Consider the following 131,081-nt stretch of genomic DNA (forward strand, 5'->3'; position numbering starts at 1 on the left):
TGGGAAGACTATGTCTCCTGGCTGGCCTGGGAACGCCTCGGGATCCCCCGGGAAGAGCTAGACGAAGTGGCTGGGGAGAGGGAAGTCTGGGCTTCCCTGCTTAGGCTGCTGCCCCCGCAACCTGACCTCGGATAAGCGGAAGAAGATGGATGGATGGATGGATGGATGGATGGATGGATGGATGGATGGAAATGAAATGAAATAAGACACGTCGGGGTGCCCCTGTGCTCAACAAAGAAATATTGCATCAAAAATCGTCTCTGTCTGGAGCCAACGGGGGGGGGGGGGGGGGGGGGGGTTGGCTCGCCGTGGAGTTTACAGTTACGGTAGCACAATTAGCCCCGAACGGGCTAACATCACCACTAACGTGTTACACGTCTGATTCGCCCAGCGACTCTCTGTCGGAGTATCAGCGCTGGGGTCCAGTGCACCACACTTTTGTATTGTCGCTCGGTCCTTCGGCGGAGTGCTTTGGAAGCTACCGGACCGCTTGCCTTCCCCGCCCGGACTGTTTACAACGGGGGCGGGAGCGAGCATGCGGGCGAGCGAGGGAGGGAGGGAGGGAGGAAGAGCGTGTGCGGGTGTCGTGGAAAAGCGGCAAAATGTTTCTCTGCTTGCATCACGCAAGTGACGTCAATGCATACTTGCCAACCTTGAGACCTCCGAATTCGGGAGCTGGGGGGGGTGGGGGGGGGTTGAGGTGTGTGTGGGGGGGTTGGGAGGAGGCGGGGTTGAGGGTAGGGGCGGGTGTTTTTGTAGCCATGAAGAGTTAGGGCTGCAAAGGATTCTGGGTATTTGTTCTGTTGTGTTTATGTTGTGTTTAGCTGCAGATGTTCTCCCGAAATGTGTTTGTCATTCTTGTTTGGTGTGGGTTCATAGTGTGGCGCATATTTGTAACAGTGTTAAAAAATAAATAAAATAAAATATGACCACCCTCAGTGTGATATGTATGGCTGTTCTTCAAGTATGTCTTGCAATAACTTGCGTTTGTCTGCAGAAGCCTCATGCAACATGGGTCTGGGCCGGCACGCTGTTAGTATGGAGTAAAAGATGATGCGGTGACAGTTTCTAGAAAGGCAGTGCAATCACAGCACACCCTCGACATTGTTGAGAGCCTTATTCCACATAACCCAATCATGGTAGATTATTCCACACCATGATTGGTAGATTTCTTCAGCTCCGCACACAACGCTGTCAAGCGCCATTCATTTAAAACTCGCGGGCCACACTAACATTAAACTTTCATATTAAGGTGGGGGCCGCAAAACAACGTCTCGCGGGCCGCAATTGGCCCGCGGGCCGCGTGTTAACATACATTTCTATGAAAAAATATAAGTAGACATGTGTTGTAGTATTGTGGTCCTAATTACTGCTAAGCTTAGTGAAACACCAAAGGTGACATAACTACTGTTTAATTATTGTGCATATGTGAAAGAAAGCTTTATTGTCATTGTACTCTGAACGTTCAATGACATTACCGCATCGGTTCTGTTAGATGACAGTATGAAATATTATATGTTAACTCAAGAATCAAAATAAAAATATGCACAAATAAAGGAAAACCTTGTCAAAAAACTGACACAGGTTAAAAAAGCCTTTATTATCACCCATTCTGCTTATGTCTGTGGCCAAAGTAGAAGTGCAGTGGCTACTTTCAATTACACTAACTGTATGTTTACAACCACTTATGTCGATCTGAGTCAGCCAGTTCAAAGCACGTCAACATAAACGGGTTCCACTGTAGTATAATTTCTTGTCTTATTACTGTTTACTCAAAATATCTTGTATTTGTTTTTTAGTGTTGCCTTAATTTTTTATTATCTGTGCCATGTTAAATTCTCTATTTATGGCGGCATGGCGTGGTGGATAGAGCAGCCGTGCCAGAAACTTGAGGGTTGCAGGTTCGCTCCCCGCCTCTTGCCATCCAAATCACTGCCGTTGTGTCCTTGGGCAAGACACAAGTCCTTGGCTGCCCCCGGATGATGGGTGGTGGCCGGAAGGGCCGTAGGCGCAAACTGGCAGCCACGCTTCCGTCAGTCTACCCCAGGGCAGCTGTGGCTACAATGTAGCTTACCACCACCTGTGTGAATGTGGAGTGAATAAAGGATGGGTTCCCACTTCTCTGTGAAGCACTTTGAGTGTCTAGAAAAGCGCTATATAAATCTAATCCATTATTACCATTATTATTTGGAATGCTGCAGGCAGTAGACTGTCCCCAGGCCGCATTTTCGACGCCACTGTTCTACTTACTGCTTTAACTTGTTGCTAGGGTCAATTTGATGACTTTAGTAAAGCTGTACTAAATCTCTAAAACCAAAGAGAGATCATCACTAAACGAAGTTCTGTTGTCCACAGCAAACTACCATATGATGTAACACCTGAGCAGGCAATGGCTCATGAAGAAGTCCGGAATAGACTCGAGGCCTCCATCAAGATCATGAAGGCGGTGACGGACAAGTTCCTTTCTGCTATAATCGTCTCAGCAGATAAAATACCGTAAGTACATTTGCTTCATCCCAGCTTTATTGCAACATCAGTTAAAGTGTGTCTGACTGACTCGCACTGTTTGTTAGATACGGGATGCGCTTCATCTCTAAGGTCCTGAAGGACACCCTCCATGAGAAGTTCCCAGATGCTACAGAGGATGAACTGCTTAAGGTCTGCCGACTCTCCATTTTTTTAATGTTACAAAGTGTCTCTTCATCATAATGACATGAATTAAACACAATTATTGTGTCAACACTCTGAAAAGGCCAAGCAGACTGAGAGGGCCCACAGCTCTCTCACTTCAACAGTATATTTTCTTCCACAGCAGGTCTTGAAGCTGTGACCCTTCCCGATTATAAGCTCCACTCTTAAAGACCACTGTTAGCAGCAACTGCTCTTACTCCACGCAAGAATGATACAGTAGCGACATTTATTTTAAACAGTTTTATGTTTTCATCAATAACAATAGAAGCATAAACCGATGTCATCACCAAGAAATGTACAATATTTCGTTAAAGTTTAACCCTAATCTATACTCAGAATTTATTATTGCATTCCATTATGTTTCTGTAATTTTTTTATTATATGTGTAATACTTGTACCACAATTATTTTTATTTTTATTTTATATAGGTATTACAGTAATCCCTAATTAATCGTAGTTACTTGGTTCTGCACCTGGCTGTGATAATTGAATTTTCGCAAAGTAGGAATTATTCATTATAAGAAGAATATTTTCTTAGCTTGAGCATAAAAAAAGTGTTTACGACCTTATAAATACGTTTTTTTTAACATTATGAGAGCCTTCTAGACATGAAATAATACCCACAAAGTCATCTTTATACTTATTTAATCTAATGACACAGTAATGTTGCCTAAGATTGAGCTAACCAGAGGCAAACAATACTGAACAGTGCACTCAGATTTGTTTGGGCCCATCTAATGGCCAATATCAATCAATTAAAGTTTATTTATAAAGGGCTGCACAAACCACATCCGGGCAAAAAAAACCTCAATCCAATGGGAACAATGAGAAAACTTGGAAGGGACCGCAGATGTGGGGACCTCCACACACACATTCTCTTGTTTCTCATCTGTCTTTGCGGCGCAAGCACCAATCCTGCAGCCGTGTGTGTAACTGTGTCAGTTTGCACATACTTTTCAGGGGTTCTAAATAAAAAGCTAAATAGTGCTTGCAAAAGAGTGATGAGTGTTAATAATATATTTGCGTCTTCTCCCTTTATTTTAGGCGTTTTACTAATCAGCATATATTCCGCATAATAATTAAGGCAGAGATGTAAAACGAATTGCATGCCATATTCTGCTCATTTAACAGACACAATCCACTTTGCACATGTTTGGTAGATCAGCTTTACGTGTGCTATCAAGTTTGCAAGTGTGTTAGTACTCGCAAACCTTTAGTAAATCAGGCTGTAAATTGGCAACTCCAATCCATCCTGCAGCTATGTCGTCTTTTCTATCAGATTAGGCGTGTATGAGCTGTGTCGAGAAGCAGAGTTATGATCCATACCAGCTCCCGAGAGTTGTAACGAAAAGCAACAAGCACATTCAGTCCAATCGTAGGAGTGAACAGATATTGCTTATCGTGATGGTTCAAATGTATTTGTGGCCGGCCGCCACAAAGGACACTGACTTGGTTTAGCATATACAATACAAAAAAACATTACTATAACCTGTGTTGCACATAATAAAGTTTTCTGGGGCTTGTCTGTTTGTCAGCTAGTAATTAATGTACCTCAAAACGTTCGTTAAAGATTTCGATAAAACTTTCTGGAAATTTGATCAGCATCACCGTCACCATGTTGTGCCCCGCAGCTTAGCCGTATTGTGTAGCCGTATTGTGCAGCCATTGTAGGGAGGCCTGTCGCATACTCATTGCATTCGCCTCAACATTGCAGACAGTTGCTAACTTTAAAAAGGGAAACTTTCAAGAAATGTCAGCAATGGGATAAGAAACAAGTGATTACATTTTGAGGGTGATCCACATCACCATTTAGAGTCAGGATTTATTTAAAAGATCCTTTACTAGTGGTAGATCCTTGCTGAGGTCTGCGCTCTCCCACTACTTTCTCATGTTTGACATAAAATGTCAATGCCGATAATTGTAGTTTAGACTTGGGTTGCAGGTCCGTTACAATTAAATAACGTAATGAATATTCCGATCTTATTACCGTACATATTTGCAAAACTATTGTATATGCCACCAATTTACAGACAAATGTGACAGTTAGTGTCTAAATTTACATACTTGGAATTAAGCTACTTTATGGCCTTAATCACCCATTCTTGGGTGACCCTAGTTATCCGTTATCATTGTTTTTGCATAGTTGAACAATTGTGGGACACATATTAAGATATTTTGAATCATACAGCCTTACCCACTTGTAAAAAACAATTTTGATTTTGATATTTCAGATCGTGGGGAACCTTCTGTATTACCGTTACATGAACCCAGCCATTGTCGCCCCTGATGCCTTTGACATCATTGAGGTGTCGGCGGGTGGCCAGCTCACCAACGAGCAGCGGCGAAACTTGGGCTCCGTTGCCAAGATGCTGCAGCACGCTGCTTCGAACAAGATGTTCCTTGGAGATAACGCCCACCTGAATCCCATCAATGAATATCTCAGCAATTCTTATCAGAAGTTTAGGTGTTAAATCTTTTTCAAAATTTTTCTAGAATCTGTTGTACCTTTTTGCATGGTTGACATTATCATCTTATTTTCACGCAGGCGCTATTTTTTGACAGCATGCGATGTCCCTTCGCTTGAAGATAAATTTAACGTGGATCAGTACTCTGACCTAGTCAACGTCACCAAACCGGTCATCTACATCTCTATTGGAGAGATTATTAACACTCACACAGTAAGTTTGTATTTACCTCCATCTCTCATATCTTTGTAAAATCCCACCCATTATGTGCTTTAATGCACCATAAACAATATCGCTATCATTCGAATTGATCATTTCTGTCACTTGTCAGTAACGGGTCCACTGTTATTTGCTGCAGCTGCTCCTGGACCATCAGGATGCCATTGCTCCAGAGCACAATGATCCCGTCCATGAGCTGTTGGAGGACCTTGGAGAAGTTCCCACTGTAGAGTCCCTCATCGGTGAGTGAACAGAATAATGCAAAAAGAAAACCCAAACACCTTTCATATACAGTCTTTTCCAGGCTATAGAGCGCACCGGTATATAAGCTGCACTCACTAAATTTTAGAAGAAAAAAATTGTTTCCATATATTAGCTGCAACGTATATATTCCGCAGATATATACATTGCAAAATGAGTTATTTACACAGAATGATTTTGTAAATTTTTTTTTACATACCTTACTTGTTTCTAAACGGTGCCTGTAACAAGGCAGTTAAACAACTGATCAAACAAAACAGAAAAGTCATTGTCATGGACCCACTAACTGCGTAAAATAGCTCTCCAATCAGCTAAACAGACTCAATAACTCCACAGTGACTTTTTGGTCAATCTATTGAGAAATTTTTAAAACTGATGCAATTCAAAAAGAATCCCATTTTAAGTGAATAATATATAATAAATAACACAGACACTTAAACATGTTAGCATATTACCTAATTCTAATGATGCTATCTTGATTACATTACGATAACGTGTACAAATATGAATGAAAACATTACTATCAAACATGTGACGGTTTAGTAAGAATTAATTGTTTTAGTTATACAAACGTTGCTTGGAGTGATTAATAAAGAAACCATACGAGTAGAAACGCAATGGATGACTAAAAGATGGAATGGCACTTGTACTTCTGGTTCAAGGCACAAAACAGAAGGAAATACTGTGGACTTTTAACCCGCAGCACCTGCAGTGAGCGAACTCGTCCAAAAGATAGCGCCATAGCACAAATAATAACACACATTTTCAGTCTCTGTGTGGCTGTTACTATGTAAGTTAGTTGAACACAAAACATTATGGCCATTCGCGAAGACAAATCCATTGATCAGCCGCACCTTTGTATAAGTTGCGGCTTGTAGTCTGGAAAAAACTGTAAATGTCAGAAGTGAGAGAAAGACAATGATATACATACATCAGTGAAGCCTGCTTAAGTCGACCAACTTATGGTTGCTTAAATCGACATGTATGGCTTTTGTTGACAATTTATTTCTATGAAAAATGGGTCTGTTTATGTCGACATGCATTAAAACCTGCACACATTGACGACCTGTTTAGTGCAAAGTAAGCCTCAAAATAAAAGCATGGCAGAATTAACATATTCTACCGCAGAAAATAACAGCCATTTATTTTATTTGTTTTTAGCTTGTTATCTGCCAGATGAGAGATGTCATTGTAGGCAAGACATTCAACAAAAATACCACAGCAGCTCTGTTAGATGAGAGCATAGAATATATAAAAACACATGAATCACACTGCCATAGGTTCAAAGAAGCTTATGTCTCTGGCCAAAGTTTAGTTTCAGTTTTCGAATCTGGATATGTCAACAACCGCATATGATGACCGCTTATATATTTATTAAACACTTGTTACAGCAGTCATGCTCTATGTGTCAATCAGAATCAAACTCAGAAATACTTAATTTAGCCCAAACAGAGTGGATAATATTGCGTCTGTGAATGAATACTGTAACGTATAGCAATCAACTAAAGTACGGCCAACCCTCTCCTGCTTCCGATTTCTTTGACTAAACGGGCGGCGCAGTACGAAGCCAGGGGGTGCGTGGGATACCATTAACATGCTTTATCAGTATCATGCTTCAAACCCCGCTTTGAAAAGCTGTGCACTAAAAAAAAACAGTAGCCACTAATCCTGACTTACTCATTTTGATAAAAACAAACTAAGTCTGCTCAAATTGTTGTATTAATTTTTGTAGGTTAAAGTGTTTTATATATAGTGCTCCAGAATTATTGTTGCTGATCAATTTGAATTTGTTTTTATTTATCGAGATTCCATCCATCCATTTTCTACCGCTTTTGTTTTTCAGTATCAAGTGGTTCAAGTCGGTCAAAAAATGTCTGGATGGATTTAATTTTTATTGATTTCAGATAAATTGATGCTCTTTAAATCTCTTCTGTTACAGACTAAAAGCAGTGTTAGTCAAGTTGTTTTTTTTTTCTTTAGTGTTAATAAGGATACAGTGTTCTGCAGAGGTGTACAGATGTTATAGACAAATAATTATCCTATAAATAATATTTATTGTCGCGGCGGAGAGTTGGGGGTCTCAAAATGTTTTCTTCTTCCTGGGGAGGACGTAACAGAAAATCATTGAGAAGCAACTACCTACACATAATAAGAATAGAGTAGAACTGTACACAGGCAGACTGCAGACAATGTAATTTCATTGATTGATTATTAACAATCAGGAATGCAACATTATACGCAATGGGGAGTATTATATTTCTTTACTAATATCGGTGATACACAGGTGAAAATCCCCTTCCTCCTGATGACCCAAACAAAGAGCTAATGGGCAAGACTGAGGTGTCGCTAACACTGACAAACAAGTTTGATGTCGCTGGTGAGGCCAATACTGAAGTAGATGCCAAGACCCTCCTGCTCAAGTAAGTTCATACTGTTGGTTGAAGGCTTACATCTTACCTTCATTTAGTTGCTTCCATAAGTGTTTATTTGTCATGTCCCTCTAGCACCAAGAGGCTGATTGTGGATGTGATCCGGTTTCAGCCTGGGGAGACTCTGACTGAGATATTGGACACAACAGCTGGTCCGGAGCAGGTCAGATTACACCAAATATTTGTCTGCTTTTCTGTAACATAACTAGAAATTAACCAAATGACAGACAGCATGTACTTTAGGCTACATGTGCACTGCCACCGTCATCAAAACGGTATTACTGTGGAACCCTGCGTATGTTGAAATGTCTCGGACTGGCTGAATAAACATAAGAAGTTGTTGCTTTAACTGAAACTGTAAGCGAAACTAGCTTTTGCACATTTAATTGTGACTGTGGCAAAAGACACAAACAATTGGTGATAAAGGATGTTTCAACCGATGATCTTTTGTGGACATATAGTGGTGCCTCAACTTATTAGTACTCCAACTTAGAAATATTTTTAGATACCAGCTGTTCGTCTGCTTTTTGTTATGCTTTACGTTGCCAGCATAAATTTGAGTTACGAGCCTAATCTCTGTCGCTAGTTTGCATAGCGAATGTCAGAGTGAACCATGTAAAATCTGCCCTAAAAGATCCAGTCTTCCTTGCTAGCATGAATTTTAGCAGCAATCCAGCATCCACAGCCTTTCTGTTGAAGTAAGCAACGTCCTCCGTTGGCACTGCTCAGGCTTGCTCCTCCACCCACGGCTCGGCTTCTTGTCCACACCTAAAGCTGCTCCTAACGCTGCATGCGGTGTCAGGGTGGTCCGTCACCCCACAGCACTCCAAACTGGTTGTGTCCTATTGTCTGTTCTTGCTGCTGCCCAGCAAAACTAGAAATATCCGCCTTTTCATACTTGCAGGTATCTGGTAGCCAAAGTTATGGTTAGCACTCTCCCAGTCTTAATGACCAGCCTTCCCTCTTTGGGAACTGGGCTAATTGTCAATGTTTGATCTAAAGAGACCGCAAGACGCCAATCAGAACGGACCAAAACGGATTTCGAAGTTCAAAGGATTTCTGTACTTAAAAAATGGAAAAAACTATTCCTTTATATTTGTATGAAAGTTTGTGTCAAAGCAAACAGACGAGTAATTTAAATACTCAGGATATATAAATTAAATGATAACTAAGTAATACATTAAAGGCCTACTAAAACCCACTACTACCGACCACACAGTCTGATAGTTTATATATCAATGATGAAATCTTAACATTGCAACACATGCCAATACGGCCGGGTTAACTTATAAAGTGCAATTTTAAATTTCCCGCTAAACTTCCGGTTGAAAACGTCTATGTATGATGACGTATGCGCGTGACGTCAATGGTTGAAACGGAAGTATTCGGACACCATTGAATCCAATACAAAAAGCTCTGTTTTCATCTCAAAATTCCACAGTCTTCTGGACATCTGTGTTGGTGAATCTTTTGCAATTTGTTTAATGAACAATGAAGACTGCAAAGAAGAAAGTTGTAGGTGGGATCGGTGTATTAGCGGATGGCTGCAGCAACACAAGCAGGAGGACTTTGACTTGGATAGCAGACGCGCTAGCCGCCGACCGCCCGGATGATCGGGTGAAGTCCTTCGTCGCTCCGTCGATCGCTGGAACACAGGTGAGCACGGGTGTTGATGAGCAGATGAGGGCTGGCTGGCGTAGGTGGATAGCTAATGTTTTTAGCATAGTTCTGTGAGGTCCCGTTGCTAAGTTAGCTTCAATGGCGTCGTTAGCAACAGCATTGTTAAGCTTCGCCAGGCTTGAAAGCATTAACCGTGTAGTTACAGGTCCATGGTTTAATAGTATTGTTGATTTTCTGTCTATCCTTCCAGTCAGGGGCTTATTTCTTTTGTTTCTATATGCAGTTAAGCCCGATGCTATCACGTTAGCTCCGTAGCTAAAGTGTTTCGCCGATGTATTGTCGTGGAGATAAAAGTCACTGTGAATGTCCATTTCGCGTTCTCGACTCTCATTTTCAAGAGGATATAGTATCCGAGGTGGTTTAAAATACAAATCCGTGATCCACAAAAAAAAAGGAGAGAGTGTGAGCCAGCTTGTACCTAAGTTACGGTCAGAGCGAAAAAAGATGCGTCCTGCAATGCACTCTAGTCCTTCACTCTCAGGCTCCTCATCCACGAATCTTTCATCCTGGCTCAAATTAATGGGGTAGTCGTCGCTTTCTCTGTCCGAATCGCTCCCGCTGCCGGTGTAAACAATGGGGAAATGTGAGGAGCCTTTCAACCTGTGACGTCACGCTACTTCCGGTACAGGCAAGGCTTTTTTTATCAGCGACCAAAAGTTGCGAACTTTATCGTCGATGTTCTCTACTAAATCCTTTCAGCAAAAATATGGCAATATCGCAAAATGATCAAGTATGACACATAGAATGGATCTGCTATCCCCATTTAAATAAAAAAAAATAATTTCAGTAGGCCTTTAAAAAGAAATTAAATCTGCAACAAATTGTCATTTATATTGGAGAAATACAAAACACAGAGAGCGTGCAAAAAAGGGCTTATAATACATTATTATTACGGGGGTTCATAAATGCAACCTCGCTCGCCATAACTGTCATTGGTGCATATTATGTAAGTCTTCCCACTGCCTTGTTGTTTTGACTGCTGGCTAGCTCTGAAGTGCTATGAGGGATTCTGTTTTGGCTGTTTTGGTCGGCAATAAAGTTTAAAAAGAGCGTCAGACTCGTGCTTCTGTCGAGATGCTACATTACTTACAAGACGTTATTTGCTCAATATAACTCTCAAGCACTTGTTGCATGTGGCTGAGTCTGCATTCATTTAGCAACGATAGCTACTTCTTTTTTTCGGTCTGGTTACTACCACACAATTGCACAATGGCCCTGGGTTTCGGTGCCCATGCCATTTCTTATCTAAGAGCTGGCAGACGCAAAGTTTCTTTGGCCCCAAGAGTCGCCATTCTTTGTTAAGGCACTCGTTTCCGCGGAATGTTAGGCGGGCAAAGGGACTATTTTGTTGCACACAATTTTTGTCCTTAGGATAATCGAGACTGTATACAAAAATGGGGCAACATTCTGTTGAAAAACAGAGCGTCCAAAAACTGAGGTACCACTGTTCTTCAATAATATTTGTCCCAAGTTTTAAACTTAACTCACAGTTCATTAATGGGCTGAATTTGACGCACAGGCATTTAGTTTAGTATTTTCCACACATATTAACATATTTTTACTCATAGGCAAAATTGCGTGCATATATGTTAGGATGTTATGATTATTGATTAGGATGCTTGTGGGTTTTTTTTTTTTAAGGCAACCTAGATACCATACGTCCCACTGTCCTAAAGCAGTCATGCTAGGCTAATTGGAAACTAAATGTTCCTTTGTTGTGGAAGTTCTTCACTTAGGGCCTGATTTATTAAGATCCAAATACCATGCACTAGACAGCAAGGGCAAAAAATTAAATGGTGTGTTCAATGAGTGGGCATGTTGCCTGTGATCGACGAACACAAATTAGGATTTTACCACGGGGACGATCATTTTCTGCACATTCGCATTATCGTTCTCCTACCTTTGTGCGATGTGTTGAACCAGCAGCACACATCTATAATCTAACACATTTTCTGAATCGCAATCCAGACAACAGAAACACATGCACACTGACACTTTATTCTGTGGGTGAGGCTGTGGATTACATCACCAGCGCATTCGTGCGTCTACAATGATTCAAACGCAAGAAAATACATAATGAAAGACGTCCTTTCATGCAAGAGATATATTAAAGTAATATACATGTTTTTCCTACATAAAAAAAAAGCCAGCAGACACCAAACAGCATTAATTGAATTAGTTTTAATCAGCCCCATAAGCCATCCAGCAAAAAAACACCAGCAGACACCAAACAGCATCAATTGAATTAATTTTAATCAGCCCCATAATCCATCTAGCAGCTATAAAATTATAAAAGGAAATTGCTGAATAGAGGATATATTTAATAATTGTTATTACTGATTGTCCAATTATGTTGAAACACACACGTAGGCCAGAGGATTCTCTGTCCATGGTCTGTCTTAGCAGCACACGTAGGCCGGAGGATTCTCTGTCCATGGTCTGTCTTAGCAGCACGTGCAACAGTCCTTTCTCACAGCCTTGTGCGTCGGTGTCAGTTTGCTTATCCTTCTGACACGTGCTAAATATAACGCTAATTAGAGCCCCTAAAACGGTGATGAGAGTTGATAAATCACATTGCGCGTGGTAAATACTATTTGCATCTTCTCCTCCCAGTATTGTGGCCGTTTTGATGATCAGCATATACTGTATTTTGCATACTAATGAAAACATAGACGCAAAATGGATTGCACGCCTTATTCTGCTCACTTAACAGACACAATCCACTTTGCACAAGTTTAGTAGCTCAGCTTTGCATGTGCAATTAAGTTTGCACATGTTTTACCTTTAGTAAATGAGGCCCTTAGTGAATTACTATATTTTTATGATTTTTGTTCTAATTTAAAACGCATTCTTGTGGTCTACATAACATGTCATGGTAGTTCTTTGGTCAAAATGTTGCATACATTATGTTTTACGGACCATTTTCAAGCCGCTTCTCAGGTTGCGCTGTTTTGTGGGTGGTCTTATTTATGCGGCTCTATTTCGACAGCATCTTCTCCCCGCCATCTATGTTGTAGTTTTTAGCGTTTTCATAGCGAGTCTACTGTCAGATATGATTAAAAACTGTACTACTTTGTATTAGAAATGGCAACAGTGGAAGATGAATTCCCTACAAGAAGATAGGAAAACGAAGGAGCTTATTGACTACAATGGCAGACGTGCGCAAATTTTAAGGACTTACTTATGCAGATCACAAATGCACAACAAAAGGTACCAGTAGGTAAGAAAAGTTGGTTTTGCATAATCAAAACAAAACACCAGATAAAAAGATAGGTGCCATTTTGGGGTCCTTATGGACACACTGTAATAATACTCGTATGTTGGAGCACAGTACACCTGACTACGGTAGTCGTAATGCTCCGCCTTCCGTCAGGAGGTGCGACTTCTTAGCTTAACAAAGTTGTACGGAAACATTTAGACAGATTTTTGAGAGCCGTGTGTAATGTTCTATATTCTCAATGAAACCTCAAAGTTTTACGGGTACTTGCTATTGAAGAGGCGTCAACCTGCAGTCCACACGTACAGAATCTCTTATGTGTGACTGCCATCTACTGGTCACACATATCATCACAGCATGTACCACAACCAGAATTAATATATACAGTATATTAGGCACACCAGGTATTAAGGCGCACTGTCTATTTTTGAGAAAATGAAATAATTTTAAGTGCGCCTTACAGTCCAAAAATATGGTAAGAACAAATTTAACTCATAATAGCAAAGCTGAATTTCTGCAGCGAAAGCTAGGACAATGCTTACTTTATTTTGTTCTGTGGTGACAGGAAGCGGAGTACCAGCGTGCTATGCAGCGGAGGGCCATCCGAGATGCCAAGACCCCAGAGAAGATGAAGCAAGTCAAACCAGTGGTGGATGACAGCCTCACATTACAAGGGAAGAAGGAGAGGATTAAGAGCAACCTGCAGCGGTTATCAGAGCTTGGGAAAGTCAATCCTGAGAATCGCTATCAGGACTTCATCAATGACATAGCCAAGGTTGAAAGAACGGCGTATTAACTAAGTGTAATTGGTCAAAATTTGCTGAATATTGTGATTTATCTCTGTGTATTTCAGGACATCAGAAATCAGAGACGGTATCGCCAACGCAGGAAAGCTGAGCTGGTAAAACTGCAGCAAACCAACACTGCCCTAAATTCAAAGAGCAACTTTTTCAATGTGCAGATTGATTCGTATAATCAGTATATTAAGACGTGCATGGACAACCTGGCCAGCAAGGGGAAGTGAGTGTCCTCTAATGTTCGACCCATGTTTATTCATCCTAACCTATCCTAACACACATGGTTCTTTTCAGGCTGTCAAAGCCTGGAGTCAACAAGGCCAAAAAGAGTAAACAAGTTTCACAGAAATACACTGCGTCACGCTTATATGAGAAGGGTGTATTGATTGAAATCGAGGATCTGCAGCCCAACCAGTAAGTGCTTTACTTGTTATCTTTCTTAAACATTTTTTAAACTACATTTGCAACTTTTAAAAAGTATGAGACAGTAAAACCATTGGATTCCTCTCAACCGGCTTGGAATCAAACTGAAAATGATTACCATTTTGCCCACTCCCCTCAGAAAGTTTTGTTTTCTATTCATGGTCTAGAGCAGGGGTGTAAAACTTGTTATTATTTCACAGTTATGGTTGCCATCAGAGGGCTGCTTAATACAGTGAAAAATATATTTATATACATGTATCAGGATTTACCTCGTGATTTTGAAATGCCTATAATAGGCATTGGGTTATTATTGTTATTGTAATGTTTATTATTATTGAAATATTTAGGTACACTGTAATACAAAAATTTAGCTCATGTGCCAGAATGTTACCTTAAAAATTGACAGTGTTTTTTATAGCATATTACTGTACAGCATATTACTGTAAATGAAAAAAAAAAATTTTTACATTAAAATTGTGGCTACTGAGCTTCCAGGTTTTTACCGTAAAATCTTCGGTTGTTGTTTTTACGGTGTATCACTGTAAATAAAAAAACTGTACCACAGTTTTTTTTTTTGTGGTAAAAGTTTTTTACCTTAAGATCTATCTTCATTTCTACAGTGTACAACCATATGGATAACTTGCTTTGATCATATGTCAAGCAGATATTTAAGTTTTTTTTGTTTTTTTGTTTTTTTACAAAAAATGTTTGGAATGCATGATAATATAATGTCTATTGCATTATTAGACAACATTAAAGTTTAAAATATATGCAATTGCATGCAGTACATGTAATTTTTCTGTCAAATTGGAAAGAACGAATACATTTAGTAAGAAAAAAAAGTACTTTATTGACGCATATTATTTCCAGGCTTTTGTTGGCTGTATAAAATGATGTAGCAAGCCATGTTTGGCCCCCAGGCCTTGAGGAAGTCAAACCTCAAGACCACAGGTGTCAAACCTGTGGTCTTGAGGATTATATGTAAAAACCAGTGGTTTTCAATTATTTTCTGTCACGCCCCAGGAGATTTAATTTTTTCTTCCAAATCTGTCTATCTGTGTTGGCCCTGTGATGAGGTGGCGACTTGTCCAGGGTGTACACCGCCTTCCGCCCGAATGCAGCTCAGATAGGCTCTAGCACCCCCTGCGACACCAAAAAGGGACAATCGGTAGAAAATGGATAGATAGATAGATAGATAGATAGATAGATAGATAGATAGATAGATAGATACCGTATTTTTCGGACTATAAGTCGCTCCGGAGTATAAGTTGCATCGGCCGAAAATGCATAATAAAGAAGGAAAAAAACATATAAGTCGCACTGGAGTATAAGTCGCATTTTTGGGGGAAATTTATTTGATAAAACCCAACACCAAGAATAGACATTTGAAAGGCAATTTAAAATAAATTAAGAATAGTGAACAACATGCTGAATAAGTGTACGTTATATGACGCATAAATAACAAACTGAGAACGTGCCTGGTATGTTAACGTAACATATTATGGTAAGAGTCATTCAAATAACTATAACATATAGAACATGCACGTTTACCAAACAATCTGTCACTCCTAATTGCTAAATCCGATGAAATCTTATACGTCTAGTCTCTTACGTGAATGAGCTAAATAATATTATTTGATATTTTATGGTAATGTGTTAATAATTTCACACATAAGTCGCTCCTGAGTATAAGTAGCACCCCCGGCCAAACTATGAAAAAAACTGCGACTTAAAGTCCGAAAAATACGGTAGATGGATAGATAGTACTTTATTGATTCCTTCAGGAGAGTTCCCTCAGGAAAATTAAAAGGATGGATGGATGGATTTAAATACTGTTCAAAATCCTATGTTTTTTCTTAGCTGTATGCACCAAGCCAGTTGTTGACTGACACTTTGGCCAAATAAAGAGCTTATTCTTATATACTGTAGCTTCATTATCAACCGTATTTAGGGGCTATCTGTACTTTTTCATCCTTTGTGGTCAGATTAATTTGAGCCCTGCTGCTACCTATCTTGCAGCCTTTGTATTGTTCAAGCATTAATTGCCCAACTTTTTGAGAAGCAGTGTTATAAATCAAATGTGCTAGATAGCTACTGTGCTACAGTTAGTAGTAGCTGCTGCATCTTTGTTTATGGCATGTTATGTAATGTTGGAGGGACCATTTAGGCTATAGTGTGGGTCTTTGGATTGTTTGCTTACAATATTCAATCCAGTAAATATGGCAAGTATCGGTCCGATGCCAATACTGACTAATTTTAAGGCAGGTTAGAAATATTTCAGGGACTTCTTTTCTGTTACTGTATGAACTCCCTCCCGTGTGTTTCTCTCATCATAGGTTCAAGAATGTCATTTTCGAGATCTCTCCATCCGAGACAGTTGGAGTGTTTGAAGTGAAGGCCAAGTTGATGGGGGTACACTTGGAGACATTACAGTTAGAATACCAGGTATGCTTGTGTATATGTTACACACATTGTACGTTGGTTGACATAGTACAGAGATATATGGTCATTGTGTTATGCAAAGGAAGACGTTCCATCTATCATCCAAAAGGCTTCTTCAGTTCTAAAAAAAATTGTGTCTCGCCTATTTATGTTTTAGGTGGGTGTTTACACTGAGGGTGGTCACATCAGGGTTATTTCCTCCACCAGGATGTTATAAAATCATTTCAGTTAGTTAGTTAGAAACATAACTGATGGGCGGAAAACTTTCAAGAAAGGATAAGTATTTTGGGGATGATCTGGATCTGAGTAGTCCTGGGTTCAATCCCGGGGCTCTGGATCTTTCTGTGTGGAGTTTGCATGTCCTCCCCGTGACTATGTGGGTTCCCTCCGGGTACTCCGGCTTCCTCCCACCTCCAAAGACATGCACCTGGGGATAGGTTTATTGGCAACACTAAAAATTGGCCCTAGTGTGTGAATGTGAGTGTGAATGTTGTCTGTCTATCTGTGTTGGCCCTGCGATGAGGTGGCGACTTGTCCAGGGTGTACCCCGCCTTCCGCCCGATTGTAGCTGAGATAGACTCCAGCGCCCCCCGCGACCCCGAAGGGAATAAGCGGTAGGAAATGGATGGATCTGGATCACCGTCTGGATTCAGGACTGTTTTACTATTTGGGAGGTCCAGCTGGGTGGAGGTCTGCAACCTTGTTGGCTGTTGATCAACCTGCATTACAATGTAGTCATCCCTCTGTACATTGTGGTTCAAACTACATTGCAGATTTTTTTTTTTTAAATTTAGTTGAATTAGGGTTTATGTATGTATTATCTATTTTACAATGCAGTATTACTTATTTTCTATCAGTGTTATAATCAGAAATATTCACAAAGCGGGACTTACGTTTCTGTGTAAAGGATGAACCAACTGGAGATCGATCGCCCCCCCTGGTAGCAAAACAACTTATTAGAAAGAGACATTTCTTTGAAGACGATGTCCAAATTCTGAAAAGGGAGTGGTGCTTGTTTGAAAGAAACAGCCCATGTCAAACTAGAAAGGCTGTCTCTAAAAAGAGGAGGCTTGCCCCATCACATACTGTCTGCCCCTCAACATTTGTTTTGTTTTGCTGCCAATGTCATTATCAATAACAGGTCACATGCAGGCTAGAACATTTACTGGGTGAGTATGATGTAATACAATGTCTCGCCGTAAATGGCGCTGTAAGCAAACAAAGCCACTGGAAACATCAAAACTATTGAAGAAGAAACAATACACACACATAAAGTTCTATTCTCCCGCCAAACAAACAAAAAGTTCCGACTGCACGTGGTTGTTTAAGTTTATCTGTTGTGGTTGTAGTCTGCGCAGGATAACGACGTTATGTGCAACTGCAGTAAAATAATAGCACTGTGGTCCTCTATTATTGTTGTTGTTATCAGTGGATGTTGTGCAGGCTTTTCTCTCCTTCTGGTCACATGATTGTGATGGGTGGCTACAGGGCAGAAAGGAAGTGGCAATGTCATTATTCTCAGATACTACTTGCAGCTTCCTTGTCCGCACATGAACAACAAGGTAGCGTTATCAGACTTTTCCATTTTGGAGCAGGTTCTCAAAAACGATGGTTTTAGACCACCCAGAACACACTTTACATGGGGATAAAAGGCTGAAACGACACATTTCTTTACCGTTTCCATTTAAAAACGTTAACGTGGGGACCGTCTCATTCCATGGGAAGAGCGTCCACTAGTGAGCTGTTTTGCCACTAGTCGGGTGAATGATCTTTTGTTATGCAGCATGGTTGTCCACAGCCACGCCATGCAACAATAACAACAACCCAATTGTAGGGCTGCATGATTAATTTACATCAAATCGCCATCAAGGTACGTAACCACAAGAGGCTGAGTTTTTTTTCTTTCTCCTCTGCCGTCACAAGCATTTGAGTGACAGACATGTTTGCCAATCAGAATTGTTTTTTTGTCTCTCGCTTCAAACCGGAAGAAAGACGTTTCACTCGGTGCCTCACTCTCAGCACCCGAGCTCATTTATTCAACAGTAGAATTAACGGAACGCATTGAGCCCTCTTTTCAGTCATACACAATCTTTGTCTCGATGAGAGGAGACTAGAGCCAGCTTTACACAAAGGCAGCACTTACAGGCAGCCTCCATACTCGCCGCAAAGGAACAAAAATTAGGAGGCCAAATGCCAAAGCCAAATGTCTCATTATAGGAATATTTCAGTTTCAAATAGGATGGCAATTTGAGCCCATCAACACGGACGAACGAGCGAGAATGCAGCGCTCATGTGATGGCAATGAACAAAAAGACAACGTCCAACCTCGTTTTTCTAACAGGAAAGAAAAATAAACACTTTAAGGTATTCAATATTTATTTGAGTTAAGTTTTTGCTTATAAGTCCATTTTATGTTTTATTTTATTTTTCTTTATTTTTCTTTCACAATCCTTATGAGAGACAAGAAGATAAAAGTTTTTTGGGGTTTTTTTTGCATTCTAATTTGTAGTAATCAGCTCGTTCTAGGTGGCTAGTAATGCAGCTAATGGGATCAACCCCCAATCCTCCAAGTCCCTTTTAAAATGCATTCAAAAACTGACAACAATACTTCATTGACGTTTCGTAACCTGTACAATAAACAAGCTTTAGTGACTTTATTTTAAGAGCTAACACACAGGAACTGTTTTTCTAGCATACTAACACATCGTCTTGTGACAGCATGCTACGGTGTTAGACGTAAGCTAGCTACGACAAGAAGTAAGCTAGCTTCCGCGTCAGCAGCTGAACGGCTTTTGAGTTTGTAATGCCCAACATAATGTGATATAACACCAATCTGTACTGACTGAAAAACATGAACAATCATATTACAGTATCTGTAAAGTATTAGCCCACATTTCATGTTTTGTTTGTACACAGCTAGCTCGACAGTGTATGTAGTTGTACTAACAATCATGACGTGCTGCATGTATCATGATCAATATTATAAGTGACTCACTCAATGGACAGTTGGTCAAGCTGGCCGTGGACGTTTCCTGTTGATTTGGACACTCCATTAATTCGGCATAGCTTGGCTCAAAAGTTTTATATTTGCATCGTGACCATGTCGCACTCTCTAGGGCTCCAATGTTTTAGCCTCTTCTTGGCGCTCGCTTTTATAAGCAGCAGTTTATCCTCAGTATATTCAGGTTGAAAAATATAAGGTTGTGAATCCTCATTTGTCCAAAAATAGTTGTCTTAGTTGTCTGTTACCAAGTCTGCCATGATTAGAACACACTCGCGTTTGTTTCCATAAGTAGCAACATGCATTTGTTGCCAGAAGTCGGAAATGTGTTGCTATGGGAACGGAAGTGAATGCGCTAAGGAAAGAAGTTCCGGTAATGCATGACATTTTGCAAGCGTTTATTTTAATCATCTTTACAATCCCCCCAAAAAAGACACATGTGTTCCTGTCTCTCATGATGATTGTGAACGATAGGCAAAATCTCCCAAAAAAAGTGCAGTTCCCCTTTAAGACAAGAATATGTTGACTTAGAGCGGGGATCCCTAAACTTTTTGACTCGGGGGCAGCATTGGGTTAAAAAAATTTGGCCCTGGGCCGGGCTGTGTATATATATATATATATATATATATATACATATATATATATATATATATATATATACACCAATGCATCATCCCACTACCATCAGGGCGCAGGTACAGAACTATCAAATTCCGGAGGGCCCGCCTCAGGAAAAGCCTTATCCCTGCAGCTATAGCCGCCCTTAACAGCAGGCCCGGCCGACCTGTCTGACAAGCCTGTAAATGTGTGTTAGTCATGTAGGATGTCTTTTTGTTATTTTTTGTGATGTGTAATGTCTATTTTTCAAATGTACGGCAGTGACAATGAATTTCCCCAAGGGGACCAATAAATCTAAATCTAAATCTATATATATATATTCCTCGCACACTAATTGACTGAAAGAGCGCGATGTCACGTTATCGATGGGAAATGCATTTTTAGACAATATGACTTGAGTGTAAGCACTGTAAGCAGCTGTTTGATTTGCAAGCATTACATTAAGCTGCAATTACAGTTGCAAGTCCAGTCCTAAAAAGTGTACGCACTGTAAGCAGCTGTTTGATTGTAACGTGCATCTTAGTTGTACTTTTTCACATTTAAAAATGAGCTGATTGTGATAACTGCTGTCTAGTTGTTAAATCTTGTTTTATTTTCATCATATTATCATTTGCAAGTATAACATTAAGTTGCAATTACAGTTGCAAGTCCAAAACGTTGGATGGCAGTTGTTTATGGTGTATTTTTGTGTTTTTTGTTGCGCCTTAAAAAGTGTTAGTACTGTAAGTAGTGTACTTATTACATTTGAGGTGTTTGATTGTAACGTGCATCTGAGTTGTAGTTTTCATTATGGAATTTGGAGGTGGTGGAATCGCTGTGTAAAATCCCTAATGCTAGTCAGTAGCATGTCAGTAGCAAAGCCAATGTATATTAGCATCAAGCTAGTGCATTTTTGGAAAAGACAATAGAATAGACAATATGATTTGCCTGAGTGGCTAGGAGACCCCAAGAGTAACAAGCGGTAGAAAATGGATTAGAAAGGACAGATTTTTTAAAAAGTAATAATAAAAAAAAAAAATGTAAATGTTTTTTTTTTTTTTTTTTTTTAAACTTGGGACTTCCCGCGGGCTGGATTTTGGACGCTGGCGGGCCGTAGTTTGGGGACCCCTGATTTAGAGTCTAATATTACATGACTTCCTTCACTTGTTATTTTCGCATTTTTATGTATAAAAGATTAATTATCGCAAATCAAATGGCAATTTTGGCAGCCATACCTTATTGTGACCACGCCCAGGGGACACACCCATACAGCAGATAAGGAGCTTTACACATGAAGTTTAGAACTGAAGAATGCTTTTGGATGGAACATCTTCAACACACAACAAGAGTTCAGTTGCTTTTATTCAACCTTTGCAGATTATCAGGAGGACTTCGCTTCTACACATGCACACACACACACACACGCACACACACACACACACACACACTCACACACACTGTATCACACACACACACACTGTATAGTCATTGTGCGTTTCTCACTTCTTCTCTCGCCCCCAGGATCTCCTCCAGCTGCAGTACGAAGGCGTGGCGGTGATGAAGCTCTTCGACAGGGCGACCATCAATGTAAACCTGCTCATTTTCTTGCTCAACAAGAAATTTTATGGCAAATAGAGAAAACATTTTATAAGAATGCAACGGACTGATTTAGCCACAAATATAAACCTTTTTATGCTTGCCGAAAAAAGACCCGACCTGAACCGTTAACGGTTGTCAAAAGTTTTCTCAGTGCACTTCTCCTGTGTGCCTTAGCAAATATATTTGATATTACGTGCATCACCACGGGCTGGTTTTCTCACGGGACACTTACGTTCCCACAAGTGCTCGCGGGAGTAATGTTCTGTTGCCAGCTGCTTTTATGTCTTTAAATATTATGAATATCAGGTGCACAGGCTTTGATCACCCATAAAAATGTATGTTTTATGTCAAGAGATTGTCTTTTTATTTGCTGGTTGATAGTTCACGACCTGACTGATAAAGCCCTATCAGCATCTCTCTGCCGAGGCCAAAGTGCTAGATAAATATAATATTAGACTTGACTCTATCTTTTCTATTTTTATGTGTTATATTGCTTTTTTAAATACATTGGTAAAGTATGCATTCGCCAACCATATTTTGAAAGACTTTTCAAACTGTTTTTGCTGGGGTTTTTTTATTGACCAAACCACTGATGAATCTGAATTTAACCACCACACCTTAAACTAAGGAAGGGATTCATATGGTCCCATTTCTGGGTGGGTTTGGTGTGAGAAGAAGAGGTCTGCTGAATATTATGGAACAATTGGTTAAAGTTGGAATTGCCACACAATGCATTTTAAGATGCTTGACACTCTACTACCAACTCGTGGCTGAAGTAGACCCCCCAAACCGCTACGAATGGGGCATATGAATTCTTATCCTACTGTATGTGAAACACAATATCAGGCTTATGCTCACATTGAGCTGTGTAACTCTCAACATGATTTTAATTTAATTAAGCGTACATTCATCAAGGCCAGTGTGCATAAAAGCCAATGATGATGATGACATGCTCCATATGTCCCATATGTAATTGGCTTCCTGTCTAACATGTTTAGTGAAAATATTGCCAAGTAGGACATCTTCTTGGTCATTTCACAGAATCAGCACCATCTACTTGTTGTCACTCTCAAAATAAATGTATTTTTTGATAATACGTACACTGCAGGCCAAAAGTTTGGACACACCTTTTCATTCAATGGGTTTTCTTTATTTTCATGACTATTTACATTGTAGATTGTCACTGAAGGCATCAAAACTATGAATGAACACATGTGGAGTTTGTACTTAACAAAAAAAGGTGAAATAACTGAAAACATGTTTTATATTCTAGTTTCTTCAAAATAGCCACCCTTTGCTCTGATTACTGCTTTGCACACTCTTGGCATTCTCTTGATGAGCGTCAAACACACCTGTGACGTGAAAACCATTTTAGGTGACTACCTCTTGAAGCTCATCAAGAGAATGCCAAGAGTGTGCGAAAAAGTTAAGTACATAACTCCACATGTGTTCATTAATAGTTTTGATGCCTTCAGTGACAATCTACAATGTAAATAGTCATGAAAATAAAGAAAACGCATTGAAATGTACATTGAACTACCGGTACTCAAAATATGTATTGGCCCATCTCAAAAAAATTTATTTTCTAAGCTGAAGATGACCCATTTGAGCAACATGAATGAGTTTTTAGCATGTAATTAGCAAATTAAGTAAATATACAGGTTAAAATAAAATAAAACTTATATCCTGCAAAGGTTTGTTTATTGCAGCAATTAAATAAATTGCTGCAATAATTACAAGGGCATAGATATAATAATACATGACATAGAGTCATAACATGTGACACAAGATATTTCAAGCCTTCTTTTGATTTAATTTTGATGGTTGTCTTACAGTTATGAAAACCTCAAATTAATAATATCAGAAAATGGGGTTTTCAAAATCATAACAAATAATAGCTTGACGTATCTCACTTTGCATGTAATGGGTTTATATCATATAGTTTCACTTTTGAAGTTGAATTGCTGACATGACTGGACTTTAGCACGATATTGTAATTTTTGGAGTTTCACCTGTATGCTAATAGCAAGTAAGCACATTATAGTGATTCAACAACAAAAAGTATATATTTTCTGTTATTATTTATCAATAAATAATAACAGGACTGTGCTGGGACTTATTTGAAGTATTATCAAATATAAACAAAAAAAATCACAGTGAAATTCCTTTTGTACTTACCCTGGCCTGAAAGATTCACTTCCTGTGGAACAATTTACTTTCTATTTTACAGATATATATTATATTATGGATTTTTCAAAGGGGGATATAATGTGTTAGGCAATATGTAAACAAGGATTGAAATTCATATATTTCACGTCAATGTCTGATTTTAAGAAGTGGAGACCGGCAATAAATGCTATTTTCCAGTGTTAATGCTAGCTTAAATTCATCTATTTAATTGTTTTCATTAAATATGCGATCAGACCAAAGTGCAGGAAACTTCATTCATACAAAAATGCATTTTACACTTAGTTTTATCCTGCATATATGCATATTATTTCTTGCAGCTGCAAATGCCACTATACTATCTATCCTTTTAGAAGCAATCATTGAAGAAAAGCACAAATGTGGCTTAAAAATGCCTGTCATCTTTTTTTGATTGCTGCTCAGAACTAAATTGCAATATGTTGTGCTTTTGGAAGTCCATCCATCCATTTTGTTCACACTAATTAGACATCAAGGTTCAACACTCTTTGTTTAGTTTGCCTTTTAGATGTGAATTTGGCTCACATGTGTCAAAATAGAATGTGTTTATCCCAACATGTAAATTGGACACGTTTTCAAATAATAATGATAATGTTGACAAATGTGTGTTTATTTATATTTTATTTGCTGTCGGTCATCCTTGTTAGGAAAGTTGTATACAGACCATGTAGGTTGAACTGAAGGATGTTCTTCAGTATGAACCTGTAGACGTGTCTACACGCCACAAGGTGTCCAAAGTGTCTTTTTATTGGCTCCGGACATATTAAAAAATAATTAATTATTATTGACATGTACAAACCCCGTTTCCATATAAGTTGGGAAATTGTGTTAGATGTAAATATAAACGGAATACAATGATTTGCAAATCCTTTTCAACCCATATTCAATTGAATGCACTACAAAGACAAGATATTTGATGTTCAAACTCATAAACTTTTTTTTTTTTTTTTGCAAATAATAATTAACTTAGAATTTCATGGCTGCAACACGTGCCAAAGTAGTTGGGAAAGGGCATGTTCACCACTGTGTTACATGGCCTTTCCTTTTAACAACACTCAGTAAACGTTTGGGAACTGAGGAGACACATTTTTTAAGCTTCTCAGGTGGAATTCTTTCCCATTCTTGCTTGATGTACAGTTTAAGTTGTTCAACAGTCCGGGGGTCTCCGTTGTGGTATTTTAGGCTTCATAATGCGCCACACATTTTCAATGTCTGGACTACAGGCAGGCCAGTCTAGTACCCGCACTCTTTTACTATGAAGCCACGTTGATGTAACACATGGCTTGGCATTGTCTTGCTGAAATAAGCAGGGGCGTCCATGGTAACGTTGCTTGGATGGCAACATATGTTGCTCCAAAACCTGTATGTACCTTTCAGCATTAATGGCGCCTTCACAGATGTGTAAGTTACCCATGTCTTGGGCACTAATAAACCCCCATACCATCACAGATGCTGGCTTTTCAACTTTGCGCCTATAACAATCCGGATGGTTCTTTTCCTCTTTGGTCCGGAGGACACGGCGTCCACAGTTTCCAAAAACAATATGAAATGTGGACTCGTCAGACCACAGAACACTTTCCACTTTGTATCAGTCCATCTTAGATGAGCTCAGGCCCAGCGAAGCCGACAGTGTTTCTGGGTGTTGTTGATAAACGGTTTTCGTCTTGCATAGGGGAGTTTTAACTTGCACTTACAGATGTAGCGACCAACTGTAGTTACTGACAGTGGGTTTCAGAAGTGTTCCTGAGCCCATGTGGTGATATCCTTTACACACTGATGTCGCTTGTTGATGCAGTACAGCCTGAGGGATCGAAGGTCACGGGCTTAGCTGCTTACGTGCAGTGATTTCTCCAGATTCTCTGAACCCTTTGATGATATTACGGACCGTAGATGGTGAAATCCCTAAATTCCTTGCAATAGCTGCGTGAGAAAGGTTTTTCTTAAACTGTTCAACAATTTGCTCACGCATTTGTTGATAAAGTGGTGACCCTTGCCCCATCCTTGTTTGTGAATGACTGAGCATTTCATGGAATCTACTTTAAACCCAATCATGGCACCCACCTGTTCCCAATTTGCCTGTTCACCTGTGGGATGTTCCAAATAAGTGTTTGATGAGCATTCCTCAACTTTATCAGTATTTATTGCCACCTTTCCCAACTTCTTTGTCACGTGTTGCTGGCATCAAATTCTAAAGTTAATGATTATTTGCACAAAATTTTTTTTTTATCAGTTTGAACATCAAATATGTTGTCTTTGTAGCATATTCAACTGAATATGGGTTGAAAATTATTTGCAAATCATTGTATTCCGATTATATTTACATCTAACACAATTTCCCAACTCATATGGAAACTGGGTTTGTATTTATAAATATTACACCAATGTGTTAAGATACTGATGGTTTGTTTGGTTAGGTTAGCATATATTGACCCACATTGGATTGGTTTTAGCATCAAAGCGGGTCTTGTATCATCCTTCATTCTGTCTGCCGTGGAACAAGTTTGGACACCCCTTGTCACGCCTTTGTCACTCTTTTGGACTTATGTTGACGTTTTCCCTGTGTGTGGTGTTTTACCTCCTGTCCTGTGCCCATATTTTGTTAATTCACTTCCACTTTCCGTGCACACGTTCACACCTGATTGTCCGAATGCCTAATGATCATCCAAATAAGTTCTGTGACTTATTTTAGCACTTTCCTTCTTTTGTTCTCTTTTCCCAATCACTGTTGTGTTTCTTTGGTTTATTATAAAAATATTATTTAACTTATCATCTGCCTGTCGTCTGGGGTCACTTTGCCAAAGCTGCGTTTCCAGCTTCTGACAAAATGAACTGATCTTGTGGTGACCTCGCAGAGGCTCCCGTCCCCCAGCCTTTTGGTCATTTGGAGGAGCTGTCTGGCCTGCTGCTTTTTCGACCTTTTGGCCACATGAGCGAACTCCCCAGCTTCTCCTCAAGCTCCCTCTCACCCACCCCTCTTTTCTGGGAGTTTCCATGGTGACAGCCGGCATTCATGGTTCATGCAAGGGCACAACCACCTCCTACATAGACGACAGCTGCCCGCCTCGTCTCCAGTGGGTCTTCCAATGACGCCACCAACCTCTCCTCAAGCGGATCCTCCGTCGGTCGTCTGCCTCGTCCCCCGTGAGTCAGACTACACTACCTGCTAGACCTCCAACCCAGCAGCCTACTTGAACTCCAGTCCAGCAACCTGCTCGCCTACCACAGAAGAGCCCGTCTGGCCCTCGCTCTCCTCGTCTGCTGTGGAGACCCACCTTACGGCGCCCTGCATAACAGCCGCCTAGGACTTGTACAGGTGCTCCCAATCCCCCTCACCAGCTGCGTAACGCTCGCTGTCAACCCCAAACTCTTCCCTGGCTGGCTTCGGGGTCACGTTGCCGGTGTCATGCGAAATTCTGTATCCCTTAAATCCTCCCCTGCCGTGGGAGCGTGCATGGGGGCGGAGCTCTGTGCCTTGTTCAGACAGCGGCAGCCCTTCCGTGTTATTACTAATAACACGGAAGGGCTGCCAATCATTGACATCGCTAATAACTTATTAGCGATGTCAATGATTATAAATATTATGTATCCCCGACTAACTTTTTTTGTGATTAATAAAATTAGTCCGAATTCACAAGTTTTGTTGTTGATGATGCTAAATTTCTACAGAATAAAACACATGATGTTAGTACATCAATTGAGGAAAATACAGGGGGGATATATTTTATGGCAGCACATAAATATGCTGAAACATTATGTATTCCCTACTAACTTTTTTTGTCATTAATAAAGTGAGTACAAATTTACAAGCTTTGTACAATGCCAAGTCTGTACATATAATCCACATGATGTTAGTCCATAGCTTGAGGGACGTACATATTTTCTGGCATAAAATATGTGGGGGTTTTTTGTTTAGTTTTGTTACATGGAATTGAGTCTACTCTGTAGTGTTTGTTCCCATTATATTGGTGTTATTTTTATAATCTATCAGAAGATGAAATAACTAATAAACCAAATTACAGGATGGTATTAATGTAATTTGCAGAAAATAGCAAGCTAAACAACCGCTCTGCAGCATGACACGTATACAAAAGAGAAGCAGTGTAGTGAATGCAAATACAACAAGTCAAAAGCATTTATTCGGGTAGGAATGTCGCATGTTACACCAACAACATTTTTAACAAAGCATGATCGTAATAATCCACATGTTGTATCATTGATATCGCTAATAACACTAGGCTGACCATACGTCCTCTTTTCCCCGGACATGTCCTCTTTTGCGGGGGTGTCCGGGCGGGGTTTCTTAAATGCCTCAAATGTCCGGCATTTTGAATTAGGGTTGCGTGTATTTTCAATGTACGTCCAGAGTTAAGTTAAGAAGGGGTTAATCAAAAAAACTGAAGGTACGCGCACATAGCAACATTCGTGAGGGAGGGGCAGAGACACAGAGCGAGAGAGTGGAGAGAGACATGAGAACAAGAAATGCCGAAATGTAAATGCAACTTCACGGATGATTTGCGGGAAAAGTATTTGTGTTTTCTTCCTGGCCGTGACACATGGGAAGCAGAATGCACTGTGTGCAAAGCAGGAACGTATATATCTGTGGCAAATACAGGGGCCAACGATCTACAGGCCCATATCGACACTACAAAGCACAAAACAGCTGTGCAGGGCGAGAGCTCGTCTGCTGTTTTTTGTTTAAATTTAATTAACTTCTTTTGAGGCATTATTTATGTTTAGATTATATACAAGAAGTGAAGTGAAGTGAATTACATTTATATAGCGCTTTTTCTCAAGTGACTCAAAGCGCTTTACATTGTGAAACCCAATATCTAAGTTACATTTAAACCAGTGTGGGTGGCACTGGGAGCATGTGGGTAAAGTGTCTTGCCCAAGGACACAACGGAAGTGACTAGGATGGCGGAAGCGGGGATCGAACCTGCAACCCTCAAGTTGCTGGTACGGCCGCTCTACCAACCGAGCTATACCGCCCCTAAGAGGTTATTTTGAATATTTCTACCTCTGCACTTTTTTTCCAAAACTGAATGGTACAGAATATAAGTGTGACTTATTTTATTATACTGTCAACCAATGTTGGCGTTAACGCACTTTTTGTGTCTTTTTAACGCATTGAAATCAGAAAGGACGCAGATTATACATTTTTTTAAATTCTTTTTTACCATTTGTGGCCCACAGCTAATGTTTTAAAGGCCCACGGCACATTCTAAAAATACTATTAAAATAAACAAAAACATAAGAAAAGTGAAATAAAAAAGCTTAAAGGTGAAATGTAATTTAGAAAAAGTTGCAATGTTGACTAATAAAACAAAGCTGTTTTTTTTCTTTCAAACTGTCATTGCTCAAAACATTATATTGAATCAAAATCAATGTTATTATGAATTATTGACCTAGCAAAGGTTCCGATTACTTCACATCAAATATTCCACTTTGAAAAATATTTTTGGTGGAAGATTTTGCATATTTTGTGTGTTTGCCATAAAAAACATAGTTTTGTTTGACAAAAAAGGGCAGAAAACAAACAAACAAAAAAAACAACATAAAAAAGCTAAAACATTTTGAAATGAGGAATAGATCCGAAGTTGATGTAGACTCCAGAGATTTAAGCGTTAAATATAAAATGTATGTATGCCCTGGCACACCATTATCATCATTTCATGACCCAAGCAAAACACTGTTTACACTTTTATACTGAAATAAATACACCTACAACTTATTAAATAAAAACATAGAAAAAACTACCAGCAGCGGTAAAGTTTAGATCCATGAAGGAAAGAAGAAAGTGAATGAATGTTTATAACTGAATACATTTACATATGTATACACATTTGTTTTCTTTTGTATTATCTTTTTTAATGAATTAAGTAACGTTTATGACAACCTTTTTCCAAAACACAATATAGAATGTGAGATATAACAGGATAATGCATACATTTGTCATTTGTTTTCAAAACGCTTACAAAAAAGTGGGACCCCAAAAATTTACTGTGGGACCCCATTTTGAAAATTCCTAGCGCCAACACTGCTGTCAACAGAGAAGAAAAAATGCTTTATTTAAAAATATATATTATTTATAAAGCAAGTTCGAGTATCATTGGCAAATTTTCACCTAGTCCCGGCCTTGGCGTGCTGCCCGCCTTGGCACGCATTTATGTGTCCTCTTTTTGGGATTTCAGAATATGGTCAGCCTAAATAACACGGAAGTGCTGCCGCTGTCTGAACAAGGCACAGAGCTCCGCCCCCATGCGCGCTCCCGCGGCAGGAGATACAGAATATTTCAGGCATACACAATTTCGCACGACACCGGCCGGGCGTTGAGGCCGCAGATTCGCGACCCGCCACCAAACCAAAGTCCTCTCCCGCCTTCTCTTGTTTCGGACTTGCTTATATTTTTTCTTTCCTTTTCACATCTGGAATCTGTTTTATTTAGGGGGGCATCCCCATCCTGTCACGCCCTCGTGACTGTTTTGGACTTGTTTACTTTTTGTGGTATTTTACTTCCTGTCCTGTGCCCTTATTTTGTTCATTATTTTCCTTTGTTCTGTGCACAGACGTCCACACCCATGCGCCGAGTTGTCAATCAGTCTTGCATTTAGGCCCGCGGTGTCAAATAGTCATTCCATCCATCCATTTGCTACCGCTTGTCCCTGTTGGGGTCGCGGGGGGTGCTGAAGCCTATCTCAGCTGCATTCGGGCGGAAGGCGGGGTACACCCTGGACATGTCGCCATCTCATCGCAGTCAATAGTCATTCGTTATGCCCAATGATCATCAAAAGAAGTTCCGTGACTTGTGCATTTATTTTAGCACTCGCCTTCTTTTGCTCTATTTTCCCACTCCCTTGTGAGTGGCTTCCTTTGGTTTATTAAATATGATTTTACTCACCATCTGCCTGTTGTCTGCTGCATCTTGGGGTCACATCGCCAACGCTGCCATTTCATTGCCTGACCTGCTCTATACTTTACAACTTAAACTTGCAAGACCATTCTACTGACTCTTGACTCTTATGTGGATTTTTGTCAAATGAGAAGCAGATGCTTTACTCCCCAAACATTATGTTTAACTTCTATTAACAATACATATTTATAATTATGCAATGTTACATTTGCAAATTGGAGGAAAGGAGATGTTTACAATTTTGACCATAAAAAAAATGTTACAGTCAGAACTCAATTTTCTTACTTTTTTATTTGATTTGGCTTGCAACTAAAATGGCCCAATTTTGCCCTGGTTTTTATATACCATCTTAGGTATCAACCGTATTGTAGCCCCACACATACGTGTGAATAATTTATCCTGCACATCATTACACTTAATTGAATGCCCGAACAAAGAATTATGTGTTAGTGACTCAGTCTCTGCTTTTTTTTTATTCTGCAAAATTGGCCACAATAGTTCCAAAGAAAGTTGCGACTGAAAGCACTTTGATTAAGAAGTATTCATAAATACACAGTATTTAATTCAAGAAAACTTGGAGCAGACTACTAAACAGACTTCCGTGTCTTCACCAATAAGTCTTCAATGTCAGGTTTGTCACTGACAGTTTGGTTATGTTTTAGTTTTCCCTCTGTTTGTTTTATTTCCTGTCAGCGCTCTTATTTTTGTTCAGTTTCCTGCTTGTCTCCCTGAGCGCTGTTTCCCCTCAGCTGCGGCTGATTGGCGCCTGGCCACACCTGGTGTCAATCAGCCGGCTGCTATTTAGACCTGCCTTGCCCTCCAGTCAGTGCTGGAGTATTGTAAGCTGTATGCTGATAGCTGTTTGCAGCTTGCTGTCTTCTAGTTCCTTGTTTCCTGTTTCCTGTTGGCTGGTTCCTGCTCCCTGTTTCCAGTTTGCCTGTTCCTGGTTCCTGGTTTGTGTTTTTCCTGAATTTTGGACATTAAATCATGTTTTCTTGCACCAAGCCTGCCATCTCCGCATTTTGGGGTTCGTCACCACCAAAACCTGACATTCAATAAATGTAAATGTTCAATAATCAATTCAATGAGTCATTTATATGTATTTCACATGGTTTTCTGCATGGGAGTCCAGTCCACAGCGGGGCCAACAGGAAACCATCCCGAGCGGAGACGGGTCAGCAGCGCAGAGATGTCCCCAACCGATGCACAGGCTAGTGGTCCACCCGGGGTCCCAACTCTGGACAGCCAGCACTTCATCCATGGCCACCGGACCTATGCAACTCCCCCTCGCAAGGGACAGGGGAGAAGAGGAGAGAAGAAAAGAAACGGCAGATCAACTGGTCTAAAAAAAGGGGGGTCTATTTAAAGGCTAGATTATACAAATGAGTTTTAAGATGGGACTTAAATGCTTCTACTGAGGTAGCATCTCTAACTGTTACCGGGAGGGCATTCCAGAGTACTGGAGCCCGAATAGAAAACGCTCTATAGCCCGCAGACTTTTTTTTGGCTCTGGGAATCACTAATAAGCCGGAGTTCTTTGAACGCAGATTTCTTGTCGGGACATATGGTACAATACAATCGGCGAGATAGGCTGGAGCTAAACCGTGTAGTATTTTATACGTAAGTTGTAAAACCTTAAAGTCGCATCTTAAGTGCACAGGAAGCCAGTGCAGGTGAGCCAGTATAGGCGTAATATGATCAAACTTTCTTGTTTTTGTCAAAAGCCTTGCAGCCGCATTTTGTACCAACTGTAATCTTTTAATGCTAGACATAGGGAGACCCGAAAATAATACGTTACAGTAATCGAGACGTAACGAACGCATGAATAATTATCTCAGCGTCGCTAGTGGACAAGATGGAACGAATTTTAGCGATATTACGGAGATGAAAGAAGGCCGTTTTAGTAACACTCTTAATGTGTGACTCAAACGAGAGAGTTGGGTCGAAGATAATACCCAGATTCTTTACCGAGTTGCCTTGTGTAATTGTTTGGTTGTCAAATGTTAAGGTGGTATTATTAAATAGATGTTGGTGTCTAGCAGGACCGATAATCAGCATTTCCGTTTTCTTAGCGTTGAGTTGCAAAAAGTTAGCGGACACCCATTGTTTAATTTCATTAAGACACGCCTCCAGCTGACTACAATCCGGCGTTTTGGTCAGCTTTAGGGGCATGTAGAGTTGAGTGTCATCAGCATAACAGTGAAAGCTAACACCGTATTTGCGTATGATGTCACCCAGCGGCAGCATGTAAATACTAAAGAGTGCAGGGCCAAGAACCGAACCCTGGGGAACTCCGCACGTTACCTTGACATAGTCCGAGGTCACATTGTTATGGGAGACGCACTGCATCCTGTCAGTAAGATAAGAGTTAAACCAAGACAAGGCTAAGTCTGACATACCAATACGTGTTTTGATACGCTCTAATAAAATATTATGACCGACGGTATCGAAAGCGGCGCTAAGATCAAGAAGCAGCAACATGGATGACGCATCAGAATCCATCGTTAGCAATAGATCATTAGTCATTTTTGCGAGGGCTGTCTCCGTAGAGTGATTTGCCCTGAAACCGGATTGAAAAGGTTCACAGAGATTGTTAGTCACTAAGTGTTCATTTAGCTGCTGTGCAACAATTTTTTCGAGAATTTTGGAAATAAACGGAAGGTGGGAGACCGGTCGGTAGTTTACCATGAGGTCAGGATCGAGGTTAGGTCTTTTGAGCAGAGGATGAATAACCGCTTTTTTGAATGCTAGGGGAACAGTGCCGGAGGAAAGTGATAAGTTTATAATATTTAACACTGATGGACCTAATAATACAAACAGTTCCTTGATAAGTTTCCCAGGAAGTGGGTCAAGTAAACATGTTGTTTGTTTTATCCCACTTACACGCTGTAATAATTCCTCTAATGTTATTTCATCAAAAATAGAGAGACTATTTTGGAGGGCAGTGTCCGTCGTATATACAGTCGTATTTGTGATATGTTGAAATTGTAAATAATATTGATACTGTTGTTGATAATATTCTTTTTTTTTCACTACTTTTGGTTTGTTCTGTGTCGTGTTTGTGTCTCCTCTCATGTAAAGCGACTTTCTGTACTTGGAAAAGCGCTATATAAATCCCAGGTATTATTATAAAAATTTTTACAAACAGGAAGTTGCAGGAATGTTAAGTTAAAGTACCAATGATTGTCACACACACTAGGTGTGGTGAAATGTGTCCTCTGCATTTGACCCATCCCCTTGTTCACCCCCTGGGAGGTGAGGGGAGCAGTGGGCAGCAGCGGTGCCGCGCCCGGGAATCATTTTTGGTGATTTAACCCCCAATTCCAACCCTTGATGCTGAGTGCCAAGCAGGGAGGTAATGGGTCCCATTTTTATAGTCTTTGGTATGACCTACTCAGTGGTTAGAGTGTCCGCCCTGAGATCGGTAGGTTGTGAGTTCAAACCCCAAATGCTCTGTTTATTGCAGTTCTGAGTGTTGCTGGGTCGGGTTTGGTTTTGGAATTGGATTGCATTGTTATGGTATTGCTGTGTTTTGTTTTGTTGGATTGATTAATTAAAAAAATAAAAATGTTTTTGTTTTTGTTTAAATAAATAGAAAATAAGAAAATCGATTTTAATGTGAGAATCGCAATTCGAATTCGAATCGATTTTTTCCCACACCTCTAATGTATATATATATATATATATAAATACATATATATACAGTATATATATCTATATATATATATATATATATATATATATATATATATATATATATATATATATATATATATATATATATATATATATATATAGATAGATGTAAGCACAAGTTATCACTTGCAGGGCATTACTGCCTGACGCACCTCCGACAGTGCCATGTGGTGCTGGCTGCAGGGTCATCAGCCGGGAGCCACCCTTCACGGATGTTTCGCTCCTTTAATCCCGGAACATCTCTGGGTGGTGGAGCAGCGACAAGGACGTCTCCCTGCCGCCCCCTGCAGCCAGCTAGAGGATCCATACTGTACCCACATTCTAACCCCTGTGTTATTGCTGTTGTGTATATGGAATGAGTCCCAAGGGACTATGCATGGCAGGGACGTCCATCTCCCTGAGTCAAGCGTGGGCCTGACCGCATACCATAACATGGCAGCAGGGAAGCCTCCCTACTGCCCCCAGTCTACGCGCCTTGCTTTCCCCACGCCTTGTCAGTTCTTCTGAGCCACAACCAGAATCTCCCTTGTTCTGCCTCCTCTGCCAGGGCTTTGAGGGCCTTCTTTAGATTGGAGCCTTTGATCCAGAGGGACTTTAGGAGCCGCTGGGTGGACGCTCCAGTGTAGCCTCTACAGCCAACTTCTACTGGATAGGTGAAGGGCCTCCATCCTGCTTGTGCACACTCGCTTGCCAGCTCTGAGTACTTGTCCCGCTTTCTTTCAAAGGCAGCCTCCATTCCCTCTTCCCATGGTACTGTTAATTCTACCGTGATGACAGTTTTAGTAGATGTGGACCACAGGACAATGTCTGGGCGTAACAAGGTTGTTGTAATCTCTTGAGGGAACTTCAACTGACGATCTAGATCAGCCCTCATGTTCCATTCTCCGCCAGCTGACAGGAGGGACTGGATGCTCTTGCTGCTGCTCTGAGGCTGGCCACCTTGCTTGACAAATTTAATCAACTGCTGAGCTGTTCCCGGACTGGCCCCATTTGCTTCCACTCTGCGTGCCTCCAGGATTTCAGCTAGCTTCCGCAGGACGCGGTCGTGCCGACAAACCTACCTTGCAGCCAGAAAGAATGTGATGCAAGCTTGGGTTCTTGGAGTCACAGAGCTGGCAGGTCACCTCTGCCCCGTACCACACATGCAAGTTCCCTGGACTGGGGAGGGTATCGTACGTGGCCCTGATGAGGAAACTTAACCTCGCCTGGGGCATCTTCCACATGTCTGCCCACGTAACAACTCTGTTGACAACGGCCTCCCAATTGGTCCATCTCCCTTGCTGCTGTTGGCCCACAGCCTTGATCATGTAGCTCTCCTCTTCCATCTTGATCACTTCTGAGATCACCAGATCTTTTCTTTCCTTCCTTGAGGCTTTGGACCACATATTGGATGCTGTTCCCCATCCGAAGCCGGCTCTGCCACACTGTATCTGTCCAACCATCTCCTGGTGATTCAGTCGGACGATGGCCTGGTCTACTGTCTGCATCGCATTCCACTTACGCCCTGTACAGACTTGGGTCTTGGTGTTACGGACAGACGGATCAGGTGAGTCTCTGAGCTCGAACACGAGCCTCACCTTTTCCTGTTTGTAGCCCAAGCTGATGGATTTCAGTGGCAGCTTCAGAATGGTTCTTCCAAACAGCGCCGTGTTGGAAAGACATCTGGGAAGGCCCAGCCACTTGCGAATGTAGTTGTTGGCTTTTGAGTCCATCTTGAGGACTGTTGTGGAGGTGATGTCGCACAACTTCAAGGGCCACATTAGGCGATGGTATAAGGTGAACTGGTAACACCAGACCTTGAATTTCCCTGGAAGATAGCTTTGGTCAATTTTGTTCAGGCCATCCTTCAGCTGAGAAGTGACAGAGGCAGCCATGTGCTTATCAGACATGTCAGCAGTGTAACACCTTCCGAGGCTCCGCACAGGTTGGTCGACTACACATGGGATTCATTCACCATCCACTGAGAATGAGATGTTGTCATTCCTGGCTCCTTTCCGGATGGAGAGGCTGCGGGACTTGGCAGGTTTTATTTTCATCCGTGCCCATGCTAGGAGCTCCCCGAGTCTTTTCAGGAGTCTGGAGGTACACGCAGCCGTCTGGAGGAGGGTGGTAACATCATCCATGTAGCCCCGCAGCGCCGGGGGTCGCTGGCCTGACTCAGATCTCACTCCTCGGACCATCTGTCTTCCACCAATAAGGATGATCTCGAAGGCTGTTATGAACAGTATTGGAGAGATAGAGCAACCCATTGCTATTCCCTTCTCTAACTGGTGCCAACCAGTTGAGATCTCCTGAGTCGTGTAGCAGACTTTGAAGTTGTTAAAGTAGTTTACTACCAGGCTTTGGATGCATGATGGGATGTGGAAGAAGTTGAGTGCAAAGCTGATGAGTTGATGTGGAACTGATCCATAGGCATTGGCCAGATCCAACCAAACCACATGTAGGTCCGCTTTGTTGCGCTTGGCTGACTGGATTTGCTCCCAGATCATGGCCGAATGCTCCACACAGCCAGGGAAGCCTGGAACGCCCGCCTTCTGACAACTGGTGTCGATGTAATTGTTTGCCAGAAGGTAGTTGGTCATCCGCTTCGCCACCGCGGTGAAGAAAAGCTTCCCTTCCACATTCAGTAGGGCAATGCCTCTGAACTGGTCGATGTTACAGGTGTGAGAATCGCAATTCGAATTCGAATCGATTTTTTCCCACACCCCTAATGTATATATATATATATATATATATAAATACATACATATATATATACTGTATACATATACTGTATACATATATAAATACATATATATATATATATATATATATATATATATATATATATATATATATATATATATATATATATATATATATAACAATATATATATATATAAATATATATATATATATATATATATATATATATATATATATATATATACACATGTATTTATATATATATACATTAGGGGTGTGGGAAAAAATCGATTCGAATTCGAATCGCAATTCTCACGTTGTGCGATTCAGAATCGATTTTCATTTTTAAAAAATTGATTTTTTCTACTGGGGGACTTCAACGCTCATGTTGGCAGCGACAGTGAAACCTGGAGAGGCGTGATTGGGAAGAATGGCCGCCCGGATCTGAACCCGAGCGGTGTTTAATTATTGGACTTTTGTGCCCGTCACAGATTGTCCATAACGAACATCATGTTCAAACATAAGGGTGTCCATATGTGCACTTGGCACCCGGACACCCTAGGCCGCAGTTCCATGATCGACTTGTAGGTGTGTCATCGGATTTGCGGCCTCATGTTTTGGACACTCGGGTGAAGAGAGGGGCGGAGCTTTCTACCGATCACCACCTGGTGGTGAGTTGGCTGCGATGGTGGGGGAGGATGCCGGACAGACCTGGCAGGCCCAAACACATTGTGAGGGTTTGCTGGGAACGTCTGGCAGAGTCTCCTGTCAGAGAGAGTTTCAATTCCCACCTCCGGAAGAACTTTGAACATGTCACGAGGGAGGTGCTGGACATTGAGTCCGAGTGGACCATGTTCCGCGCTTCTATTGTCGAGGCGGCTGATTGGAGCTGTGGCCGCAAGGTAGTTGGTGCCTGTCGTGGCGGTAATCCTAGAACCCGTTGGTAGACACCGGCGGTGAGGGATGCCGTCAAGCTGAAGAAGGAGTCCTATCGGGTTCTTTTGGCTCATAGGACTCCTGAGGCAGCGGACAGGTACCGACAGGCCAAGCGGTGTGCGGCTTCAGCGGTCGCGGAGGCAAAAACTCAGACATGGGAGGAGTTCAGGGAAGCCTTGGAAAACGACTTCCGGACGGCTTTGAAGCGATTCTGGATCACCATCCGCCGCCTCAGGAAGGGGAAGCAGTGCACTATCAACACCGTGTATGGTGAGGATGGTGTTCTGCTGACCTCGACTGCGGATGTTGTGGATCGGTGGAGGGAATACTTTGAAGACCTCCTCAATCCCACCAACACGTCTTCCTATAAGGAAGCAGTGCCTGGGGAATCTGTGGTGGGCTCTCCTATTTCTGGGGCTGAGGTTGCTGAGGTAATTAAAAAGCTCCTCGGTGGCAAGGCCCCAAGGGTGGATGAGATCCGCCCGGAGTTCCTTAAGGCTCTGGATGCTGTGGGGCTGTCTTGGTTGACAAGACTCTGCAGCATCGCGTGGACATCGGGGGCGGTACCTCTGGATTGGCAGACCGGGGTGGTGGTTCCTCTCTTTAAGAAGGGGAACTGGAGGGTGTGTTCTAACTATCGGGGAATCACACACCTCAGCCTTCCCGGTAAGGTCTATTCAGGTGTACTGGAGAGGAGGCTACGCCGGATAGTCGAACCTCGGATTCAGGAGGAACAGTGTGGTTTTCGTCCTGGTCGTGGAACTGTGGACCAGCTCTATACTCTCGGCAGGATCCTTGAGGGTGCATGGGAGTTTGCCCAACCAGTCTACATGTGCTTTGTGGACTTGGAGAAGGCATTCAACCGTGTCCCTCAGGAAGTCCTGTGGCGAGTGCTCAGAGAGTATTGGGTATCAAACTGTCTGATTGTGGCGGTCCGCTCCCTGTATGATCAGTGTCAGAGCTTGGTCCGCATTGCCGGCAGTAAGTCGGACACGTTTCCAGTGAGAGTGGGACTCCGCCAAGGCTGCCCTTTGTCACAGATTCTGTTCATAACTTTTATGGACAGAATTTCTAGGCGCAGTCAGGGCGTTGAGGGGATCTGGTTTGGTGGCTACAGGATTAGGTCTCTGCTTTTTGCAGATGATGTGGTCCTGATGGCTTCATCTGGCCAGGATCTTCAGCTCTCACTGGATCGGTTCACAGCTGAGTGTGAAGCGACTGGGATGAGAATCAGCACCTCCAAGTCCGAGTCCATGGTTCTCGCCCGGAAAAGGGTGGAGTGCCATCTCCGGGTTGCGGTGGAGACCCTGCCCCAAGTGGAGGAGTTCAAGTACCTCGGAGTCTTGTTCACGACTGAGGGAAGAGTGGATCGTAAGATCAACAGGCGGATCGGTGCGGCGTCTTCAGTAATGCGGACGCTGTATCGATCCGTTGTGGTGAAGAAGGAGCTGAGATAGGGTGAGAAGCTCTGCCATCCGGGAGAGGCTCAAAGTAAAGCCGCTGCTCCTCCACATCGAGAGGAGCCAGATGAGGTAGTTCGGGCATCTGGTCAGGATGCCACCCGAACGCCTTCCTAGGGAGGTGTTTAGGACACGTCCGACCGGTAGGAGGCCACGGGGAAGACCCAGGACACGTTGGGAAGACTATGTCTCCCGGCTGGCCTGGAACGCCTCGGGATCCCCCGGGAGGAACTGGACGAAGTGGCTGGGGAGAGGGAAGTCTGGGCTTCCCTGCTTAGGCTGCTGCCCCCGCGACCCGACCTCGGATAAGCGGAAGAAGATGTATGGATGGATGGATATATATATATATACGTATATATAGGGGCGTTCAAGCATCAAGGGTTGGAATTTGGGGTTAAATCACCAAATGATTCCCGAGCGTTGGGTCAAATGCAGAGGGTAACTTCACCACACCTAGTGTGTGTGTGACTATCAGTGGTACTTTAACTTCAACTTTACATATATACTGTATATACGTGTGAAGTAAATTATATTTATATAGCGCTTTTTCTCAAAGCGTTTTACATAGTGAAACCCAATATCTAAGTTACATTTAAACCAGTGTGGGTGGCCCTGGGAGCAGGTGGGTAAAGTGTCTTGCCCAAGGACACAACGGCAGTGATTAGGATGGCGGAAGCTGGGATTGAACCTGGAACCCTCAAGTTGCTGGCACGGCCACTCTACCAACTGAGCTATACCATATGTGTATATATACACATATATACTATATATATTTTATATATATTAATTAATTTTGTATTTACTTTTGCCAAATTGAATGTAACACTGTAATCCTGGTGGAGGATTTTGTCGCCCCCGTGTGGTCTTTTAGGGCAGTGGTTAGAATTAAGGAGGCAATGTTTTTCTCTGTAAAATAAAAAAGCCATCGGACCAGAGTTGCCGTAACAAGGCTTGTCATGCCACGATTAAAATGGTGACACGGCAAGCAGACACTTCAGAAGAATTAAGCGTTCACCCGTGAGGAAGGGATGAGTTTCAAGCCTTGGAGTTTAGTGTTTATGTTCTTGGGGTCGTCGGGTCGGAGTTTGAGGTCTGCCGTGCTGCCCGTGGATTAACGCAAGGCTCCAATCCGCTGTCATCTGTCGGTTAAAGTATGGATCCGAGGACTGTGCCTTTGCTTCGAGTGTGAGCGCCTGCGTGATCGTGGAAAAAGGCGTTTTTTTCTTCTTCAAGCAAGTCAACACTGAAGGACTCCGGATAAGAACCACGGACACTTGTTGAAAATACAACTTGCTGAGCTAACTGTTAGCATGCTCTCGGCTAACAGAGCACACTACTTTTGTTGACTATTTTAAGCGAAACCATCTAGAGACGATTCAGTCGGGTGTATGTTGGCCAACCGTTTGTCGAATTAGAGCGCCAACGAGTCGTCGGTGTCATTTTTTCATTTGTGTTAAGTGCGTGAAGAGGTTACAGGTGGATGTGAAAGCTCAGTCAGTTTAGCTAGCGCAGCTACTTGCTAGCCCGCTCACGTCCATGTTATGTTTCATAGCTTTGACAGATAACAATATCAACTTCTTTTAAAGTCGGAACTTGCGGGAAAATGCTTGATTAACTCAGTTGTGACAAGTTATTTCCCCCCCAATACACATCATCCATATATACCAATCGGATATATGTCGACTTTTTGATGGAGTACCACCCACAGAAAGATCTTGGAAGATAAATAATATCATTTTTTTTTAAAATTCCAAAGTAGTTAAAGGGCGCAGCATGTCCGGCTCCCCGGGCACAGGGGGCTCAAACCCCCGGAAGTTCAGCGAGAAGATAGCGCTGCACAACCAGAAGCAGGCAGAAGAGACGCGGGCCTTCGAACAGCTGATGACGGACCTGACTGTCTCAAGGGTAAGCAAGCTGTCATTATTATTATGTGCTGTCTTGCTCTCACACCCCACTTAAATTCTAATCCAGTCATTTCAGCACCAAGAAATAGTCTTCAGGACAAAGTCGACTTTTTGAAATCCTTGGACATGATGGAGAGGGATGTTTATTAATGCAATAGAATAGAATAGATAGAAAAGAAAGTACTTTATTGATCCCTGGGGGAAATTCAGCACCACAGTTCGCTCACAATAGACAAGAATAATAATAAATAATATAATATATTATATATATGATATAAATAATATAAATATATTTTACATATACTACATATATTCTACAATTAAGTGCAGTCAAGAAGGAACATGCATTATACAGTCTGATGGCTGTCGGTATGAAGGACCGCCTGTGTCGTTCCGTGTTGCGTTTTGGGAGTCTGAGCCTTCCACTGAACATGCTCATTCTCCCCGCAAGGTCCGAGTGTAGTGGGTGGGGGGTGTTGTCCATAATGGCTAGGAGTTTTGCTAGACTTCTCCTCTCTGACACCACCGCCAGAGAGTCTAGCTCCACTCCCACCACGTTACTGGCCTTCTTTACCAGCTTGTCCAGTCTGTTTGCGTCCCTCGCTCTCAGCCCGCTGCCCCAGCAGGCAACCACCGACTTGTAGAACATCTTCAACATCTTTGTACAGACGTTGAAGGATCCTAGCCTCCTGAGGAAGTAGTAACATGGACATCAGCTCCTAGGAACTCAAAAAGAAGTTCTGGGAACATTTATTTGCTGCGTCATTGACTTCTATTTGGTTATGTCTCTAATGCAGGGGCGTTCAAGTTTTTTGCATGGGTACTGCAGTTTTCGTTTGTACTTCGGTCAAATGATAAATGGATGGAATGAACACTTTTTTTTTTTTTTAATGTAAGTCAGCCCACACTCTTTCTTTTTTTATGCATTTTAAGTCGTAAATGCGACAAGTACGAGGTGGCTAACAATAAAGCTAATTGGGGTAATTTATTCCGTCTAAAAACATCCAAAGCCCCCAACAATACTCTATTTACATGTTGTGACCTGAATATTTACCAAGTATTAGCGATATTGTTATTACAAGCGCTAACGCAGACAAACTATTTTTTAGATCAGAGCGGTTACCAGTATGTAACGATATATCGATAGATTGATTTATATTCCTAAATGTCAAGTATAGGGCTGCAACAACTAATCGATTAAAATCGATTATAAAAATAGTTGGTGATTAATTTAGTCATCGATTCGTTGGATCTATGCTATGCGCATGCGCAGAGGCAATTTTTATTTATTTATTTTTTAAATATTTTTGTATTTATTTTTGTATTTTTTTTTATAAACCTTTATTTATAAACTGCAACATGTACAAACAGTACATGTTTGTACATGTACAAACATGTACAAACATGTGGTTGGTTGGGAGTTTGCCCAACCAGTCTACATGTGTTTTGTGGACTTGGAGAAGGCATTCGACCGTGTCCCTCGGGAAGTCCTGTGGGGAGTGCTCAGAGAGTATGGGGTATCGGACTGTCTGATTGTGGCGGTCCGCTCCCTGTATGATCAATCCCAGAGTTTGGTCCGCATTGCCGGCAGTAAGTCGGACACGTTTCCAGTGAGGGTTGGAATCCGCCAAGGCTGCCCTTTGTCACCGATTCTGTTCATAACTTTTATGGACAGAATTTCTAGGCGCAGTCAAGGCGTTGAGGAGATCTGGTTTGGTGGCTGCAGGATTAGGTCTCTGCTTTTTGCAGATGATGTGGTCCTGATGGCTTCATCTGGCCAGGATATTCAGCTCTCGCTGGATCGGTTCGCAGCTGAGTGTGAAGCGACTGGGATGAGAATCAGCACCTCCAAGTCCTAGTCCATGGTTCTCGCCCGGAAAAGGGTGGAGTGCCATCTCCGGGTTGCGGAAGAGACCCTGCCCCAAGTGGAGGAGTTCAAGTACCTTGGAGTCTTGTTCACGAGTGAGGGAAGAGTGGATCGTGAGATCGACAGGCGGATCGGTGCGGCGTCTTCAGTAATGCAGACGCTGTATCGATCCGTTGTGGTGAAGAAGGAGCTGAGCCGGAAGGCAAAGCTCTCAATTTACCGGTCGATCTGCGTTCCCATCCTCACCTATGGTCATGAGCTTTGGGTTATGACCGAAAGGACAAGATCACGGGTACAAGCGGCCGAAATGAGTTTCCTCCGCCGGGTGGCGGGGCTCTCCCTTAGAGATAGGGTGAGAAGCTCTGCCATCCGGGGGGAGCTCAAAGTAAAGCCACTGCTCCTCCACATCGAGAGGAGCCAGTTGAGGTGGTTCGGGCATCTGGTCAGGATGCCACCCGAACGCCTCCCTAGGGAGGTGTTTAGGGCACGTCCGACCGGTAGGAGGCCACGGGGAAGACCCAGGACACGTTGGGAAGACTATGTCTCCCGGCTGGCCTGGGAACGCCTCGGGATCTGGACGAAGTGGCTGGGGAGAGGAAAGTCTGGGTTTCCCTGCTTAGGTTGCTGCCCCCGCGACCCGACCTCGGATAAGCGGAAGAAAATGGATGGATGGATGGATGTACAAACAGCTGAGAAACAATAATCAAAATAAGTATGGTGCCAGTATGATGTTTTTTTTCCAATAAAATACTGGAAATGATAGAAATGTAGTTTGTCTCTTTTATCCGATTATTAATCGATTAAATGAAGTAATAATCGACAGATCAATCGATTATCAAATTAATCGTTAGTTTCAGCCCTAGTCAAGTATATTGCTGAGTCTGCATCTGGCCATTGACTTCTATTTGGTTATTTTTCTAATGCAGCCCTGTTCAAAGTTTTTGCATTGGTAAAAAGGAGCACTTTTTTAAAATTTTGCCTGTCATTTTATGTAAGTCAGCACACACTTTGTTATTTAATGCATTTTAAGTCGTAAATACGACATGTACGAGGTGGCTAACAATGAAACTAATGGGGGTCCACTATTCCGTCCATAAAGCCCTTTAAAAACATCCAAAACCACCAACAAATACTTCATTTACATGTCGTGAATATTTACCAAGTATTGGCGATATTGTTATTATAAGCGCTAACGGAGACAAACAATTTTTCAGATCACAGAGGTTACCAGAATGAAACGATTGAGCGATATATCGATAGATTGATTAATATTCTTAAATGTCAAGTATCATTCAATCAATGTTTACTTATATAGCCTTAAATCACAAGTGTCTCAAAGGGCTTCACAAGCCACAACGACATCCTCGGCTCAGATCCCACATCAGGGCAAGAAAAAATTCAACACAATGGGATGACAATGAGAAACCTTGGAGGGGACCGCAGATGTGGGGACGGTGCAATGGACGTCGAGTGGATCTAGCATAATATTGTGAGAGTCCAGTCCATAGTGGATCTAACACAATAATGAGAGTTCAGTCCATAGTGGGGCCAGCAGGAGATCATCTTGAGCGGAGACAGGTCAGCAGCGCAGAGACGTCCCCAACTAATGCACAGATGAGTGAGCCACCCTGGGTCCCGACTTTGGACAGCTAGCGCGTCATCTGTGGTCACCGAATCTGTGCCCCCGGGGACATATGGTACAATACAATCAGCAAGATAGGATGGAGCTAGACCGTGTAGTATTTTATACGTAAGTAGTAAAACCTTAAAGTCACATCTTAAGTGCACAGGAAGCCAGTGCAGGTGAGCCAGTATAGGCGTAATATGATCAAACTTTGTTGTTCTTGTCAAAAGTCTAGCAGCCGCATTTTGTACCAACTGTAATCTTTTAATGCTAGACATAGGGAGACCCGAAAATAATGCGTTACAGTAATCGAGACGAGACGTAACAAACGCATGAATAATAATCTCAGCGTCGCTAGTGGACAAATTGGAACAAATTTTAGCGATATTACGGAGATGAAAGAAGGCCGTTTTAGTAACACTCTTAATGTGTGACTCAAACGAGAGAGTTGGGTCGAAGATAATACCCAGATTCTTTACAGAGTCGCCTTGTGTAATTGTTTGGTTGTCAAATGTTAAGGTGGTATCATTAAATAGGTGTCGGTGTCTAGCAGGGCCGATAATCAGCATTTCCGTTTTCTTAGCGTTGAGTTGCAAAAAGTTAGCGGACATCCATTGTTTAATTTCATTAAGACACGCCTCCAGCTGACTACAATCCGGCGTTTTGGTCAGCTTTAGGGGCATGTAGAGTTGGGTGTCATCAGCATAACAGTGAAAGCTAACACCGTATTTGCGTATGATGTCACGTAGCGGCAGCATGTAGATGCTGAAGAGTGCAGGGCCAAGAACCGAACCCTGGGGAACTCCACACGTTACCTTAACATACTCCCAGGTCACATTGTTATGGGAGACGCACTGCATTCTGTCAGTAAGATGGGAGTTAAACCAAGACAAGGCTAAGTCTGACATACCAATACGTGTTTTGATACGCTCTAATACAATATTATGATCGACGGTATCGAAAGCAGCGCTAAGATCAAGAAGCAGCAACATGGATGACGCATCAGCATCCATCGTTAGCAATAGATCATTAGTCATTTTTGCGAGGGCTGTCTCCGTAGAGTGATTTGCCCTCAAACCGGATTGAAAGGGTTCACAGAGATTGTTAGACGCTAAGTGTTCATTTAGCTGCTGTGCAACAATTTTTTCGAGGATTTATGGAAAATGCAAGCTGCTCAGAAATACAGTCACATAGACGTTCTGAGTGCCTGCAAGTACGCATTCGGGGCAGGATTACTGGTGAGCTGCAGCAGATAGTGAAAGTAAAGTCGCTGCTCCTTTTAATTGTTGCGTTTCAATTTCTATGCCAGTGCTAGTCATATGACTATTTTCTTCTTCTGGGCTGCACTTCCAGCTGTGTAAGGGGACAAGGCACAATGCTGTTGCAACATTCATTACGTCATGAGGTGACTGACTTTCGCTACGTTGGTACGGGAGGTCGCGCGCACGCACACAGACACAATTTTACACAAACACACGCACACGTATACTAACACACACATTCACTAGCACACAAGATCACGGTCAATAAAGGTGGATTGTTCCGTGCCGGATAATACCAAGCGTTGTTGTTTCCTACTGATTACTACTGCGGTAACTTCTAATGATTGCCCACTGCTCCCCTCACCTCCCAGGGGGTGATCAAGGGTGATGGGTCAAATGCAGAGAATAATTTCGCCACACCTAGTGTGTGTGTGACAATCATTGGTACTTTAACTTTAACAAACATTCCCGCCGCCATGTTTGATCGAAGAAATATGCTAACAGCTGATAACTGTGATCAAACTCAAGTTAATCGCGATCAACGATCACGACCATATAAACGCCCATCATAGTATCCAGTATTTATTTCACTGTCACACTACTTGATTTTTTTTTTGCTAAAAAGTTACTTAATCGCTTTCAACTCACTGAATAATTTCGGATCGTATTGTTTTAAAATAAATATTGTCCCTGAATCGTATCGGTAACCACAAATTCTGAATCAAATCCAATTGTTGTTAAAACAAATAGTTACCGGTACATAATAACTAGCTTATACAGCTATTGAAATACTGAGCCAGTGCACTGCTGCTGCTTTGCCTGAGTTGGTAAAAGTTCATTCTAGATTATAAATCATGCCTTCCACTTTTATAGTAGAAGGTTGAACAGAAAAGTTGGTCAACTTTGACATCCAACTTATGCCTGGAGATACCGACAAAGACACAAAATACGCTAGTTAGCGGCAACTTTTTTATATTTTTTTATTTTTACTTGCATGAGGATTATGATTAATTTTACATCTAAATGGGAAGATATGAACATCCCATTAGTCAGCAACCTAGTGAGAGCAGACATTGTACAGTAAGTGATTATTTTATTATGTACGTAGTTTGTATAGCTTGTTTAGCACTCAGCAATTCTGCTGCATGATACCCAGTGTTTCACTAAAGCTGAATTTGTTCAGCACACAGCTTCCAAAACTTTAACCTCATCCTCTTTATATTCAGGCTAAAAAATATAAGGTTCTGGATCATTATTTGTCCCAAAGTAGTCTTTGTTGTCCCACATGAAATGTTGTTTATGAAGTGAAACACCAACATTGTGATGTGTCCGTTAAATTAATACGGACCGTACGATTAAATTGACCAGAATATATAAATATGACATCTTATTATGAATGTGCCTGTTACTTTATTACATACAATTAGGGATGATGTTTGATAAGAAATTATCGAGTTCGAGCCTATTATCGAATCCTCTTATCGAACCGATTCCTTATCGATTCTCTTATCGAGTCCAGATAGGTTGTTGTATATGGAAAAAAACACACAATATTTGGTTTAACAAAAGCTCACTTTTATTATATAAGAAAAAAACAAAATCTAATAAATAAAAAAATATTGACTGTTACCCCCCTAAAAAAATAAAATAAAATAAATAAATATTGACTGTTGTTACCTTAAGTATATTAAGTGGGATTTTTAAGTAAAACAAATATATACAGTAACACAAAAACAACCTGTCTCTGTGATCACTATAGGTGTTTAAATAATAATATAGTGTTAAATAAAATCAGTCCCTTGGGCACAAAACTGAAAATAATACAGCTCTCCAAAAAGTGCACTTTTGCTGCTATTTGACATAACTGTTTGTTATGATGCTTTGACATTTTTGCACTTTATTTCTTTATTGAAAGAAAATTCTATGAAGAGAAAAGTTGTTTGCAAATGTGGTTACAATGCTAAAAAATGAAAAGTTAAAGCTAAAAAAAGAAATACACTTTATTGAGTTAACATTATTTCTATATAGGGGGAAATATGTGATGTTATGAGCTAGGAATATAACAACTACACTACCCAGCGTGCAACGGGAGTGACGAGCATGCACGGTAGCCCCGAAAAGTGTTGCATGTCACCACCCGGCAGCTAAGAATGAGGTTATGAGCACGCTGTGAAAGTAAACGTCAAGAACTCAGCCAACACGCCTCGTCTGCATTATTTATAATTAGACAGACAACACATATACAGTGTGATTTTGTTTTGTTTACAAGGAAAGAAAAACAAAAGTTAAAAAAGGGAGATGTCATATACTGTATGTATGTGCTGCGGTTGCTTTAAGAACGTTGCGACAGCTGCCGTAAAGGAGGTGCGTTGCTAGCCTTGTTGCTATGTTTCCGGTTGGTCGTAAAAGTGTTCGTCATGTGTTTGTACCCTGCTCAAATCTCTCAGTAAAGTTATTCATTGGATTATACTTTTTGTTTTGAACTTTATTACACCTTGGAGCGCTTTTTCTGGTCCATTGTTTTCCTGCTTTCCCTATCTGCGCCTAATGACTGAGCTACGTGACGTCATTTCTTGTGATGTCACACGGAGCATTTCTGGTCGGGACGGGATTCCAGAGATTCGAATAAAGAACCAACTCTTTTTCTTTACTATAGTGGTCTTGATAACGGGTACCGGTTCTCAAAAAGGGATTTGAGTCAGAGGACTCGGTTCTTTTCTTATTGAACAACCGGGAAAACCGGTTTAGAGTATCATCCCTACATACTATATATACTTAGAGCATGCAGTAGCTAACATTTTGTTCATTATTTCTACTGTTTATATTTTGACATTGAATAGTTGAATCATTTTGAAACATAAACAACATGACTGCCAGATATTTGTTATGTCATGCTATAAATCACAAATCGTTATTCAGATAAAATAAGTTAGCTAATAGAATAAACATTGTTTGTACTTTTTATGATTTTTGCATTTGGAGCAGTTAGAACTGGTCAAATATACATAAATTGGCTATACAATCCAAGGCAGAATCCGCTAAAGCAGAAACAAAAAGGAAAATGCAAGCTGCTCAGAAATTTGCTAGCAAGGCTCATGTCAGAACCATCAAAGCAAAAATACCAAAGTAATGTGTGAATGAAGCAAAGTAATGTGTAAATAATGTGAATAATTAGATGAACCATCTGTGGCTGTGAAGTGAACACTAGTAAGGTTGTAAATACTGTATAGAGTAGGCTAACTCATGTGGTTCTTGTGGATGTGAAAACAAGTTGTAATTACTGTAGTGACTAAATAACATAGGGACTGAAACAGACATAGTGATTCATTTGGATGAATTGGGTATGTATTTATGTCAACTCTGTTGATCATTCTTCAATTCTTTAAACACTAAAACATCTTTAAATGGTGCTTTTTTGGGCTAATTTTTGCATGTTCAATTACTGAAAAACCAGGACCTTCTACCTGCTGGTAGAAAAAAGGTTGAGGACCCCCGATTTAACATGATGTTTAAAGTTACAATAGCTCATTTAAAACTTCCCTTATTCCTCTGAACCCAATTGCGTGTGCAGTTGATCAAGTTCCAAATCAAGATGACTAGCATGTCATCTGCAGAAGTAGAATTTTGGCAAATGGACTACCTTTTAGTCTGCAAGGCTTTTTTGTTCAGAATTTTGGGGCCGGGTCTCTGATGTATGCGTATGTTTGCTGGGATCTGGTCACATGGAAGTCCCTTGTTGCTAGGTGTGACAGGTGTATGACTTTTTTTGCATAGCGACAGTTCACTCAGCCAAGAAGAAGTTACCAGGATAAAATGTTTGTAGTTTACCATGACCAGGGTGAATTATCTCAGGGGTCTCCAACCTTCTGAGAGCTACTCCCTACACTGGCAAGCTACTCGAAAAGGGGTGGTGAGCTACTGGTAGCTATCGACAGCTTAGAGACCCAGATGTATAGTAAAAAGCATGTACTCGGTAGTCCTTTCCTTTCACACCACCATGTTTTTGCTGTATGAAAAAAATAAATAAATAAAATGCTCATTTAAAGGCCTACTGAAACCCACTACTACCGACCACGCAGTCTGATAGTTTATATATCAATGATGAAATCTTAACATTGCAACACATGCCAATACGGCCGGGTTAACTTATAAAGTGCAATTTTAAATTTCCCGGGAAATATCCGGCTGAAAACGTCTCGGTATGATGACGTTTGCGCGTGACGTCACGGATTGTGCGGAAGTTGGGACACCATTGTGTCCCCAATACAAACAGCGTCTGTTTTCATCGCAAAATTCCATAGTATTCTGGACATCTGTGTTGGTGAATCTTGCAATTTGTTTAATGAACAATGGAGACAGCAAAGATGGTCTGTAGGTGGGATCGGTGTATTAGCGGCTGGCTACAGCAACACAACCAGGAGGACTTTGAGATGGATAGCAGACGCGATATCCGACGCTAGCCGCCGACCGCACCGATGATCGTTGTGAAGTCCTTCGTCGCGCCGTCGATCGCTGGAACGCAGGTGAGCACGGGTGGTGATGAGCAGATGAGGGCTGGCGTAGGTGGAGAGCTAATGTTTTTAGCATAGCTCTGTCGAGGTCCCTTAGCTAAGTTAGCTTCAATGGCGTCGTTACCAACAGTATTGCTAGGCTTCCCCGGCTGGTTACAGGTCCAGGGTTTAGTTCAGTGTCTCCTGATAGTAGAAGTAATAGTAGTATTGTTGATCTTCGGTCTATCCTTCCAGTCAGGGGCATGTTTCTTCTGTTTCTATCCGCAGTTAAGCACAATGCTATCACGTTAGCTCCGAAGCTAAAGTGCTTCGCGATGTATTGTCGTGGAGATAAAAGTCACTGTGAATGTCCATTTCGCGTTCTCGACTCTCATTTTCAAGAGGATATAGTATCCGAGGTGGTTTAAAATACAAATCCGTGATCCACAATAGAAAAAGGAGAAAGTGTGGAATCCAATGAGCCCTTGTACCTAAGTCAGAGCGAAAAAAGATACATCCTGGCGTCCTGCACTGCACTCTAATCCTTCACTCTCACTTTCCTCATCCACAAATCTTTCATCCTCGCTCAAATTAATGGGGTAATCGTCGCTTTCTCGGTCTTAATCGCTCTTGCTGGTGGGAATGATTGTAAACAATGTGCAGATGTGAGGCGCTCCACAACCTGTGACGTCACGCTACTTCCGGTACAGGCAAGGCTTTTTTTTATCAGCGACCAAAAGTTGCGAACTTTATCGTCGATGTTCTCTACTAAATCCTTTCAGCAAAAATATGGCAATATCGCGAAATGATCAAGTATGACACATAGAATGGACCTGCTATCCCCGTTTAAATAAGAAAATTTAATTTCAGTAGGCCTTCAGTATTGGGTTGCATTGTGTTCTTTCTATCAGATCTGAGGTGGTCTTTGAAAAAGGATGGTGCTTTGAGGCCAAAGCAATTTTAAGTTATCATTCAGGTATGAACTGTCTGTAACCTCCTTGCGGACTGAAAGAGGGAGAGGTTGGCATTGAACACATTTCAGAGCAAACAGCTGTAATTAGAATTAGCTGCTTTAAAGTTTACGCCTGGCGCTGGTGAACTGAATAGTATAGTGTATACAATCAGAAGGGTTGTAGTAAAGTCGTACTGGGGCTGAAGTCTTTGACCTACTGTACCACGATTGGCATCTTTGTGAAGCAAAAATGTGTAAAGGCTGCTTGTTTGCTTGATTTGGAAAACTGCAAAACTGAATTATGTTGATATTTGCTTCTTAATAATATGCTATGGTTCAAACTGACACCTACTCTTATTAGCGAGCGTGAATTTGAGGGACTTTTTTGAGGAGAAAATATTGTAACAAAATTTTGTATGGTGTTGTTTTCTTGTGTGTGATTATTCCAAGCTTATTATCAGATCCTACCCGTGTCTTTTTTTTATGCATAGCTGCGGCACTTTAAATGAATGTGGACAGCGTGTCATGAATACGACGGTCAGTTAGATTAAAAAAATATATATCGATAGTCGTATCTATCATATGTGCAGATAACGGTCCTCCATAACTGACCCAATTAGAAACTATTACCAAAAAAAACCGGTACACTGTATACGTCCCTAATGATAACCATGATATTTTTGGTCACGATAACCGTGATATGATATTTTCATATCATTATATCCCTAATAGGCACAAGGGTGGGATGTAAAGCCTAAAATCTATATTGTGTATATATGTGTTGCAGCCTCTTATATATTTTTGACTTGTTACATAAACATTAATGAAAGCCAAACTTTAAAAAATGCTAAGAAAGAAAGACTTCTATGAATACAAAAAAATTGAAGACCAAGGTTATGCTCGCATGGATGTGGGTCACTGTGGCCTCCCTCCGGGGCCAGGCCTGGAAGTGGGGCTCAATGGCCCCATGGGGCCCGGTTGGGCACAGCCGAAGAGGAAACGTGGGTCCCCCCTCCAGTGGGCTCAACACATATATGAGGGGGATTAAAAGTCAGGTACTCTGTGAGCTCGGCAGCAGTTGAAGGCTGGGCCCTTGGCGGCCCGATCCTCGGCTACAGAAGCTAGATCTTGGGATGTGAACGTCACCTCGCTGGGGGGGAAGGAGCCTGAGCTGGTGCACGAGGTAGAGAAGTTCCGGCTGGATCTAGTCGGTCTCACTTCAACGCACAGCAAAGGCCCTGGAATGAGTCCTATCAATAGGGCAGGGGTCTCAAACTCAATTTACCTGGGGGCCACTGGATGCAGAAACTGGGTGAGGCTGGGCCGCAAGAAAAGATTTCTTAAAAAAATCTAACATGCACTTTTTAATGAATTCACCTTCTTTGAATGGCTATCCTGCCCTAGCAACATACTTGCCAACCCTCCCGATTTTTCCGGGAGACTCCCGAATTTCAGTGCCCCTCCCGACAATCTCCCGGGGCAACCATTCCCCTAAATTTGTCACGATTTTCACCTGGACAATAATATTAAGGGCCTGCCGTGATAGCCCTGCCTTTAATGTCCTCTACAACCTGTCGTCGCGTCCGCTTTTTCACCATACAAACAGCGTGCCGGCTCAGTCACATGTTATATGAAGCTTCTGCAGACACACGTAAGTGACTGCAAGACATACTTGATCAACAGCCATACAGGTCACACTGAGGGTGTCCGTATAAACAACTTCATCACTGTTACAAATATGCGCCACACTGTGAACCCACACCAAACAAGAATGACAAACACATTTCGGGAGAACATCCGCACCGTAAGACAACATAAACACAACAGAACAAATACCCAGAACACCTTGCAGCCCTAACTCTTCCGGGCTGCAATATACAGCCCCGCTACCACCAACCCCCGCTCCCCTCAACCGACGCAACGGACGGGAAGGGGGGTTGATGTGTGGGGGTGCAGGGTTGGGGGGGCGGAGTTTGGTGGTAGCGGGCGTATCCCCAAAGTTCATACAGCACATATATTTCCCCAAAGTCTCCAAAGTTACGTACGTGACATGCACATAGCGGCACACACGTACGGGCTAGCGATCAAATGTTTGGAAGCCGCAGCTGCGTACTCACGGTACCGCGCCTGCGTATCCAACTCAAAGTCCTCCTGGTAAGAGTCTCTGTTGTCCCAGTTCTCCACAGACCAATGGTAAAGCTTGACTGTCATCTTTCGGGAATGTAAACAGTGAAACATCGTCTGTGTTTGTGTTGCTGCAGCCGGCCGAAATACACCGCTTCCCACCTACAGCTTTTTTCTTTGCTGTCTCCATTGTTCATTGAACAAATTGCAAAAGATTCACCAACACAGATGTCCAGAATACTGTGGAATTTTGCGATGAAAACAGACGACTTAATAGCTGGCCACAATGCTGTCCCAAAATGTCCTCTACAATCCGTGACGTCACGCGCAGGCGTCATCATACCGAGACGTTTTCGCGCAATATTTCGCGCAATATTTAAAATTGCACCTTAGTAATCTAACCCGGCCGTATTGGCATGTGTTGCAATGTTAAGATTTCATCATTGATATATAAACTATCAGACTGCGTGGTCGGTAGTAGTGGGTTTCAGTAGGCCTTTAATATAATGTTGCAGATACATTTAAATACAAATACAAAATTTGGTAACACTTTAGTATGGGGAACATATTCACCATTCATTAGTTGCTTATTAAAGTAACAAAGACTTAATTTAGAGTTATTTGGACACTAGGGGAACATATAAGGGTTAGGGTTAGGGTTACTAATAGCAATAATTCTGAGGTTATTGAGGGAAGACTCTTAGTTATTGGCTGACTGGTTGTTTAGTAAGTCCATGCAGAATAAGGCATTAAAGGCCTACTGAAAGCCACTACTACCGACCACGCAGTCTGATAGTTTATATATCAATGATGAAATCTTAACATTGCAACACATGCCAATACGGCCGGGTTAACTTATAAAGTGCAATTTTAAATTTCCCGCTAAACTTCCGGTTCGAAACGCCTCTGAGGGTTGACGTATGCGCGTGACGTCAATCATTGAAAAGGAAGTATTTGGACACCATTGAAGTCAATACGAAATAGCTCTGTTTTCATCTCATTATTCCACAGTATTCTGGACATCTGTGTTGGTGAATCTGTTGCAATTTGTTCATTGCATTATGGAGAAAGAAGCTGAGCAAGCAAAGAAGAAAGTTGTCGGTGCGAAGTGTCTATTTTGCGAGGGAAGTCAGCAACAACACGTACACAGCCCGCGCTTCTTTGTTTACATTCCCGAAAGATGCAGTCAAGATGGAAGAACTCGGACAACAGAGACTCTTACCAGGAGGACTTTGATTTGGATACACAGTTGCGATAACGTGAGTACACAGCTGCGCTTCCAAACATTTGATCGCTTGCTATAACTAGCTCGAGCTAGTAGCTAGAAGCTAGGAGCTAGCATTAGGATTAATTTGTGGCATATTAAATATAAGCCTGGTTGTGTTGTGGCTAATAGAGTATATATATGTCTTGTGTTTATTTATTGTTGTAGTCATTCCCAGCTGAATATCAGGTCCCACCCGCGCGCTTCCAAACATTTGATTGCTTGCCCGTACGTGCGTGTCATGTACGTAACTTTGATTAAATATATAAGCTTTATGAACCTTGGGTTAGGTGAACGGTTGTTTGGGCTGAGTGAGTGTGTGTGTTATGCAGGTGTTTGAATTGTATTGGCGGGTTATATATACGGGATCCCGTCCATATTACCCGCTCGAGCTATAACTAGCTCGAGCTAGTAGCTAGGAGCTAGGAGCTAGCATAACAAACACCTAGGTGTTTTTATGCGGGATTAATTTGTGGCATATTAAATATAAGCCTGGTTGTGTTGTGGCTAATAGAGTATATATATGTCTTGTGTTTATTTACTGTTGTAGTCATTCCCAGCTGAATATCAGGTCCCACCCGCGCGCTTCCAAACATTTGATTGCTTGCCAGTACGTGCGTGTCATGTACGTAACTTTGATTAAATATATAAGCTTTATGAACCTTGGGTTAGGTGAACGGTTGTTTGGGCTGAGTGAGTGTGTGTGTTGTGCAGGTGTTTGAATTGTATTGGCGGGTTATATATACAGGATCCCGTCCATATTACCCGCTCGAGCTATAACTAGCTCGAGCTAGTAGCTAGGAGCTAGCATAACAAACACCTAGGTGTTTTTATGCGGGATTAATTTGTGGCATATTAAATATAAGCCTGGTTGTGTTGTGGCTAATAGAGTATATATATGTTTTGTGTTTATTTACTGTTGTAGTCATTTCCAGCTGAATATCAGGTCACCCCCGTCTCTCACAGCATCTTCCACTCCCCACTAGTCCTTCACTTGCACTTTCCTCATTTAAAAATATTTCATCCTCGCTCAAATTAATGGGGAAATCGTCGCTTTCTCGGTCCGAATCTCTCTCACTTCATGCGGCCATCATTGTAAACAATAGGGAACTTTGCGTATATGTTCAATTGACTACGTCACGCTACTTCCGGTAGGGGCAAGCCTTTTTTTATCAGATACCAAAAGTTGCGATATTTATCGTCGTTGTTCTATACTAAATCCTTTCAGCAAAAATATGGCAATATCGCGAAATGATCAAGTATGACACATAGAATAGATCTGCTATCCCCGTTTAAATAAAAAAATGTCATTTCAGTAGGCCTTTAATAAGTATTTAATAATGACTAATTAAGAGCCAATATGTTACTAATTTGCATGTTAATAAGCAACTAATTAATGGTGAATATGTGTTCCTCATACTAAAGTGTTACCCAAAATTTAAATACAAGAATACAAGAACTTATAATATATAATAAATGTGTGTGTGTGTGTGTGTATACAAATATATATATATATATATATATATATATATATATATATATATATATATATATATATATATATATATATATATATATATATATATATATATATATATATATTAGGGCTGCAACAACTAATCGATTAAATCAATTAAAATCGATTATAAAAATAGTTGCCGATTAATTTAGTCATCGATTCGTTGGATCTATGCGCATGCGCAGAGGCTTTTTTTTTTAAATGTGTTTTTTTTTAATTTTTTGAAAAAAAATAAACCTTTATTTATAAACTGCAACATGTTCAAACAGCTGAGAAACAATAATCAAAATAAGTATGGTGCCAGTATGCTGTTTTTTTTCAATAAAATACTGGAAAGGATAGAAATGTAGTTTGTCTCTTTTATCCGATTATTAATCGAAGTAATAATCGACAGACTAATCGATTATCAAATGAATCGTTAGTTGCAGCCCTAATATATATATATATATATATATAGGGCTGCAACTAACGATTACTTTTATATATATATATATATATATATATATATATATATATATATATATATATATATATATATATATATATATATATATATATATATATATATATATAAGGGCTGCAACTAACGATTAATTTGATAATCGATTAATCTGTCGATTATTACTTCGATTAATCGATTAATAATCGGATAAAAGAGACAAACTACATTTCTATCCTTTCCAGTATTTTATTGAAAAAAAACAGCATACTGGCACCATACTTATTTTGATTATTGTTTCTCAGCTGTTGGTACATGTTGCAGTTTATAAATAAAGGTTTATTTAAAAACTTTTTTTATTTTTTTATTTTTAAAAGCCTCTGCGCATGCGCATAGCATAAATCCAACGAATCGATGACTAAATTAATCGGCAACTATTTTTATAATCGATTTTAATCGATTTAATCGATTAGTTGTTGCAGCCCTAATATATATATATATATATATATATATATATATATATATATATATATATATATATATATATATATATATATATATATATATATATATATATATATATACATACACACACACAGTAGCTGCAGAGACTTCAAAGAAAACGCCTCAATGTTTCTTACCTTTTATTGCAAACCATTCTAAAAGATACTTCAAGCAGTTAGTTTTAGTCCTTGAATGTAATATAGCACCCAAGGCTACTTGTAATTAAAGACAATTCTTCAAGTGAAGTGTACAGATACTGCACTTGATAGCTTTAAAAGTGTCATGCTGCAGAGAGTTAAAAGTGTGGAACAGTGCAGAAAGGCAGTACATTTAGTTTATTTTGCCTAAATAATATACAATTGTTTATATTTAACGATGTATTTTGTTTTGATGTGGTAAAACAAATTGGTCTTATCGCCTTATTGTTTGCCCACGCAATCTTCAGAGTATAGTTGTCTTTTTTCTGATGGTCTGATTAGTTAAATCCAAACCAAGTCCAATTGATGGATGTTGCACTGGTATTTTTCACCAACCCCTCCTGTTGGCTTTCAGCCATGTTGAATTATTACATCCACAATGCGTTGCAGCTTTTCACTGTCAATTTTGCAGGTCACAGCTAAATTACATCACCGACATGCTTTGTTGTCATAGAATTAAAAACTCTACCATAAGCCAAATTTATATTGTTTATCGAATATTAATTATATTGCCCATTACTGATAGCCCTTAATGTGTCTCATTTGTAGTAATTACAATTTTAATTTGGTAAATATAGTTAGATATTAAATTATATGATATAGTTACAGTTAAATATATCATTGGTATTGACTGTGCAAATAATTGCAAGTATTTGCAGTTTGCTTGGTGTATTGTAATCGGATGGTACTGTAAGTAGAGTCATTTTGTGACGAACAGTTACACTGTCATTGTGACATTGTAGCAAAGGAAAAAAAAAGGTTTTCTAGCTTTTAATGTGGCAAGATTTTTGAACAGCACAAGCAGGGCCTCTTGCAACGCACCAATGCTCTTGAGGTTGGATACCAAACTACTATGATGTCCTTCTGCTTTAGAACAGGTGAGCACAAGATTTCACCATGCACCACAAGTGGCAATATGCAGTTCATGTAGCATGTTTTCATACAAACCCCGTTTCCATATGAGTTGGGAAATTGTGTTAGATGTAAATATAAACGGAATACAATGATTTGCAAATCCTTTTCAACCCATATTCAATTGAATGCACTACAAAGACAAGATATTTGATGTTCAAACTCATAAACTTTATTTTTTTTTTGCAAATAATAATTAACTTAGAATTTCATGGCTGCAACACGTGCCAAAGGAGTTGGGAAAGGGCATGTTCACCACTGTGTTACATGGCCTTTCCTTTTAACAACACTCAGTAAACGTTTGGGAACTGAGGAGACATATTTTTTAAGCTTCTCAGGTGGAATTCTTTCCCATTCTTGCTTGATGTACAGCTTAAGTTGTTCAACAGTCCGGGGGTCTCCGTTGTGGTATTTTAGGCTTATTCATAATGCGCCACACATTTTCAATGGGAGACAGGTCTGGACTACAGGCAGGCCAGTCTAGTACCGGCACTCTTTTACTATGAAGCCACGTTGATGTAACACGTGGCTTGGCGTTGTCTTGCTGAAATAAGCAGGGGCGTCCATGGTAACGTTGCTTGGATGGCAACATATGTTGCTCCAAAACCTGTATGTACCTTTCAGCATTGATGGCGCCTTCACAGATGTGTAAGTTACCCATGTCTTGGGCACTAATACACCCCATACCATCACAGATGCTGGCTTTTCAACTTTGCGCCTATAACAATCCGGATGTTTTTTTTCCTCTTTGGTCCGGAGGACACGGCGTCCACAGTTTCCAAAAACGATTTGAAATGTGGACTCGTCAAACCACAGAACACTTTTCCACTTTGTATCAGTCCATCTTAGATGAGCTCAGGCCCAGCGAAGCCAACAGCGTTTCTGGGTGTTGTTGATAAACGGTTTTTGCCTTGCATAGGAGAGTTTTAACTTGCACTTACAGATGTAGCGACCAACTGTAGTTACTGACAGTGGGTTTCTGAAGTGTTCCTGAGCCCATGTGGTGATATCCTTTACACACTGATGTCGCTTGTTGCTGCAGTACAGCCTGAGGGATCAAAGGTCACGGGCTTAGCTGCTTACGTGCAGTGATTTCTCCAGATTCTCTGAATTCTTTGATGGTATTACGGACCGTAGATGGTGAAATCCCTAAATTCCTTGCAATAGCTGGTTGAGAAAGATTTTTCTTAAACTGTTCAACAATTTGCTCACGCATTTGTTGACAAAGTGGTGACCCTCGCCCCATCCTTGTTTGTGAATGACTGAGCATTTCATGGAATCTACTTTTATACCAATCATGGGACCCACCTGTTCCCAATTTGCCTGTTCACCTGTAGCCAAATAAGTGTTTGATGAGCATTCCTCAACTTTATCAGTATTTATTGCCACCTTTCCCAACTTCTTTGTCACGTGTTGCTGGCATCAAATTCTAAAGTTAAGGATTATTTGCAAAAGAAAAAATGTTTATCAGTTTGAACATCAAATATGTTGTATTTGTAGCATATTCAACTGAATATGGGTTGAAAATGATTTGCAAATCATTGTATTCTGTTTATATTTACATCTAACACAATTTACCAACTCATATGGAAACGGGGTTTGTAATTCCCGAGTGTAGAGATGGATGTACAGGTGGAGTGAGGTGCATGATTACCCAGGTGTTCTACTGCCCATAATTAGAATACACATAACATGTCATAAAGTGTATACAATAAATTTAGGTCCAGATAGTTTTCAAGCACAGGTCCGGATCATCATAATGTCTAACTTAGGTTATGGTTTAGTGTGTGGTATACTGTATATTGAAGCAGCTTTGTAGTTTTATCAACTTCTGCATATAATCAACAACTGACTGTCAAGCTATAGCTTGTCCTGGCAGGATTTTAAACCTGGTCTGAAATGGTCTGAGAGAAGAATTCTTAGCAGCTGTTTGGTTGGATTGTTTATATTGGGCTCTGAGACTTGATTATTTTCTGAAACCTCAGCTGATACCTAAGTGGGTATGTTTGGTAAAGAACTTTGTGCTTTGTCTGTTAGGGGAATTTCATATTGTCAGAGTTGTGAGTTCCACGGTCTCTGAGCATATTAGGCAGACTGGCTGTGTTCTTCCAGAGGGAACAAATAACAGAAATGAGTCTGTCTACTCTGGGTTGGATGGTTTATTTTCACTGTTCACTTCCCTTTTTTTTTTTTTTTAGAGAGATTGCCATGTGTGTTTATTTTTCTGTTGTTTCTTGCTCTCTAATCCCTCTCGTCTCTCCTCGTCAAAACGTAAAATATATAATTCCTTGGCTATAGGTCCCAGTGCGTTTAGAACGGCATCTGACTTTGTACTAGGACCACTGTCTGTCATTTAATGACCTGTGATCTAGCAAGTTTTGTTATCAGGCAGTTTGAGAATATGACCAAGAATATTAGCTGCCGTTGCCTTGGATGAGTGGTACAGTGTCAGTCATGGAGTGGACGATAGGGTATTGGCGTCTACTTAGCAAATAAGCTTTTGGACACAGTAAGAAAGAGATTTAAATTTAAAAAAGTTAAGTCATAGACCCCAAATCAAGTCACCTAGCTGGAAGACCGACGCGCTTGACCATGCAGACACAAGATGACCCTTGACCCATACCAAGGCCCTTAGTGATGCTGACTGCAGCCTGAAAACAAAAAGACAGCATCTGCAAGAGAAGGGCATCAAGATGGCGTTCAGCTTGGGCACTGGCGTTAACTTGTGACTGATAATGTGGAGATGTTGCATGGTCCTGTTGAAAGGCTGCACAGACTGTGCACCTCAGTCAAGAAGGACAACAGCTGGAACATCTTCAACTCGCCATCAGGAGACCATGACTTCGTTATTGTCTGATAGAAGATTTTAGTGTGTGTATTGTTTTTTTTTTAAGGCTATGATCTTAAAGGGGAACTGAAATTTGTTTGAGGAATTTTTCTTCTCATTCAAAGTATCATCATCTGTCTCAAAGTAGTTGTCGTTTTCTCTCATTATAAGTCTGCCATGATTAGTAAGAGTTGCTATTGTTGAAGGAAATAGCAGATGTTGTGATGCATCTGGGAAATGAATGTACACGGGAAATTAATGTGCCGCCGTGTACTTAAAATTACCAAAATATGTAAATATTGCATGTTATTATGAATGTTACTACATTACATATATACTTACAGAATGTATATAAAATGTTGATGGAGGATTTTGGAGGTTTTTTAGAACGCTTTAAAGGTGGAATGTAGCTAATCACAATAGCTTCATTGTTAGCTGATTTTTGCTAGCGTTTATTTACAAGTTAGAATGCATGAAAAAAACAAAACCTATGATGTGTACTTTTCTTATGGATTGTGAAAGATACGCAAACATTCCCCAAAAGTGCAGTTCCCTTTTAAGCTTTTAATCAGCTCATGTAAAGTCTATGAGTTTAAAATGCAATTTTCAATAAGCTGCAGACTTCGGGCTTTTTTAAAATCTTGCTCGTTTCTTTTTATGTGCATTTGACACTTGTGATTTAGGGCTATATAAATAAACATTGATTGATTGATTGATTGATTGATTTGGATGCACTACTTACAATCTAAATATAACCCCCGACTACCACGATTGCATATCCCATTTGTCTTCCTTCTCTGTGAATCCATTGATAATGTTAAATAATGTCTGTCTTTTTATGATTTGAATATTCGCCCTTTAATAGGTTGGAAGGAAGCCTATGATTTTCTTACTTTTGGATGGCAACTGAAATCTATATTTTTTATCTTCTCACAAAAGAAAAAGCAATCTTGTGCCATTTGATGAGGTTAAAGTATGCAGCTCGTGGACCAGAATGTGACATTTTAATTTAACTTGTGGTCTTGAAATTGCAGCAACTGCCTTCTTTTGGACCACAAACTATTTGAGACTGAACAAACAGCACCCTTGGTTATGGCAGCCGAGTGCCTTAATTACTTTAAGATGCAATTAACCAACAATCAACCACATTCTTCCATACTGCAGGCTATTCATGTAAAAAAATACTGTGTCATCACCATTCTGGCCAAGGTGAGAATGGTTCATTTATTTTCTTTCTTTTGTGAACTGACAGGTGCAGTTTCAGAAGATCCAGCAGCTTCGTTTGTCTCAGCCACGACCACAGTACTATGGAGGGTCTTTGCCCAATGTCAATCAGATAAGCAACACCAACACTGAATTTCAGGTGGGTTGTTTTCAGACAAATAACAATACATTATTTGTAGAAGTGTACCAAAGTGTGCCTCTGAACCCTAACATACTATATTGCAAGTACCCTAACTGTCCACACAATTGTAACTCATGTAAAGCCAGTTTTCCATCATTGTAAAAGCTAAAAAAAAAAAGCTTATTGCGCAATGATATGAATAAATTTTTGTTTCTTCCATCCATCCATTTTCTACCGCTCATCTTGACCTTAAGATTGTCAATACCAGTTTTACTATGATTGATATTCACTTTTTAACTTGTAATGTAACTAATGCAACAGAACAATGCAATTGATATTTGAAAAAGTTTCCCAAGTTCACATATAACATAATTTCCAGGTTAAGGCCGCACCCACCAAATTTTAGAAGAAATAAATATGTTTACATTTATCAGCCGCACCGGACTATAAGCCGCAGATATATACCGGTACGAAAGATTTTGGAAATGTTTATTTACATATATAGTATTGTCTGTTTATTTACCGTATTTTACGGACTACACAGCGCACCGGTATATAAGCCGCACCCACTAAATTTTAGGGGAAACATTATTTTTCCATATATATCCGCGCGTGATTATAAGCCGCATATGTAAATGTTGCGAAATAAGATATTTGCACAGAAAGATTCTGTAAATGTTTATTTACATACCTTAATTGTTTCCAAACGGTGCCTGTAACAAAGCAGTAGAACGGCTGATCAAACACAACAGAAGTCATCGTCATAGACCCACTAGCTGCAGTAGCTAGTTCTCCAAATTAGCTAAACAGACTCAATAACTCCACGATGACGTCATGGTGAATTTACTGAGGAATTTGTGAAGCAGAAACAATACAAGAAGAATGCCATTGTAAATTAATGATACTAACACACACTTGTAAACGTGTTAGTATATATGCTAATGCTAACAACGCTGGCTTGAGTACATTACATAGCACGTACAAATATGCATGAAAACACTCCCATCGATATCACACAAATGCGACGGTTTAGTACAGGGGTGGAATGCCATCTCCGGGTTTGGGATCCTGCCCCAAGTGGAGGAGTTAAGTACCTCTGGGTCTTGTTCACGAGTGAGAGAAGAGTGGATCGTGAGATCGACAGTGGATTTGTGCTGCACCTGCAGTGATGCAGACCCTTCATCTGTCAGTCGTGGTAGGGATGGAGCTGACCCGAAAGACAAGGCTCTCGATTTACTGGTCAACCTACGTTCCTATCCTCACCTATGGTCATGAGCTTTGGGTTATGACCGAAAGGACAAAATCACGGGTACAAGCGGTCAAAATAAGTTTCCTCCTTTGGGTGGTGAGAGAAAGATAGTAAGAAGCTCTGTCATGTGGAAGGAGCTCAGAGTAAAGCTGCTGCTCCTCCACAATAGAGAGGAGCCAGATGAGGTGGTTAAGGCATCTGGACAGAATGCTCCCCGAACGTCTCCCTGGGGAGGTGTTAGGTCGCATCCAACTGATAGGAGGCCACTGAGAAGACCCAAGACATGGTGGAAAGACGGTGTGGCTCGGTGGGTAGAGTGTCCGGGCCAGCAACCTGAAGGTTCCTGGTTCGATCCCCAGTTTGTGCCATCCTAGTCACGTCCGTTGTGTCCTTGAGCAAGACACTTCACCTTTGCTCCTGATGGGTGTGTGAATGTGTGTATGAATAGGTGAATGTGGAAATAGTGTCAAAGCACTTTGAGTACCTTGAAGGTAGAAAAGCGCAATACAAGTATAATCCATTTAGGTTTGGATGGAAATTACATTATGCTGTTCTGGTTCCCCAAAAATCACTACAATTTTAACATGCAACATGCTTTTTAAGAAGAAACACATACTTCTGGGTAACCACTATTGTATCAAAAACAATAAAATAGAATATACTTCTAAAAACAGAATATACTTCTAAAAACTACAGTTGTTTTGTGACGCAATGTAATAATAATGTACAGCATTTACCTCAGACAACTGCTTTCGACGGTATCTCCTTCCTGCAGCTTCTCTATGCTTAGATATTATTTTAACGCCCTTGGCTGGCGTTATTTACTCACTTTTTGCAGATTGTAAAGTGCTATGCTCGCACTGCTTCACCAAGTCGTCTACATGCTCACGTCAGTCATGGTTTTCAAATATTTATTTATTTAATTCAGCGGATATCATCCACTTCTTTTCAGCAGTGTCCTTCAAACTCACTTTCTCCATTCCCACGGTTGAAAAGTAATGTCTTCCTTGCAATACATCTGCTACAGGTTAATGTTTTTGAGTGAGACAATTAATGTTTTTGGTCGGCTCATAGGGTTGCAACTATTTTGATAGTCGAGTAGTCATCAACTATCTTGAGAATTAGTTGACATCTCTAATTTAGTCTTCAACTTTTAAAATGAGCTTGACTAATTCATTCATACATTGTTGTTACAATGTTTACATTTACGAGAAATACAAGTTCATTGCATTTGAAAGGGTATACTTGTATTATTATTATTATTATTATGTATTATCATTACATCAGTGGTTAATTTGGTTTTAAAATAATGTTGACAATAATATCGTTTATCGGCAATAATTTGGGTCAATATATCGTCAGCAAAATTTGTTATCGGCCCAGGCCTAACGTAATTTCTGCATGTGGATCAGTTAGCGTTCACATGAGAAATCAAACTTTTTATAATGTGAATGACTACATAAAAAAATCGCATTTGACAAAAAAATCCGAACTGGACATACTACCCTGCAGTGTGTACGTAGCCTTTGTTTGGGAAATACATCCTGCAGAATGACAATGAGACTAATTTGTCAAATTTTTGGATGTACAATTACCTAGACCACCGATGTCAACAGGTTTATCTGGCCCGCGAGATGAGTTTGCTAAGTATAAAGATTAGCTGTTTTTTCATGAAAGAAACTGCTGTTTTAAATGTGTCCACTGCATGGCGCAATAGCAATTCTGTTAGGCAAGCAAATGGTTTATACCGAGGCCAAGCAAGAGGTACACAGTAAAGCGTGGCTGCGGTTCTTTTACCTTGATTAAAATGAAATGTAAAACCTGCCGTTTTAAGTCCTCTGCTTCGATTGTGTCGTTATTTTGTACCCAATTGCCCCAAAATGTTTCTGTTGAAAAAGAGAAAATTAACAAAATGTTTCTGTTGAAAAAGAGAAAATTAAACACCGAGTGTAACTCAGACCTCAGGAATAGTTTTTACCGCTGTTTGTAGGGTTTGTTGAACTAGCACAGGATTAATACGTGGATATCACACATTAGGTAATTAAGACCTATAAGAGTTTTTATCTCTTTATTATTTAATCTTTTCAATCCCAGACAGGCTGTGACTTAGTTTGAAGGATTTGTAGATACACTGAGACAAAGTCTAAGTTTATTGTGTTCTTCATTGTGTTTTTGAAACTAAATCATTTTTTTTCCACTGAATTTTCAACTAACTTGAAGTGAAGTCTAATACTCTTGAAGTCAAGAGAATTATTTGTGAGGTGTACATTTTCAGAATGTGTTTGTTCTATTTTTTGCCAAAGTAAAACAAAGAAAACAATATAATATGGTCTTTATTTTTACGTTATCATGCCATGATTGTACAAGTCCGGCCCACTTGTGTAGAGATTTTCCTCCATGTGGCCCTTGAGCTAAAATTAGTTTGACACCCATGACCTAGACCAGAGGTGGGCAAACTACGGCCCGCTGGCCACATCAGGCCCGTTTGTCCCTTTAATGCGGCCCGCCAAATATTAAAACAAAATGCAGCTGAGATAGGCTCCAGCACCCCCCGCAACCTCTAAAGGGACAAGCGGTAGAAAATGGATAGATCAATGGAATTGAGCAAAGATCTGTTTTGAGATGTGCAACAACAAAACTGATAGTAGACTTCAATGCATTTTCAAAAATTGGTGATCAACAACACCGCTACCACTAAAAGAGAACGTAAGTGTTAACCCTTTATTACCATTTGTATGTTTCTTTGGTGATATGATATTGTTGAAAGTAGATGTATTATGATTAAAATAGCTCATGTTTGAGAAGCCTACTCTTAGTGCCAACAGATATGATATGCTTTGAAATGCATCATGTGCTCGCCCGGTCCGTCTGTCAAATTTCACAAGCCAATGTGGCACCTGAGCCAGAAAGTTTGCCCACCTCTGACCTAGACAGTGTACGAAAAATGTTATCAAACTCCAAAAAACACAAAAAGGGGGGCTTACAAAAACCAAGGTGCCAGTGTATTCAAAATGTAAATGATAAGGGCAATGCTTGCTACATTGATGTGAGAAAAATAGTTATGTGTATTATATTTGAATGTTTGTTTGCAGGGTGGCTTTCCAGCGGGACTGGATTCCATTCGAGGTACTCGCCACCATGGGCTGGTTGAGAGAGTGCACAGAGAACGCAACCGCATCAACGCTCCCCATCGCAGACCCATTGACAAGCATGGGCGGCAGATATCCTACCATACTAATAAGGCTTTAACAGTCTGATATTTTAATGTTTTGTCTTTATCACATGCTGTTGTGCTATGTGGAAATTGGCTTTACCTAAGCATATTTCTCAAATGGAGGTATGTGCTGCAGTCCTAAGAGAGTCTACATAAATGTAGGCGGGTGTAGCCTCTAAACAGAATTAGTCATCATGTTAATTGAAGCAATGCAGAGATGGTCAGCAAGATTTATGCTTGAATGACATTGACTGTATAAGGTTCTCTGCAGTCAAGTTACATGTGAATAAGAGTTCTGTTCAAGGGTGGGGAGATTTTTCTCTTGAAGAAGCTGCAGACTTGGCTTGTTTCATTGTTGGGATGGATAGAAGGACCTGTTTGTACCATAACGTAAATAGTGTGAAATCTTAATCCTAAATCAGTATCATGAAAATGTTGCTGTTTTTGAAGTTTGAATTGCATCTAATATATCAACAGTTGATGTAATTACATATGAAGGCTCAAGTATTACTACACAACTCAAAAGTTGCGTTTGTAGAGGAAAAGTGCCTACATTTTTCATGGCACCTTGTTTGGTGTGTGGGAAATGTTAATTTTTGTAGAGATTTACTATTTCCGATCATCTGTGAGGTCGTGAATATGAATGGGGATTAGATAAGCACGAGCAAGGCAAGCAAAAGGGAGGGTGTGTACTGTGAAACGTCTAAGAGAGATGTTTGGTTCTTGAGTGTGCGACCTCTGCTGTAAGAAAAACATGTCAGAAGAAAGTAGAGGGTTTAATTCTGCTTAGACAGATTCCTTTGCCAGTAATATTTTTTTCAAACTACAACTTTTATAAACTTTATAAGATATGATATGTTTTCTGAGCAAAATGGCTCTGTTGATAGTGAAGGTTGTCGTTCAGCTAATACTGGGCATCTATTTCTCTGCAAACTGGTTGCCACAGACAAGTGAAAATCTCTAGAGATTGCTTTATGGATTCACACCCAATATGTTACATTTGCATGTAACATACATTGCACACTAAACCAACAGTACGCCCCCATTTGAACGAGGGTGAGTGTTTATTTACTGCCTCTTGAGCAATGATTTAATGGCCTGTCCAATGTTTCATGTGATAGGTGTAAAATACTTTACCTCATAACAGCTTTTAATTCCTGACTTATATGCAATGTTCAATAGTAGTTTCCTTCATATTTAGAGACAATGTTAAAAGTATAATAAATGTGATGTTTGCACTGTGAAAGGATTGTCTTTCCGCTTTGATCAAAGTCGTTCCGGCTTCCAAAAACCTTACGAGTGAACCAAATGACAACACAAAGTGATCATTTTTACTCCTTTGACTGGAGTTATGTTTAGGATGAGAGCTCGAATGTAAACAGGGGAAGCTGAACAATAATACAGGGTACTTCTTTGTGCTTAACCAGATCAGATCTCACTTTGTTTCCTAACAAGAAGTGATTTTCACTAATCAGATTTCAGGAAGTTATTAAACTTGCTGAATATCTTTACAACAAGGTTCCATTTTTCATTGAAGCCCTAACTACATGTTGCATTGAAATAAAAGTAGGGCTGCGAATCTTTGGGTGTCCCACGATTCGATTCAATATCGATTCTTAGGGTCACGATTCGATTCAAAATCGATTTTTTTCAATTCAACGCGATTCTCGATTCAAAAACGATATTTTCCCGATTCAAAACGATTCTCTATTCATTCAATACATAGGATTTCAGCAGGATCTACCCCAGTCTGCTGAGCAAGCAGAGTAGTAGATTTTTGTAAAAAGCTTTTATAATTGTAAAGGACAATGTTTTATCAACTGATTGCAATAATGTAAATTTGATTTAACTATTAAATGAACCAAAAATATGACTTATGTTATCTTTGTGAAAATATTGGACACAGTGTGTTGTCAAGCTTATGAGATGCGATGCAAGTGTAAGACACTGTGACACTATTGTTCTTTTTTTTTTTATAAATGTCTAATGATAATCAATGAGGGATTTTTAATCACTGCTATGTTGAAATTGTTACTAATATTGATACTGTTGTTGATAATATTAATTTTTGTTTCACTACTTTTGGTTTGCTCTGTGTCGTGTTTGTGTCTCCCCTCAATTGCTCTGTTTATTGCTGTTCTGAGTGTTGCTGGGTCGGGTTTGGTTTTGGAATTGGATTGCATTGTTATGGTATTGCTGTGTATTGTTTTGTTGGATTGATTAATTTAAAAAAGAAAAAAAAGAAAATTTAAAAAATCGATTTTTTAAAAATGAGAATCGATTCTGAATCGCACAACGTGAGAATCGCGATTTGAATTCGAATCGATTTTTCACCATACCCCTATTATATAGTCCACTGGGGCAAAAGGCAGATACTTGTAAATTTCTTCCAGTTTTGGGAAGTTGTGTGAAAGTGTGTCTCTTTTTGAAGTGGGTCTTCAACTGAAAAATGTGGAAGAACCATTGTGTTTGTGTATTACATCCTTTTATTTCTATGGTATAAAGACAGGGTAGCCGACAGGCCTCACAACTTGTCAAAGTACATAACAGATGGGAGTTGACCCTATAAGAACACGTACAGTGCATCCGGAGAGTATTACCAGCGCTTCATTTGCTCCACACTTTATGTTACAGCTTTATTCCAAAATGGAAAAAATTCATTATTGTCATCAAAATTTTACACACCATATTTTACACACCAAATTTTAGCCCCATTTAATTTTAATTTTTTTTTTAGAGCTTTTTGAAATGTTTAAAAAAACAAACAAACTAAGAAATCATGTGTACATAAGTATTCAAAGCTTTTGCTTTAAACTTTGTTGCTGCGCCTCTGGCAGAATTTAAAGCCTCAAGTATTTGAATACGATGCCACAAGCTTGGCGCACCTTTCTTTGGGTAGTTTCGCCCAGTTCTCTTTGCAGCACCTTTCAAGCTCCATCAGGTTGGATGGGAAGCGTCGGTGCGCAGCCATTTTCAGATCCCTCCAGAGATGGATTCAAGTCTGGGCTCTGACTCAAGGAAAGTTCCAGAATTGTCCTGAAATTATTTTTTGATGGCTTGGCTGTGTGCTTAGGGTCATAGTCCTGCTACAAGATGAACCGTCTTCCAGTCTGACTTTAAGAGCGCTCTGAGGCAAGTTTTCATCCAGAATGTCTTGGCATTGCTGCATTAATTTTTTCCCCCTATCCTCACTAGTCTCCCAGTTCTCCCAGGCCACTGACCTGCTCAGTGTTCTAGTGGTTAGAGTGTCCGCCCTGAGATCAGTAGGTCGTAAGTTCAAACCCCGGCGGAGTCATACCAAAGACTATAAAAATGGGACCCATTACCTCCCTGCATGGCACTCAGCATCAAGGGTTGGAATTGGGGGTTAAATCACCAAAAATTATTCCCGGGCATGGCTACCGCTGCTGCTCACTGCTCCCCTCACCTCCCAGGGGGTGAGGGTGATGGGTCAAACGCAGAGGATAATCTCACCACACCTAGTGTGTGTGTGACAATCATTGGTACTTTAACTTTAACTTTCCTCCTGCTGAAAAACATCCCCACAGCTTGATGATACCACCACCATGCTTCACTGTAGGTATGCTGGTGGCCTGGTGATGAGCGGTCCCTGGTGTCCTCCAAACATGATGCCTAGTATTCCCGCCAAATAGTTCAATCTCTGTGTCATCAAGACGAGAGAATGTTTCTCATTGTTGTCCTTCTGTAAGGTTCTCCTCTCTCCACAGAGGAATGTTGTAGCTCTGACAGAGTGACCATCGGGTTCTTGATCTCCTCCCTGACTAGGACCCTTCTCTCCTGATCGTTAAGTTTTGACAGCCAGCAAGCTCTAGGAGTAGTCCTGGTAGTTCCAAACGTCCTCCATTTACAGATGATGGAGGCCACTGTGCTCATTGGGACCGTCAAGGCAGCAGATATTTTTGTATACTCTTCTCCAGATGTGTGCCTCGAAGCAATCCTTTTGGGAGGTCCACAGACAATTCTGTCCATCTAATGCTTGGTTGGCTGTCAAGTGTGGGACTTTATATATAGACAGATGTGTGCCTTTCCAAATCATGTCCAACCAACTGAATTTATCACCGGCGGACTCCAAATAAGCTGTAGGAACTCAAGAATGATCCGTTCAAACAGGATGCTCCTTAGCTCAATTTTGAGCTTCATGGCAAATGATATGATGTACATTGAAGTTTTTTATATTTCTTAAATTCGCAAAAATGTCAAAACGTTTTTTTTTAAATGTTCACATTGTCATTAGTGGGTATTGTGTAGAATTTTAAGGACAATATTTCATTTATTCCATTTTGGAATAAGGCTGTAATAAAACAAAATGTGGAAAAAGTTAAAGGGCTGCGAATACTTTCCAGATGCACTGTAAGTCAAACAACAAGATTGACTAAATTATTGTCTCTGATTTTTTCCAAGTGGAGGAGCTGCAAAGATTGTTCTTTCTGTTTATTTTTTTGGTCATTTATCAAAAAATATTTTGGTCTTTGTGTCCACAGTAGGTATTGGATACAGAAGCTCACAAAAGTGAGTACAGACCTCATATTTTAGAAAACATATATTGTCTCCTCAAGGGATCATGCTATTGAAATTATATGAGGATATAACTGAGAGTAGTCAGTGTAAAGCTTGGAAAGCAGAATAGATTTACTGTCCCCTGAAAATAATTGTCTTGAGTACCTGGTAAACAAAGTGAACAGTAAACGTGTCCAGATTGTGGCCAAAGTGTCAATATTTTCTGAGTACCATTGTTATTTAACACTGCCTAATAATTTTGGTTACGAATGACATCACACAGCTGGTTAAATGTTAGACAACTTGTGCTCCTTCACCTTTTACTTCAGTATGCCCCACCAGTGCTCAATCGGGTTCACGTCTGGAAGCGACATAACTCATTGCATCACTTTCAGCTTCCTCAGCCACGCAGTTGTCGTGTTGGGGGTTGATTTACAAGGGATAGAATCATGATCTGCTTTAGAATGGACATTACAGTACATGTTGGAATTGAAGGTCCCCTCAACGAACCACAGTTTTCCAGTGGCGACAGCACTCATGCAGCCCCTCACCATGACTCTGCCGCCACAGTGTTTTACTGTAGGCAAGACACAATTGTCTTGCTATTCACTTTTTTTGCCAGTTATTTAGACAATAACGGCTGTGTGCTGAGTGACGGTAAATCTACACTTCTATACACTGGCTATTCTCAAATACTGTACACTACTACCTCAACTTACTAGTGTTCTATGACTGAGCTAGTTACTCAAAACACTAGTATCTTAAATAAACATCCCCCATTTAAATTAATTTAAAATGTATTTAATCAGTGCTCCCCACCCCTTCGAAAAAACACTACAATTTTAACATGCAACATGCTTTTTAGACAGCTAAAACAAACGTGTACATAAACATGTTCTATGAAAAACAATACAATAGAATGTACTGCAGTGTAGTAATGTTGCTAGGTACACGTCCTGCATTCCTGACACATTACAAATCTGAAAGTGCACAGGAAACCCACTCTCTATGCGTCCCAACGATGCAGCCCATTTTCCTCATGAAAACCGATAAATTATTTTTGAAATCACAGTAACTAGTAAGGGTGCAACAATTTTTTGATGTTGTCAATCAAAATCCTAAATATAATGTGTTTCGAACATATTCATTTGTCCGTCTGTTTTGGAGTCGAGGTTTATTTATTTATATAGCACAATTTTAAAACAGTCACTACTGCCCCAAAGTGCATTACAAACTAAAAGCAGAAATATTTTTAAAAAAAAATACAGAATATTCTGCAGTCCTACTCATTTAATGAACATAAACATTTAGTGCATTTGTATATTTAAGATTATACAATGTTTTGGTCTACAGCTATGTTACGATGATGTGTTTGTGTATTCTGCCAAAATTTGTCCTTGACCAAACTCACATAGAGAGCTCTCCGTATGGAACAGTATACCTCTCCCCTCCTCCGGACAACAGCTGGAGAAGGTGAGTGTTGCAATTGTGGGGTTGTGGGGGGGTTCTATCACACAAAGGCGTTGGTCAGCCTTTTGATATTAAAGGTCATACCCAGCAGCACTTCTCTTGCTGTTTTGGGATTTTTCTGTTGTCATGAAACAAATACTCTTTGGGTTGTTCAGATGAGCAGGAAAAAAAACCTTTAAGAAAATAGACTTGCTGGTATACTGTTGTAGTCTTTTTCTAACCATGGCCAATGTAGAACAGTCCGTGTAGGTACTGCAACTTTGCCTTGGTGTTTGCAAGAGAGTGAATTAAGACTCAGTTCTAAAAAAGCTGATCCAAGTTCCTCCCCACTGACTTACATTTTTTTTTGAGTTTTGTATGCTTGCTTGGCTGGGTGCCAGTTACCAACACAGACATTCAACAGGCTCAGTGTTGAGCGCAATGTAATAGCTTGTACTGGAGACATGAATAAGGCCCACACCCTCTTGTTTTTGTTGATGCTGCAAAACAGGTTGGCTCACAAACGTCCTCCACAACAATCAAACTTCAAGGTTCTCCGTTTAGGTGTTTCTACTTGAACCATGTGACTCGGAGCACATGATCTCTTAGTTGTAGACAAAGGTTTAAGGTTTATTCTGTTATGTTTTTTGATTAGCGATTTTTCACTCAAAGTGCTAAGAGCCTGAGAACAACACTGGAGCGTTTGTTTGCTCCAAAAGTGTATTTTTAATGATCTACTTTATGTGGGTTGAGAATTTGAGTTTTTGCTATAAAGTATCTCTTTGCGGCGGCAGCTTTGTCAAGCATATTATCATTTACACAGGCAACAACAGCCCTTTGCTCTGCGAAGAAGCAACAAATGTGACATATTAGTGCACGCCTATATCTTTGTCATTGACGAGTGACATATTTTAATGTTTACCCCTAACACATAGTTGCCAACTTCTGGAAATTGCAAAAATCAACTGACACCCAGACTCAATTAAAAATCTGCTGATTTGTGTTGTTTTTGTGAGGTTTTATAATACTTTGTCAACCTAATTGTAAAAATAATAAATATTGTGTGAATGTGTAATATTACTGTAAGCTTGCTATCAAAGCAGAATTGAAGACAGCCCGGGAAAAAAAAGATGGTTGACTCTCTATTTTGCCGTAGTGTGTACCATGCACAGAGTAGAGCTGGCTAGTGTAAGCATCATTCGCTAGCAACCTATCAAGCACCTAAGCTTTGACAAGCACAAAGACACCACGAAAGCTAGGAGCTAGACAATGCAGATCCAGAGCTTTTCAAGGTACACCACGCATAACTATTTAACTACTAGTTGAATAGTGGTTAAAATGTACTTGCTAACACAGCAGCACACTCCATAGAACATCTTTGTTTGTATCGTTTTTTTTTCTTTTTACAGTATGTCATGAGGTTCACAGTAGATTTTTACATACCGGTACCTGTCATAGAAGAGATCTATGACTAGTGGGGTTTTTTTTCAAGTGGGTTCTCAAAAATAGCAGAGCGTTCTTGACATTTAAAGGATCTTTGATTATCATAAAAGATTTGCTAAAAACATGGAAACCTTACATAATGTGTAAAAAAATAAATAAAAAAATTAAGGTACAAATAAAGCCACTTGGTCTTCAGCTTTCTAAAAAAATATGACCCCCATAACAGTTGTTGAATAGTTAAATAGCTCTTAAAACTAGCGTTATGTATATCTTGATGTTATTGTTTGTATTTTATCATGTTTTGTTTTTTTAATATAAACTGATTTATCTAGGTACTTTTTATTACAACATTGACTTTTGTATTTAGAAAACATGTATAAAATTAATTGTAAAACTTCCATACGCAATCCGTTTTATATCAAATTAATAAGTGTGCATTATAAGTGCATATTATTATAATTATTAAAAACATTAAGATTCTGTCAGAAATCTGAGTGGTCATGGTCTGTAGCTTAAATTTTAAGAATTGTAATGCAGTTACAAACGTGTATATATATATATATATATATATATATATATATATATATATATATATATATATATATATAAACCATAAGCAGTGCGAACACCAAATGTTGGCAGCTATGCTAATGACCATGCAGAGTAAATCAGCAGTCCCAGCATCAGTTCTTACTGTCTCGTGTAAACATCTTAATTCTGTCTCAAGTTAAAATCAGATAAGACATGACACAACGTCAACTTTGTAAAGGGATTGTATATGATTCTGACAATAAACAACAAACTTGACAAAGAAGGATACAGTCGTGGTCAAAAGTTTACTCACACTTGTAAATCAGAATCAGAATAGTTTTTATTGCCATTGTTTGAGAACGGGTTCATAAACTAGGGATTTTTCTTGGTGCAATCGTGCAACATAAAACACATATAACACAGATTTGGTAATAAAAAGAGCTGTAACTGAGCTATCAGATCTTGTTATTGTCCATGTGTCTGATGGCCGAGGGGAAAAAACTGTTCAGGTGGCGGGAAGTGTGGGTCTGGATGGACCGTAGTCTCCTGCCTGAGGGGAGAGGGGAGAATAGTTTGTGTCCAGGGTGAGAAGAGTCAGCTGTGATCCGACCCACACGCTGGTCCTGGAGGAGAACAGGTCCTGGAGGGATGGGAGCTTGCATAATGCAGAACATAATGTCATGGCTGTCTTGAGTTTTCATTCATTTCTACAGCTCTTATTTTTTTGTGAAAGAGTGATTGGAGCACATACCTGTTTGTCACAAAAAACATTCATGAAGTTTGGTTCTTTTATGAATTTATTATGGGTCTACTGAAAATGTGACCAAATCTGCTGGGTCAAAAGTATACATACAGCCACATTGTAATGGCCATAGGGGTCCATCGAGGTGTATATATATAATAAATATTGCCAGTCACAATTAACTTGTGCTCAGCTGGGAAAATAAGTATATATATACTTATTATGTCATCCATTTACCTAATATTATGAACTGTTACAGGCGTATAAAATAATCATGCTAATATTACAAATGTAACGTAATAGAATGTGGGGATATAAAAGGCATCCGGTGCTATCAGACCGGGGGGAAGCGGAAATTGACGTCACACACCGCCTGGAGCACCTTTTTGCCACGGAGCCACTGCATGGAAGGATCCTAATTTTTTGACTGTTTTTGTGGACTTACCATTGGCCTGTGGAGAACTGGGACAACAGAGACTCTTACCAGGAGGACTTTGAGTTGGATGCGCAGACGCTGTACTGTGAGTACGCTGCGGCTTCCAAACATTTGATCGCTTGCCCGTACGTGCGTGCAGCTATGTGCATGTCACGTACGTAACTTTGGGGACTTCGGGGAAATATATGTGCTGTATTAACCTTGGGTAGGTGAACTGCACTTTGGGCTGTGGGATTGAGTGTATTGTGTTGTGCAGGTGTTTGAGTTGTATTGGCGGGTTATATGGACGGGAGGGGGGAGGTGTTTGTTATGCGGGATTAATTTGTGGCATATTAAATATAAGCCTGGTTGTGTTGTGGCTAATAGTATATATATATGTCTTGTGTTTATTTACTGTTTTAGTCGTTCCCAGCTGAATATCAGGTCCCACCCGTGACTCCTTAATTTGCGTAGTGGCAACGACACCCAGAGAACTTGGGTGTGTTTGTTACAACATACATTATCAATTTTGGTGATGTAGAAAAATTACAATCAAATCAAATTAGCTTCATGGCATGGGCTCTTAACTTCATGTGAGTGATTATGATTGACGACACCTTGTTGTTCTCTGAGCCCATTTAAATAGGGCTCATGTGATGCAGTCATTAGACTCGGTTACAAACGCGACAATGGGAAAGTCAAAGGAACTCAGCACAGATCCGAAAAAATGAATCATTGACTTGAACAAGTCAGGAAAGTCACTTGGAGCCATTTCAAAGCAGCTTAAGGTCCCAAGAGCAACTGTGCAGACAACTGTTCCTAAGTATAAAGTGCATGGCACAGTTTTGTCACTGCCACGATCAGGAAGAAAACGCAAGCTATCACCTGCTGCTGGGAGACAATTGGTAAGGATGATCAAGAGTCAACCGAGAACCACCAAAAAGCAGCTCTGTAATGACTTGGAAACTGCTGGAACACAGGTGTCAGTGTCCACAGTCAAGTGTGTTTTGCATAGCTGTGGACTGAGAGGCTACCATGCAAGCCCTTGCTCCAGAAGCGACACCTTAAGGCTTGTCTAAAGTTTGCTGCTGATCACAACGACAAATATAAAACCTTCCATTGGAAAGTTCTGTGGTCAGATGAAACAAAAATTGAGCTGTTTGGCCACAATACCCAGCAATATGTTTGGAGGAGAAAAGGTGAGGGCTTTAATTCCAGGAACACCAGACCTACCGTCAAGCATGGTTGTGGTAGTATTATGCTCTGGGCCTGTTTTGCTGCCAATGGAACTGGTGCTTTACAGAGAGTAAATGGGACAATGAAAAAGGAGGATTACCTCCAAATTATTCAGGACAACCTAAAATCATCAGCCCGGAGGTTGGGTCATGGGCACAGTTCGGTGTTCCAACATGACATTGACCTCAAACACACGTCAAAAGTGGTAAAGGAATGGCTCGAATTAAGGTTTTAGAATGGCCTTCCCATAGTCCTGACTTACACATGTGGACAATGCTGAAGAAACAAGTCCATGTCAGAAAACCAACAAATTTAGCTGAACTGCACCAATTTTGTCAAGAGGAGTGGTGAAAAATTCAACCAAAAGCTTGTGGATGGCTACCAAAAGCACCTTATTGCAGTGAAACTTGCCAAGGGACATGTAACCAAATATTAACATTGCTGTATGTATACTTTTGACCCAGCAGATTTGGTCACATATTCAGTAGACTCATAATAAATTCATAAAAGAACCAAACTTCATGAATGTTTTTTGTGACAAACAAGTATGTGCTCCAATCACTCTATCACAAAAAAATAAGAGTTGTAGAAATGATTGGAAACTAAAGACAGCCATGACATTATGTCCTTTACAAGTATATGTAAACTTTTGACCACGACTGTATATGGCTTTTAAAACATTTTTCTAAAATCTTCTGAAAATCAATCCGATATAGTAGCTCTCCCTCTCTTCATTTGAATGTATTATACTGTGATTATACCATTACTAATATTATACCATATGATTGGGACTAACCTTTTCAAATAAATGCAGATCAAACGTGGCTTCCTGCACCGACCTGCAGCAGATTGTTGTCACAGTATGTAATACTGCTCCCTCCCCCTCAATTGTGGCTTTGTATGTTCCCCGCCTACGAAGCACAACATATCAGCACTTTATTAAAAATATTTTGAAAAGCTCTAATGTAAGGGCAGCTTGATAAAGTTTTTGGACAGTGATCCTATCCTAACAGTTGCTCAACACATGAGCATTACATCACCCATGTTTTCAGAAAAACTCCCTCAGGAAGAAGTGCAACCAACAAAATACTACACACTTAATCAGATATTTGATACATTATAAAATGTTTGTTGACTTGCCACAAAAAACTTTATTGAGCAAAACGCTTATGCAATGAGTGTATTTTACTCCTTCACTTTTAAAGACCAACATATGTTGCTTATTGTGATGATCTGTGTGCATGTTGTTGTTCCTACCCTTATTATAAACCTTAGCATAATAATAAAAAAGTGGACTGTTACAAAATCATGCTGAATGTCAAAGATGTTAGATAATATAACACGTGATAGTTCTACCTCAATTAAAACTTTTGTTATTCTGTAAATGCATTGTGTTGCTCAAGGCAATGTCATTTATGTGGTGCTGAGATACACATGATTTCAGCCTTTCAAAACTCCTCTTGAACCACCACTGTTAAACCTCGGTATTTGTCAAAACCTAGTTACGACCCTGTTCTTTTGGGCTGCTTTTGTATGTGTGCACTCGCTCCCTCCGTGCGCGTATGTGTGGACGAAACAGGGTGGATGACTGCCGTAAATACCAATCAATTTATCCGGGCTGGTAATTTTAATAATTAATGACATAAGCTTAGTAATTGTGAACCACTAATGCAAGGTATCTGCGGGGTCTTTAAAAAATTCTAAAAAAAAGTTTTAAATCCAGTCATTTGAATTTAAGGCCTTAAAATGTCTAAAATTCTCCTAAAATCTCATAAAAGGTCTTAAATACGATTTTGAAAAGTCTTAAAAATCTATTGACGTTACTTTTATTTAAAACATGCATCAACTTCAGTCTCACTTTGAAATGTTTCGATTTTTGAGGACGCTATAACGTAACTGCACAGCGGAACTAACTGTGCTGCCCGGTCAGAATTTATCAAATACCACTGGCTTTTGCTGTGCGCGTGCAGCTGTGTATTGACAGCTTAGTTAGCATAGCAGTGGAGAAAACTTAACAAAAGCCCACAGCAAAGCCAAATTATGTGTATAAGATGGGTAAGATCTTAAGATCTTCTTCAACGATTTGTGTCTCCTGAATGATCAATTTAATTTCTTGGTTGAACCCGGTGGATGGAAACGTATAAAGTGTTTAGTACCCAGATGTGCAGCCATCAGGAGGGAAGCGTTTGTAAACATGGCGGTGAAAGTGAATGGAATGATTATGTAAAAGTCAAAAATTCTGGTTAAGTCTGTGTCAAAAGATGCTGAAACGCCACAAACTCTTGCACAACTTTACAAAGATAAACGTAACCACCCCCCAAAGGAGTGTTATGTGGGTTAAGTGGCGCCAATTGCCGAAGGAGATCACAATGAGATGTTTAGTAGTGAAATCATACTATTACAAACAGTAAGCACACGCTCATTTCTCTGTGGTAGTAGTGTACTCAGCAGTAAAACTATAAGAAAAAAAATATATATATACATATATAAATCTGTTATATTATTTGTTGTAATAATTTCAGGTCAGCTTCTCATGCCTAATCTTTTCTCCAAGTTTATGCAGCGACCAGCATTAAAATCGGTTGTCTGTTTAGTGTTTACACTTATCTTTTACCATGAATTGATTACGTAGACCCCGACTTAAACAAGTTGAAAAACTTATTCGGGTGTTACCATTTAGTGGTCAATTGTACGGAATATGTACTGAACTGTGCAATCTACTAATCAAAGTTTCAATCAATCAATCAATCTTATTGTGAGGTGACGAAAGCAATGGGGATTTCTGAATGTCATCTTGTCATGCCTAAATAAAAACCAATTCTTGTGTATTAAATTAGCAATATGTTTTCAAAAAAGTCACAAAAACAGGTAAACATTTATCCATACATACCAGATACAAAATGAGCTGAGCACATTTGAATGCTATTTACATTATTCACATCCAAATTCTGTTTGAGGCTTGTAAGCCATAATGGCCTTACTTCTTTTTAGACAGTCTGTCTGCACACACTGTTTTTCACAACTTTGTGCAGATACAGTAGTACTGTAGATGTTTTTATCGGTTTGCTCAATTCTGACAGCCGAAAAAATTAGATGCTAACTGTCCCTTTCACAGACAATATTATGTTGGGATTTTCTCTACCATTGCTGATGTTGATGTTACATAAAAACTCTTGATATTGAGCACATTGCACCTTTTGCAACAAAACACTTCTATGGCAAATCTGAAAATTGGCTGTTACGATGTTTGCTAATATTTCTTTCAATTAGTTTACACTAGAGAAGCTCCTGGTGTATTTAGTTAGTTTAACCATTTTGTTTTCCAATGTGAAAGAGCAGTGAATGAATTCATATACTTAAACTTCTTTCTGGACCTCTGATTTTACTTTGTCGTATGTTTTATCTTTACGGATGAGTTTGAGTTTATTTCGAACATGCAAGCATACAACATGATACATCACAATTTCCAGCTTCTCTTTTCAACATGTTCGAAAAGGAGTAGGAAGAAGCAGAGCTTATTTAATCCTACCCCTTTTCTTTTACATAACTGTTGCTAAAACTTTTGTTCACTTCCTGTTCTCAATTTATTCACAATATACTCCATAAGTAATCACAATAAAAATAAATAAATAAATAATAATTGGTGAAGTAAGTTACATTTCATATAATGAGATAAGTAAGATTATTATGAGAGTGAAAGAATGGACGAATTAAATAAATTCAGGATGTTTATCATGGTTCTTCTTCTTTGTACTTTGTAAACACTTTAAGTTTGAAGAGTTTCTTGAAGTGGATCATATTAGTACATTGTTTGATTGCTTTGCTTAATCCATTCCATAATTTAATTCCACATACTGATATACTGAAGGTCTTAAGTGTTGTACGTGCGTACAAATGTTTTAAATTACATTTCTCTCTAAGATTATATTTCTCCTCTTTTTTTGAGAAGAATTGTTGTATATTCTTGGGTAGAAGGTTATAGTTTGCTTTGTGTATAATTTTAGCTGTTTGGAAATTCACTAAGTTGTGGAATTTCAGTATCTTTGATTCAATAAATAAAGGATTTGTATGTTCTCTATATCCAACATTATGTATTATTCTAACTGATCTTTTTTGTAACACCGTTAATGAATGAAGTGTACTTTTGTAATTATTTCCCCATATTTCTACACAGTAACTCAGATATGGTAACACTAGTGAGCAGTAGAGAATATGAAGTGATTTTTTGTCTAGAACATGTTTTGCCTTATTCATTATTGACATGTTTCTTGCTACTTTATGTTGTATATTTTTTACGTGAGATTTCCAGTTCAATTTATCATCAATCATTATACCTAGCAATTTGGTTTCATTTACTCTTTCAATTTATTTTCCGTCTATTTGTTTGACTTTCTCTTCTACTGTTACCAAATAGCATTATTTTAGTTTTACTGAGATTCAACGATAGTCTGGATGTGAAATTATCTTAAATTATTTTCAAGATGGTCTTAAAAAAGTCTTGAAAAGTCTTAAATTTGACACGTTGAAACCTGCAGAGACCTTGTAATGGTAACAAACTCGCCAATTGTGTTTTTGTTATATTTGTTGCTTAGAAAATATAACTGTGAACAAGATGGACACAGCCCCTTTAAGTAATGCAATCCCTCTTCCCGTTGTGCGTGACACAGATCGCAGATGAGATTTGCAAACACGCAACCATGTTGAGACAGAAATTAAATTCTGTCATGTAAATAAGATAAATAACGTGTGGATATTTAGTTGGTTTAATGAAATGGCAAAGTACTGACATGATCTGTCATTATGGTATCCATGAACGACTTCTGTTGTGATCGCTGATATATAGAAATTTAAATGAAGGGGCACATCAGGGTTGTTAAGGTAGTGTGGTGGCCTCTAGTATGATGACAATGTTAGGACAAATACTGTTGATGAAGTAGTGATGCTTTTTAGCTACAAAGACTGACAACACTGCCAAGCTTCTGTGTTGACGTTAAGCAGGTGTAATAATTTGTATTTGTTGTATACAACTTGTTATCAGTGTTGAGTTGTTTATGTTGAAAACATGTGTCTCCTTAAGGGTCAAAACCATGGTCCAAATCCCATGAACCCTCCACTCACCCTTCTTTTTTACAAGTCTTTGGCCTTCTGTTCATGTACCAGCAGTGTTTCTTGGGTGGAATCTGACCAAACTCCCTGGAGATGGAACTGTAAAATGTCCTTCAAAGGAGATATTTTAAAATGTCTGCTTCCCTCTGGGAGTTCATTTATGGCCATTCTTTTGGGTTTTTACTGAAGTGCTTGGTGAGCTTATTGTGACCTCTTTGAGATTGTGTGCAAGTACAATACCATCCTTACTACCTAAATGTATTACAGTGTAGGTGTGCCGGCAAGTAATATTTTTAAATATGTTGATTTACAAATGTCATCCAACAACAGCAGTCAGAGTGAGAACCACTGAGTCAGTTCTAACTGCTTAAGTACCATGACTAGTAGTGATACCTCAGAATACAAGTGGCGCAGCTTATCAGTTTTTTTAGAGTATGCGCTATCGCTCAGCTAAGTGTAAAGTTTAGGTTACGAGTAAAAATTTCGGTTATGAGCCTCCCACCACTAGTTGGTGTAGCGACTGTCACAATGAACTCCTTTAGATCTGACCAAGCCATCTATTTTTACTCGCTCGCAATACCTTATAGCTAGAGATCAACATAACTTTTTTTTCCAACCATGGGAAAAAGGAAAGTGAAGGTGAAGGACAGTGCTGAGAAGAAGAAGCGGACAATATTCATTGAATTAAAGAAAACAATTATCAAAAAATATGACCAAGCGTGTAGTCGACTTGGTGAAGCAGTTGGAACGTATCACTGCAAGTGTGCACCATACTCGAGCAGAATTTTATTTATCAATGAAAATATAGAGATGGTGGATTTGAGGGAGAAGTCCACTTTCCAAGTTAAATGCTGTACATTATTATTATATTACTTCAGAAATCTACTGTAGTTTGTAGTTCATTCTATTGTATTGTTTTTAATTTAATATTTCTTATCTTAATGTTTTGGGTTTTTTTAAAAGGCAATTTACATGTCAAAATAGTGATGTTTTGGTGGACCAAGCAAAGATTAAACTGATTTCAATTGATTTCAATTGTCAATGCTATTTTGTAAGACATGTCTTACAAGCGGTAGCAAATGGATGGATGGATGTTTTTAGCAGTATGAGTTGTGTCGCTGGACCAATTTAACTTGTCTCCCGAGGTACCACTGTTATTTCACTAAGGTCCATTGACTGACAGATTTCAAACTATTTAGCACCCTAGACTTTACAAAGCATCTCTTTTGTTAGCCCTTGCGGGTGGTGGGATACATGTGTGGAAGTGGTGGCTACTGGTCTTTCAAGTAGTTCATATTTAGCTACTCTCTAAACATGAGTACAGTCTCCAATACCAGATTAAAGATATAAAGTTGCTAGATTTTACAAAGAAAATGTCACTTAGAGGATTGTGAAATTCTCCATATCAACTGAAAACAACTGAATAAAGCTTGAAAAATGCTATTAAAGATCGCTGATTCACTCATTTTGCTTTCAATAAGAAAGAGACTTAGCCTCAGATATATCACCCAATCATCATGCGGAAGCTCAGCGTCCAGCCCAGCCGAGGCCAAGCCCATTTTCCATAAGCTACCAGAGACCCTGAACGTCCGATGGGCGGGACAAAGTTGAGTATTTATCTACTGTAATTACTGTCTAGTTTGGCTGTAGTGGAACAACCCACTTTATGCTCCCCCATTGAAGTTAATGACGCTCCGCTTCAACACTGTTTAATGCACTGTGACGCTACGAGAATTAATGAGAACAAAGTCTAAACAAAAGTTGAACGTATACTTATTCATTAAAATGTAAACACACAAGTACATATTTGACCACTTAGTTTTTGTTTTAAATTTTAGGGGAAGCTGAGATTCCCTTGCTGTCTGAAAGCAATCCCCAGTGATGGTCCTGTGTGACTTGTTGAGGGTTGGCCCGACCACCATGTGCTGGACTGCGAGAAGCTTTTCCAGGCTGGTGCCCTGCAGCGTCCCATTTCTGGTTGAAATACATGCAAGGTTTAATCTGAAAACTTTAAAAAAAGTTTAAGCGCAGACTGCGACATTGCAAAAACAGATACCCAATTTGTTTTCAACAAATGACATGTAATATGAGTGTTGTCGTAAGGTGGTAATGTTGAGTTATTTGTATTTCTACAGTGAGTTTTGTAGGTAGGCAGTGGAAGTGTGAATGCAATTTAAAATTGTTGTACCTTATGGCCACTGTGTAAATAGTTATTATATTATTATTAAAATTATGTATGGAAACACTGGAGACCAACGTTCCCTCTAATTTTTCATGTGTGTGAGCAAACGCAAAAACTCCCTGAGCATTCAGTGGAGCCCTTGTGAGCAACATCAGACGTGCACACTGTGGCTACACCAGCAGCACACCTGTCCCAAACCTGACTAAATAACAAGTCCAATCTCCATCCATCCATCAGTTTTCTACCGCTTGTCCCTTTCGGGTTCGCGGGGGGTGCTGGAGCCTATCTCAGCTGCATTCTGGTGGAAGGCGGGGTACACCCTGGACAAGTCCCCACCTCATCGCAGGGCCAACACAGATAGACAGACAACATTCCCTTATTATTATAATCAAATGGCAGCAGTCTGTTAAGAACTGGTCAAGGGGGTGATGCAGAGACGGGAGGCAAGGTTGAATAACAAAAGGGAATACATTTAATGAGTCCAAAAAGTGTAACAAAAAGCGATGGGGCAGAAGTGCACACCATGAATACTTAAATGAAACAGGTTCCTCAGTGGTCGGCAGGGGGAGAAGCCAGTGCACACTAAACACAGGGTAAAGTCCTTGTTGCCTCAAGGAGGCTAGGAAACAAACACAACAACGTTAGGAATTACAGGACTAAGGAAAAACAACGTACTAGGACTGACGAGGCGAAGCAGGCGCGTGCACATGGAAGGTGCAGGATAAATTAACCGACAAGAGCCAGCTGTGGGAGGCGAGCTTAAATAGTCCTCGTAGAAATAGGTTGCAGGTGTGCCTTAGTGTCCGCCCCTCGCTGGAGACTAATGAGCTGAGGAAACACATCACAACACAAGAGAAGGCAGGGAAATAAAAACACAACACAGTCATTTCCATGAGATTATTTTCTAATATACAGTAAGTGTTTAGGCCCACTTACAATGACAACAAAAAATATTGTTTTTCATGAACTGTGTACTTGTATTGTTTGTCTGGGTGGAGGTCCTGCTTTGGAAATAATTTGTACCCCTTTCAGACATTGCATTTAGTTCTCATTAAAACATTCACATGTTGCACAATGAGATGTAAGCAGGGGATCATGTGTAAATTCCTGCAACTTCCTGTTTGTAAAAAATATTTTTTTATTAGTATTTATTTCATATACTAACAGCATTTCATGATTAATATTTATAAATTAAGATTCCTAATAAATGACACAAGAATAAGCACACATTTGATTGGTAAATTATAGTGTAACGATCTGGAATGATACTTTATGTGTGGTGTTGGAGTTGTCCGACTTTTTGTGTGTCTGTAAACGCATCACTGGCTAAGTGCCATATGTGCATGTGTTGGTGCAAGTGAGAAAGAGCGAGCGGTTGCTGTTGCTATAACAAAGTTGCTTTTGTACTGCAGAAAATGACCAGTTTTGCTAGATATCATTTTTTTTACTAATGTTTTGGTGATGTGTTTATGGCCGACAATAAAGAGTTTTGCTCAGTAAAGTGATCGATGGAATTCATGTCCTCAATGCGTCTCGACAGACGTTACAATATTTGAACAATGATGAAGAAAACTGTTTTCGCTGTCGTGTCCATGTGTCGAAAATTGTTATGCGCTTATTTTTTTATTTGATTTTGTGTGTGGCACAGATTTGCCGTGCGCAGAGGATGCTTGAGCAGTGCGCAATTGCACAGGCGCGCACCTTAGAGGGAACGTTGCTGGAGACTGTTTTTGAAGTTAGAAATACTTTCATATAAGTGTACGACTAATTTGTGTTATTCGTGGTCTATGGAGGTCAGAATTATTGCTGGTTGGTCTGGAATCAACTTCACCCAATTTCAATACTCAATATTAAATACAATTTAATTTATAACTTTTATTTTCTGGGATATTGATGTTGATATTCAACATATATTTTGGGGGGGGGGGGGGGGCGTGGCTCAATTGGTAGAGCATTCATGCCAGCAACTTTAGGATTCCAGGTTCACTTCCAGCTTCCGCCATCTGTCACTGTGTCTTTGGGCAAGACACTTGCTCCCAGTGCCACCCACACTGGTATAAATGTAGCTTAAAAGATGTATAGATAATGGGTTACACTATGTAAAGCGCTTTAAATCTCTATAAAGAAAAAATGCTGTATAAGTATAAATCCCCTCACTTCACTGTTGATATCCTGTCACTATATGGTAGAAGAAACCTACCATAAAAGGTTTGGACTTAATGTCATTGCAAGTGGGTAAACACACAAAATCAATAGGGGATCCAAAAAAAAATCCCCGTTTTGTCACTTTTTAGTTATCGACTGTTTTTAAAGACTTCTGACATTGTTTAGGGCCTTTTTGCCTCAGAAAACATACGCAATATAATTAAAATACTTATTTTTTTAACTCGTTATTACATTTGTGTCTTTTGAAGGGATCAGCCTCCATGGAGTGAGGAAAAACGACCAGGGTTTAGATTGATATCACAACTCAACAGGTGACCCTTGACCCCTCTCCTCTCTTTACCCTAGTGTCTGTTAACTGTTTTATCCCTTGCTCATGTAGTCCACGTCACGTATCCAACTTTCAATTTGCTCTATTATTATCTCTTATTTGTAACATCACAATAATTATTTTTCCTCTTTAGCACTGAAAGGCAGCCAAGTTTCAACTAATATTTATTCTGGTGATTTATTCAATATTCTTATTCCCAAATGTTTCCCCGCTCATCCATGCAGGTTGGTATCTGAGACATTAATCAATTGTTTATTTCTTACTAACCCAGCTTCAGGAGTCAAGCTCTTCCACTACCAAGCAACCAGGCTGATGATTCACATTTCGCTTCTCTCATTCTGTTCACATCCTTTTATGTGCTGTTTGTTGTCCATACAATTATTACCCTGGATGAATTGTGAAAGTTGTACAGGGGTACGTTTTTTTTGTTAGCAATCCATTCCAAAAGTTCATCTTTATTTTTCATAAGAAATAATGTAAATCCAATTAATCTGTTCCAGAGAGCCAAAATATAATAACATAAAACTCATTTTATCGAAAATAATTGACTTTACATGAAGAAAACCATGTGAAATACAAACAAATAATGAATTAAATGGATAAAAGAATAATTAACATCACTTTTACCTTTAGTTGATGACTCTAATTTGCGATGACGGAAAGGAGGGGAAGGGAGAGACATTTACACCAAAAAACATTGCCACTATACTCACCTTTGTGAAATATTGTTGCCTAATTGACATTACAAAATAATTATTAGTAAATTATTGTGAAAACTCTATGAAGTTATGTGTATTTGAGTTTTACCTGAAGATCTTATCTTTTTGGAACGGTTTTCAGGATTACGGTAGAAAGACCGTGTTTTTTATAGTTGGATTTTTCACAGAATTTTTTGTTGTGTTACACTATTTTTGTACTAGCTAGATTATGAAAAGGTGCTGCAGAGCTTTGTTGTTTTCCCATATTTTTCTAATTGTATCTCCTAGGATTTAGTTAATGGTGCATGACAATGTAGAATAATGCGGTGAAAGCATAATGACTCACTGAATTTATGGCCCTGGGATGACATCGGCCTCTGTCCAAGGTGCTACAACATTTTGAACATTTTTCCTCTTCCTCCTACACAGAACCAACTCAGACTCTGCTCTTCATACAAGTGCTATGAACCCACAGGACCCCTTTAGCGTGAACAGGCAGATGGGCCGCGGTCCCCCTCAGCGCAATGGTGAGTGTAGCAGTGCAGTGTAGTTTTACACAGACACACACACTTGCAGCACTACAATAAATGCTCCCTTTCTTTTTTCATGTCCTTTCTTGTTGTGTTTTAATGGAAATGCATTTTTATCTGTAAATCCTAACTCTGGATATTGTAACAGCTACTGCATGAGACATTTTTGATGTCATCCATACTATGCTTATCTCAATTCAGTTGATCATACTTTATAGTACATATTATGACTGCTGGAGATTGTAAAACAGACCTGTCTATAAGCTCCCATGCTTTGATGTATGGGTACAGTAATACAAACAGCTGGCCTTACTTATTACTTGTTAACACTCCTATGCTTTGTTGTTGCGGCTTTTTTTAATTGCCTATGTTGTTAATGATCCAGTTTAAGAAACTGTTTAAACTCAAAGTGTTTACAAAGTATAAAGAAAAATATTGATATACATTTTGAACTATATTGAAACATCTCATTATGTGAAGCACAACTTAACTATTTATTCATGATAACTTAGTTGGCTATTTATTTTTATTATGTTGAAAATTGAGCACAGGAAGTGAACAAATGTGTAAAAAATTGCTATGAAAAGTAAAAGGAGTAGTAACCATTTTTGTTTATTTTTATGTATGTTTTTGTCTTGTGCAGGCTGGCATGGAGCTAGTATAAATGAGACACAGGTGGATGGGTCTGGAGATGGTGAGTCATATTTTCCAGAGAATATTGTGTTAGTGTGTCAGCAGAAAGGTGTAAAATAAAGCATGTCACCATCTCTACAGTGTTTTCTTTTCCAACGCTACCAAATGACGAGAGTCTCCTTGGTGTCAGTAGGCCCCTGCCCAAGCAACTGTGGGAAACCAAAAAGGTGAGATCGGTGTCTGCTTTTGCTAAGCTTGTGCTCGCTAACCTCTGTATGAATGCAGATGGCTTTGAGAAACCAAGCACAATCCAATTAAATTGATTTTTGTCATCTAAAATGACTGGTGCAACCTTTACATCACCTGCCTCACCTGATTGCACGTCACCGGGCCACCATACATATACAATCGCTGTTTCTGCATACTAAATGTGTTGGTATGTATTTTTGATGCACCACTGTTGTATCATCAGCAGCATTGTAATGACATTGTCCTCCCACTATTGCTGAACTTTTTTCTTGTTTTTTAACACTCGCTTTACTAAATTTTCAACACTTGGTTAGGCTTGCAGCAATCAACTCGGAGGAGATACTAAATGAGCAAAAATTTAAAAAAAAGAGCACACAATAAATTTGCTGCCCTTTCAATATTCCGCTGGCTAAAATGCACCAAATCATAGTAACTTAGAAATCCATCCATTTCCTAGTGCTTAGCAGAGTCATGAGAAAGCTGTAGCCTATCCTAGGTGATTTCGGGTAAAAGGCAGTCTACACCCGGCACTGGTCACCAGCCAATCAAAGACTGCACATAATTATTCACACTCAAAGTCCATCCATCCATCCATTTTTTCCTGCTTATCCCTTTCTGGGTCGCGGGGGACTGGAGCCTAACCCAGCTGCACTTGGACGGAAGGCAGTGTACACCTTGGTCAAGTCGCCACCTCATCGCAGGGCCATCACAGATACACAGACAACCAATCATCCTCAAATTCACACTCTTGGATCTCTGTACACGTTTACATATGTTGTGAGCACACACTGGCTATAAGAAAGTTAGCTGTGTTTTACACCACCATTGACCCGAGGTCGAAACCTTAGAAATTCAACGTGAAATTCAAGATTCTACTTCTTCTAGTAAGTGCAAGTAGTTGAAAGCTTCAATAATGACTTTGTAAATATTGTATCAAAATTGGAGGAAAGGATTCCAGACCCAGTTTCAACTGAGGACTTCAATGACACTATAGATAGAAATCCCAACTTAATGTTCCTCACGAAACTGACACAGGAGGAACTAGTTAAAATCGTGGAAAAAATGCAAATCTAAGACTTCAATCGATTGTAACGGAATTTATATGAAAACGATAAAAAAAGGTTATTGAAGAGATCTCGGGACCAATAAAATAATGTATATCAGTAACCTATCATTTTAAACACGAAAATTCCCAAACAAAATGAAAATAGCTAAAGTTGTACCAATTTATACGACTGGAGACAAACACCAATTTACAAATATAGACCGGTTTCTTTACTTCCACAATTTTCTAAAATCATTGAAAAATCCAAGTATTTACATCCATCAATCCATCCATTTTCTACCGCTTGTCCCTTTTGGGGTGCTAATAAATACAATTTATTTCGGTTACTTTCACCACAGATAATATATAATGCACTTCATGGTGTGTATGGTCGTTGTGAGAGTGGTTAAATACAAACATTGAAAAAAATTGGAGAGTTTCATAAACAAATCTAGAATACTCGCTGAGAACCAATATGGATACAGAGCTAATATTTCAACTTTGATGGCTTCAATCGAAATAACAGAGGAAATTACCAATGCAATAGATGGTAAACAGTGTGCAGCAGCAGTGTTTATGGATCTAACTAAAGCATTTGAGACAATTAATCACAATATTTGTATTAAAAGATTAGAACAGTATGGCATCATAGGGTTGGTCTTAAATTGGGTTAGAAGCTACTTAACCAACAGGAAAAAATATGTGAAACTAAGGGAACAAACGTCTACAACAAAACTAAAACTAAATATATCCTGTGGAGTACCCCAGGTATCAATACTGGGACCGAAATTAATTAATCTTTATATAAATGACATTGGTAAAGTTACAAAAGACTTAAAGTTAGTATTATTCGCGGAAGACACACGTTTTGTTCAGGAGAGAACACACAGAAGCTAATACAAATAATAACAGAATGAACAAATTAAAAAGATGGTTTGACAAAAACAACATATCCTTAAACCTCAGTAAAACTAAAATAATGCTATTCGGTAAAAGTATAAGGGAAAGTCAAACACATACAAATAGACGGATTACAAATTGAAAGAGTAAATTAAACCAAATTTCTAGGTGTAATGATTGATGATAAAATTAACTGGAAATCTCATATAAAAAATATACAACATAAAGTGGCAAGAAACACGTCAATAATGAATAAAGCTAAATATGCTTTGGACCAAAAATCATTCCATATTCTCTACTGCTCGCTAGTGTTACAATATCCGAGTTATTGTGCAGAAATATGGGGAAATAACTATTAAAGTACACTTCATTCATTAATGGTGTTACAAAAAAGATCAGTTGGAATAATACATAATGTTGGATATGGAGAACATTCAAACCCTTTATTCATTGAATCGAAAATAATGAAATTCCACGACATAGTGAATTTGCAAACATCTAAGATTATGCACAAAGAAAACTATTACCTGCTACCCAAAAATGTACAACAATTATTCTCAACAAAAGAGAAGAAATACAATCTTAGAGAAAAATGTAATATGTAAATGTAAAATATTTGTATGCACGTACAACACTTAGGACTAGAGATGTTCAATAATGTCTTTTTTGCCGATATCCGATATTCCGATATTGTCCAACTCTTAATTACCGATTCCGATATCAACCGATGCCGATATATACAGTCGTGGAATTAACACATTATTATGCCTAATTTTGTTGTGATACCCCGCTGGATGCATTAAACAATGTAACGAGGTTTTCCAAAATAAATGAACTGAAGTTATGGAAAAAAAATGCCAACATGGCACTGCCATATTTATTATTGAAGTCACAAAGTGCATTTTTTTTTAACATGCCTCAAAACAGCAGCTTTGAATTTGGGACAGGCCCTCCCTGAGAGAGCATGAGGAGGTTGAGGTGGGCGGGGTTGGGGGGGCGGGGCGGGTTGAGGTGGGAGGGGGGTAGCGGGGGTGTATATTGTAGCGTCCCGGAAGAGTTAGTGCTGCAAGGGGTTCTGGGTATTTGTTCTGTTCTGTTTATGTTGTGTTACGGTGCGGATGTTCTCCCGAAATGTGTTTGTCATTCTTGTTTGGTGTGGGTTCACAGTGTGGCGCATATTTGTAACAGTGTTAAAGTTGTTTATACGGTTACCCTCAGTGTGACCTGTATGGCTGTTGACCAAGTATGCATTGCATTCACTTGTGTGTGTGAAAAGCCGTAGATATTATGTGATTGGGCCGGCACGCAAAGGCAGTGCCTTTAAGGTTTATTGGCGCTCTGTATTTCTTTCTACGTCCGTGTACACAGTGACGTTTTAAAAAGTAATACATTTTACTTTTTGAAACCGATACCGATAATTTTGAAACTGATGCCGATAATTTCTGATATTACATTTTAAAGCATTTATCGGCCGATAATATCGGCAGTCTGATATTATCGGACATCTCTACTTAGGACCTTTAGTATATCCGTCCATCCATCCATTTTCTACCGCTTGTCCCTTTCGGGTATGTGGAATTCAATTATCGAATGGATTAAGCAAATAAATCAAACAATGTACTAATATGATCCAATTCAAGAAACTCTTCAATCTTGTTTACAAAGTACAAAGAATAAGAACAATGATAAACATTCTGAATTTATTGATAATCATATTTATCTCACCATATAAAATGCAACTTACTTCACAAATTATTATTCATTTATTTTTTTATGTTTTTACTTAAGGAGTATATTGTGAATAAATTGAGAACAGGAAGTCAACATAAGTGTTAGCAACTGCTATGTAAAGGAAAAGGGGTAGGATTAAATAAGCTCTGCATCTTCCTACTCTTTTTCGAACATGTTGAAAAGAGAAACTGGAAATTCTGATCATGTTGTATGCATTCATGTTCGAAATAAACTCAAACTCGACTCAAAAATGTTTCTTTTTCAGGCCCAATCTCTTGCATCAAGGCCTAAATCCTGTGAAGTGCCTGGTATCAAGTAAGTGTTATGTAATATGTCCGAATAATTGTCTTTTGAGAAAACACAATCCATGTAGTCAGCTAAAGAAAGAAGAGATTCTTGGAAGTAAAGAAATTCTAAGTAGGATTTATATGTAATGCATTGATTCTTCAACAGAAAGATATTTCTGTCAGTGGCAGGCAGTGCATTTTGTACTTGGGCCTTTAGTAGGGACTTACCTGACCTAACCCATCTTGTAATACCACCACTATCACGTCGCAATTATGCAAACCATAAATGATATACAAGAACACATTATAACTAGTTGTGGCATCACAAAGTGATAGGCATATCAGGTATTGGGAATGACTATCATTATCATGAAGTAAAAGACTTGGATAAGCATGTTTTTTTCAAATACCTTTTCGCCAATACACATGTTAAATTTCTGCAAATAACTTTGAACATGGTGTAATTAACCACAGAGATCAACTGTAAAAGGTTCTTGAAAATTTGGTGCTCAGCCAAATGTAACAATATTTTTCAAAAAAATCGTCAATTATGTACCTGTCAATGAAATGCATCATACTTATGGAGCCAAAACACTGCTAGTAAGATTTGGTATCGAAAAAAAAAAAAGACATTACAGAAAATTTGTATTGGCACCGTAACAAGTTTTGGCAACAAATGGTAAATGGGTTATACCTGTATAGCGCTTTTCTACCTTCAAGGTATTCAAAGCGCTTTGACACTATTTCCACATTCACCCATTCACACACACATTCACACACTGATGGCGGGAGCTGCCATGCAAGGCCCTAACCACGACCCATCAGGAGCAATGGTGAAGTGTCTTGCTCAAGGACACAACGGACGTTACTTGGTTGGTAGAAGCTGGGTATCGAACCAGGAACCCTCAGGTTGCTGGCACGGCCCCTCTCCTAACTGTGGCATGCCAAATAAATGCAAACATTAAAAAAATTATATTTTTGGTGGATATTTTTTTTAATCGTGACATGCTTTCAATACCAATATTCATAGTTGTGTACACTTTTATTGTTTTGTTGTTTCAAAGGTTTTTTTATCCAACTTTTTTTATCCCCACACTTGCTTCTTTGTTACGGTTTTGTTTCTTTATTTTCGGTTTCGCCTCTTTTTTTTGCGGTTTCAAACTAATGGCAGTGTTTTGGCATGGCTTATAACATGTTTACCCGGAACCAGTTTTACTTGAAATACCATAGAAGAAGACGGGAGGACCGAGGGACTCTAAATCAAGTTTTAAAAAAGCTTCAAAATATGAAATTATGAAGTAAAAGTTATTTTTACATTTATCTTAAGTAGACTTTAGTGTGTTGCTTTTAGTAAATGTATGTCCTGCTCAGAGATAAATCTTGGATTTTTAAACCTAATATGATGAACTACATTTATTACTTTTTGACTTCTTACCTAATTCGTAAAGCACTTTGGTCAACTTTGTTACTTTCAAAATTGGTTTTATATACCGGTATGCAGTAGATTTACATTTACTATTTACTGTAGTTGGACATACAGGATGTCCCCTCAAAAACACACTGAAGAAAATCCAGATGTTTCAGAAAGGCAGAAGTCTTCTTTGTTGAAATAAATACAGCAACATCAAAAATCACTACTCAGATATTATTTTTAAAGATGTTTTAATGTAATTGTTAGTAGAAATGTATTTTCTAAAAGTCCAGACTATTTTTCTAATTAATTTTAAATGATCTATTACCTTTGCAATATAGCAGTTGATGAAAAAAATTGTTGTAAATGGTTGTACTTTCAAATGTACATGTAAATCCATCCATCCATCCATTTTCTACCGCTTGTCCCTTTCGGGGTCGCGGGGGATGCTGGAGCCTATCTCAGCTGTGTTCGGGCGGTAAGCGGGGTACACCCAGGACAAGTCGCCACCTCATCACAGTGTACATGTAAATATTACGTGGTATATCATTTAAGATAGCTGAATGCATTCCCCTATTTTGTAATATTTGCAATTAAGGCAGGAAATTAATCACTACAGTGATAGTTTCAGCACATAATTTATCAATTTATACAAGTCAAAATAATGCTTGAAAATACAATACAATACAATAAGACATGAGTCAAACTACTTAGGTCTAAAAATAGAAAGAAAAAGATGTAAGGCTCTATTTAAACATGCTAAAAAAAAGCTTGCGCATGAAGTTGTCTCCACAGGCTGGATATTAGGCTTTCTCTCTCTCGGGGAAACAAGAGGAAGAACCGCCGGAAGTTGCTCAACATTATGATAGTTGAAGTTATGTATTTAACACACATTTAGGTTACTCATTTCACACCAAGCTTTACACGTCCGGTGTTAGATGTTTTGAATGAATAAACACAGTTATACCGACATGTTAAAGTTTCTCTTTGCGTAGAACTGTAACAACCGGTAACTTTATTGTTCCATACAGAATTGAAAAATACATATTCAATTTCTGTACCGTTTATGCTACATCTTGAAAGTATGGCTAGGTTAACACAAAGATAGCATATCAATTAAAAACTTGATTTAGAGCTCCCGTCCTCTTCTACGGTGTTTTACCTGCAAGCCCAAATCTAATTAAACTGCTTCCGGGTAAGCTTGTTGTAAGCACCGCACACAAACACCCGTCCCCCAAGCCAAAACACTGCCATTAATTTAAAACCGTAAAAAAAGAAGTGAAACCAAAAATAAAAGAAACAGAACCGTAAAAGAATATAAGTTAATGTGAAAAAAAGTTGAACATAAAAATCTTTGAAACACACGAAAACAAAAGTGTACACAAATGTTAATATTGGCATTGAAAAATATATCATGATTAAAAAAGTATTGTATTTTTTTCAATGGTTTTATTTATATGATGCTAAAACTTGTTTTTGTGCCATTACAACTTTTTCTACAATGTCATTTTTTTTTGTTACCAAATCTTACTGGCATTGTTTTGGCGCCATACATACTATTATTTATAAACAAAATCCATCCATCATTCCAGAGTTCTACAGACTATTTGGCAAACAGTTTAGCTCTGATCCACCACACTCTGCTGCTGGACCCCAGGAAGAGTAGTTTTTGGTACCGTAAATACTAATGGGGAGCCACAAAAAACAGAGGACGGTAAAATGAAAATGCCCTCATTATCTGAATCTGAAATTTAATTAGTTAAAGAAACAGCTCTATCACTAATGTAGTTGTATGTTACATTGGCCAGCACTCCTGATTATGAATGCATTGACATGATTTATTGTACCACAAGCAATGAAGATGATGGACTGTCAGAGATGCTGTAAATTAACACACTTTGAGCAAATACTAGAATTTGTCATTGTGAATGTAGGCCAGTGCTTCTGATAGTGTTTTGGCCAGCACAAAGCCCACCTCTGGTGTTTGTGTGTGTGTTTTTAGTCTTTTGACAGTATTGTTCATATGCTGTCTTTGGAAACTAGAGAATGTATTAGGTATTAGGGATGTTGGAAAAAAAGTATTTGTATCCAAATGGCGATCCTTATGTATTACGATTCTAAATTTTTTAAAATCGATTTCATAAAAGACATTTTTTAGGCCATCTCAGTGCTTATTTGCCCCTCGTATACATCATGTCAGTAACTAAGAGTAGCGTTTTTACCCTGTTTTGAAAAAGTTTTATTATAGTTTATGCACCAAATAATATATTTTTTGATTTTTGAATCGTGTTGAATTGAGAATAATTCTGAATCGATCATCACCCCAAAAATCGTAATCGAACTGCGAGGTGTTGTGAGATTCACATTCTTATTAGGTATTGTTTGCAAAAGACAATACCAAGTGCTTGGGAGTTGCTGAGTTCATTCTAAATTCCAATGACAACCCATATTTCAAAAAGTTGTCCAGCTGGTTGAAATGTACACAGAACAGAATGTAATTGTTTGCTGAGATACGTTTTCTCCACAGTATAATAGCAATGAGTCTTAGAAAGATTTATGATTCGTATTTGCTATTGTGCTTTGATTTTGATGTGCACACAATGATTCAAGACCACCCACCTTTTACCCAGACCAGATCAGGCTCCTTGCAGCCATTAATGCTCAATAATAGGGAAACATATATACATATTTAAGTACATTCGTTATTTTGATTTCGGCAGGTAATTGCTTTGTGTTCACTTTCTTCTCACAGGTAAGACATATTATTTGATGCAACAAGAGAATTTTACGAGCAAATGTTTCTCCTCTACATTAGGGTGATCCCCAAGCACTTTGAATCACCAAAACATAACAACTCACTTTCAAATTAGCTCTATCTTCCCTTTAAACATGCAAAGCCAAGAGGAAGCCAGCAGTAATTGTACATTTCTGTAAACGTTGTTTTTAATTATAGACAATATTAACAGAAATCTAATCAGATTCTTATGTTTTTCCAGTGTTTTCCCTTCTCCAGAGCAAAATTCTGGTCTTTCCCACTACCAGGGCTCATTAAACACTGGAGGCTCTCTACCCGATCTCAGCAACCTGCACTTTCCCTCCCCCCTCTCCACGCCACTGGACCCTGAAGACAATGGAGGATACTCTAATATTGGTGGGGGAAGTAGCACCGGAAACCTGCCGGCTGCCATGATGCACCTAGGCATTGGCAACTCACAGGGTTAGTTGAAGCGCTGTATCTGTGCCACATTTACTGTTTACAAAATATTGTAGTTTTAGGGCTAGTAGTCATTGCTTAATGGTGGATTGTCCATCTACTCACAAATGTATTTGTGGCGGGCCACTACAAATACGGTTTGAATGAGATTGACACTTTTGAATGTTAATAAATCACAATCACTTGCCTGCATAATTTGAATTATCAAAACTAAAAAAAAAAGACCCCAATATGGCACAAATGCAAGTTTATCTTCAGATTGTTAAACACAAACATTTTTCTAATGTTTTACTTGAACGCAGGTCATTGATTGTTTAAAATGTTGAGTAACAGTGTAGTATGAAGGGCACATTTTGTACAAAAGTGCAATTAACAAGGTGCTGATGTACACTAATAAATAACATACTAAACACGTTCATAAGTATAACTCAGAGTGCACTTTTGTCTGCATTTACTCTTTCTTCAACCAATTACTTAGACAAACAAGCTTATTGACATTTTCAAACGACAGTGCTAAATTCTATTTTAAATTATTTGGATTATTCTGCATTTATACACAATATTTTTTAAATTATGATTAATTGCAACTTTGACAGCCCTAATTTCTAAACTTGTTTTGCTGGTCATGTTTTTTGCCCACTTTTCGTCTACCCCACAGGGTCTATAAAAATGACATGCTTATGACCAGTTATGCAAATTATATGATGTCGTCATCTAGTTCCACCACGCAGGACAAAGAATGACCAGACCAATCTGCATCCTGTAAGGAGAAAGAGGCCACTGTGGTGGTTGTGGTTTAGTGATATTTGGAAGTGACTCCCAGCTTGTAAACAATGGCAAGATAGATACTGCCATAGAAGTTGAAGGCACCCTGCCCACTAATGTTTCTGACTTGTTCATTCAGTCACAGTGCGTGTCCTTTTCTAGCACGTTTCAGTTGTTTGTGAAATAAATCAAGGCCTTACTTCACGTTGAAACCACCACTTGCATTTTTTGAGCTTGAAATGTTTGTCGCTGCCAGCTAACCGTGTTATGGAAATCATTGTGTTTGAACGATCTGAAAAGCGTCCTCACTTTGAACTTCGCCTGCCTTCCATGGCTACTCCGGCTCAGCCTGTCTTCTTAGTAGTTTGTGACTCTGTGGTTTTTGGCTGAGCAGCACATTTTTTGCCTCCCTATAATCATCTCTTTTTTTCTCTTCTCTGTGTGGCTCTATTTTCTCATTTTTGCAGGCCTCTCCAATCACAGAATAAAGCTCCCAAATGACTGAATTGATGTTAAACACATGGAGTTATAAAGCATGCCGCAAAAATCAATACATAATGCATAGAGCTGTAACTTCCGCTTTTTATTTTGGCTTCACAAGGCCTTTCGTTGTCCCGAATTGTCTGAATGCCATTACAGTTCGGTTGAGTTGAGTCTGACACAATCAACTTTTTGTTGAAAACTGTGAAGGGTGCCACAGTAACTACTCCATTCCACACTTCAATTGGGTGCCAACCACATAAATATTATTTCATTTGTTACATGGGACAATTCACATTAATGAACATAGAAATGTAAATGTACCAAATTGCCAGAGATGAATTCCATCTGTTGTCCCTTACAAGTTGATGGTACATATAACAGAGTCGATTAAACAAAATCTACATAAAAATCAACACCAGAATTAGTCAGCATAAACAGTATGATAAAATACAAAAACTCAAATATAATGAAATTAAGTTGCTGTTGACCTTAGCATAAGAGAAACCTAGTATAAGGTGACTATTGCAGACAGTTAAAGGCAGAAAATAAGTGCGTTACTGCTTAGCTTAAGTGCAGGTGTGCTGATGTTTTGAACATGATCATGTGTGTGCTTAAAGAAAAGAATAAGAACACAAAACAATGCATTTTTTGTTTTGTTTGGGAGGTTTTCAAAATGGATAGTATATATGGTTTGTCAGAAGTTTACATACACTTATCATTGCCATCCTAGTCACGTCCGTTGTGTCCTTGGGCAAGACACTTCACCCTTTGCCTCTGATGGCTGCTGGTTAGCGCCTTGCATGGCAGCTCCCGCCATCAGTGTGTGAATGTGTGTGTGAATGGGTGAATGTGGAAATACTGTCAAAGCGCTTTGAGTACCTTGAAGGTAGAAAAGCGCTATACAAGTATAACCCATTTATCATTATTGGAACTATTGCTATCAATAAGGGGCGCTTCAGTTATTATCCATATTTTCCTATGGTGAAATGATTTTATCACCACCGCAATTCTAAAAAAACAAGAATTATGGCACTTGTTAGATTTTATTTTTGGTTGCTATTAAAAATGTTATTCTTTTAAATTTGGCTAATCAAGGTTTGCACGTTTTTGTTCATACAGGCCTCTCCTCTTCTCTGAGTAATCCTGCAATGCAAGCGTCGCTTAACAACTGCCAGCTTCCTGCTTCTCTCAGCAATCCCTCCATCAACTCATCTCTGCGTCTTTCTGGTAACTCTCCTCGACGAAGACCTGCACCTATCAGCCCCCTCACCCTGTCTCCTGGTGCGGAGCAACGTAGGGGTCTGACTAAGCAGTTGTCTCCCACTATGTCCCCATCACTGTCTCCTATCACACAGGTAGGACAAAACATGTTAATAAAAAATACCTGACACTTGAAAACCGTATTTTCCAGACTATAAGCTGCACCGTTATATAAGCCACACCCACAACATTTTTGAAGAGAAAAATATGTTTTCATATATTAGCCGCACCGGACTATAAGCCGAAAATGTTTACCGGTATGTTGTTAAATAAGACCATTACACAGAAAGATTTTGTAAATGTTTATTTATAGCAGTGGGAATCTTTGGGCAACTCACCATTCGGTTACCATTCACAAACTACGATTAGATTAAAAAGCGATTAATGATGTATCTTTAATTAATGTATATTGATGATTTCATTCCACTAAATAAGCGTTTATCACTTGCAACTTAAAGAAACAGTGCATTTGTAATAAGAAACAGTAAAATTAATTCCCACATATGTTAAATTAATAGAAATGTGTGCAAAACTGGAACATAAGTGCCCTATAATAAAGGAACTGGTCCGATCTCTCGATGAGTTGGCTCGCTGCAGTCAGCCAAATTTTAGAACTCTAAATAAAACGATTGATTATTGACGTTTACTAATCATTTTTAAAATCGTCCATGTCCGAATTGCGATGCATCTAAAAATCTATTATTTCCCCCGCATGGATTTATTTATATACCTTAATTGTTTCCAAGCAGTGACTGTAACACGGCAGTAAAACGGCTGATCAAACAAAACAGTAAAGTCAGTTATGTCTTTATTCATCCTTTATGAGACGAATACGATGTTCTCCTTTCTTATTAAGGTTCAAGATGTCTATCAGGATTCTTCTTCTTTGTACTTTGTAAACACTTTGAGTTTGAAATTTTTTTAAAAAGTGGATCATTGTAGTGCACTGTTTGATTTATTTGCTTAATCTGTTCCAAAATGTAGCCGTTACCCAAGAAAAATCCATAGATTAGTGTATAAACCACACGGTTCAAAGCTTGTGAAAAAAGTAGCGGTTTATAGTCCCGAAAATACGGTATATGTATTTCTAAATTTCTATTAAAATACCATATCAAAAAAATGTTGTCCTAGTCAAACACTTGGACTCACTTACTAATGCTACCAAAGTAGAAGGGGCACCCAAACTTATTAATAGTACTGTTTATTGATTAAAGGCGTTCACTATTTAAATACCCGTCATGGTAAAAAAAAACAGTTCCATGAAATTTAAATCAAATGCAGTGATTTACTGCCAGTCCTAACCTAGTAGTGACAACTGTTGGCTTTCTTTGTAGAGAGTTGCTTTAGATACCAGCAACATGCCAAGGGAACCTCCCCCTCCTTATCCGCTCTACCAGCAATCCCAACATGCAGCGGACCAGACCCTCACATTGCATCAACAGCAACCTGTGTCCCCTCTGGACTTTAACCCAAGTCAAGTAAGTACCTAGATACTTTCTGCATCCTCAAGTATTTTAAAAAAAATACAAATAAACACTCCCCTTATATTTATTGTATTGCTCACCAGCAATGGTGTTATTCTGAAGATGTGTAGTCTTGTAGTTAATACATGGTTTTAGTCTTCACTGTCAAAATAACTGTTATCAATAAATATGTAGTTAAACTGATGTTATTAAATATCCTCCTGAGAACCAGCGTCATCTGCAGTGGGCATTTGTTTTTATACAGAGTTTTGTTTGTGTCAAATTTTTTTGGGGGGGGAATTAAAAAAACAAAACAAATGTCACTGCAGAGAACGCTGGCTCTCAGGAGGTTAAATTAACATATCATATTACATGTCATTTGTAATAGAATGAAAAAATATTGAAAGATCTTTTCCTTCCAATTTTGACAGCAGTCTGGCTGTTTTTTTTGGCAGCACAACATGGCAGCACTCTTTAGTGATTCCTTCATGGAGCAGCAGTTCTCCAGTCGCCAGAGCAAAACCCTCCCATACCAGGTCTGCGACACACACAACATACATACAATCCAATACAATTCCAAAATGCATCATGGTAAAAACATCAATTTGGCCTTAAGATGCCTTCAATAATAATGCTTACCTTTATGGTATAAAAGGAAAAAAATAATTTCAGCATCAATACACATTACTGTTATTTGTGTATCTGTGTAGTTATGTGCTAGCTGATATGCTAATTTATGTAAATTTAAACTAATCTCAACTAATATGTACTGTACTTCTTATTCAACTAGCACACGTGCATTTGTGGTTTTAAATCTGTTTAAATCTTGATCAATATGCAGTGCTCTCTGTTTATGTTATCAATCATCAACACTTCATCTCTCTCCTGTTTTCTGTTTTTTGCCATCTGCTTCCAAAAAATCTGCCGGGTAGTTGGACCACTTCAGTCTGTTGGAAAACGCAGTGACTTTCACAGCAGCTACATCTTGCTTCGACCCTTCTTCTTCCTCTCTGTACTACTCCCAGGCAGGCCTTACAGGGCTGGGTGGTAGCCACGGTAACTTGCATGACCCCATGCACATGAGTTCAAACATGCTGTACTCCAACTGCAGTGGAGGAGTGCCCAACATCATACTCACTGGTGAGTGTTCCTTTTCTGTGGAAGCAACAACATGTAGCTAAAAAAACAGGAGGGCACTTGTGTAGTAGTAAGTGTGACGAATAATCACATCTTTGTATTTACGTGCAATTACCAGTACATTAAAACCAACACAATGGAGGTCAAAATGTGATAAACTATCTTAACAAAACTATAACATCTTAGTTTTGTGTTATAAGAGACAAATTGAAGTAGCGTAATACTCTGAAAGTAGTTAAAGTCAATACCGGTTGTTGACAACTTGTCTTAACTCGACCAACTCATCAAGTTCTGGTCCACTGTGTTGTTAAGCTAAAAAGTGCCTGCCCAAATCAATAAAAACAAATGAAGTGTGGGAGGGGAACAGGAAAGGAACTGTCGAACTGCACTTTTTTTTGAAGTTTTGCCTATTGTTCACAATAGTTATGAGAGACAAGAACACACTTTTTATTTTTATTTTTTTCATTTTAAAATGTAAAAAATCAGCTCGTTCTAGGTGGCTAGCTATGTAGCTAATGGGAATCAATGCATTCCGCCTCTAAATAACTTAAAAAATTAATTCAAAAACCTCCACCAATACTTACTTTACATTCCGTAACCTGTATAATAACCAAGCTGTAGCGACATTAATATTGTAAGAGCAAACACTGAAGAACAATTTTTCTGGCGTACTAACATATCAGTGTGCTACGGTATTAGCCATAAGCTGCTACAGTGAGAGATAAGCTGAGCTTCTACGTCAGCACCTGAATCGTGTTTGGGTTTGTAATGCACAACGCAATGCGATAGGAAACCAATATGTACTGACTGAAGAACATGAACAATCATATTACAGGAGCTCTAAAGTATTAGCCCACATTTCACGGTTTGTTTGTACATAGCTAGCTCGACATCGTATATATTTTAGTTGTACTAACATGCATGATGTGCTACGTGTATCATGATCAATATTAAAGTGACTCACTCGATGGACAGTTGTGCGTTTAGTCTAGCTGGCCGGGGACGTTTTCAGTTAATTTTGGGTAAGCAATCCATTCACGTCCGCATGGCTTAGCTCCAAGTTCCACATTTACAGCGTCAAAGTCACGCCAATCTCACTCTCTCGGCTTCCGTCTGCTCCAACGTTTCACCCTCTTCTTCGTGCTCGCTTCTATAAGCAGTAGTTCATCCTCCGTATATTCAGCTTCTTAAAGATAAGGTTGTGAATCCTTATTTGTCCAAACATAGTCCTCTTTGTTGTCTGTTTCCAAGTCTGCCATGATTAGAACACACACATTTGTTTCCGGACGTAGGAACACGCATTTGTTGCCGGAAGTCGTTAGTGCGCTGCTATGGAAACAGAAATAAATGCGCTGAGGAAATTCGTTCTGGGAATGCTTAAAATGACCTAAATATTGTACACATTACTTACTGTTATCTCAGGGCATTCAATCGATCGCAACTGGACTGTTTGGTTTGTCTTAGAATACGTTTCGCCTCTCATCTGAGTAGGCTTCATCAGTCTGTGCTCACAGAGTTAGATTGGTCAGATCTATTCTTGCGACTGGTGCCAAAATCCCAAATATTTATAGTCCAACACCAGGAGGGTGTGCCTGGGCAAGGATGGTTTTGCCCTATCGTAGTGAGAAAAACAACTGTTTTGATGCAATTGAACAATCCTGCTGTCAAAGCCAATGACAGTCCTTGAAGTGTAATTTCCCCTTGTTAGCATTGAGGTATTGTGTGGCGAAACGATTGCTGTGGATCGACTACTACCAGTCCAAAATAGTCGGAAACCCCCACGTAAGCATACCATGCAGTTGTTAACAAATGGTATACTGGTTACCTTCTGTGACCAGACTGTTTCTAACTCCTGTTATTTGTTGGAAGCTAAATTGTAATGTAGTCACAGGTACATTTATAATAACATGTCTTAATTATGTATTTTGATAATTTTTAGCATTTCTAGCATTTGGCAGGGCATTAATGTCAAAACACATCACGCTTTTTCCTTCCACAACATCACTGATTACTACTCACTGCGGACATCATGAGAGCCAACAAACATAATAAAACATCACTTAGTGTACCATGTCTGCTGTCACTAGAATGCCGACTGCTAGGATATTCATATATCCCCATTTAGATGAAGAATCACTCATAATGCTTACCAAAAAAAAAGGGGGTGGGGAGGCAGACCAAGCGTCTTTTTGTGTATTTCCTCACCATTTCTGGGTTTATATTGTTTGCCAAAGTTCACCAACTCATCAGATTATGTCTATATACTTCTACTATTCAGGTTAGAGGCATTATTTATGATCGAGAATAAACGTTTGCGTGCTCCGAGGCATGAAAGCAGCTCACCAGCCGATAATTTTATCACACCAGCACAAGATGTTAGCTGCTTCTGATCACGGCACAGCTAAAAATAGTTAATATGTGTTAGCGCTTCTAATAACAATATCACTAATACTTAGTTTATATTCAAAACACAAAATATAAATGGAGTATTGTTGGCGCTTTTTGGACGTTTTTTTAGAGGGACTTATGGGCAGAATAGAGGACCTCCCATTGACTCCATTGTAGGGTTGTCCAGATACCAATAATTTGGTACCGGTGCCAAAACGTATATCGATATTTTTTCCAAATAAAGGGAACTTTGAAAACGTGTCAATTTTGGCTGTATTTTAAGAGAAAATCTTGCAATACAATAAACATATGTTTCCTATTGCACTCAAAGAACAATTTTAGAAGGTTAAAATATAAATTAAAGGGCATTAAACACATTGTGTTTTTCTTGCTGCACTCAAAAAACTATTTACAATTTTCCATATTACATATACTGTATTTTTCGGAATATAAATCGCTCCGGAGTATAAGTCGCTCCGGAGTATAAGTTGCACCGGCCGAAAATGCATAATAAAGAAGGAAAAAAAACATATATAAGTCGCACTGGAGTATAAGTCGCATTTTTTGGGGAAATTTATTTGATAAAACCCAACACCAAGAATAGACATTTGAAGGCAATTTAAAATAAATAAAGAATAGTGAACAACATGCTGAATAAGTGTACGTTATATGACGCATAAATAACCAACTGAGAACGTGCCTGGTATGTTAACGTAACATATTATGGTAAGAGTCATTCAAATAACTATAACATATAGAACATGCTATACGTTTACCAAACAATCTGTCACTCCTAATCGCTAAATCCGATGAAATCATATACGTCTAGTCTCTTACGTGAATGAGCTAAATATTATTTGATATTTTACGCTGATGTCTTAATAATTTCACACATAAGTCGCTCCTGAGTACAAGTCGCACCCCCGGCCAAACTATGAAAAAAACTGCGACTTATAGTCCGAAAAATACGGTAGTCTGCCATAATCAAAGATTATTTTAGAATATAATAAAAAAGCTTTATTTACACTATATGAAATTATGTATGATTGATGGTTACCAATCCTGGTATGTGCTTTAAGAAAAATAAAATTATTAGTAAGTACTTAAAAGAAAACTATTGATAAATGTACCCAGATAAGCCATGTAGCAGGTAAAACACACCTTTGTTAAAGATAAAACACAAATTGTACCAATTTGTTACCAAATTCAGTCATTTTACTTGCGCCAGTTGAGTTAGATGGGCGGTCTTAACTCCGCTAATATTTGGCATCAATCGAAGCAGCTGTGTGCGCGTCTATGTAGCTACATGTTATGTATCTACATATTATGTATACACATGTGATGGGAACTCGCATGGCTGCCGTTTTTGTGACCCCAAGATGCAAGAACCAGGAGGACGATGAGCAGGTAAGATTACTTTAATTATCATCAAACAGAGAAATGAAGCAGTCTTGCATACAACAGTTCCAACATAAAGTGTTATCATCGAGCACTGAGGAGTGCTCGAGACAAGGCATAAATAGCATACATGTTGATTGGCCGCAGGTGTGGACCAGCTGCCAATCAACAGCAGGTGTGTGAATAAACAGTGCTCAGCAGAACAAGCAGGAAGTGGAAACCAAAATAAGAGCACTCATAGGAAGTAAATACAAAAACGAGGAAAGCAAACAGAAATGAAGTGACAGATCGTCACAGGACCCCACCCTCAAGGAACCGATTCCAGATGTTCCCTGAAAACAAGAGCAGGAAAATAAAAAAAAGTCCAAAAGCTAAGGGAGGGCGGAGGGAGGACTTGCGGAGGGTCGCCAGGCCAAGTGTCCCCGAATCCGGCGAGGGAGAGTCAGGTGGCGGCGACGCGTTGAACGCCGCTGCAACTGGCAAGGCGGGCGACCACGAAATGGCCACATCAGTGGCCGACGAGAAAGAGGTCGCGCAGCTGGCGGCGACGATGATGATGACAGCGTCGTCGGTAGATCTGCTGCCGACGATGAAGATGGCGGCACCGTGCAGAGTCCCGCCGGTGACACGGAAGACCTCCGCGCCGTGTGAAGGCACGCCAGATAAGATGTCATCGTGGGTGGATCCGCTGCCGACCAGGAAGATGGCGGTGTCGTGCGGAGTCCCACCGGTGACGCGGAAGATGTCCGCGCAGTGCGAAGGCGCGCTAGAGAAGATGAAGGTGGCTGCGCCGTGGGAAGAGACGATGGCGGGGATGACAGCGGCGTGTGCTTGGCTGCACCGCTGCCGGTAGTAGACCCCCCTCCACTAGGCATATGCCAGACGCCGTCCAACACGAAGGAGATCCGGGTTGTCGGTCTTCCCCGGTTCAAAAACCCAGGATGGGCGGAAGGGTGCCAGGAAGAGGGAAAACGACACGTCCCTCGCCGAGTCCCAGCAGGAGGCCAGGAAGGACATCACGGTGGGCTCCACTGGAGCCTTCGCCGGACTGGCAGGACGAGCTGGTGCTGGAAGGGAGAGCAGCCGTGGTGCAGCTGCTGGAAGCTGCCTTGGAGCAGAAACGGATGCTGGGCGCTCAGCCGGTGTTGATCGTCGTGGCTCCGCGACAGGCCTAAGACGCGGGACAGCGACCGGCGTGCGACGCGGTGTGGGAACCGTTGGTCGACGCGCCGCGGGGCAGCGATCGGCCTGCGACGCGGTGTGGGAACCGTTGGTCGACGCGCCGGCACAGGCGATTGCCGTGGAGCCGGGACAGGATGCACAGCAGGCGACGGGGATGTCGGCGGCAGTGGCCGCGCCGGTCGGAGATCCGGAACCGGCGGTCGAGGCGGAGGGAGAAAGTCCGAGCTTGCTGTGGGCTGGGACCAGACAAACCTGGCTTTCAAGGCCTCCATGAACTGTGCGGTCCAGAACGTCGGCTGTGCATCGCCGACAGGGGTTCTTGCGAGGATACAATATTCTGGCTCGATGATACTGATGGGAACTCGCATGGCTGCCGTTTTTGTGACCCCAAGATGCAAGAACCAGGAGGACGATGAGCAGGTAAGATGACTTTAATTATCATCAACAGAGAAATTAAGCAGTCTTGCATACAACAGTTCCAACATAAAGTGTTATCATCGAGCACTGAGGAGTGCTCGAGGCAAGGCATAAATAGCATACATGTTGATTGGCCGCAGGTGTGGACCAGCTGCCAATCAACAGCAGGTATGTGAATAAACAGTGCTCAGCAGAACAAGCAGGAAGTGGAAAATAAGAGTACTGATAGGAAGTAAATACAAAAACGAGGAAAACAAACAGAAATGAAGTGACAGATCGTCACAACATGTGCACAACAGGGGAGCTGGTTAACTTATGAGAGTAGCGTATGTGTGTTTGTGAGAATGTCAACGTGTTGTGATGTCAGTGAGTGAGTGGGCGAGTACAGAGAGAGAGGAGCACGCTTACTGGGCAGTAAAGTGATGAATGGGTCCGGTTGTGTCCTGCAAAACTAATAATAAAGCAACCAGATTGTTACAAATCGGCGGCCTCGAATTCTGACCGGAAGGCGGATCTTAGCAAACCAATTGTGGGGTAAAGTGAACTGAAGGGAATGTCTCCCCTGTGCTCCTCTACTACGGTCTGCACCGGAGCCGAACAGCAGTACAGTTGTAACAACTACATTATTACCTGTCACTTTTTATAACTCCTTGTGCAGATCTGAATGCTTATTATTTAAATGTTTACCTAAGTTTGCATTTCACCACCCTCTTTATTAACCAGTAGAATTGTCGTTTTTTGCCATTCTTACTCTCCAAGATGTTATTGCTTGTATGCACTATGTGTGTGCGTTTTGACACACTCAACATCATGCGCCTCGGATCTGTAATCACCACCGCACAGCTGCATTCAGATAAAAGAACGGTACCGATACCTTTCAAAGGCAGTATAGTACCAATTTCAATCAATCAGTATCACGGTACTTTATTAGTACCGGTATACCGAACAACCTTACTCCATTACGAGTGGCATGTTTTTCCTCGTCTTTATCAAAATATAACTTTAAAGCTTAATTTATGATTGTTGCCTTTGGTAAAAGATTAACTCTTTCAGGTTTTGCTCACATTTGCTTTGTGTTATTTAGACACACCGAGTTGGTGCTTTTCGAAACACTCGTAGCAAACTTGTGTTTAAGAAATATAAGTAATATCGAGATAATACTTAAATGGGAAATAATAACCGTTAAAAGTATATCAAACAAACATTTAATGAAGTGATGACAGCAAACTTGTGCATTATTTGACTCTGCTCCCTTGGCCTGGAGTGTGAGCTGTATGCTTTTCCGGTCGTCGTTTGGTAAAATCTTGAAATCTTCCGGCCTTTTTGATTACCTCTCGAGGAACAATCAAATGTAAACAATCAAATGCAGATACTTTTTCTTATGCCTTCTGATCTCTCTCTCTCTCTCTCTCTCTCTCTCTCTCTCTCTCTCTCTCTCTCTCTCTCTCTCTCTCTCTCTCTCTCTCTCTCTCTCTCTCTCTCTCTCCATATCCTACCCCCCCCTCCACACCCCTGATTGTAAATAATGTAAATAGTTCAATGTGATTATGTTGTGTGATGACTGTATTATGATGATAGTATATATGATAGTATATATCTGTATCATGAATCAATTTAAGTGGACCCTGACTTAAACAAGTTGAAAAACTTATTCGGGTGTTACCATTTAGTGGTCAATTGTACGGAATATGTACTTCACTGTGCAACCTACTAATAAAAGTCTCAATCAATCAATCAATCAATCAACTCTGAAGAACGTTTATCCTTTTCGCGATTTCAACAGCTGAAAACAAAACAAGTATAGGGCATTCTTTCTACGAGGATGGCTAAATGGCGCTTAGTACCCATTGAGAACACAGCTAGCTTGACCACCAAGCATATTTAATGGGCGGGACGTGAGCCGTCAGTAAAATTCAACCAATTGTGCAGAAATATGGGGATATAATACAAAAGTACACTTAGTCACTTAGCATGACTTAAAAAAGAAGGATCAGTTAGAAAAAAAAAATAGTGAGTGATACATACAGCGATTACAAATAAATTGGAGGCAGCCAAGTTGACATACTTCACACAAAAGTCACAAATTCTCTGTGATTGTTGGTCCAAAGCTAATGAAGAGTTTGGCAAAATGAGGGTAACAAGTAATTTTTTTGGTCAGTCTGTGTTGTTTATTGCGCCGTCGGGTGCTTGTTAGAGTGCCTACTGGTCACAAAACACTGCAGGAATGTAGCAGCAGAGTGCGTTTAATACAGTCGCAAAATTATACTTTCAGCATGTTTTCTTGTATGTTTATGAGCTGGAGTATGTTTAGAACTACATATAGACATATTTTGCTTTATTTCGTCAGAAAAACTAATGTCAAAACGGCAGCAATTGCATGACCCGCTCTTCGCTAATCATGTCGCAAACGGTGGAAAAAACACATTCACTTGGCATGGAACTAGCTTGGACACACAGATAGGTTTAACGACATCCTCCTCCAGTCTGTATCTAAACCTTCTGGGGTCCATCAATGTGGCCTCCTCCAGGAATGACTGCACGTCCTTGTCCTGGAGGGAAAATGAGGGACAGACACAGCATATAATTAGGGGGGAAACAGACTAGGGTGTCTGTTATTAAGTCTTTAGCATTAGTATGTGGAATTAAATGATGGACTGGATAAGTAATGAAGTTAAACATTGTACTAATATGATCCACTTTAAGAGGTTGTTCAAATTAATAGTGCTTACAAAGTACAAAGAAGAATTATGAGAAATACTTTCAACCTTATTGAAAATAAGATATTCTTCATCTCAGTATATTAATAATGACTGAATTAATTAATTACATATTACAAAACTTTTGTATATACTAATTCACAGATGTTATTTTATTATAAAAAGGTCAGTAAATTATGTATATATTTGTAAACGCTCTGAAGAGGGAAAGGGGTAGGATTAAATAAGCTTTACTTCTTCCTACTCCTTTTCGGACATGATGTAAAGTGAAATTATATGAAACTGTGATGTGTTATGCTGTAAGTCTGTTCATGTACGAAATAAACTAAAGAAAGAAAGAAAGCACTAGTTTATTAGACAGACCTGCAAACTCTGGAGTGGTGTAGGCTACAAGATACCGTTAACGTTATCAGACACATACAAAAAGGCTAACGTTAACATTACCGTTAGCCACTGACTATGCTTTGGTAACGTTAGCCTAGCTAACATTACTGCAGTCCTGGTTGACATAAGAGGTAACTTTATTTTAGCCTAAAGGCTACAAGTGAGCAAATACCGTTAGTTACCGGTACTCACCGCCACTAGGGGCGAGCTTCGTCATCTCTGTCGCTGCTTCTCCACGTGTCAAAGACACGACACGGTTCTCGAACGTTCAGGTTATGTGCGGCCTGAACATGTTTCAACATGCTTGTTGTACTTCCCCCCTTACATGAGAGCGAAGCCTGGCAATAATTGCATATTGCCGTTTCCTCTTCGTATTTTTTTGTAAAATGAAGCCATGCCTTGAGGCGTTTTTTCCGGTCCATTATTTTTGCTGCTTGTGTGACATCACAGGAAATTACGTAGCTCTCCTATGATGTCCCACAGGGCATTTCCTGTGGGACGGGATTCGAATAAAGAACCAACTCTTTTTCTTTACTAGAGTGGCCTCGATAAAGGGAACATGTTCTCGAAAAGGGATTTGAGTCCATGGAATCGGTTCTTTTCTTATCGAACAACCGGGAGAACCGGTTTTGAACATCATCCCTACGTACGTGTGTTTTAAGTTGTCTCCCTGTACCTAATCAGAAAAAACCCTCGATAGGCTGTCCACTTACAGTACATGTGACTTTTGCGACACTACTGTCGTGTAAGATTTGACCACGTTCATCCAGATTTGTGAGCATGTAATACAACTTATGCGCGCGCATTCAGAAGTGCGTGTGTGTAATACAATCTGCGTATCAGTTACTCGAACTACAGCAAGCTGATAAAACCAAAGTTAATTTTTGTGATAAAAATATAGAGTAGTGAATGGGGAAAATATAAGCATGAGAAATGTCAAGTGTGGTGTGTCGCGTGATAAAGGGTTAAATTGCGTGACTTTCACTCTCAAATCGTGAAGCTTGGCAGCTCTGAGCAAGTGTTAGAGTGTGATCCATCGTTGTTGACTTCAATGCAGAATAACATGATCAGTAGCTGGAAAGCGCCGACTAGTGGTGAGTATAAGGAAAGGCAAGGAGGAACAACTCTTTTTACACCAGGGATGCCCATTTCGTGATCATGAGCTACCGGTCAATCCCGAAGGGTGTGTCAGTCCATCGCCAGCCAGGCATTTAAAAAATAGACCTAAAAATTTGCGATCATCAATCTTAACTAAGGCGTCACTTTCGTCACTTGATTGACATTCACGGCACCCGAGGGTTTTGTGGATGACGCTGGCTGCTGCGAGCTTATTATTAAGAAAAAATGACCGACAGGAAGTCGAGAAACTTTTTATTTCAACAGACTCTCGCGCCATACCTGCCGTCAAAACTCTAAAGACCGACTGCACAGTTCCTATCTTCACAATAAAAGCGCTGCTTCATCCTGCCTGCGCTAACAAAATAAGAGTCTCAGAAAGCTGGCGTGCACAAGCTAGCAAGCTACGGAGTTTGCCGCCAATGTATTTCTTGTAATGTGTATAAAAACCAGTATGGAAGCTGGACAAATAAGATGCCAAAAACCAACCACTTCCATGTGGTATTGGACAGAAAAGAGGACTTTTTTTTCCTCCTCCATTTGAAAATGCGTAGGTTATCAGCACTACTGTCTGATTCCAATCAATGCAAGTCATCCGAATCAGGTAATACACCAACTTATATTCTTGTCTTCATGAAAGAAAGGAATATATATATGTTAAACATCAATCAATCAAAGTTTATTTATATAGCCCTAAATCACGAGTGTCTCGAGGGCTGCACGAGCCACAACGACATCCTCGGCTCAGATCCCACATCAGGGCAAGGAAAAACTCAACCCAATGGCCTACAATGAGAAACCTTGGAGGGGACCGCAGGTGTGGGGACAACACCCCCCTCCCTCATCTGTGGTCACCTAATCTGTGCCCCCCCCCCCCTCTCCACAAAGGAGAGGGAGGCAGAGCAGAAAAGAAACGGCAGATCAACTGGTCTAAAAGGGGAGTCTATTTAAAGGCTAGAGTATACAAATTAGTTCTAAGATGGGACTTAAATGCTTCTACTGAGGTAGCATCTCTAACTGTTACTGGGAGAGCATTCCAGAGTACTGGAGCCCGAATAGAAAACGCTATATAGCCCGCAGACTTTTTTTGGGCTCTGGGAATCACTAATAAGCCGGAGTTCTTTGAACGCAGATTTCTTGCCGGGACATATGGTACAATACAATCAGCAAGATAGGATGGAGCTAGACCGTGAAGTATTTTATAAGCAAGTAGTAAAACCTTAAAGTCACATCTTAAGTGCACAGGAAGCCAGTGCAGGTGAGCCAGTTTAGGCGTAATATGATCAAACTTTCTTGTTCTTGTCAAAAGTCTAGCAGCCGCATTTTGTACCAACTGTAATCTTTTAATGCTAGACATAGGGAGGCCTGAAAGTAATACGTTACAGTAATCGAGACGAGATGTAACGAACGCATGAATAATGATCTCAGCGTCGCTGGTGGACAAAATGCAACAAATTTTAGCGATATTACGGAGACATGCTTGTGTTATCATTTAACACCTTTAACTTGTTAACAAAACGTTTCTCATAAATAAATAAATCTAAATTATATATATATACGTATATGAGGTAGATCCCCTCGACTTGGTCAATTGAAATGTAGATCGCCTGCAGAAAAACTGTGGGCACCCCTGTTTTACACGTTCAAATGGCTGTACATACAGATCAAAATAACCACTCCCAGACCAAGCCATCAATCCACTGTGCGTACATTTAACCAACCACGGAAGACACTACTCAATTTAAACCAATCAGAAACAACATAAGGCGGGTCTTGGCATCTTTCTTTCACGCACCTCAGCTGTATGTTGTTTCTGGTTGGTTTAAATTGGGGGGTGTCTTCCGTGGTTGGTTAAATGAGGCACACCTTAGATACGCACACGCAGATTGAATGTGCGCGCATAAATTGTATTACAAACTCATAAATCTGGATGCACGTGCTCAAATTGTACACGACAGAAGTGTCGCAAAAGTCACGTGTAAGTAGACAGCCTATCGAGGGTTCTTTCTGATTAGGTACAGAGAGACAAGTTAAAACACACATACGTGGATCTGAATACACACATACCGTATTTTCCGCACTATAAGGCGCACCTAAAAACCAAAAATGTTCTCAAAAGCTAACAATGCGCCTTATTATCCGGTGCGCCTTATATATGGACCAATATTGAGCCACAACAAACCTAAAATTCATTTTCATAAAGTTTAGGTCTCGCAACTACGGTAAACAGCCGCCAACTTATTTTTCCCCGTAGAAGAAGAAGCGCTTCTTCTTCTACGGTAAGCAGCCGCCCCCGTAAAAGAAGAAGCGCGCGGTGCATGCTGGGATATGATTTAATTTCCATTTGTGTGTTTCTGTAAAGGCTCCTACTAAGAGACACGCTTACGACGCAGAGTTCAAACTCAAGGCAATCAGTCACGCAGTAGAACAGGGGAATAGAGCAGCCGGGTGGATTGACAAAAGAACTCCAGCCGCTGGATATTGGTGTCAACAGGGCATTCAAAGCTAGACTGCGAACTGCGTGGGAACAGTGGATGACAGAAGGCGAACACACGTTCACCAAGACAGGGAGACAGCGCCGGACGACATACGCCACTATCTGCCGGTGGATCGTAAATGCCTGGGCTGATATATCAGTCTCAACTGTGGTCCGAGCTTTCAGGAAGGCAGGAATTGCCACTGAACTGCTAGACAACAGCAGCGACACTGACTCCATTAATGACTTCGACGAGACGGAGCCGGGCATTTTGGATGCCGTATTCGCCCAACTATTTAATTCGGACACTGAAGAAGAAGAATTCGAGGGATTTGTGGATGAGGAATAACTTCAGAAAGTGAGCTTTTAATGTTTATTTTGTGTGTTGTGTTGTGTGACATTAACTTTTGAGCAATGTTGAGTTATTGATATTGTTATTGCTCTGCACTATTGTGAGTGTTACTATTTTGTGATTGCACGTTTGATTTACCGTAACACGAGTAAATCAGCTGTTTTCGGAGTGAACAGAGTTGTTAGACCGCTGGTTTGTAATATATTAATAAAGTTTGACTGACCTATCTGACTGTTTTGTTGACATTCCCTTTAGCGCAGCTCCATCTAATAGATGCATAGGTGCGCCTTATAATCCGGTGCGCCTTATATGTGAACAAAGTTTTGAAATATGCCATTCATTGAAGGTGCGCCTTATAATCCGGTGCGCCTTATATGTGAACAAAGTTTTGAAATATGCCATTCATTGAAGGTGCGCCTTATAATCCGGTGCGCCTTACAGTGTGGAAAATGCGGTACTAGGATTGATATACAGACACAAATTAGTACAAACGCACGCAAATTGGATTACATGCGCACAGATTGAAATACAGTTTGAAAATAATTTTGCTAGAATAATTCTTCCCAAAGTCTCAAAACATTGCAAAGTTTGCCGCAACTTTTTGAAAAGTTTACATGAAATCAAGCATTTTGGGCCTCAACTACCACACAAAAAAATCTGTGAAATCCTCGAAGCCTCGCTTGATACTGGTATCAGATACTTCATTGTGTCCTCTCTACCAGCAGATGACTCCCACCACAGTCTGTCTAAGGACATCAGCGGTGTGCTCTCCACCGTGCCCGAGTGTTTCGACTCAGAAGGATGCTTCCCACTGGAAGACGAGCTGCACATTGAGCCCCTCAGCCTGGACGGTCTGAGCATGCTCAGCGACCCTGACATGGTGCTGCCGGACCCATCTGTGGAGGATACTTTCCGCAGCGACAGACTCTGAATGTGACTTGCCACTCACACACACACACACACACACACAGACACACACACACACACACATACATTTGCAGTGTAGCCCGTGGAGTGCATGAATGTGATTATGCATGTCTTGATGCATGTATTGACTGCCACAAAGCACCATGAGCGAGGTGGACACCACGCAAGCAATTCTACCCTTTCTGAGAAGTTGGATGGTAAAGGAAACTAGTTTACATCCGACATCAGCCTCACGCTCGCTTAAGCTCACACTTGTCGTGCATTTGTGTCGGTAAAAAGACAGTTGTTGCTCTGCAGGCTGCCTCTCCCGCTTAAATGGGGAGGAAATCCGATGAGCAGTCGAGGCCGTCCGTTGTCCTTTTTTTTTGTCAGTGCCCTTTGTAGCCATGGCAACATTATCACCATGGCTACATACCATTGCCGAGCTGCAGAGATGCCAACACACAGTTGACTTTTCTCACAGCTCCCATAAACAAGTGTCTGATCAGAGGTGCTCTGCTGGAGTCGTGCCACACGCGTGGAAACTAATGTAAAATGTAAAGTACAGAGCGGCTTCAGGCTCTCTGACAATCACGTCGAATGATGCAATGAAAATTCTATCAAATTATTTTTGAGGCCACACACATATATATATATATAAATACATATATATATATATATATATATATATATATATATATATATATATATATAAAAATACATATATATTAATATAAGTCACACTTTTTAGTAAGATTAGAATGTACTAGACAACAAAAAGGGCAAAGTGTTTACAAAGAAATGTTTTGAAGTTTATGTTACTTATTATAACCAAGAGCTAAACTGGTGAGATGTGCTGCATAAAGACTATATTCCCTTAGCAGGGTTGTATGCATCCATTTTCGAAGATGAAATTCACATGTTTGTTTTGTTTTTTTAATACATTGGTGTACCGGTATGTTGTATTTGAAGTTTTGTATGGACTTGTACTGGCGCTTGCACTGTACCTAGGCTGTTGTGATAAAGGGCATGTATACCACTGTGCATCAGTTCTGTTTGCAGTCAGAGACTGAGCAAAGACTTAGTGACTGAGTGCAGACGGCTCCTGTGGACATGGGACACCATGTAACATTGCACTTATTGTCTTTTGCACTAATTGATCCACCCTGTCTTGCTTCACGATGCTGTTGTTTTTACATGGCAACCCAAAGAATCAAGCGTTGATTTCATGTTCAAATATCAAGGATAATATTTAGTTATATGTTTGTAAAACTGATTTACAGAAATATGCCATTTTGGGCATTGAGTGCCCCCTACTGTTTTTTCAATGTGGTTCATTAAAGGATATAAGAGCATTGCTCTGTTCAGCTATGCAGCTTTTCCCCCCGCACCTGTTGAACAGGTGTGCCATGTACACTATGCAGTGTAACAACATGCAGCTTCCTAATATGGAAGGATCAAAACAATTTTACATGTGTCCAGTGTCCACACTGTTGGTTTTTCTCCAGTCTGCCAGTCCCAAGAACTACAGCGTCCGTGACAGGGGTGTCCAAAGTGTCCAGTTTTTAATGCATGAGATTTTTTTTCCATGAAATACCATTTCCATTCTGTGAGTTTGAATTGAGGTTTCAAACAGGAAGTAGAATTCCAATTCGGATTAAATGAAGAACAGTATAGGCGCTTCATATGGCCCCATTTGAAAAAATATTCACTTTAGCCACCATATGTCAGTGTTGAGTATCATAAAATGTGTTTTGTGACAATGTAGGGCGGTATAGCTCGGTTGGTAGAGTGGCCGTGCCAGCAACTTGAGGGTTCCGGGTTCGATTCCTGCTTCCGCCATCCTAGTCACTGCCGTTGTGTCCTTGGGCAAGACACTTTACCCACCTGCTCTCAGTACCACCCACACTGCTTTAAATGTAACTTAGATATTGGGTTTCACTATGTAAAAGCGCTTTGAGTCACTAGAGAGAAGTGCTATATAAATATAAATTCACTTCACAAATTCAATTCCAACTTTGACCACAGCGCCAGTTGCTATGAAGAGTGGCGCTTTCCATCATTTTTAGCAAACTGCGTTACAAAATTATTATCCCCCCGCACCCCATATGACACATTTCCAATTGAAATTCAAATGGATTATTTTGATGTATTGTATTGTACTAAATTCTATTATTTTACTCTCACACTTCTCAACTGATTCGAAGTGCTCAACTCATTTAGGACATTTAGCACTCACTTAATGTTGTCATGCTAACTGTTAGCATGTTAGCATCTTAGCCAATTTCTTCAGCTATTGCCCAGCCTGAGTCACATTTGCGACACTTCCTGATGTGCTTCTGCTAGTTTTACGACGGAGTTCTAAAACAAATATCACAAAAATAACAGTTTGGGGGAATTCAAAGTGTTGGTATAGTGAAAATTGGAGTACTTAAATTATGAGCATGGAAAGTAAGCAAATGTATTTAGTTGCAACCTAAAAATGTCACCTGGATGCCAATTTGAATAGTAAACAATGTGTACGTTATTTGAATAGTTTTAAGTGTTCCATCAGGTTATCAGTAGATACTTTGGCGAAAGGTTGTAAAATGCCAATATTTTGTTAAAACGGCTAATGCGCTAACATATCAGGCAGCGACAGATATAAAACTAGAAGTTATGGATAATGTTAACATTTAAGCCAATTGTGTAGGTATGCAATTATAGCAAAAGTAATGGATATTGTTACTTGCCATTATCTTTGTTATCATGCTAACTATTAGCATTTTAGCCAGTCTTGTAAGTATAAGATTCATGGATGTTAACTTTGTGCTGTCATGCTAGCACTTTAGCTAGATTTGTTGGTATGAAACAAAACAATCATCATGGGTACTGTTACTTTAAAATGATAGAAACTGGAGAAAAAATACTTTATATCCGAGAATGTATTACTGAATCCAAATATTCAAAAATGGAAAGAAGGTGGTTGAATTAATTGTCTGTAAATTGTTTTTTATTATTTAGGACTTGTTTTACATGGGAAATTATTCCTGTTACTTACCTATAAGAAATATAAGTGAATTGCAATTAATTTAATTGCACTTGCTGCATTTTCAGTTTAACATACTTTGTGGGAGATAATTAAACTTTTTTTTTTTTTTCAAATAAATGTAATTAAAATTCTGAATTTTGCACAAGCCTGATATATAAACACATTTCACAGTAATCACAATATTTAATTATTTCTTTAAAAAAATGTTCATCAATCAAACCTCAAATTGTTCTACCTTGTCAACCTATGTGGACATTTCACCAACTCTTAATCTGTACATGTACTTAAAAATTAAGATGAAATATGTTTTCATCCTTTGATAGTAGGGTTAATCATTGTGCAATGCAGTTCGCTGAAAATGATTGAAAGCGCCACTGTACATAGTAACTGGAGCTGTGGTCAAAAATGGAATTGCCACAAAACACATTTTAAGATAATCAACACTGACATCTGGTGGCTAAAGTAGATATTCTTTCAAATGGGGCCATATGAAGCGCCTTCCTACTAGCAATTGAGGCTGTGGTCAAAGTTGGAAATGCCACAAAACACATTTTAAGATATTCAACACTCTACTGCCATCCGGCAGCTAAAGTGGATATTGCACAACCCAAATGTGTCACGTTTTATGTCTTGGGTAAACCGCAACAAATGTGGCCATATGAATCCCCTTCCTACAGTAGGTTAATGCCTTACATAAAGTTAACACAAACCACGTGTCAACACTCATGTTTTTCCTGGAAAATTCACAAAACTTAATCGTTACCGCCACCCTTTCTTGAAAAAAAAAATAAAAAATTCCGTGCAGCTCAGGTATGTTCGTGACATAAATAAACAACAAAAAGAAAGCGACAGAAGAAAGATTGCAAATACTTGTCTTCCTTTTCATGTTTTTTCTGACTTTTTGCAAGTAAGTATGTCATTGCCAATTATGCAGATTTGACGATTTCGTCAACCTCACCATCACCCGCCCCCACAAGGCAGTACCACCAGAAGTAGATTGCAGTCCTGTGGGAAGTACTGCTAGTGTATACAACGTCTTGGCATCTCTCCATGGCTGTTCACAACATGAACAGTGAAAAAATGTCCCCTAAATCCTTATTATATAGTTCAGCATGTTTTTGGACACCCCTGGTCAACATGCATGTCGTTAAGAAGCGTCCTCACCTTAATGTTTGTCTTTTACTGTTGTTGTGTCAAAGGTGACACAGATACTCAGACTTTGAATGAAGCGAGTTCGAGGGTGTTTTGAGCTATTTAGCGTTTGTACTTTGTTCTAAACATCGGGAACGCTGTTAATGATCATGGATTGTTCTTTACTCTCTAACTTGTTTTTGTTTCCTGCCTTCTGCTGCCTTACACGCGAATTTCAACGTTTTATATTCCCAGCCAGCTAGCATCACGTGGTCTGTGTCGTCATTTACACTCACTTTTCTTGTCCTACCTTTTAGCCACATTTAAAATGTACAGTTGTGTTATTTAAAGATTCATGTCCATTCGTCGTGTTACTAATTATTTTCTAATTGATCCACAGCTTTATGTTTTTGGTGTTTTGGTTTTTAATGTGTTTAGTGCTTACCTTTTTGGTTTAATACAAACAATAAAAGTCATAACAGTACTTTCAGCATGGAGTTGGGTGGTACTTGTAGTTCTATGTATTACCGCTAGATGACAGCAAAGATACGCATGAGCAGTTTGGTCCTTTCAGTAGCAGTGGGCGAAACTGCCAATTGATGAGATACTAAGTCAACTCGGGATATTAATTCGTGAAATTGTTCAAAATCTTTTCATAATGTTGTGATTTTACCTTTTATTTATTTATTTTGCCTTCACTAAAATGTAATCACTGGACTATTATTTTGTGCCCCCAAAAACAAATCATTTGAACAATGTAACCATATATTATTATTATTTTAGTATGTATTTTATAATGTATTATTATTGTATTTTTTTAAATTTCAAAATAATACAAATAAAATCACAATAATTTCAGAACATTGTAGCTAAACAAACCAATCCATAAAATGGGAAAAACTAACTACTACACATAATAATAAAAAAGCACTATAAATTAAATGAAAAAGGATCATGCCTACAAATAGTGAAAAAAAAGTTTGAATCAAACATAAAAACGTCAAATTGTTTAAAAAAAATACAGTCAAAAATGCAGAATAAGTCAAGAAAAGCTACAAATTCTAAACTATATAAATATTCAAATCCAATTTGCTTTTTTGCCCTCAAAGTAACCACAATTTAAATAATGTTAATATAATAATGTAACAACAATGTAACCACAGATATTCGTGAAAACAAACTATATCGATCTCACCATGCTAATATCGATCCACAACTGATATCGATATTTGGATTGATCCACCCCCTATCTCCAAAATTGTAAGATGAAGACGTATAGTTCGGTTTAAGGGGTATACTGTTTGGCCAAACTCTGATTGATTAATACATTGTGTGGTAAAACCAAATGATATCAACATGTACAAACCCCGTTTCCATATGAGTTGGGAAATTGTGTTAGATGTAAATATAAATGGAATACAATGATTTGCGAATCATTTTCAACCCATATTCAGTTGAATATGCTACAAAGACAACATATTTGATGTTCAAACTGATAAACTTTTTTTTTTTTTGCAAATAATCCTTAACTTTAGAATTTGATGCCAGCAACACGTGACAAAGAAGTTTGGAAAGGTGGCAATAAATACTGATAAAGTTGAGGAATGCTCATCAAACACTTATTTGGAACATCCCACAGGTGAACAGGCAAATTGGCAAAAGATGGGTGCCATGATTGGGTATAAAAGTAGATTCCATGAAATGCTCAGTCATTCACAAACAAGGATGGAGCGAGGGTCACCACTTTGTCAACAAATGCGTGAGCAAATTGTTGAACAGTTTGAGAAAACCTTTCTCAACCAGCTATTGCAAGGAATTTAGGGATTTCACCATCTACGGTCCGTAATATCATCAAAGGGTTCAGAGAATCTGGAGAAATCACTGCACGTAAGCAGCTAAGCCCGTGACCTTCGATCCCTCAGGCTGTACTGCATCAACAAGCGACATCAGTGTGTAAAGGATATCACCACATGGGCTCAGGAACACTTCTGAAACCCACTGTCAGTAACTACAAATGGTCGCTACATCTGTAAGTGCAAGTTAAAACTCTCCTATGCAAGGCGAAAACCGTTTATCAACAACACCCAGAAACGCCGTCGGCTTCGCTGGGCCTGAGCTCATCTAAGATGGACTGATACAAAGTGGAAAAGTATTCTGTGGTCTGACGAGTCCACATTTCAAATTGTTTTTGGAAACCGTGGACGTCGTGTCCTCCGGACCAAAGAGGAAAAGAACCATCCAGATTGTTATAGGCGCAAAGTTGAAAAGCCAGCATCTGTGATGGTATGGGGGTGTATTAGTGCCCAAGACATGGGTAACTTACACATCTGTGAAGGCGCCATTAATGCTCATATGGAAACAGGGTTTGTAGTTCCAGAACATATTGAAAGTTTGGGTCTTATCTCAAAGGAAAACCAACGAGACTTGCTGTGTTTGTCTATGTGGATGACATGGACAAAAAAACAACAAATAAATTGGCAAATAAACATGAATGTTGTGATATATGGGGGATCAATACCTAATAGTTCAACACTGATAGTAGAGATGTAACGTTTGTGAGCAAATCGAGTCTTCTGAACGACTCTTTAGAGTGAAAATGAGCTCCAAGTCACACGCTGCCTGTGAAAATCACCCGATATTATTATTATTATTTTAAATATGTATTTTTAAAATTTTGATTGTAAAATATACATTCACTTTTCTGGTTAATTATTCTGATATATCAAGTAGTTCAAGCACACACACCAAGCAAGGTATAGTGCAATTCAGCATTCACATTTTTACTATCTCCTAATCTTTAGAATAGAATAGAAAGTACTTTATTGATCCCTGGGGGAAATTCAGCACCACAGTTCGCTCACAATAGACAATAAATACTATACAGCATTATTCACATGTCCGTACATCCATCCATTTTCTACCGCTTGTCCCTTTTGGGGCCGCGGGGGGTGCTGGAGCCTATCTCAGCTGCATTCGGACGGAGTACACCCTGGACAAGTCGCAAGTGAATAATATAAATACAGTCTATTATACATAATTATTCACATGTGAATAATATAAATATATTATACATATATTCTATATTCACATTACTATTGTAGTTTTATTTATACTCTTTATGTCACGTTTCAGCATGGTGTGGTTTTTGCGCTTCCAAAATGTGGAGGACATCTGGCAGCTTGCAGGTAAGAAGGGTTTTTAATTCAATACACGAGGCACATTTACCAACAGCGTACCGAGAAGTTTAAGGCTAACTTAACATAGCATAGCACAACATGGACTTGATCAGGCATAAAATAGAGCGTTGCAGGAAGCCAAACATAAACAGTCGCAAGAATGCCGCAAGGATTGGCGGGATGAGACTGGTATAAGAGGGGGAGTGATTAGTGGCGGCAGCAGGTGGGAACACTAATCAATAAACAGAAACTAATCTGTCCACTCAGTGAAAATAGCAACGCGAAAGGTAAACAAAGGCAGAAGGGAGCACTGAGAACAGAACAAACTAAGAAGAATAATAACAAACAAGACATGACCTGTGTGACGGGTCATGACACTTTATATACATATGCACATTTTATTCTGATTATTTGTGTATTTATTTCTGTTTTGTTAAAATGCTCTTGCGCTACAAAGTTGAATAATAAATACAATTCATAACAGTTATGTCACTGTCAAAGCATGGGAATATGGCACCACCTTATGAATGTTATACTTAGTCCAGTGATTCTCAAACTGTGGTACGGGTATGCGGGCTTCATCTAGTGGTACGCCAAAGAAGTCAATAAATATCTACTGTATATGGAGTAACATTGTTGATGTTTGTGCATTGTGTGTAATGTTACAGTGGCCAAAAATATTAAATATACTCGTTAAATAAAACATCTGCCTTGTTTTTAATGAATACTTAGGCTTGCTACACTACTGCATTTTAATGTTGGTCATTATGGTGGTACTTGGAGAGCCAAGTGTTCCCTCAGGTGGTGCTTGGGGAAAAAAGTTTGAGAACCACTTTCACAGTCAATATTTCAGGATAATAGAATGTACAAAACCCAAAACCAGTGAAGTTGGCACGTTATGTAAATGGTAAATAAAAACAGAATACAATGATTTGCAAAAGTGTTTAGAGTGTCTGCCCTGAAATCGGTAGGTCGTGAGTTCAAACCCCGGCCGAGTCATACCAAAGCCAAAAAAATGGGACTCATTACCTCCCTGCTTGGCACTCAGCATCAAGGATTGGAATTAGGGGTTAAATCACCAAAATGATTCCCGGGCGCGGCCACCGCTGCTGCTCACTGCTCCCCTCACCTCCCAGGGGGTGAGGGTGATGGGTCAAATCCAATCCACTTTATTCATGTAGCACATTTAAACAACAACAATGTTTCCAAAGTGCTGCACAACAATATTAAAAACAAGATTCAAATATTATCCTTAGCTCCACCAATGACTGAATAAAAACATCCATCCCATCCATCCATTTTCTGCCGCTTGTCCCTTTAGGGGTGCTGGAGCCTATCTCAGCTGAAAACAAAAATATAAAAACAATATACAAATAAATATGATTAAAAACGATTTTAAAGGGTAAAACCAATTAAAACAATAAATAGAAATCAAATTTTAAAAACACAAAGGACCACACAACTCACGCAGTGTTAAAAGCTAGAGAATAAAAGTGGGTCTTAAGACGAGACTTAAAACGCTCCACTGTGGGAGCAGTTGGAACACGGAGGGGCAAAGTGCTCCAGAGCTTAGGGTCGACCACAGAGAAGGCCCTGTCTCCCCTGGTTTTAAGTCTGGTCTTGGGCACCACGAGCTGGAGCTGGCTCTCCTGTAAAATTTGATGAGGTCCGAGATATAATGATGTGCCAGTCCATGCAAAGCTTTAAAAGCAAACAGCAAAAATGCAGAGGATAATCCCACCACACCTAGTGTGTGTGTGACTATCAGTGGTACTTTAACTTTAAATTATTTTCAACCTATATTCAATTGATAGACTGCAAAGACAAGATACTTCATATTCGAACTGGTAAACTTTGTTATTTTTTGCAAATATTAACTCATTTGGAATTTGATGCCTGCAACATGTTTCAAAAAAGCTGGCACAAGTGGCAAAAAAGACTGAGAAAGTTGAGGAATGCTCACCAAACACTTATTTGGAACATCCCACAAGTGAACAGGTTAATTGGGAACAGGTGTGTGCCATGATTGGGTATAAAAGCAGCTTCCATGAAATGCTCAGTCATTCACAAACAAGGATGGGGCGAGGGTCACCACTTTGTGAACAAATGTGTGAGCAAATTGTCCAACAGTTTAAAAACAACATTTCTCAACGAGTTATTGCAAGGAATTTAGGGATTTCACCATCTACTGTTCGTAATATCATCAAAAGGTTCAGAGAATCTGAAGAAATCACTGCTCATAAGCGGCAATGCCCGTGAACTCCGATCCCTCACTGCATCAAAAAGCCAATCAGTGTGTAAATGATATCACCACATGGCCTCAGGAACACTTCAGAAAACCACTATCAGTAACTGCAGTTCATTGATACATCTGTAAGTGCAAGTTAAAACTCTACTATGCAAAGCAAAAGCCATTTATCAACAACACCCAGAAATGCCGCCGGCTTCGCTGGGCCTGAACTCATCTAAGATGGACTGATGCTAAGTGGAAAAGTGTTCTGTGGTCTGACGAGTCCACATTTTTAAATTGTTTTTGGAAACTGTGGACCGAAGAGGAAAAGAACCATCCGGTCTGTTGTAGGCGCAAAGTTGAAAAGCCAGCATCTGTGATGGTATGGGGGTGTGTTAGTGCCCAAGGCATGGATAACTTACACATCTGTGAAGGCACCATTAATGCTAAAAGGTACATACAGGTTTTGGAGCAACATATGTTGCCATCCAAGCAACGTATTTTTCATGGACGCCCCTGCTTATTTCAGCAAGACAAATCCAAACCACGTGTTACAACAGCGTGGCTTCATAGTAAAAGAGTGCGGGTACTAGACTGGCCTGCCTGTAGTCCAGACCTGTCTCCCATTGAATATGTGTTGCGCAATATTAGGTGTAAAATACCACAACGGACTGTTGAACAACTTAAGCTGTACATCAAGCAAGAATGGGAAATAATTCCACCTGAAAAGCTTCAAAAATGTGTCTCCTCAGTTCCCAAACGTTTACTGAGTGTTGTTAAAAGGAAAGGCCATGTAACACAGTGGTAAAAATGCCTCTGTGCCAACTTTTTTGCAATGTGTTGCTGCCATTAAATTCTAAGTTAATGATTATTTGCAAAAAAAAAAGTTTCTCAGTTCCAACATTAAATATCTTGTCTTTGCAGTCTATTCAATTAAATATAAGTTGAAAATAATTTGCAAATCATTGTATTCTGTTTTTATTTACCATTTACACAACGTGCCAACTTCACTGGTTTTGGGTTTTGTATATGGGTGGACATTTAATATATTCTCATGCATATCTGATCGTGTAACTGCTGCCTGTAAGTCTTTCCTTGAGTAAAAAAAACAAAAAAACAGTTTAAAAAACAACAACAATGTAATAACAAGCTAGTCTTTTGAACGGCTCTTTGAAAATAATGGTTGCCTTCAAAAAGCCATAAATACTATCTGTAGTTGATAATGTAATAGTAGTACTGCAGGGGTGTTTGCGTCAATGTTTGTGCTGCCAGATGTCCGTGTGGCCTCTTGGAAATATGCCAGCACTCCTGCACAAAATGCAGTGCACATGTTCCCTAAACACCACACATCTACTGTATATACTAGACTGTATATCCTGCATGTACTGTATATGTGATCCTGCATGTACTGTATATGTGGGGAGAGAGCTACTTGAAAAGATCATCACAATCATCAGTCAGAGCGCAGCAGTCGGTCCACAGTGTCATGATGTTGGCTGGAAATTCCTGAGGACCTGTGTGTGTGTGTGTGTGTGTGTGTGTGTGTGTGTGTGTGTGTGTGTGTGTGTGTGTGTGTGTGTGTGTGTGTGTGTGTGTGCGTGTGTGTGTGTGTGTGTGTGTGTGTTTGTGTTTGTGTGTGTGTGTGTGTTCTTGTGTTTCTACCCTTCTTGAGACATCAACAAGGAAAATTACCTTCTATATGAGGACCGGTGAACAAGTTAGGACCAAAACCATGGTCCCAATATGGAAAACCATTGCATGTAATAGAGAATGTCTCATTTGCACCCCTGGTGGTGAAATATATTACAATTAGGGTGGTCCCAAAAAGGAGGGATTTTTCAAATTGACTGTGTGTCGGTTTTAAAAGTGCTCCCCCTCTGGTCAACATATGAAATAACAAGTGTGTGTAAAAATTTGAAGTGCTCCCCCTCTGGCCAACGTATGTAATAACAAGTGTGTGTAAGAAATTGAAATGTGCCCCCTTTGGCCAAAATTAATCAAAAATAAATAAATATGTATATAGAGACATAATGCAATAACGTGAAGTAAATAATGAAGATTAAAAACAAATTACAAACAGAAAATTCCCTCACCCCAAAAAATGTACTAAAAGCTTACCTTTTTTTATATTTGCATAGTATGTATACATTATTAATGTTGTAAATACAAATCTTTATATTTGTAGAAAGGGTGGTCCTAAAGAGGTAGGCATTTTTGGAGGTCTCAAGAAGGTAACAAATACAAGAATGTGTGTTTGTGTGTGCGTATGTGTGTGTGTGTGTGTGTGTGTGTGTGTGTGTGTGTGTGTGTGTGTGTGTGTGTGTGTGTGTGTGTGTGTGTGTGTGCGTGTGTGTAAGTGTGAGTGTGTGCCAGCTGGTGGAAATCTGGCCCAGCTTGGCATGTAGCCAAAATGTTTTACAGTTACTGCAACTTTTCCAAAAAGGAGCGCCTGTGATGGATTGCTGTTGTAAGAAGTAGAAAATGCCAAAGTGTTTGTCGTCTTCATTGTCATCGACAGTTGTGTTACGATCTAGACCAGTGATTCTCAAACTGTGGTAAGGGTACCACTAGTGCTACTTGGGCTCTCTTGTGGTCCGCCAAATAATCACTTTAATTAAATATTGTATGTAAGAGTTGTACTTTCCTATATTCAAACACAGTGCTACTGTTCAAACTGTGTGTAATGTTACAGTATACTTGCTGAATAAAACCTCTGCCTTGTTTTTAATGAATACTTAGATGGACTACGATACCGTATCCTAATGTTGGTCATAATGGTCATAATACGTGGAGAGCCAAGTGTTTTCTAAGGTGGTACTCGGTGACAAAAGTTGCATGTTTTCAAGTAACTCAGACGTGAATGGTGACAGATATTCCAAACTTTCTTTTTAGACTATTGGATTTTTTTTTTTTTATCGGTCTGCAGCATAATATGAAATGTTCTGTACGACCCTCTGGGTTTAATAGCAGTTACGTGCCATCAGGACAAACAAAGTCCTCAGGTTCAGAATGTATAAAACACATATATATATATATATATATATATATATATATATATATATATATATATATATATATATATATATATATATATATATATATATATATATATATATATATAGGCTCCAGCGCCCCCCGTGACCCCGAAGGGAATAAGCGGTAGAAAATGGATGGATATATATATATATATATATATACATTTTCTACCGCTTGTCCCTTATGGGGTAGCAGGGAAGCTGGAGCCGATCCCAGCTGCACATTGGCGGAAGGCGGGGTACACCCTGGACAAGCCGCCACCTCATCGCAGGGCTATATATATATATATACATATATATATATATAAATATATATATGTGTCTATTCATTAATTTTTTTTCTTTGCTCAAATTTCTCAATCAACTTCAGTCTTAAATAAAAATAGCCAACTGTAAAAAAAAATTGATTTTGAAAGATTTGCATAAAAATAGTTATCATCCATGCAGTAAATGTTAAAGGGCTGGACTAAAGATTAAGCCGAAATTTTTTTTTTAAATTTTTTGCTCTGTCAGATTACAAACTTTATAGCGGTGTAATAGCATGCGGACAAAAACAGTCCACATTGACTACCAATGTAACTACAATGTTTAACTGTACAGTTATTACACAAAATATTCATGCATTTCCTTATTTCAGCATATAATTTTGGATAAAAATAGCACAATTTGTCATATTTACTGTTTTGAAAATAGATGTGACAATTTGGGTCAAGTGTTTCTCACCGGGCTTTGACGCGGTGGAGGATTTACCTCATAAGGGTTGGAATTGGGGGTTAAATCACCAAAATTGATTCCTGTGCGCGGCACCGCTGCTGCCCACTGCTCCCCTCACCTCCCAGGGGGTGAACAAGGGGATGGGTCAAATGCAGAGGACAAATTTCACCACAATAGTGTGTGTGTGACAATCATTGGTACTTTAACTTAACTTAACTTTATTTACATGCTGGCTATTTATATTTACAACTGAAGTTGATTAAGCGATTTGAGCAAAATAAGTAGAAACAATTATTAATCAAAATGTTTTTATACAGGCAGCATGGTGGAACAGGGGTTAGTGCATGTGCCTCACAATGAGAAGGTCCTGCTTTCGATCCCGGGATCGGGATCTTTCTGTGTGGAGTTTGCATGTTCTCCCCGTGACTGTGTGGGTTCCCTCCGGTTACTCCGGCTTCCTCCCACCTCCAAAGACATGCACCTGGGGATAGGTTGATTGGCAACACTAAATTGGCCCTAGTGTGTGAATGTGAGTGTGAATAATGTCTGTCTGTATGTGTTGGCCTTGCGATGAGGTGGCGACTTGTCCAGGGTGTACCCCGCCTTCTGCCCGAGTGCAGCTGGGATAGGTTCCAGCACCCCCTGGACTCCGAGAGGGACAAGCGGTAGACGATGGATGGATGGATGGATGGATGTTTTTAGACACTCCTAACTCCCTGAGGAGTTTTTCATCCTGGTGGCAGCGCTGCGACACTTAACTGAGTGTATCGTTGATGCATGAAATAATTTGAATTCAAAATACTTAAATTGAACTTGAAAAAACGCTCTTACATTTGGAGTTACACAACCAAAGTTATGGTCAAAAATAGAGCAAATATTAACCTGAAAGGACGAAGAAGTCTCCAATATACTCTAGGCACATGTGTTAAACTCAAGGCCCAAATCTGACTTGCCTTGTTATTTAATGTGGCCCACCACATCATTCAAGTGGTCCGTCATTTCAATTATTGTAATCCGCCTGTGACGACTGGGTCGCATAGTGATGCGGGTGTTGTTCTCCCAGGAATGCAGATCGGGCTTCGGACACAGCTTGCAGGTAA

At 39.7% G+C, this 131,081-nt stretch overlaps 2 protein-coding genes across 5 annotated transcripts in view; both read left to right on the plus strand.

Annotated features, from left to right (window-relative positions):
- iqgap1 (IQ motif containing GTPase activating protein 1) overlaps positions 1–24,835 on the plus strand; it is a 115,797-nt gene extending 90,962 nt beyond the window's left edge. For both annotated transcript variants that reach the window (XM_062030480.1, XM_062030481.1), the window contains 12 exons: positions 2,356–2,496; positions 2,574–2,658; positions 4,923–5,155; positions 5,237–5,369; positions 5,515–5,617; positions 7,921–8,056; positions 8,141–8,228; positions 13,528–13,737; positions 13,816–13,982; positions 14,054–14,173; positions 16,519–16,627; positions 21,744–24,835. In XM_062030480.1, coding sequence (XP_061886464.1) covers positions 2,356–2,496; positions 2,574–2,658; positions 4,923–5,155; positions 5,237–5,369; positions 5,515–5,617; positions 7,921–8,056; positions 8,141–8,228; positions 13,528–13,737; positions 13,816–13,982; positions 14,054–14,173; positions 16,519–16,627; positions 21,744–21,857 — 1,639 coding nt within the window. In that variant the 3' untranslated portion in view covers positions 21,858–24,835. The remainder of the gene's footprint in view (positions 1–2,355; positions 2,497–2,573; positions 2,659–4,922; positions 5,156–5,236; positions 5,370–5,514; positions 5,618–7,920; positions 8,057–8,140; positions 8,229–13,527; positions 13,738–13,815; positions 13,983–14,053; positions 14,174–16,518; positions 16,628–21,743) is intronic.
- A 15,782-nt stretch (positions 24,836–40,617) lies between these two features.
- Positions 40,618–121,310, plus strand: crtc3 (CREB regulated transcription coactivator 3). 3 transcript variants are annotated; one of them, XM_062030489.1, is made up of 15 exons: positions 40,618–41,618; positions 62,851–62,961; positions 67,285–67,413; positions 73,336–73,397; positions 87,443–87,505; positions 88,650–88,747; positions 89,394–89,444; positions 89,525–89,610; positions 93,574–93,623; positions 98,003–98,223; positions 100,588–100,823; positions 102,063–102,206; positions 102,623–102,727; positions 103,124–103,331; positions 116,484–121,310. In XM_062030489.1, exons 1-15 carry the CDS (start codon positions 41,487–41,489, stop codon positions 116,687–116,689), a joined length of 1,902 nt encoding a protein of 633 aa, XP_061886473.1. In that variant the 5' UTR covers positions 40,618–41,486; the 3' UTR covers positions 116,690–121,310. The 3 variants fall into 3 exon arrangements, with proteins under 3 accessions (XP_061886473.1, XP_061886474.1, XP_061886475.1); XM_062030490.1 differs by having other exon boundaries at positions 102,647–102,727; XM_062030491.1 differs by lacking the exon at positions 87,443–87,505.
- The last annotated feature ends 9,771 nt before the right edge of the window (positions 121,311–131,081 follow it).

This window comes from Entelurus aequoreus, linkage group LG02, assembly GCF_033978785.1.
Source record: "Entelurus aequoreus isolate RoL-2023_Sb linkage group LG02, RoL_Eaeq_v1.1, whole genome shotgun sequence".
In the NCBI taxonomy this organism is placed as follows: Eukaryota; Metazoa; Chordata; class Actinopteri; order Syngnathiformes; family Syngnathidae; genus Entelurus; species Entelurus aequoreus.

What these genes read in the sequence shown, in the direction of transcription:
- crtc3 (XM_062030489.1), top strand. Translation starts at nt 41,487, where the DNA reads ATGTCCGGCTCCCCGGGCACAGGGGGCTCAAACCCCCGGAAGTTCAGC. An exon ending in CGGACCTGACTGTCTCAAGG is followed by an intron (nt 41,619 to 62,850) that starts GTAAGCAAGCTG and finishes GTGAACTGACAG; the next exon opens with GTGCAGTTTCAGAAGATCCA. An exon ending in GGTGGATGGGTCTGGAGATG is followed by an intron (nt 89,445 to 89,524) that starts GTGAGTCATATT and finishes CCATCTCTACAG; the next exon opens with TGTTTTCTTTTCCAACGCTA.